General features: G+C 45.0%; 3 protein-coding genes across 5 annotated transcripts in view; 2 read left to right on the top strand and 1 right to left on the bottom strand.

Annotated features, from left to right (window-relative positions):
• The window catches only part of nmnat1 (nicotinamide nucleotide adenylyltransferase 1), a 68,275-nt gene extending 48,087 nt beyond the window's left edge, over positions 1-20,188 (top strand). The window contains exons 7-11 of the mRNA XM_072477724.1: positions 8,422-8,510; positions 10,897-10,977; positions 12,838-13,016; positions 16,792-16,893; positions 19,803-20,188. Of these exons, the coding sequence (XP_072333825.1) occupies positions 8,422-8,510; positions 10,897-10,977; positions 12,838-13,016; positions 16,792-16,893; positions 19,803-19,862 (511 nt within the window). The 3' untranslated portion in view covers positions 19,863-20,188. The remainder of the gene's footprint in view (positions 1-8,421; positions 8,511-10,896; positions 10,978-12,837; positions 13,017-16,791; positions 16,894-19,802) is intronic.
• A 22,907-nt stretch (positions 20,189-43,095) lies between these two features.
• ube4b (ubiquitination factor E4B, UFD2 homolog (S. cerevisiae)) lies at positions 43,096-143,228 on the top strand. 3 transcript variants are annotated; one of them, XM_072477893.1, is made up of 30 exons: positions 43,096-43,387; positions 43,637-43,690; positions 60,081-60,261; positions 74,066-74,201; positions 74,713-74,800; positions 75,747-75,891; positions 78,678-78,903; positions 80,823-81,242; positions 84,840-84,971; positions 93,078-93,213; positions 95,041-95,141; positions 98,500-98,614; positions 101,292-101,375; positions 103,059-103,115; positions 103,783-103,899; positions 107,127-107,225; positions 108,358-108,471; positions 109,384-109,582; positions 109,744-109,879; positions 110,648-110,747; positions 114,602-114,729; positions 119,477-119,575; positions 121,023-121,258; positions 122,133-122,259; positions 122,496-122,640; positions 123,209-123,343; positions 127,585-127,776; positions 130,830-131,004; positions 137,124-137,270; positions 139,316-143,228. In XM_072477893.1, exons 1-30 carry the CDS (start codon positions 43,364-43,366, stop codon positions 139,384-139,386), a joined length of 4,119 nt encoding a protein of 1,372 aa, XP_072333994.1. In that variant the 5' UTR covers positions 43,096-43,363; the 3' UTR covers positions 139,387-143,228. The 3 variants fall into 3 exon arrangements, with proteins under 3 accessions (XP_072333994.1, XP_072333992.1, XP_072333993.1); XM_072477891.1 differs by lacking the exons at positions 80,823-81,242; positions 84,840-84,971 and having other exon boundaries at positions 43,098-43,387; XM_072477892.1 differs by lacking the exons at positions 43,637-43,690; positions 80,823-81,242; positions 84,840-84,971 and having other exon boundaries at positions 43,099-43,387.
• On the bottom strand, positions 85,297-85,610 carry LOC140392562 (small ribosomal subunit protein uS14-like). Its single transcript, XM_072477894.1, has one exon. It carries the CDS (start codon positions 85,608-85,610, stop codon positions 85,446-85,448), a length of 165 nt encoding a protein of 54 aa, XP_072333995.1. The 3' UTR covers positions 85,297-85,445.
• Positions 143,229-144,179: the final 951 nt, after the last annotated feature.

Below are 144,179 nucleotides of genomic sequence, written 5' to 3'. Positions count from 1 at the left end.
CTCCAAGAATTGCATGATGCCCCTCCTGGCCAGAGCAGGATGAAAGCTTTGGCCAGAAGCCATGCCTGGTGGCCTGGCATTGACAGGGAAATTCAACAAATAATTGGGTGTGTGAGAATTGTCATACCCAGCAAGCATTACCACCACCAATGAATACGCACCCTCGGGAATAGCAGAGTTGTCCATGGCTGCACATAGAGTTTGCAGGGCCTTTTTTGGGGCATATGTTCCTAATATGCCCCAATATGGTTGAGTTGGATGATCAGCCATGATCTTGATATGGCTGATCATATCAAGAGGAGCAGGCCCAAAGGGCCAAAAGGCCTCCTCCTGCTCCTATCGTCTATGTATCTATGTAAGCCTAGTTGACGCTCATTCTAAGTGCCTGGACATTCGTGAGATCCACCACAACTACATTGTCTTTTGAATGTCCCTTTAAGAAAGATTTTGTATGACAACATGGCTTGTAACACGGCTTCAGTGATGTCATTTGTGGGTGGAGCTGGGCTGTGGCCGTCAGGTGAGAGGGGGTTCAGTGTCGGGGTTTCAGTTTCGGTTTGTTGCTTTGGACTGCAGAAGAGAAGCAGTGTTTCCCGGTTTTCATTTTAAAGCTGTTCCAGTGAGCTGGGTGTGGCAAGCTGCCTTGGTAACTTTAAAGATAGAGTTGCTTTCCGGAAGGAGTTTTGAATCTGCTGGTTGGAAGCTGGATCTCAGGGAAAGGACCAGTCCCATTCGAGTGAGATTACAGAGTGCTGGGCCACGCCCTTGTAAGGGGTTTTGGGTTATTGGATTTTGTTATTGAATTGGAACAGCTAAGGGGGATTTATTAAGGGTTATATACATAGATTATTTGAAGCTGTTGTGTTTTCTTCATGTTTGTAATTGATAACACATTCTTGCTGTGTTTTATATATGTTAACTACATTCTTGTAATAATCTTTGTTTTGATAAAAGTGCCTAGGAAGTCTGATGAATCACTCCTGAAGTGAAGGCTGTTGTTGTTATGGGCCAGGGTTTAGAGAACCCCAAAGTGTATCATGGAGTTCACCTGACCCACAACTTTTAATAGATTGTGGTTTGGGGAGCACATGGCCCACTCGACAGGTGTGGTACAGCAGAAATAGAAAAGTATTTTTTTAAAGCAAAACAATGTTTATTCTATGAACTCAAGTTAGCCTTTTTAAAACATACAGTGAACATCTTAGTAACTATTAATTCCAATACCACCCCCCAAAGAATACAACACTAAGTAATCCTTTAAGCTTTCCTTTTAACATCCATATGACTTAAAACACCTTTTACCAGAAGCACATCAGGTTAAAGTCACTACTGTTATTAGATTTAAATCACCAGGATCGATTTACAGTCTTTAGATTACAGAGAGAGATTCATCCACCTTCTGGCTGTGACTGCAGCTATCCAGCTCTGAAAACAAAACTAAAACACACCCTGCAGCCTGCTCAAAAACGAAAGTAAAAAGCTGACAGACAGCCCAGCTCCACCCACTCTCTGACATCACTGCAGTAATAACTACCCATTTCTTAAAGGTACTCCCACTACAGATATTTATATACACACCCATTTATAAACACCCATTTCTTAATGGTACTCTCACATGACACCTCCCCCCCAAGAAAGAAAAACCCCATCAACTTCAAGATGGTTTCATTTTTCACCTTTTCACTATCCTTTAAGAAATGCACACAGTAAATATACTTTTTCGTTTCAAAAAAACAACACGCAAACAGGTATAATAATCTAGTCCATTTTTTTTGTTCTTCTTCCTCCAACTGAAATCCTTCTTGATTGACAGTCTGTTTGAGCAAGAAGGTCTCTGCACGATCCGTCCATTTCTCTACGCCTCGGCATTTCTCTTTAAAGTCAGATACTTTAGTTAAATCTGATCGCAGAGTCCCTTGTAATTCTCCAACACAGGAGCATTGGTGATCACAGCTTTCAGGCCGTCAAATGTCTGTTGAAAGTCCGCTGTCCACTGAAATTTTCAACATTTCTTCAGCAAGTCCATCAGTGGAGCCACCACGCTACAAAAATTTCGCACAAATGTTCGATCAAATCCACTCATGCAAAGAAATCGCATTATTTCCCTTCGTCTTGAGGGTATCGGAAACTCCTCAAGGAAAGTGACTTGGGTTTTTCCAAATACACTTTTGGCTAGGTTTACCACCAAACCCACCTCCTGAAGTCGATCGAATAACTCCATCAGATGTTTTAAATGTTCTTTCCATGTCTGGCTGATAATCACCAGATCGTCGATGTATACCGCAAAATTGGGTAATCCTGAAACAACTTTGTTAGTTAACCGTTGAAATGTGGCTGGGGCGTTTTTCATGCCAAATGGCATAACTTTGAATTGGAGGCAGCACGGTGGCGCAGTGGGTTCGCCCTGCAGCGTCACGGCGCCGAGGTCCCGGGTTCGAATCCTGGCTCTGGGTCACTGTCCGTGTGGAGTTTGCACATTCTCCTCGTGTTTGCGTGGGTTTCACCCCCACAACCCAAAGATGTGCAGGGTAGGTGGATTGGCCGCACTAAATTGCCCCTTAATTGGAAAAAATTAATTGGGTAATCTAAATTAAAAAACAAAACTTTAAATTGGTATATACCATCTGGAGTCACAAAAGCTGAAATCTCCTTCGCCCTTTCGGATAAAGGTACTTGCCAGTAACCTTTAAGTAAATCCAGTTTGGAAATAAAAGCTGATTGTCCCACTTTCTCAATGCAATCCTCCAAACGTGGGATAGGGTAAGAGTCCGTTCTTGTAACTGCATTAACCTTTCTATAGTCCACACACAACTGTTGGGTACCATCTAGTTTAAGTACCATTACTATGGGTGAGCTCCATTGGCTGCAACCCACTTCAATTATGCCATTTTTAAGCATACTCTCAATCTCTTTGTTAACCTGTGCCAATTTTAAACGATTAAGTCTATATGGATGTTGTTTGATTGGAACAGCATTTCCCACATCTACATCATGTATAGCCATTTTAGTACTTCCCATTTTATCTCCACAAACTTGCCTATGTGATATCAATAACTCTTTCAGGTCAGTTTGTTTTTCCTCTGGTAGGTAACTCAACAATTTATCTCAATTTTTAAGAACATCCTCATTTTCCAATTTAATTTGAGGTTATGTCAAATTCACAGTCATCTGGATTTAGTTCGTCACTTTGAGTTAGAATCATTAAAACCTCCTCCTTTTTCTCTCCTTCCCTTACAAAGTACCTTTTAAGCATATTCACATGACACACTTGATGAGTTTCCCTTCTATCTGGTGTTTTTACCAGATAATTCACCTCACTTAATTTCCTTTCAATCTGATAAGGTCCACAAAACCTAGCTTTTAAAGGCTCACCTACCACTGGTAACAATACTAAAACTTTATCTCCACTGGCAAAACTACGAACTTTGGAATTCTTGTCCGAGACCCGTTTCATCACATTTTGTGCAACATTTAAATGTTGTCCAGCCAATTCACCTGCTCTATTTAATCGTTCCCTAAAATTTGAAACGTAATCCAATAATGTAATTTCCGATTTCTCACTCACCAATTTTTCCTTAATTAATTTAAGTGCTCCACTTACCTCATGACCAAAAATTAGTTCAAAAGGACTAAATTTGGTTGACTCATTAGGTGCATCCCTAATTGCAAACAATACAAATGGAATTCCTTTATCCCAATCCTCTGGATAATCGTGACAATAAGCCCTCAACTTGTCATTAATGTCTGATGCCAATTATGGGAGCTTCGGGGAATTTGGCCGGTTTTCGGGATACAAGCTTAATATGGGGAAGAGCAAGTTGTTTGTGGTTCAGGCGAGAGGTCAGGAGAGGAGACTGGGGGAACTGTCGTTCAGAGTGATAGGGGACAGTTTTAGGTACTTGGGTGTTCAGGTGGCGAGGGAATGGGATAGGCGACACAAATTGAACCTGGCCCGGTTGGTGGACCAGATGAAACAGGATTTCCGGAGATGGGATGCGCTCCCGTTGTCTCTGGCGGGTAGGGTGCAGTCGGTAAAAATGACGGTCCTCCCGAGGTTCCTTTTCGTTTTCCCCCCATCTTCATCCCGCGGTCCTTTTTTAAGCGGATCAATAAGATTATCGTGGGCTTTGTGTGTGGGGGGGGGGGGGTAAGCCCCCGTGGGTGAAGCAGGCAATGCTCGAGCGGAGTCGGGGAGATGGTGGGCTAGCGCTGCCGAATTTCAGTAATTACTACTGGGCGGTTAACATAGCCATGGTTAGGAGGTGGCTGGTGGGGGGGGGGAGCTGGCGTGGGTGCGCATGGAGGTGGCTTCGTGTAAAGGCACAAGTTTAGGAGCACTGGTGACGGCGCCCCTGCCGTTCCCGCCGGCACAGTACTCCACCAGTCCAGTGGTGGTGGCGGCCCTGAGAGTCTGGGGGCAGTGGAGGAGACATGTGGGAGCAGTGGGGGCATCGGTGTGGTCCCCAATCTGCGACAACCATCGGTCTGCCCCAGGGGAGGATGGACGGGGGGTTCCGAATTTGGTGGAGAGCGGGGATTGAGAGGATGGGGGATTTGTTCTTGGAAGGTAGCTTCCCGAGTATGAGGGCGCTGGAGGAGAAGTTTGCATTGGCTGGGGGAAATGAATTCCGATATTTACAGGTACGGGACTTTTTGTGGAAGCAGGATGGATAGGGGAGGGGAGCGTCTCGGACATATATAAAGAGCTTATGGGATCGGAGGAGATGCAGACCGAGGAGCTGAAGCGAAAGTGGGAGGAGGAGCTGGGGGAGAGATAAAGGAAGGCCTCTGGGCGGACACGTTAGGAAGGGTCAATGCTACCGCAACATGTGCCAGGCTCAGCCTGATCCAATTTGAGGTTGTTCACCGGGCTGACATGACAGTGGCCCAGATGAGCAGGTTCTTTGGGGTGGAGGACAGGTGTGCGAAGTGTGTGGGGGCGGGGGGCGCCAGCGAACCATGTCCACATGTTCCGGGTGTGTCCAACGCTGAGGGGATTTTGGCAGGGGTTTGCTGACACCATGTCCATGGTATTAAATATGAGGGTGGCAATGAGTCCGGAGGTGGCGATGTTTGGGGTTTGGCAGGACCTGGAAATCCAGGAGGAGAGAGAGGAAGACGTTCTGGCCTTTGCTTCCCTGGTAGCCCAGAGGCATATATTCCTGGCATGGAGGGACTCAAAGCCCCCAAAATCGGAGACCTGGCGTTCAGACACGGCTGGCTTCCTCTGCCCGTAGAAAATTAAGTTCGCCATGAGAGGGTCTCTGCTGGGGTTCGCCCGGAGGTGGCAACCATTCATCGACTTCCTCGCAGAGAACTAATCGTCAGCAGAAGGGGAGGGGGTTAGGTTAGGGGGTAAGTAATGGCAAGACCTGCGGGAGAGGGTGGTGGAATTTGCACTATGTATATATTTTTCTTGTTATGTATATTGTTGATTTTGTTGCTGTTAAAATGCCAAAGAAATACCTCAATAAAACGTTTATTAAAAAAAGAATTAATGTCTGATGCCACCTTTCTAACGCTCCCTGCGATTCTGGATGGTACGCAGTTGATATAAATTGTTTTATTCCTAAGCTATGCATAACTTCCTTGAATAACCTTGAGGTAAAATTTGATCCTTGATCCGATTGTATTTCTGTGGGTAGTCCATATCTAGTAAAGGATTTAAGTAACTCCTCCACAATCTTTTTAGCTGTAATATTACGTACTGAAATGGCCTCTGGAAACCTAGTAGACACATCCATTATCGTCAAAAGATATTGATTCCCACTTTTTGTTTTAGGAAGCGGTCCTACGCAATCAATTAGGACCCTTGTACAAGGTTCCTCAAATGCTGGAATGGGTATTAAGAGCGCTGGTTTTATCACTGCTTGAGGTTTCCCTATCACTTGACATGTGTGACATGATTGACAAAATTTAACTACATCTTTATGTAGTGCAGGCCAATAAAAATGTTTTTGTATTTTAGCTTGAGATTTCCTTATTCCCAAATGACCTCCCACTGGTACCTCATGTGCAACTCGCAACACCTCCATTCTATACCCTACCGGCAATACTACTTGATGAACTTCTGCCCACTTTTCATCCGCCTGCATATGTACAGGTCTCCATTTTCTCATCAAGACATCACCTTTACGGTAATAACACTCTGATATACACTCAGATTCCTCTTCCGTATACGCTTTCTGATACATCCGTTTTATTTCTATATCTTTTTGTTGTAACTCCGTCAATTGTCCTGAACTAAAAATATCCGCCTCATCCTCCACCTGTTCTTGTTCTTTTTTAACCATCTGATCAAAAATCGTTTCTGATAATTGCACTTCAACTTCATCTTCACCATTTGATTTCTTCTCTTGTCTTAACCTGTGACTTTGCGACCTTGTTACCACACAACCCAGAAAAATCCCAGGATATTCATCCTCCAACACTTCAGTTGTCTGATTTTCCACTGGCTTATCCACCACAGCAGGCATCACTCCCACCTGCGATCCAGATACATCATTACCCAAGATAAATTGTATTCCTGGACAAGATAGTTTCTCTATTACTCCTACGACCACTTCACCACTCTTCACTGGACTTTCCAACCTTACCTTACATAATTGAACACTACACTTCTCACCCTGAATCCCACATATTACCATCTTTTCTGGCAACATTCTTCCCAAGCTACATAACTCCTCATCTCTTACCATTAAAGATTGACTAGCTCCCGTATCTCTTAAAATTGTGACTTCTTTACCTGCTCCTCCTGATACACATGAGTAAACTTTACCCATACAAGTAAATTCTTCAAAGAGATTTGGCACCTTATCAATCACCTCTTGATCAGGCTGTACAATCTTTTGCACCTCCTTCGCTTCACTTGGGCTTTCCTTTACCTTTTTAACAAACCCCACTGTCTTATCCTGTTTTACCACATCAGCCTTCCCAGTGCTGTTCTTCAATCACCAACACTGTGACTTTACATGGCCTAGTTTATTACAGTGAAAACATTTGAAATTTTTCATTTCTTTTCCACCCTCCTGGATTTCTTTTTTAATCTGAGGTACACTTTCCTTAGTATCTCCCATCAGATCACCTTTGCCTTTACTACTTGAGTATTTCTCATGTCCCCAGCTTCTGTCCCTCACAGGCAGAAACTGATGTCGGAAACCAAGCTTTGATTTATGAACTAATTCATAATCATCTGCCATTTCTGCTGCTAATCTCACAGTGTTACCCCTCTGCTCTTCCACATGCGTTCTCACTACATCAGGAATTGAATTTTTTAACTCCTCCAAAAGTATAATTTCTCTGAGAGCTTCATACATTTGGTCTATTTTCAAAGCCCTTATCCACCTATCAAAGTTACTCTGTTTGATCCTTTCAAACTCCATGTATGTTTGACCAAATTCTTTCCTTAAATTTCTAAACCTTTGTCTGTAAGTTTCAGGCACTAGTTCATATGCACCCAAGATGGATTTTTTCACCTCCTCATACGTCCCAGATACCTCCTCCGATAGTGATGCAAACACTTCACTAGCCCTACCTACCAGCTTTGTTTGAATCAGTAATACCCACATTTCCTGTGGCCATTTCATTTGTTTAGCTACCTTCTCTAATGAAATGAAAAAGGTTTCCACCTCCTTCTCGTCAAACCTTGGCAATGCTTGGACATTTTAAATAGTTCCCCACCAAGCCTTTGACTTTGACGCTCTTTCTCACTATCCTCATCACTAACTGGCTGGTTTAGCACAGTAGGCTAAATAGCTGGCTTGTAATCCAGAACAAGGCAGCAGCACGGGTTCAATTCCCGTACTGGCCTCCCCGAACAGGCGGTGGAATGTGGCGACTAGGGGTTTTTCACAGTAACTTCATTGAAACCTACTTGTGACAATAAGTGATTCTTATAACTATGCGGAGTCTGTACATTCCTGTGCGGAGTCTGCACATTCTCCGTGTGTGTGCGTGGGTTTCCTCCGGGTGCTCCGGTTTCCTCCCACAGTCCAAAGATGTGCGGGTTAGGTGGATTGGCCATGCTAAATTGCCCTTAGTGTCCAAAATTGCCCTTAGTGTTGGGTGGGGTTACTGGGTTATAGGGATAGAGTGGAGGTGTGGACCTTGGGTAGGGTGCTCTTTCCAAGAGCCGGTGCAGACTTGATGGGCCGAATGGCCTCCTTCTGCACTGTAAATTCTATGAACTCTATGAACTATCATCCAACTGTACGTTTCCCTTTACGTCTGCCAATTTTAACTGACTGTTATGTTTCATTGCCATTTTCTGAAGTTCAAACTCTCTTTTTCCTTTTCCTCTCTATCTCTTTCTTTGTTTCTTTCTTCTCTCTCCTTTTCTTTTTCCCTGATCTGTATCTCCCTTTCTCTTTCTTTTTCTCTCATTGCATATTCAAGCTGCTTTAATTCTTTTTCATGTTCAAGTTGCTCAATCTGCAACTGGACCTTTGCCATTGCTAATGAGTCAGACTGTATCTCAGGCAACTTTAAATCACCTTTTCGAATTTTGTCAGGTAATGTTAACTGCAATGTTTTTGTCAAATCTAACAGTCTGCTTTTTGTCTCTGTCCGCAAGGTACTGTGTGTATCCGTCTCCACCCCCAAAAACTTCAGAGCCTCTGAAAGAGCCATTGTCCACAACACACTCCCCACTTAAACTGAAATACCACACCTGAAAAGCAGCCACAATATGCTCACTCCTCACTGTCTTTAAGTTCACTAAGCCAATCCAAAAGATAGGCTTTTATCCCAGACGAGCCCCCAATTTGTTATGGGCCAGGGTTTAGAGAACCCCAAAGTGTATCATGGAGTTCACCTGACTCACAACTTTGAATAGATTGTGGTATGGGGAGCACACAGCCCACTCTATAGGTGTAGTACAGCAGAAATGGAAAAGTATTTTTTAAAGCAAAACAATGTTTATTCTATGAACTCAAGTTAACCTTTTTAAAACATACAGTGAACATCTTAGCAACCATTAATTCACATACAACCCCCAAAGAATACAACACTGAGTAATCCTTTAAGCTTTCCTTTTGACATCCATACGACTTAAAACACCTTTTACCAGAAGCACATCAGGTTAAAGTCACTACTGTTATTAGATTTAAATCACCAGGATCGATTTACAGTCTTTAGATTACAGAGAGAGATTCATCCACCTTCTGGCTGTGACTGCAGCTATCCAGCTCTGAAAACAAAACTAAAACACACCCTGCAGCCTGCTCAAAAACGAAAGTAAAAAGCTGACAGACAGCCCAGCTCCACCCACTCTCTGACATCACTGCAGTGATAAACACCCATTTCTTAAAGGTACTCTCACTACAGATATTTATATACACACCATTTATAAACACCCATTTCTTGAAGGTACTCTCACATGACATTGTGCTCTTCCTAGTCAAATTCAACACAAAAGTTATAGGTCAGGTGAACTTCATAATACACTTTGGAGTTTCTAAGCCCTGACCCATAATAACATCTACTATTGACAAACTGAGGCACACCTTTGTGATCCATGGTCTTCCTGAAGTGTCGGCATCAGACAGCAGCATGCCCGGGTGGCATTTTGCCTGTGCTGGGGTGCCCTGCCCCTATTAGGTGCAGTGTGGGGGGCTCAATGACTCCCCTTATTGGTGATTTGGGGTCTTGAGGAGTCCAGGGGTCAAGTTGGGGGAGTCTCGAGATCAGAGTGCCATTTAAAAATGGCTCCTCAGTGCAGGAAATGAGACTAAGTGCAGCCTCAACGGGACGTTACCTGCTGAGGTCCTGAAGTACAACAGAGTCCCGTTAGATAGCAGGGTCTTTCTCGACGCTGCAAGGGTCTGTCCTGATATCCACATCAGCATATCATGGTGCAATCACACACACGCTGATGGACAGGCAGTTGGACCAACCAACACACACATAACATCGCAGCCAATCAGCAGTGAGAGCACACGCACTATAAAACAGGGAACACCACAGTTCCCGCTCATTCCACCAGGAGATAGCTCAGAGCACAAAGCTCACAGCTGTGATAGGGCTGGGTCCACAGGTTAGCTGGTGAAGCACGAACCTAAGCCAGCAGTTAGTAGTTGTCATTGTTTAAGACAATAAAACAGAGTTGTACCATCCATAGCCGTGTTGGATCATTTGTGCATCGGAACACCCAACACGACAGGGTCGGGAAACACCCGACTAAACAAGCTCAACGCGGGACTCTGATTAATTTCGTTTAGATTGCGTCCCTTGGTTCTCAGATTCAGATTCAATCCAGGTGCCTTACCTTATTTAGAGGTTGAACTGTGAACAAATTAGAGGATTTCTTGTGTGTCTATTGTGTTACTATCATTAAATTAATACAACTAAAGCTAGCTTGCAAACACTCCAATAATCCTCTGCAGGAAGAGATTTTGCTGTAATGCAACATTGCGTGCTCTTTTACAGATCCAGCTGAATCTATTTGCTTGTTGTTTAACGTCTGTTCACCAAGCTTCTAATAAAGTAGCAACATTTCACTTCATGTCATTGCCTGAATTCTTCTATCAAGCTGCTATTGAGTCACCTTTTGAATAGCTTCAAAAAAATCCTTCTATATCATAAATATGGCATTAACTCTATTCCTTTTTTACCAGCCAGCCACCTCTTCACAAAAGGCTCAAACAGAACCTGCTTTTAATAATTCCTTGTTATCTGTCCTTGAACAGGAGTTCAGGAGAGTTAAGAGCTTAACAGCCCTGCCCACACTGACCTTTGCTTGTAGTCTAGTCGGCGGTTTCTGTGTCCAGAGGTCATCCTGCAATCAATTCCAATTTGTTCAGTGCACTGACTGACCACGTTTGGCAGTTTTTTATATGCACTGGGCTCCCACTGTTGCTTTCGGACTTGATTTCAACTTGTGTTAATTGGGACATTTGATTTTCACAATGTCTACCAATTTTAACGGTACCTGGAACATAATCAGCAATGACAACTTTGATCCTTACATGCAAGCACTGGGTGAGTAGGACAATGTTTCTGTAGCCATGTCCTGGATGTAGGACTCTGGTGCAACTTTCCAGGCTGTTTGGTGATGTTTTGTGTCAACGGGAGATAGGAATTTAATTCCTTCTGTCAGGAAATGGAACTTTGGAGATTTTTCATTTTGCTCATGAACTGAGGAAGGTGAACAGAACTTTGAAAGTGTTTCTATTTGCTCTGCCTCAGATATGTAGGTTACATAAATATCTCATTGGTAGATACAAAAGATTCTTGGTGGATGGTACATGGGATGAGGGACTTCAGTTTATATGATGACACCTGAGAATCATAGAATCTTTACAGTGCAGAAGGAGGTCATTCGGACCATCCAGTCTGCACTGACCCTTGGAAAGAGTACCCTACCTAGGCCCACGCACCGACACTACCCCTGTAACCCAGTAATCCCACCTAACCCTTTGGACATTAATGGCCAATCCACTTAATCTGCACATCTTTGGACTGTGGGAGGAAACCGGAGCACCCGGAGGAAACCCACGCACACACGGGGAGAACGTGCAGACTCCGCACAGACAGTCACCCGAGGCCGGAATTGAACCCGGGCCCCTGGCGCTGTGGGGTGGCAGTTGAAGTTATTCTTCTCAGAGCAGAGAGGGTCAAGATGACATTTGATAGAGGTGTTCAAAATCACAAATGGTGTTGATAAGAGTGCAGAAGTTCCCATCGGCGAGAGAGGTTGGTAACCAGAAGACACAGATTGAAGGTGATTGGTAAAGGACACCAGGGGTGGGTAGCTGGAGTGGCCCAAGTGGGCGCTGAGCTGGAAGTCCCTGCCACTGGTACATCAAACCAGTGTGTACTGGTGACGGTCCCCATCCTGGATAAATGGAGGGAGGGGTGAGCGGCAGGAAGACCATCTGGCTGTAACGCCACCTGCCAAATCCCCCAAAACTATAGCTGATGGTGAAGGTGATCAACCAAGTGTGTGGCAACCCCCACGTAACATAGGCAAAGCTGAAAGAGGAAGGGAGGGAAAAGAACCACAGGCGACAGGGAGAAAATGTTACACTGAAAGCTATTGTGATTGAGATTAGATCGTAAGATTCAAAATGGAAATGACTAAAATACTTGAAAGGAAAACAACTACAGGGCTATTGGGGGAATAGTTTGGGGAAATGGGATTAACTGGATAACTTGTGAACTATATCTATATTCTATGAATGCTTGATAATAAAAGTGCCTTGGAAAAAATGTTTTGCTGTGAAGTTTTTTAATTATATGATCATGTTGTTATCAACAACCTTTCTTCAAATGCCAAGAAGCTCGGAAAGTTCTTTATTTATCTGCCCTCCTCTTCTGACAATGTTTTTTTTCGAAAATTTGGAGTACCCAATTCATTTTTTCCAATTAAGGGGCAATTTAGCGTGGCAAATCCACCTACCCTGCACATCTTTGGATTGTGGGGGCGAAACCCACGCAAACACGGGGAGAATGTGCAAACTCCACACGGACGGTGACCCAGAGCCGGGATCGTACCTGGGACCTCGGCGCCGTGAGGCAGCAGTGCTAACCACTGTGCCACCGTGCTGCCCCACTCTTCTGACAATGTTGACTCGTTCTCAGTGTGACTTCAGGGGAATTTCCTGACGCAAATTGCATTTACTGATGTGAGCTGGGGGTGGCGCGGGTGGTCAGGGCGTTTGGGGGATAGAAGACGTCACAGTCTCATTCACATTGCAGCTTTCGCCTGCCCTTTACACGTGTACAACGTTTGGATTGTGGGTGGGGGGGGGGGGGGGCGGAATTCAATTTGCTTCCCTCGGTTTAAAACGGGGGCGCCAGGTCGATACGCAAGCCTAACAGTGTTTGTCATTTCGGCAGATATCGACTTTGCCACTCGTAAGATTGCCGCCATGCTGAGTCCCCAGAAGATTATTGAACAGAAAGGAGATTCATTCAACATCAAAACGAGAAGCACGTTCAGAAACTACGAAGTCCAGTTTACTGTGGGAGAAGAATTCGAGGAAAATACAAAAGGTTTAGATAATCGTGGATGCAAGGTAAAAGAAATTTACACCTGCCAGTAAGGTTGGTGTGGACCAATGAGAGTGGAAATGAAGAAACTTCAAATCTTGTTTTGATTTTGCATCTAAGTGACAACAGGCGGCGGAACCATCTTCTCTGCAAACGGAGAATCGTAGAATTCCTACAGTTCAGAAGGAGGCCATTCAGCCCATCGCGTGTGCGCCAACCCACTGAAAGAGCACTCCCCTCCCCCAAACCCACTCCTCCACCCTATCCCAATAACCGCTTAACTTGATCCACAGATTGTTGGAAACTAAGGGGCAGTTTTAGCTTGCCAATCCACCTAACCAGAGCACCCGGAGGAAACCCACGCAGACACTGGGAGAATATGCAAACTCCACACAGACAGTCCCCCAAGGCTGGAATTGAACCTGGGACCCGGGTGCTGTGAGGCCGCTATGCTAACCGCTGTGCCACCGTTAACTTGCCCGTTAATGTTTTTCCACTGTGTTCTGATCAATTTGCACTGACAGCTGAGCTGTCTCAGCCACTTCAAATTCATTCCAATAACTTCCATCAAAAGTTACATTCTGGGGCAGCACGGGGGCGCAGTGGTTTAGCACTGCTGCCTCATGATGCTGAGGTCACAGGTTCGATCCCGACTCTGGGTCACTGTCCGTGTGGAGTTTGCACATTCTTCCCGTGTTTGCGTGGGTTTCGCCCCCATAACCCAAAGAATTAATGAATGAAAATCGCTTATTGTCACAAGTAGGCTTCAAATGAAGTTACTGTGAAAAGCCCCTAGTCGCCACATTCCGGCATCTGTTCGGGGAGGCTGTTACGGGAATTGAACCGTGCTGTTGGCCTGCCTTGGTCTGCTTTCAAAGCCAGCGATTTAGCCCAGTGTGCTAAACCAGCCCCTGATGTGCAGGGCAGGTGGATTGGCCACGGCTAAATTGCCCCTTAATTGGAAAAAATGAATTGGGTACACAAAATTTAAAAAGAAAAGTTATATTCTGATGAGTCGGACTGACCTTCAGTTTGGGAACTGGGAGTCTGGCCATTTCTCCAGGTCGTCTTCCCGACTTCGGAAAGCTAGTCCGTACGTCCGCTATCTTGGTCTCGGAGAGTGTTGCTGTGGGCTGGGGTCGGGGTCACCGCGCCCCATTTGGTCCTCCCAGTGTGGGCTACTCAGCCCGTGGTGCGCCTGGATGGGTAGATTGAGGCTCTAATTAAGATTACCTATCTTCTGATTCATAAATCCCACACAATAATTCACAGGTAAGCCTCCCAATGTCCTCTCATACAAATTCAGCATGTGGCAGAGACTTTACAGCGCAATGAACACAGTTTGATCCATTGTACTGGTGCTAGCTTGGAACTGGAGTGATATCCTCATTCGCACTTGCTTACCCTTTACCACCCAGACTAAAAACCTTGCAGGAAATTCCCCTTAACCTCCTACCATTATACTTTCCAATTTCCAGGTTTGCAAAGGAAACTAAGCAGGTTGCAATTACGCTCTCAGGTGCTGCACCACCATCATTCATTGGAGGGTATAATGATTATGCAAAAGCTTATTTCGGGTATTAAAATGATTAGATTAAAATTGTAAAGGGAGGGGTAAATTTGCTGGTGCTCCCTTGTCCAATTTATCGTCAGCTCTCGATTTCGGCTGAAGATTGTACTTGGACTTGACTCCTCGAGTGCAGCGCCTTGAGAACTGTTTAATAATACACATTTGCTAAAGGTTCAATTCAAAATTTCTTATGCCCCCAGCTGCAATGGAAGCCGCCGCTGTAAATCAATTCAAATTAATTGTCAGCTGCTTTAATGACTCTCATTGAGATGCTGCAGCGCCACCAATAGCAGGAAGGTGTAACTGCAGCATGATTGTTTTCCTTGATGCCATTTCCAAAAGTGTGGACATGAAAATGAAAATCGCTTACTGTCACAAGTAGGCTTCAAATGACGTTACTGTGAAAAGCCGCTGTGAAAAACACATGGGCAAGAATGTCGGAGACGCGAAAAGAACATTCTTTAATTTTAAAATAGGGACTTGATTTCTGCCTGTATGCCCACTTTAATTTTCATCCATTCTTCAGCCCCATTTCCCCAAAGCTGCTTAAATGCCTGGGGAAGACTTTGGCTTCATGTGATTATCGTAGAATTTACAGTGCAGAAGGAGGCCATTCGGCCCATCGAGTCTGCACCGGCTTTTGGAAAGAGCACCCTACCCAAGGTCAACACCTCCACCCTATCCCCATAACCCAGTAACCCCACCCAACACTAAGGGCAATTTTGGACACTAAGGGCAATTTATCATGGCCAACCCACCTAACCTGCACATCTTTGGACTGTGGGAGGAAACCGGAGCACCCGGAGGAAACCCACGCACACACGGGGAGGACGTGCAGACTCCGCACAGACAGTGACCCAAGCCGGAATCGAACCCGGGAACCTGGAGCTGTGAAGCAATTGTGCTATCCACAATGCTCCCGTGCTGCCTGATACCGTGATGCAAAGGAGCTGCTAACGAGTCAGCTGTCTGTATTAAATATTTCACAATTTTATCCCCTTTGAAATCAGTTGAATCGGGCAGCACGGTGGCACAGTGGTTAGCACTGCTGCCTCACGGCGCTGAGGACCCAGGTCACTGTCCGTATGGAGTTTGCACATCATTCACCCTGTGTCTGCGTGGGTCTCACCCCCACAACCCAAAGATGTGCAGGTTATGTGGATTGGCCACGCGAATTTGCCCTTAATTGGGGAAAAAAACCAATTGGTTACCCTAAAAAAAATTTTTTTAAAGAAGTCAGTTGAATCAAAAACTGCAAGTGATGTAAAACATGGCGATTAGCACTGCTGCCTCACAGCTCCAGGGTCCCAGGTTCAATTCCGGCCTCGGGTCACTGTCTGTGCGGAGTCTGCACGTTCTACCCGTGTCTGCGTGGGTTTCCTCCGGGTGCTCCGGTTTCCTCCCGCAGTGATGTGCAGGTTAGGTGGATTGGCCATGCTATATTGTCCTTAGTGTCCAGGGATTGAACAGGTTAGGTGGGATTGCGGGGGGAGTGGGCCTGGGAGAGTGCTCTTTCAGAGGGTTGGTGCACAGTAGATGGGCTGAATGGCCTCCTTTTGCACTGTGGGGATTCTATGAAAACAGGGTCATGATTTGCTATCACCTCCTTTACAAAATGACACATAGTCAAAATAACCCCCTCCCCCTTCCCCACCCTGTGTGCAATGCTATAGATGATACTGTCCCAGCTTTTTAATATTGTGTTTCTTCAAATCTTTATTAAACGATGCAATACTGTAGCCTCTGCTTCAATGGTCACCTGTAATAAAACATTCCATTCCAATAGATCTGTACAAAATAAAACATTAACTTCCCCTTCTTCACCCTTTAGCCCTCCAGGTGTAAGCTGTGCCCCAGCAATGTTCTGGGTTCCAGACCCAGTTGGGCACAGAAATCTGACACTCCTGTTCTGAGGGAGCGCTGCCCCGTTAGGAGTGCCTTCTCTCAGGTGAGATGCTAAACTGAGGCCCAATGTGCTCACTCGGGGGATGCCAATGATCCCATGGCACTTTGTCAAGGAAGAGCTGGGAAGTCCTTTCCAGCCCCCTGATCATTATTTATCCGTCCATCAACGCCACACAACCGGACAATCTGGTCATTATCACATTGCTGTTGTTTTGGGTGCTTGCCCAGTGGAAATTGACTGCTCTGTTTTACAATACAACACTGACTACACTGCAAAAGGTTCCGTTTTTTGAAGATACCTTTTGTGCGGGTGTTTTATTTTTCAGTCTCTCGTTACGTGGGACAATAACAAACTAGTATGTGTGCAGAAAGGAGAAAAGGAGAATCGAGGATGGACCCACTGGATAGAGGGCGATAAATTGTACTTGGTATGTCCTTTAGAGGTACCACTTGATCATTTTATAAGCAGGTATTGTTGTTCCCCGTCGTGTGCTTAGTGGCGGGCTAGGTAGACTTTCATCTGTTCCCACAGCGAGGTTTTTATCTGGAACAGGTCACTTGTCGGGCGCCAGAGGCTTATAGCTTGAGGGGCGCCACTCCACACCAAAAGTCTAACCAGAAGTCTCTGACGCTCTTACTAGCTGCCATTGGCCTGTGTGGAAGGGTTTGCAGGCTGATACTCGACCTGTTTGTCCATGTTATGAACATACAGTCCTGGGTGGGCCTTGAACCCGGAGCTTCTGGCTGAGAGGCAGGGACGCTACCCACTGCCACCACAGGTCCTCCTATAAGCAGCTGTGCTCCTGAGGAATTGTGCAATAGTGAGCCATTTGGTTAACATTTGTTCTTCTCTCCATGTTGAGGATCATTAATGCTTAAACCCAGAATTCTGCCAAAGTAGCCCTAGATCTGGATAGCCGCAGCTCCATTGATGGCCGTGCCTTCAGCTGCCTAGGTCCTCAGAGGGGATTCCCTTCCTAAATCTCTCCGCCATTTCTACTCTTTCTTCCTTTAAGACACCCCTTAAGTTCTACCTCTTTGGCTGAGGTTTTGCCCATCTGCCCTCATATCGCCACATGTGGCTCAGTGCTTATGAGCTTTATAATGATCCAGTGAAGCAAGTTCAGCCATTTTATTATCAATGGCCATTTGGTAGTACAGAACTTGAGTATTTCTGAATAAAGACATTTTGTCGAAGCTTTTCATCTTGCACTCATCAGGGCAGTCACAAGAATATCAATGTTAGGGGAAACAACATCTTTATACTGTATGAGAAGAGTGTGCTGATTGGTTGGAAAATGGACTCTGGTTGGTAGAGGCATTGCCACAGAGAATGCACCAATTAATGGTGACTGACAGTTAACTGCCAAGCATTGTTTGAAAATTTAAACTAGCCAGCTTGGCTCTGATTGGTCAAGGCATTACCCTGAGGGATGAACCAGCAAATGGTTGTCATTTATTTTGCTTAACTAAAACAGGTGCAATGGATGTACATGTTCCTTCTGTCTGCAAAGAACAGGGTCCTGTGCATTAATATATGTAGCTTCCGGTACACGCAAATGTGCCACACTGCGCACTCGACTGCCAATCTTTTTTTTTCTTTTATAAATTTAAAGTGGCCAATTCTTTTTTTTCCAATTAAGGGGCAATTTAGTGTGGCCAATAGCACAGTGGTTAGCACAGTTGCTTCACAGTGCCAGGGCCCCAGGTTTGAATCCCGGCTTGGGTCACTGTCTGTGCGCAGTCTGCACGTTCTCCCTCACGTGTCTGCGTGGGTTTCCTCCGGGTGCTCCGATTTCCTCCCCCTACTCCCGAAAGATGTGCTGTTAGGTGAATTGGACATTCTGAATTCTCCCTCAGTGTACTCAAACAGGCGCCGGAGTGTGACGACTAGGTGAGTTTCTAAGTAACTTCATTGCAGTGTTAATGTAAGCCTACTTGTGACAATAATAAAGATTATTATTATCTTTGGGTTGTGGGGGGACTGGCAATCTTAAATTCGTTAAATTAGAAAGAACATGTACACACATATTGCTTCTGTTTCAGCTAAACAAAACAAGTGATAGCCATTTGCGGGTTCATTCCTCAGGACAATGCCTTGACCAATCCGAGTCGAGCTGCCTGGGTTAAATTTTCAAACAATCCGTGGCAGTTAACTGTAGGTCACCATTAACTGGTGTATTCTCCATGGCAACTAATCAGCACTCTCCTCTCATACAGTATAAATTTGTTGTTTCTCCTGACATTGGCATTCTTGCGATTGACCTGATAAGTGCAAGACGAAAAGCTTCAACAAAATGTATCTTTTCTGTAATACATATTCTATCATGCTAAAGGTGATGTATAAACATGTTGTATGAGTGGCATTTTTGTCCTTATCTGTCCCTTTATTTATTCCCTGTTCCTCTCCTGAACAATCCAAAATCTTGAACGCTAATGTGTTAATCCCAAAAAAATTCTATTGGTTTAAACTTTCACTTGTTCCAAAGTAGTGAAATACAGCAATTGTTGCTGCCAAAGCTTGTTCTATTGCTAAAAATTCAAATTGAACTATTGCAACCTTCAAGCTAAAAACGCTTTGTGTTGAATAAACCGGGCTCTAAGCAGTAAACTGAAGCATATTTTTAAGCCTGGATCGTTGTATCAAAGCACTCTCCAGAAAGTTGGATTCCTATCACTAGCTGTGATTGAAGAGTTTGAAAGCTGCTGTTACTGGAACATATTATAAAAGACCATATTATAAAATGTAAATGTCGCCACAGTCCCAGAGAACCATAGGCTGCTTTCCCCTTCGAGAGAAGGCTGACTGGTGGTGATTTAACCTGAGGGTCACTGCACCTCGGGCGATGGGCAAGGTTGTGAAGGTGGGGTCTTCGCAGATAACCTCAGCCGGTGCAGCAATTGAACCCGTGCTGCTGGTGTTACTCTGCATCATGACACCCAGACGTCCAGCCGACTGAACTAACCAACCCCTCAACCATACTATACACACTTGCTTACTTTTGTGCAGCTGTCGGTGTTTTTATTTTGTATAGCAATAGGTAATTTTTTTAAATTATATTTTAAAAAGGGGTTAATCAGACTGATTTGAAGTGTTCATTTAGCACTGCTATTGGCTTGCTCATATATGACTTCAATAGCCCTTAGTGGATGGAGAAATATGATTCTTAAATTGTCATATCTTAAAATAGCTACAATTATATTCAAGGGACAGGAAAGGACAGATGAACTTGTGATGATCATACCTGCTCTATTCATAGGATATATTTCAATCTGAAAAGTTAAGTATTGATAACACTGCCTGTGGCCATGAACTTATTTAATTATTTCTCTTTAGGAACTCAACTGTGAAAACCAAGTATGCAAGCAAGTTTATAAGAAGGTGTCCCCGGTGTAGAGGAGGGTGAAGAAACCAAATGTAATTCCCATTAATTTAAGGATGGTGATTTTGACTAAATTTTGAAACTGCTTTTTTTCAGTCACCAATCAATTTACCTGTCCCCCACTGGCTTCAAGTTAGGTTGTTCTTGTTAACGAATTGTGATAAAGAAAAGCATTTGACAGTTTATCCTTCTGCATTACCCAGATGTTCAGTTTGATCTGCTGCAGGATATGCAATTAACTTGACCTGTGACCTGGTGACAAGACCCTCTTGGAATGTGGCTGTCTGTTGGAGGCATTTGTCTGTGAGAATCTGATAACCATAAAGGATTAACAAAGCAATCTGTACGCTGTGTTATTTATGTTTCTTTTTGTTTTTAAACTTTTTTAAAATTAATTTAGAGTACTCAATTCTTTTTTTTCCAATTAATGGGCAATTTAGCGTGGCCAATCCACCTAGCCTGCACATCTTTGGGTTGTGGGGGTGAGACCCACACAGACACAGGGAGAATGACCCGGGGCCGGGATCGAACCTGGGACCTCAGCGCCGTGAGACAGCAATGCTAACCACTGCACCACCGTGCTGCCGTATTCTGTCTTACCCTATTCAACTCACAGAGAGGATGACTTGCCCCAAAGCGCGTTGCTTCCCCCATCCAGAGTCCTGGTACTCACACAGTAAACTCTGCTATAGACAGGGTGAAGAGATCCACACTACAACCCAGTGGTGGCCAAGTCTAACCATAAGAACAAAGATTTTTGCAGTAGATTGCTGTTACAGTCCTGACGTATTCACATCCTCAACATAATCCAACTTGACCTATTCAATGTCACAAGTAACAAGCATGTGGAAATCTTTCCATTTCCAACACTGTGTATAGAAAGCTTCCTATTAACACTGACATAAAAGCTCAGGCATTTTCAAGTACTTGTCAGAATGTTACTTTCAGCATTTAAACAGCAAGAAAAATTTGGACAGAAAAAAAATTAATTGAAAATCAGTGCATATTTGGAACGTGACCAAAAATCGAAGCAGGGATATGGCCAACAAGGAAATAACTTCAGTTATTAATAAACATAGTTATTGAGATTCCCAGTTGTATGAGGTATAATTAAGTGGGAAACAATGCAGTAACTGAGCGGTGAAAGGGTAGTGTTGACCCATAGCACCATTCTGAATATATCTTTTATATCAGAACACATCTAGTTATTAGAGTTAATTTCAATATAGTTGAGATCAAGGTTGGTACTTTAGCTCTGAGCTGCCCAAACTCTTTTTAGAAGACTTGCACTGTTTTTTTTTTGATTCTTACATCTTATATTGCAGGACAAACTTGTCTGGGCTTTTTCCTTCAAGAAATCGATCCACTTTTAGCCCTCCTCCCTATTTCATGCTGTGAAAACCCCTTTAGCTAAGAGAGCTGGGTAAAGGCTAGATTCTGTGGCCTTTGTAGTGATCTGTACATACATCTGCACATTCACCAGGGACTACAGACAGATATAACAGCCACTGCATCACTAGAGGGCAGCATCAGAGACGGGTATAAAGGGATCCAGCCCAAGGGAGGATCCGCCTCTTTCAGAAGCACAGGGCTAGTGAGCAGCAGCAGACAGAGACAGCTCAGCAAAGGCAGCTTACCTTAGCTTCACTGTCATACCTCTTGACTGTATTATATTTAGTTAAGCTCTGGAAACAGAACACACCCACTGAATAACGTATTTGTGTTAACTGGAAGTCTACAATCTTTATTCAGATTTAGAGAATAACATAGCCTTTTGATTAACTTCAGCCAGAGTAAATCTTGGAGTCTGCCAACACTTTAATCATTCAGTAGTTGTTATCAGTGGCACAGGGAAATGGTTGCCTCATGCTTAGTGCCTCCCAGGCAGTTTAGCACACTTAACCAGACAAATCACATGATGGTAACTGCTCCATACAACCCCTACCGAGCTGAAATACTTCTAGGGGGACATGCAGTCAGGTTATGTGAGCAGTGACTACCCCAGTGCTGAAAATGCTTGCAAAGTATGTATCCTGTTGTTAGATGCTGCTACAGATGTGACATTTGAGGTCAACGAATCATAAAACAACATGCAGGGGACTCCATGTCCTGCATTGAGGCCGGCACGGTGGCATAGTGGTTAGCATCGCTGCCTCACAGCGCCAGGGATCCAGGTTCGATTCCGGCCTCAGGTGACTGTGTGCGCGGAGTCTGCACTTTCTCCCGTGTCTGCGTGGGTTTCCTCTGGGTGCTCCGGTTTCCTCCCACAGTCCAAAGATGTGCAGGTTAGGTGGATTGGCCATGATAAATTGCCCCTTAGTGTCCAAAGGTTAGGTGTGGTGGCGGGGATTGGGTCTGTGGTCTTTTGAATGGTCGGTGCAGACTCAATAGGCTGAATGGCCTTCTTCTGTAGTGTAGGGATTCTTTGATTCTATGATTTCGAGGTGTTTGGGAGTGTTGTTCGTTTTAGCCTTAGTTTAATTACTCTTGTTTTGTCACCTTTGCTCTTGAGTCGCCAGGTATCTTTCTGATACCGCCACGTGGTTCAAGTCCGAGTAATGATCAATAATCCAACACACCGCTTAGTAAGAGTTAAATCAACGCACATTTATTATATACAGTAATCAATACTTATACTTTAATTCTACTTCTAGCTACTTCCTACAACTAACTAACTTAACTTTGGAAATGGCCCATCAGGTCAGGGAAACGAATGGCCTTTCGTATGGGTTCTGAGCCTGCGGGATTCAAAGCTGGTACAGGTCGATAGTCAGGAGTGTCTATCTCGTAGCGAGCGTTGGAGGAAGACTTACGATTTCTTTCGGCTGTTGTAGAAGGTCAGCAGAAGGGTCTCGAAGGGTGCGGAGAGGATGGAGAGAGGGAAGAGAGCGATTTGACCTTGGACTCTATTCTTATAGTCCCCAGGGGCTTCCCGCCTCTCGGGGCGGACCCTGTACCTGGTTCCAAGTGATTGGACTTGGTCCCAATCACTTGGTTCAATATTCTCCAGTGCTGGAGCGATTCCTTGATCGAGGGGTGGTCACCCACCTCTCTTTGTGTCAGTTCCTGCTGGCGCCGTAAAGTCTGGGTTGGCTTTGTGTGTCCAATTTGTATCAATTGTTCCCGGGGATTGCTGATTAATATGCAGATGGCTGGTGTGTTGTCATGTTGATGGCTGCAGGTATCGGTTCTTGTCTGGCCTCCCCAGAGGCGAATACACAGTTTTACCTGCAGCTGTCTGTTTGAGTCCTGTTGGCTGATTTTCCCATCAGCCTCTTCTGTTCGCCATTTTAAATCGGGGTTTGGCCATTCTAATCGGAAGTTAGCCATTTTAAGCGGCTACAGGAGAATAGGGGTTACTGAACTATTAATCTGAAGATATAAATTCAAATCCCACCAGTGCAGTTGGGAGATATATATTCAATTCATCAAATAAGCCTGGAATAAAAAGTTTGTAAGTGGAATTTTAAAATGGCAAAGTGTCAGTTTCTTTATTTTTCAAATGTATTTTATTACAAACATATATCAAAGCAGGTTACAGCAAATAAACACCCTGGGAAACATACTTCCTAACAATTAACTATACAGTCTGTACAGATTTTTCCCCACTCCAGCAGGCAATATCCCGGCAACCTAGGGAACCCCCTCCAGACCTTTTGCGCAAAGTCCCTAACCTGCAGATACCTGAACTCACTCCCCCTCGGCAGCTCTACCCTCCCCCTGAGCTCCTCCAGACTGGCGAACCCTTCCTCCAAATACAAATCCCTCACCTTGACCAGTCCCACTCCCTCCACCTCCTGTATACACTATCCATCCCCCCCCCCCAGCTCAAACCCATGATTCTCGCACAGCGGCATTAGCACCGACATCCCTTCCACCCTAAATACCTCCTCAGCTGATTCCATATCTTCACCATGGACTGCACCACTGGGCTCCCTGAATACCTACTCGGAGCCATTGGCAATGCTGCCGTCACCATAGCCCTCAAACTAGACCCCTTACAAGATTCCTCCTCCATCCTAACCCACTCTACCCCTTCTCCTTCCCACCACCGCTGCACCTTGTCCACATTCGCCACCCAATAATAATGAAGCAAGTTTGGCAACGCCAACCCCCCCTGCTGCCTCTGTAGCAGGGTCCTCCCCACCCTCGACACCTTCCCCACCCATACAAAGTCCACAATGATCATGTCCACTTTCCAAAAAAAGGCCTTTGGTTTAAAGTTCGGGACAGCCTGCAAGATAAACAAGAACCTTGGCAGAATATTCATTTTCACCACTTGGACCCTCCCTGTCAGCGTTAAGTGCAGTGTATCTCACCTCCTAAGATCCTCCCTGGCCTCCCCCACCAACTTCGTTTCATTCCACTTATGGAGGCCCGTCCATTCCCTCACTACCTGAATCCCCAAATACCTAATCCTATCCCTTGCTACCGTAAATGGCACCCCCCCCTAAATTAGCCCGCTGCCCCAGCTCATTCACTGGGAATACCTCGCTTTTCCCTACATTCAGCTTGTATCCTGAGAACCCTCCAAACCTCCCCAGCAGACCCATACTCTCCAACGGATCCGAAACATACAGGAAGAGGTCAACAGCATAGATCGACACCCGATGTTCCCTCTGTCCGCTCATAATCCCCCCCCCCCACTCCGCCGAAAGCATCAGGTTCTGGCTGAAAACTGGCATGTTTCTCTCCAGAAACACAGTTTTCTGACCAGACATTCTGACACTCTGAATAATTTTTAAAATTACAACTTATGGAATATCGCTTTTAACTTTTTCCTTCAATGCCATCTCTTTGATCAAGCTCATGATCAGTTCCTGGCTTTATATATGGCTCAGTGTAGATATTTGTTTGGTAACACTTGTATGAAGCACCTTGGACCATTTTACAAAGGCACTCTCACAGACCCTCAGAACTGTTACAGTGCAGAAGCAGGCCATTCGGCCCAGTGTGTCCTCACCAGCTCTCCAAACAAACAGCATCACTTAGTGCAATTTACCTGCCTTTTCCCCATGTCCCTGCCCATATTTTCCATTCAATCCCTCAATTGAACCTGCCTCAACCACGCCTCCAGGCCGTGCATTCCAGATCCAAGCCATCTATTGTGTGAGAAATGCCTTTCTCACATCACATTTGCCTCTTTTGAAAATGACTTTAAATCTGTGCCTCTCTCGTTCTCGATTCTTTTACAAGCGGGAACAGTGTCTCCCCGTCTATTCTGTCCAGCCCCCACATGATTTTGAACATCTCTATCAAATCTCCTCACAGCCTTCTTCTCTCCCAGGAGAACAGTCCCAACCTCTCCAATCTAACCTCATAACTGAACTTTCTCATTCCTGGAACATCCTTGCGAACCACTTCTGCTCTCTCTCCAATGCGTTCGCATCCTCCCTATAGTGCTGCGCCCAGGACTGTGCACAATATTCCAGCTGAGGTCTAACTAGTGTCTTGTATAAATTCAGCACAACCTCCTTGCTCGTGTACTCTCTGTCCCGATTAATAAAGATGTGGAGATGCCGGCGTTGGACTGGGGTGAGCACAGTAAGAAGTCTTACAACACCAGGTTAAAGTCCAACAGGTTTGTTTCGATATCACTAGCTGCTCCTTCCTCAGGACACTCTCTGCTTTATTAACTGCTCTCTCCACCTGTCCTGCCACCCTCAATGATCCAATCACATGTATACCCAGGCCTCTCTGCTCCTGCACCCCTTTTAGAATTTTACCCCCTATTTTATATTGTCTCTCCATGTTCTTCCTACCAAAGTGCATCACCTCACACTGCTCCACACTGAACTTCATCTGCCCACTCCACCAATGTGTATGTCCTTTAGAAGTTTGATACTGCTCTCTTCATGGTTTACATGATGATGGACCATTTTACGAAGGCATAAGATATATAATATATGCAAGTTGCTGTTATAGAGTTTGCAGAAATGTCAAGGCAATATTTGCAAGTGGGCAGAGCCCTGGCAGCTGAAATTCCATACCAGTAAGTATTTGCATATTAACATGGTGTTTTCCTGGGTTAGCATTGCTGCCTCAGGGTGCCGAGATCCCAGGTTCGATCTCGGCTCTGGGTCACTGTCCGTGTGGAGTTTGCACATTCTCCCCGTGTTTGCGTGGGTTTCGCCCCCACAACCCAAAGATGTGCAGGGTAGGTGGATTGAACACGCTAAATTGCCCCTTAATTGGAAAAAATGAATTGGGTACTCTAAATATATAAAAAATAAATTAATTAATTAATTAATTTAAACAAAACATGGTGTTTTCCTGTCACTTTGCCATTCAGAAATCCCAATTAACTTTGAAAGTTTGTGACAGTTTGGGACCTTGGCTAACAGCTGATTTCCCCACAAATCACTTGAATCCAGGACAATATTGCAAATTCAAAATGCCAGTCACAAATTAAGTTGATTTACTGAATTGGAAAGAAAATAAAACCTTTGTGCACCTTGTGAAATTATATTAACATAAACTATATCCCACACAGCTGAGAATAAACTGAAAAGATTTTACTTCTCGTTTGCAAAATATTTTTCCTTCCCTCTCAGGAGTCTCACTGTGGAAACTGTAATGATCTCTGTATGTGCATGTACACAAGGGGTTAATGTGTAATCAGTAGCACCACATGATCACTAGAGGGCCGGACCAACAGGAGTATAAAAGAAACCACATTGGGTCTCTCCCCCTCTCTTTTGGGTGTACTTTGACCAGGACAGGAGTATCAGATTAGCTCAGATGGTTAGTGGAGTTATGTGTCGTCACTGTAGTTAGATCTTGTTAACTAGCACTAGTATCAATGCTAAAGTAAAGAACTCATGCAATTATTGTTATAGTTACTCAATAAACCTTTTGTTACTACTGGACGAGTTCGAGTCTTCTTCATCGAGATTCAGAAGACCTCATCAGTAACTGAGGTTTGAGTAGCACATATTACACTCTGTAGTATATCAAGACACACAGAGAAGTGTAATAAAAGATAATACAGGAGTGTAATAAAAGAGAAACCAACTCAGCAAATGGGCTTACAAAAAGGCACAAAGACTGTTATGGGTCTGGGTTTACAGAACCCCAAAGTGTTTCATGGAGTTCAACTGACCCACAACTTTTAATAGATTGTGGTGTGGGAAGCACACGGCGTACTCTCCAGGTGTGATACAGCAGAAATGGACAAGTGGTTTTTAAAACAAAACAATGTTTATTCTATGAACTCAAGTTAACTCTTTAAAACAAACATTGAATATCTTAACACCCATTACTTTAAAGATAACCCCAAAAGACTACAACACTAAATAATCCTTCAAACTGTTCCTTTAAACATCCAAAAGACTTCAAACCTTCAAAAATAGGAGCACATTAAGTTACATTCAATACACTTATAGTCTTTGGATTGCAGAAATCAACAGACCAGCTCTGTGTTTCTTCATGCAGCTCACAGCAAAACACACAGACACTCCCAGCTGCCTTCTCAAACTGAAACTCAAAAAGCAGACGTGAGCTCAGCTCCCCCCACCCTCTGACATCACTTCAGTAATATGATCAGCTCCATTTCTTAAAGGTACATTGCTTAAACATCCATTTCTTAAAGGTACTCTCACATGAAAAGACACCAAGTGCAAATCCTAACGATTTAGGGCTGCTTTTGTTCAATGAAGATATCAAAAGGTGCACAGTTTAGAGTCACTGGAGTTATTCAGTAACAACACTTCACTGAGAGGAGAGCTTAGCTTTCTGTATTCTTAACATAGCAGAATGCTCGGTATGGATCTAATCCAGGGAGGCATAAAACAAACTTGACATTCCTGTTATTGTGGTTTTGCACCTATTGGTTAGGTGGCTACAATCATATTCCACTCTGTAGATCTGTTACAAAGATATCTGTAAGATCATTGTACAAAGGGACATAATTGAGCTATGCATGTAAACATTTGACAACCAGAAAAGTACTAAGTGTTCTTTGGTTGGTTCTGGTGTCACTAAAATGTAATCTTTTTCCCAGGAAAAAGATGGGAATATGGTCAAGCCGAGAGAATCCCTCCCCCCTTGACAACAGAGACAATTTCTGGCAGCTCCTGTTTGTTCTCTAACTAAGTGAAGTGCAATTTAACTTGTAAAGTGAGAGACTAGGCAAGGTTTGAGTTAGTGCCAAAACTGTGAGGTGATCTGCTTCTCCTAATACATCACGGGCTCATTGTGCAATTCAGTGTTTGCAGAGAAAGAGAGTCAGGCATTGCACAGGGAAAGAACAATTTACTCTAAAGATAATCATTTCGGCAGCCTGTATCTCACTTTTCAAGCATGGTAAATCCAGCTGCAAAGTTGTAATACTGTAACCTGTCAGTACTTGAGCGTAACCCTGAGGACAATGGTTAATAAGCTTACCCATTATTGTTACAGCCCTAAGCGATGTCGTGTTCTCAAGTCATGCAACAAAGTGTTCTTGCTCCTGGTACAAGTAGAGTGTGTTTTATTCTAGGGCGGCATGAAATGAGAATGAAATGAAAATGGCTTACTGTCACAAGTAGGCTTCAAATGAAGTTACTGTGAAAAGCCCCTAGTCGCCACATTCCGGTGCCTGTTCGTGGAGGCTGGTACGGGAATTGAACCGTGCTGGCCTGCCTTGGTCTGCTTTAAAAGCCAGCGATTTAGCCCTGTGCTAAACCAAACCCTGATGTGGCGCAGTGGATAGCACTGGGACTGCGGCGTTGAGGACCCGGGTTCGAATCCCGGCCCTGGGTCACTGTCCGTGTGGAGTTTGCACATTCTCCCCATGTCTGCGTGGCTTTCACCCCCACAACCCAAAGATGTGCAAGTTAGGTGGATTGGCCACGCTAAATTGCCCATTAATTGGAAAAAAAAAATAATTGGGTACTCTAAATTTTTTTTTTAAAAATGTTTTATTCTGTTTTTAGCATTGAGTAGGTTGAGGCTTTTCTTGTCCGTTACGTGCTGAGGTATGCCATTATCAACCTGATTTATCATAGTGGCAGGCATTGATGTGTCACCATATAATTCCACTTATTAAGAGGTATTGAACAAGGAAATAATTGGCTTATTTGTATAACAGTATGGAGCTGCATCAGTCAAAGTCAATTCCTTTTTGTAAATGAGGGCAAATTTCAGATGTGACAAAGTCAAGTCATCTGGTCACAAATGAGGAAAATCCTCACAGCGCTGAGGACCCGGGTTCGATCCCGGCCCTGGGTCACTGTCCGTGTGGAGTTTGCACATTCTCTCCGTGTTTGTGTGGGTCTCATCCCCACAACCCAAAGATGTGCAGGTTAGGTGGATTGGCCACGCTAAATTGCCCCTTAATCAGAAAAAAAAAGAATTGGGTACTCTAAATTAAAAAAAAAACAAATGTGGAAAATGTTTTTTCAGTTGAGGATGTTAGGAATTCAGGAAAAATATGCAAACAGGGATTGTGCAAATATGTTTAATCTAAGTGAGTTTAAGTCAATTACTTAATTTAACTGTGTTAAAATTTGGCCTGACTTTCAAATGAACATGGATTAACTCTTCAATTTGTTTTGGGGGCCATAGTAAAGTAAACGCCAGCTCACAAGTCTCTTTCTAGTCAAACAAACCGTCAAAGTATCTTCCATATCTACCAGGTACATTGGATTAACTGAAGGAACATATCTATTTGGAATCACTAGCTTTCGGAGTGCAGCTCCTTAACAGGTGAGTGAAGAGGTGGGTTTCACAAACACATATACAGACAAAGTCAATGATGCAAGATGATACTTTGAACGTGAAGTAATTACCTGCAAAGATTCACATCTCCTCCCTTAGCTCACACAGCAGCCTAGGATAAATCTCATCTGGGCCTGGGGATTTATCCACTGTTAAGCCTGCTAACATCTCCTCCCTCTCAATGCTAATTGGTTCAATTATATCACAGTTCCCTTTCCTGCTTTCTATACCTACATCCAGAGGGCAGCACGGTGGCACAGTGGTTAGCACTGCTGCCTCATGACACTGAGGACCCAGCTTCGATCCCGGCCCCAGGTCACTGTCCATGTGGAGTTTGCACATTCCCCCAGTATCTGCATGGGTCTCACTCCCACAACCCAAAGATATGCAGGGTAGGTGGATTGGCCATGCTAAATTGCCCCTTAATTGGAAAAATTAAAAAGTAAATTTTTAAAAATTGAAATACCTACATTGTCCTTCTTCATAATGAACACAGATGCAAGGAAGGTACATTGTGGGCCCTCCAGGGATCAGTATGAGGACCACAGCCTTTTCGATCTATACCTGCGATGTACCTACACCACATGGACTGCACCCGCGAAAGAAAGTGGCTCACCAGCACGTTCTCAAGGGCAATTAGGGATAGGCAATAATCACTGGCCTGTTGTGAAATAAGATTTTTAATAAATGATCTAGTCTTGGGTGCCCAGGGCTCAAGTTCAAAACTTGCAGGTGACACAAAACAGGAGACATAGTGATCTGCAAGGAGGCAATTCATAGACTTCAAGAAGAGGATATAAACAGGGCTGGTGGACTGGGCAGACATGTGGCAGATTAATGCAGAGAAATGTGAAGAGATACGTTTCGGTAGAACATGGAGCAGCAACGTAAACTAAAGGGGACAATTCAAACGCGGGTGCAGGAGCAGCACAGGCCTGGGGGCAAATCTGCACAAATTACTGAAGGTGGCAGGATTGTGACACGTTTATAAAGGCAGACAGGATACTGGCGTCACAGATTACAAAAGCAAATAAATCACGATAAACCTGTATAAAACACTAATGTGGCCTCCACTGGTGTATCGTGTCCAATTCTGGGCATTGTACTTTATTGATGACGTGAAGATTTTGGAGAGGATGCAGAAAAAATTTAGGAGAATTAGGACTGGACTTTATGCTCCCAGTCTGTGGGTTTGAAGGTGGATGAATGTAAAATTCAGCAGCTGGCTTCCCCCTTGCTTATCCTACTTCCAATCTGTCTGAAATTCTTTGAGGGCAGGGGAGATATTAGGTGGCCCACACGCCCTTCAGCCAATTGAGGTCCTTGAGTGGCCACTTTTAAAAATCAAACGAATTTAAGAATCTCATCCTGCCATTTCTGGTATTTTACCCGTTGTGGGAGAGCCCCATGCCACGTGGCAAGCCCAACAGCATTAGTTGCACAGGCCAGTGTTGGAGAAGTCTGGGGGAGGACTTCCTTTGTGGATCTCCTGGGCTCATTGGAGGCATCTGCACAAAGATTATCCGGCTTTAACCCCCCGCCTCCCCTAGCTTCTTGAAGCCAACCCCTACCCCCTTCAACCCCCTCGCAACGCCTCCAGATGTACCTGGGCTCCTCAGCATGGTGGGATTGCCTGTAGTCCCAGCAGTGGCCACCGCTCCCTGATAGCGCTGCAGGGACTACAGAGCTGCCAGCCATCTGGGACGGAAGCCATGACTTAAAGGAATTAATACTACTCTGAGTGATAAATACCGTGGGACAGCCATCGGGATCGTCTCAGGAAGGCCTCCCATCAGCTTTTCGGCAAGGGACAGGGAGGCAGGGACCATGGCCACCCAGAAAATCCATCCCATGGTTCCAGAAGTGAAGGGCTTTAGTTATATGGCTGGGTTGAAAGTTGGGTTCTTCTCCTTTGAGAAGGGAAAGTGAAGAGGAAATCTGACAGAAATGTTCAGAATCATGAAGGACTGGGACAGAATAGGTCAGAGACAAACTGTTCCCACCTGTAGAAGGTTCAAGAACCAGAGGACACAGATTTCAGCTCATTGACAGAGGGATCAACGGCAACATGGAAAAACAATTTTTTACGCAGCGAATGGCTAGGATCTGGAATGCACAGCCTGAAGGTGTGATGAACCATAGCTTTCTAAAGGGTAGTGAGGAAAGAATTGCAGGGCTGCAGGGAAAGGGCAGGAGAGTTAGCTGAGTTTCTCTTGCAGAGATCTGGCAGGGACCTTGATGGGCTATGCAACCATTCTATGATTCTTTGGTTCTATGAAACCCAAACATTCAAATAAAGTAGAAAAATATTGCGGATGCTATATTCCGAGACAAAAACAGAGAAAGCTGGAAAATCCCTGCATCTGTAGGGAGAGGAAACAGAGTTAAATGTTTTGGGTCCGCATGGCCCTTCTTCAGAACTAAAGAGAGGGTAAAACGTGATTATAAACAAGGCTGCATGGTAGCAGAAGTTGATAGCACTGTGGCTTCACAGCGCGAGGGTCCCAGGTTCAATTCCCCGCTGGGTCACTGTCTGTGCGGAGTCTGCACGTTCTCCCCGTGGCTGCGTGGGTTTCCTCCGGTTTCCTCCCACAGTCCAAAGACATGCAGGTTAGGTGGATTGGCCACGATAAATTGCCCTTAGTGGCCAAAATGGTTAGGAAGGGTTATTGGGTTATGGGGATAGGGTGGAAGTGAGGGCTAGGGTGGGTTGGTGCAGACTCGATGGGCCGAGTGGCCTCCTTCTGCACTGTATGTTCTAAGAACAGGCTGATACGATGGCCTACCAAGCCAGCCTTGTTTGTAGAGGTAGAAGCGGGCAGTGCGGGTTTGGGGGTTGAGGTTGGACGCTGCGCTTGGATGATCTCCAGAGGAGATGAGCTTAGTGACAGTCCTGGAAACAATGGCTTGATGTTCGGTAATGGGGTCATGGTCCAGAGGAAGTGGCTGAGATTTGGCACTCAACCTCTGCGAGGTAGAGGTCAGTACTCAAGGTAACAACGGCACCACCCTCGTCAGCAGGTTTGTTCACAGGTTCAGGGTTGGACCTCAGAGAACGCAATGCAGCAAGTTCAGAGGGAGATAGGTTGGATTGGGCGAGAGGAGTAGAGAAATTGAAACGGCCAATGTCGCTCCGACAGTTCTCACTTAAAAGATCAAAAGCAGGTAGGAGGCCAAAGGGTGGGGCCCAGGTAGCGAGAGGAGACTGGAATACTAAACATTCAATATTGACCTTCATGTGGTTGTAAAGAAAATACCGGATTAACTGTTTCCTTAGTTTGAGCTGTCAGAATGCAAATCGTTTCAATCGCAGTTTCTTGTTTCATGAGATCTTTTGACATCACCTTAAACCACCAGGACTGGTTGATGGGTTAACACTTGATCTCAGAGGCCAGGCACCCTCGGCAGTGCAGCATTCTTTCAGTACTGCAGGGCAGTGTCAGCCTAGTTTATATGCTCAACTCCTGGAATGGGCTTTCACCCAACGGGTTTCCAATTCAGAAACAAGAGTGTTACCAAGGAAGTTCAATTGAATAGTTACATTGCACTGACATTAAACCTTCTGACATATTCCATTACTTGAGCTAAATTGGAGTTTATTTATCTGCTTCATTTCGGAAAGGTTTTCTTCCAATAATGTCTTGTGGATTTTGGTCAATAGCGAACTGATTCAATAACATTCCAGGCAGGGCAGGCATTGACATGTTGGCTTCTGCTATCTGCTATCAGTTTACTGAAATTCTTTCCAAGACTTTTGCTGCAATGTCAAATAGGTTGAAAACTCACGGTATGATATTAGGTTCAAATGCATTACATGTTTGAAGTTCTTTTATCTGACGTTTTAACAAAGGCATTAATCGATTTAAATTAACACATTACTGGTGTCAGGAAGCAGAGATAGTTTTAAGTGATCTATGTTTGTATTGTTGGATTTTAGAAATAAGGTGTAGGTATTAAGTGAGTTTAATTTACCGTTTTGTGCAGAAAAGGGAAAAACTTTGGTTAGATTCATGTTAAACAAAGGTGTTTGCATGTATGGGGGATATTGGTTTCAGTTCAAACTGTGATTGCATTGTACTACGAGAGTTTACGATGTGTAAATAAGAGCCTGGAGAAAGAATAAGATCTTGCTTAGCACTAGGGGCCACTTTTCGGGGAAGGGACCTTGTTGTAATTTTAGTTTTAGCTGAGCTCTTAATAGATGGAGCTAGGAAGCTAGAGAGAGAACAACTCTCTCTCTCAACTCCACCAGAAGCAGAAGGAGCTTTGCAGTGAGAGGGAACATCTCTCACAGCTTTGCCAGAAGAAAAAGCATGCAATGGAGTAAGGGGCAAAGAAGCAAGGACCAGAAATCTAAAGAGCATTAAGAAAACTAGAGAATGAAGAGAAGTTTCCAAGAAGTCTGAAGTTAAAGGAAGAAAGGTACTGGAACAGGGTATTGTTCATTGAAGTTAAAGACAGTCTGAAAAGTAAAGAAATTGGAGGTTGGATAGTGAGAAGCCAGGGATATCCAAAGTGATCCTAAGGTTTGTGATATTTACTACAGCCTGTGAAGTGATAGTTGAAGCAAGTATGAAGCAGTTAGTGGCTGTATTTCAAGGTTTGTGGAAAAGCTCAAAAGCATTAAAGACAAAGGACTACTAAAAAGAGTTGTAAAATCTGAAAGGTCCTTGTTGGGAACAGCTGAGGGAAAGCATTGTTTGAAAGAAGGTTCTAAAGCAAGCTTTCTTGAGAATGTAGTTTGGAATCACTCATGTGGAAGCCAGAGTCTAGTGAGGAAGGCTGGCTCACAGTGTAAAAATCATCTGGGGGGATTTGAGGAGAAATCCACAGAAATTCACTTAGTTTCAGAGTGGTCTGACCACATAAGACCATAAGACATAGGAGCAGAATTAGGCCACTCGGCCCATCGCGTCTGCTCCGCCACTCAATCATGGCTGATATTTTCTCATCCCCATTCTCCTGCCTTCTCCCCATAACACCTGATCCCCTTATTAATCAAGAACCTATCTATTCTCTCTTAAAGACACTCAGTGATTTGGCCTCCACAGCCTTCTGCGGCAAAGATTTCCACAGATTCAACACCCTCTGACTGAAGAAATTCCTCCTCCTCTCTGTTTTAAAGGATCGTCCCTTTAGTCTGAGACCGTGTCCTCTGGTTCTAGTTTTTCCTACAAGTGGAAACATCCTCTCCACGTCCACTCTATCCAGGCCTCACAGTATCCTGTAAGTTTCAATAAGATCCTCCCTCATCCTTCTAAACTCAAACGAGTACAGACCCAGAGTCCTCAATAGTTCCTCATATGACAAGTTCTTCATTGCAGGGATCATTCTTGTGAACCTCCTCTGGACCCTCTCCAAGGCCAGCACATCCTTCCGTAGATACGGGGCCTAAAACTGCTCACAATACTCCAAATCGGGTCTGACCAGAGCCTTTAGGGCAGCACGGTAGCATGGTGGTTAGCACAATTGCTTCACAGCTCCAGGGTCCCAGGTTCGATTCCCCGCTGGGTCACTGTCTGTGCGGAGTCTGCACGTTCTCCCCGTGTCTGCATGGGTTTCCTCTGGGTGCTCCGGTTTCCTCCCACAGTCCAAAGATGTGCAGGTTAGGTAGATTGGCCAAGCTAAATTGCCCTTAGTGTCCAAAATTGCCCTTAGTGCTGGGTGGGGTTACTGGGTTATGGGGATAGGGTGGAGGTGAGGACTTGGGTAGGGTGCTCTTTCCAAGAGCCGGTGCAGACTCAATGGGCCGAATGGCCTCCTTCTGCACTGTAAAGTCTATGTAATTATAGGATTAAGTCTACTTATATAGCCTCAGAGGTACATCCCTGGTCTTGTATTCTAGCCCTCTTGACATGAATGCTAACATTGCATTTGCGAGGGCAGCATGGTGACGCAGTAGTTAGCATTGCTGCCTCACGGCACCGAGGTCCCAGGTTCGATCCCGCCTCTGGGTCACTGTCCAAGTGGAGTTTGCACTTTCTTCCCGTATTTGCGTGAGTTTCGCCCCCACAACCCAAAGATGTGCAGTATAGGTGGATTGGCCACGCTAAATTGCCCCTTAATTGGAAAAAATGAATTTGGTACTCTCAATTTAGAAAGAAAAAAACAATTGCATTTGCCTTCTTAACTGCCGACTGAACCCGCACGTTAACCTGAAGTGAACTGACCACAGTCAGCCTGTGAGCTTAAAAGGACAGCGTGTTTACTGAGACCATTATAGCATAAGATATATTTTGTAACAAGGTGTTATTCTTAAAATCTGTGAACATTTGGGAGGTGGGAGTGAAGGAGTATCCTACTGTCGTCAAACCTTTAATGATTAATGAGTGTCTTGTTTGTTGTTAAAGGTTCATTGACAGTCCTGTGACTCTTCATCCACGTTTTCTAAACAAAGTTAAAGTTTTGAGCCAGGGTTCTATTCTGAGATCTTCCCGCCAAGTTATAACATCAACTGGGATCGTAACACTGGTAATGTACAGCGTGGTTCCAGTCTCTAAACATTTAGGAAGGAACACATGAAGGGTAAATGCAGCTGTCATATGTAGAAACTGAACACATCTGGACAACATTTGTCCCTCTTCCAATAAAATATTACAGTAACTGATCGTACGTTACATATACTGCTCATGGGATCTTCTTTTCATATTTCCCACTGCATTCGCCCACATGATAAGTGATTAAACTTTAAATGTGATCCATTGAAAATGCTTTGGAATGTCCTAAGGCTATGAGAAGATACAAAATAAATGAAAGTTCTTTCTAATCCAGTGTTTTTCACTATGTTAGTTTAGTTCCTCGTCATATGTGGCTAATTTGGAATCTAGATGTAGCTAATTACACTCTGATTAGTAAATAAAAACTGGAGGGACTTCGGGTGGCATAAGATAGGGGGAAGATGTGCACAATAATAATAATAATCTTAATTAGTGTCACAAGTAGGCTTACATTAACACTGCAATGAAGTTAATGTGAAAAGTCCCTAGTCGCCACACTCTGGCGCCTGTTCGGGTACACAGAGGGAGAATTCAATATTCAATTCACCTAACAAGCCCGTCTTTCGGGACTTGTGGGAGGAAACCGGACTCCCTATAGGAAACTCACGCAGACACAGGGAGAACGTGCAGACTAGGGTTCTAAGATGGATGAAGGAGCATCAAGACTTCAAATGGGAAGGTGACGCCATCAGGTTTTACCAAGACTTGGGAGCGGAGCTGGTGAAGGAGAGGGCTGCACTCAACAAAGCCAAGTACAAAAGTGGATTTCGGTTCGGTGTGGTTTATCTAGCTCGGCTTAGAGTGACTTTCGATGGAAAGGACTATTTATTTGATGCGCTGGGAGAGGCAGACGCCTTTGTTAAGAAACATGGGTTGAGCGTAGTGTGATTGAGTTTTTTGGGTGTTGGGTATGGGCATGTTGAATTGTGGCACTGTTGGGGTTCCATGTTTTTTTGGCGTTTTCCTGTTCTTGTTGGGGTTGAATTTTCCCACTTCGGGCTTAGGTTTGGGGTTTAGTTTTATGTGAGGTTCTGTTCGGTTTGTTATGAAAATATATAGCTCATTGTCAAAGTGCAATGGTTTGTGGGTTTTTAGTATTTTGTTGTTTGCAACCATTTGTTGGGAGTCTCCCTGCTAACCTAAAAGTTAATTAGCAGGAGCGGTTTTGCAGTTCATTTTTTTTTAGATAATAAGCTTAGCGTTCTGGATTTGGATTTTGTTTATTGTCACGTGTACCAAAGTACAATGAAAAGTATTTTTCTGAAGCAGCTCAACAGATCATTGGAACATAGAACTGTACAGCACAGTACAGGCCCTTCGGCCCACGATGTTGTGCCGAACTAGTCTGAAACTAAGATCAAATCAACCTACTCCCAATTATTCTAGTGCACTCCATATGCCTATCCAATAACCGCTTGAAAGTTCCTAAAGTGTCTGACTCCACTACCATAGCTGGGAGTGCATTGCACGCCCCAACCACTCTCTGAGTAAAGAACCTACCTCTGACATCCCTCCTATATCTTCCACCATGAACCTTATACTTATGCCCCCTTGTAACAGCTACATCCGCCCGAGGAAAAAGTCACTGAACGTCCACTCTATCGATCCCTCTCATCATCCTATACACCTCAATTAAGTCACCTCTCATCCTCCTTCGCTCCAATGAGAAAAGCCCTAGCTCCCTCAACCTTTCCTCATAAGACATACCCTCCAATCCAGGCAGCATCCTGGTAAATCTCCTTTGCACCCTTTCCAATGCTTCCACATCCTTCCTATAATGAGGTGACCAGAACTGCACACAATTCTCCAAGTGTGGTCTAACCAAGATCTTGTACAGTTGCAGCATAATCTCACGGCTCTTAAACTCAATCCCCCTGTTAATAAATGCTAACACACTATAGGCTTTCTTCACGGCTCTATCCACTTGGGTGTCAACTTTCAGAGGTCTATTGACATGAACTCCGAGATCTCTCTGCTCCTCCACATTCTTCAGAACCCTGCCGTTAACCCTGTGATCCGCATTCAAATTTCTTACCAAAATGAATCACCTCACACTTATCAGGGTTAAACTCCGTCTTCCACTTTTCAGCCCAGCCCTGCATCCTATCAATGTCTCTTTGCAGCTTACAACAGCCCTCCACATTATCCACTACTCCACCAATCTTGGTGTCATCAACAAATTTACTAACCCAACCTTCAACTCCACCATCCAAGTCATTGATAAAAATCACAAATAGCAGAGGACCCAGCACTGATCCCTGTGGTACACCGCTGGTGACTGGACTCCAGGATGGAAATTTACCATCTACCACCACCCTCTGTCTTCTGTGTGATAGCCAGTTACTGATCCAATTGGCCAAATTTCCCTCTGTGCCATGCCTCCTTACTTTCTGCATGAGCCGACCATGGGCATCTTATCAAACACCTTACTAAAATCCATGTATACGACATCAACTGCTCTACCTTCATCTATGTACTTAGTTACCCCCTCAAAGAATATAATCAAACTTGTGAGGCAAGACCTATCCCGCACAAATCCGTGCTGACTATCCTGGATTAAGCTGTATCTTTCCAAATGATCATAAATTCTATCCCTCAGGACCCTTTCCAATAATTTACCGATGACCGAAGTGAGACTAACCGGCCTATAATTCCCAGGGTTATACCTATTCCCTTTCTTGAACAAGGGGACAACATTCGCCTCTCTCCAGTCTTCTGGCACTATTCATGTAGACAGTGAGGACATAAAGATCAAAGCCAAAGGGTCTGCAATCTCATCCCTCGCCTCCCAAGGAATCCTAGGATATACCCCATCAGGCCCATGGGACTTATCTATCCACAGGCTTCTCAAAATTTCTAACTCATCTTCCTCCTGAATATCTACCTCCTCCAGCCTACCAGCCTGTATCGCACTATCCTCCTCAACAACATGGCCCCTCTCCGTTGTGAACACTGAAGAAAAGTATTCATTTACGGCCTCTCCTATATCTTCAGACTCCATACACACGTTCCCACTACTGTCCTTGACCGGCCCTAACTTCACCTTGGTCATTCTTTTATTCCTCACATAAGTGTAAAATGCCTTGCGGTTTTCCTTGATCCCACCTGCCAAGGACTTTTCATGCCCCCTCGTAGCTCTCCTAAGCCCTTTCTTGAGCTCCTTCCTAGCTATCTTGTATCCCTCAAGTGCCCTAACTGAACCTTGTTTTCTCATCCTAACATAAGCCCCCTTCTTCCTCTTGACAAGACATTCAACCACTTTTGTAAACCATGGTTCCCTCACTTGACCATTTCCTCCCTGCCTGACAGGGACATACATATCAAGGACACGCAGTATTTGCTCCTTTAACAAGCTCCACATCTCAAATGTGCCTATCCCTGACAGTTCCTGTTTCCATCTTATGCTCCCCAATTCTTGCCTAATCGCATCGTAATTACCCTTCCCCCAGTTATAAACCTTGCCTTGCCGTATGTTCCTATCCCTCTCCATTGCTATAGTGAAAGTCACCGAATTGTGGTCACTATCTCCAAAGCGCTCTCCCACAACCAAATCTAACACTTGGCTTGGTTCATTACCCAGTACCAAATCCAATGTGGCCCCGCCTCTTGTCGGTCTATCCACATATTGTGTGAGGAAACCCTCCTACACACACTGGATAAAATCAGCCCCATCCAAACTATTCGAATTATAGTGGTTCCAATCAATATTTGGAAAGTTAAAGTCACCCATGACAAGTACCCTGTGACTACCGCACCTATCCAAAATCTGCATTGCAATCTTTTCCTCCACATCTCTGTTACTGTTTGGAGGCCTATACAAAACTCCTAACAAAGTGACCGCTCCTTTCCTATTTCTAACTTCAGTCCACACTACCTCAGTAGACAGATCCTCCTCAAACTACCTTTCTGCAGCCATTATACTATCCTTGATTAACAATGTACTTTCATTAAGTACATGAAAAGAAAAGGAAATAAAAGAAAATACATAATAAAAGAAAATACATAATAGGGCAGCACAACACAACGTACACAATGTAACTACATGAAAATGAAATAAAATGAAAATTGCTTATTGTCAGAAGTAGACTTCAATGAAGTTACTGTGAAAAGCCCCTAGTCACCACATTCCGGCACCTGTTCGGGGAGGCTGGTACGGGAATTGAACCGTGCTGCTGGCCTGCTTTAAAAGCCAGCGATTTAGCCCTGTGCTAAACCAGCCCCATAGCACCAGCATCGGGTGAAGCATACAGGGGTGTAGTGTTAATGAGGTCAGTCCATAAGAGGGTCATTAAGGAGTCCGGTAACAGTGGGGAAGAAGCTGTTTTTGAGTCTGTTCGTGCGTGTTCTCCTGCCCGATGGAAGAAGTTGGAAGAGTGAGTGAGCCGGGTGGTAGGGGCCTTTGATTATGCTGCCCGCTTTCCCCAGGCAGCAGGAGGTGGGAGGCAGGTTTGTGTGATGGACTGGGCTGTATTCATGACTCTCTGAAGTTTCTTGCGGTCTTGGGCCGAGCAGGTGCCATACCAGGCTGTGATGCAGCCAGATAGGATGCTGTCTATGGTGCATCTGTAAAGTTGGTAAGGGTTAATGTGGACATGCCGAATTTCCTTAGTTTCCTGAGGAAGTATAGGCACTGTTGTGCTCCCTTGGTGGTAGCGTCGACGTGGGTGGACCAGGACAGATTTTTGGAGATGTGCACGCCTAGGGATTTGAAGGGGTATTCTTGGGCTAGATTTTTAGGCTGGATTCTCCACTGCTGGGATTCTCCGTTGCACTGGCAGCCCGGAATTTCCCGACGGCGTGGGGCTGCCCACAACGAGAAACCCCATTGGTTGGCGAGACGGAGAATCCCGCCCCTTGTTTTGTTTAATTTGTGAGAAGCAGATTTGAGTTATTTGTGTTTGTCTTGCCTCTGTTTGTATGCATATTTGGGGGTGGTAGTATTCGCAGGTGAGGGGTAGTTTGCTGACAATGCCTGCAAGCTTTCTCTTTGTTTAGTCTTGTGCTTTGGTTTGGCAGCCACTGTGGGTGGGCCTGGTTGATGTATCTTTTAGGTAATCTTTCTTGGTGTAAATAGTTGACTCCGGATTGTGGGGGGGGGGGCTTTGAGAGACCATTGAGAGGATATGGCCATATATGCCCAAAATAGTCCCGGTGGCACAGTGGTTAGCACCGCTGGCTCACAGCTCCATGTATCTGGGTTCAATTCCAGTTGACTGTCTGTGTGGAGTTGCACTTTTCCCTCCCCGTGTCTGCGTAGGTTTCCTCCTGATGCTCCGGTTTCCTCCCGCAGTCCAAAGATCTGCAGGTGAGGTGGATTGGCTATGCTAAATTGCCCTAGTGTCCAAAGATGCGTGGGTTAGGTGGGGCTACAGGGATAGGGAGTGGGCCTAGGTAGGGTGTTCTTTCAGAGGGTCAGAGCGGGCATGATGGGCCGAATGGCCTCCTTTTGGACTGTAGCAATCCTATGATCAGACCCAGCCAAAGGCAAAAACTTCTTCAACAGGGAAGAGAATGGTGCCAAGGGAAAGGCAAGGAAAGCCTTGCACGCAAAATCATGAATCTGAAAGTACCTGAAAAGACTGGAACCAAGCAGTTAAAATTTCATTGCCTACTCCTGAAAACTGGCAAACCTCCCCTCCACAAAAGCAAAAACTGACACCGAGAGAAGGAAATATCAGTATTCTGGCTAGTTGATCAGAGCTGAAAAGCTCTGCCCTCCCCTAGAGGGGTATGAGGTGAGCAACAGGGGGTTAACCTAGGTACAGTTGTATGACAGATATCAGAGTGGTTGCAGATGAGCTAGTGGGTGTGTGGAGATGGTGCAAGACAGGACAGCGTGACATACCAGGAGAGCCGATCTCCTGGCAAGAGCAGCTGCAAGCAGCAGCATGACCACAGTGTGTCTCAAAGCATTTTGCAACCAATTAAAATCGCTCTGAAGCACGGTCACTGTCAGAAACACAGCAGCCAACTTGCACATACCAAGCTCCCACACAGGAATGTGAAAATGGCCCAGATACTTCATAACCAGTGGTGGTAATTGAGGGATAAAGATAGTCTGGGAAACCAGGTATACATCATCATCCATACTTCCTCAAAATGGTGTCATGGGATCTTTTGTGTCTACCAGAGGGCAGTTTAACCTCTCATAGAATTTAGTGCAGAAGGAAGCCATTCAGTCCATCAAATCTGCATTGGCCCAGAGAAGGGTACCGCACTTAAGCCCACACCTCCACCCTTTCACGTAACCCTGCCTAACCTTTTGGACACAAAGGGGCAATTGATGATGGTCAATCCACCTATGCTGCACATCTTTGGACTGTGGGAGAAATCCGGAGCCCCCGGAGGAAACCCACGCCGACACGGGGAGAAGGTGCAGACGCCACACAGGGAGTCACCAGAGGCTGGGATTGAACCCGGGACCCTGGAGCTGGGAGGCGGCAGTGCTAACCGCTATGCAAAAGGCAGCACCGCCAACATCACTGTGCTTCCCCCAGTACTGCAGTATGGAGAGTCACCGGGCCATGGAGGCTGCACACTTGAAGGGCACGGCTTAGCAATGTGGGCAATTCTGGCAGGTGGGCTGCCACCTGAAGAGGGTGGGGGGGGCATGGATCACGCCATTGAGGGTCCCCTATGCCTGCTGCCAGTTCTGATTCCCCAGGGAGGGCAGAAACAGGCTTCAGTGGGGTTTTTAACAAGAAGAAAAAAAAAGAGAGAGCCAATTCCAGAATCCGCCTTCTGGGCCTTGGCAATTGAAGTTTGGCCACTGGGGCGGGGCGGGATGGGGGCGGAATTTGAGAAAGGAAGGAGGGCGCAGCGGCGCAGCACCCCACCCTCCCACCGCGGCGTCCCTCTCCGGGGACTGTGGCCGCCCGCCTGCCCTCGGTCCCCGTCTTAGCACACTTCTCGGCCAATGGAGGGCGCCGCTCTGGGCGGCCGCCTCTGATTGGCGGGGCGGGGTCGGGGGGCTAGTCCCCGCCCCACTCCCCGCGCACGCGCGCAGCCGCGCCAGCGCATTGGCGGGAGGGCGGGGCCGGGCCGGAGTCTGCGCGCCGCGTCACCTGATCGATTCAAAATGGCGCCGGTGTTGTTTTGATGAATAAGAGACTTTGTGTGAGAGGCAGGCTGTGGTTTTAAACAGAGGGAGAAGCAGCAGGCTGGAGAGAGAGAGAGAAGGAGGGCATTTACCCCCCTCTCCCTGACCAGCAGCAACGTTTACCGATGCTCACCCAAAGAGTTTGAGACAAACTATGCACTTTGGCTGAAAAAGTCAGGTTTTTGTTTTTAAAAAAGAGGAGAGAAAACAGGCTGAGAGGATGGAAGAACTTAGTGCTGATGAGGTGAGGAAGATACCTTGTGTTTCTCGTCCGTTTGGGGCCTTGCTCATTTGTAAAAGTAGCCTGCTGCATGTCTTTGATTTAAGTGTTGAGAGAACAACTCCTTGCAGATATGCCCCTTTTGTTGTGGGAATCCAGTGGCTACCAGTGGAGGGGTCGACATCTATGTAGGCCTTCCCTGGCTATTTGATAATTCACAGGTTGGTAGGGAGCTTATTTTTTTTAAATGTACCATTTTGCTTCATCTTTTAGGGGGTTCAGCAATTTGTGCTGCAACTTGCTGGCAAAAGCAGGCAAACTGCAAAAGTAAGTGCAGCTCAAGTGTGGGTGAGGTAGGGTTCTTGAATGTAAGTAGCTGATTTCTGTACCTCTGTACATGTGTTGTTGGGGGGGGGGGGGAATATCCCATTCTTCCTGGAAGCAACGTTTTGTACACTTTCCCAGCTAATTATTTTTTGTTTCGGTCGTGTTTTTCTTTTGTGGAAAGCTAATTGCACTTTTTTGAGGGGCTTTTAGCCTAAAGCTGTAGGCCTCTACGTTTCTTTTGGGGAGTGTGAGTGTGGGCAGGAGGAGGAGGAGAAACGAGAACAAAAGGGACCTTTATCAATTACGAATTGATTATATGCGAAAGTATAAATCAGTTATCCGATTTTGATAAGTGAGCCCCAATGTTCTCTGTGAAAATAATTGTATATCGTATGTGAACACAACATTATTTGCTAGTTCCTTACTCTAATTTCAAAATATAGTTGCCTTCAGCATCAAATCATTATTCGCAAATATGAAATCAATTTTATTTTGCAAATGGATTGACACATTGAAAGTTTGGATTTTTAAAAATGTTATTAAGAAAGTGAAGGTATTAACGTGTGACAATCACCACATGTTACAATTTTCATACTTGACCACAAGTAGGGCTAATGGATGTCCATATTTGATAATGTGCAGTTTTAACTGTTTTTGTAGTTTTTTGTTTTGGTAACTTTTTTTTGTTCAAAGGACCTAACATTCTTTTTTGAAGTACACAACTTCCATCCATCATAATATTTGTTTCTGACCTGTGGTAAATCTTCATAAGTTTTGAAATTTCAAAGTTTACAACTGAACTGGCTGAAAAAGATATTGGTTCAAGCAGTAGACATTGCAGTGGGAATATATAATGTTATTGTTGGTCGCAAAAATTTTGAATGATCTTGAGAATAACTCATATTTTGAAATTATTAATAACATTCCATCCTATATGTGTACAGGATGCTGTGGTCTATTTTGTCTTGAACTTTCTTTCTGATTATCTTCTCTGTTCATGCCATGGGCTGTGAATGCGACTCTTTATCATCGTCTTCTGTTAAAGCAACTGTTACTGATTTTAAATATATGATCTTGATAAGGAAAATGAGTTAAACTTAAGCATTTTACTTCTCCCATTTACAACACTTGCTAACAATTCTATTGTTTCATTCAGCCATGTCAGAATCCTTTTCCTAAAACCACCTGTAAAAAATACTTGAATAGAGAACTCATTGACCCTGCTTTGCATGTTTTGAGTTTATTGCAGTCTTGTTCAGTTTTACTCAACAATATCATAACTTTGACTCTAGGCAAAATTATTGCATACCTTCTTGATACTTAAAAGATTTAATTTTTTTTTTTTTTTTAGAGTAACCAATTACCCCCGCAGTCACGGGGAGAATTTGCAAATTCCACACAGGCAGTGATCTAGGGCCGGGATCGAACCCGGGTCCTCGGCGGTGTGAGGCAGCAGTGCTAACCACTGCACCATCGTATTGTCCCCGTTGACACTTAAAGGGTCTCTCAGATTAAAAGACGATTCTATTTACATGCCATCTTAAACTTGAGATATGAATAATGATATATTTCCCAACCACACACTCAACCTCTTTTGTCCAATTATTTACTTGCATTACACTTTTTGGCGAATTTGCTAATTTATTTACAGATTAAAGTTTTCCCCCCCCCCTTTTTTTTTTTTGAATTGTTCACCCCACCCCATCCTATCTTTGCTGCCCACAAAGGATTTATAGTTTATGCTGTTATTACTCAAAGAAACTCTTCCCCACTGCTCCATCTCCATTGAGCCAATGATTCTTTACAAGGCCTGGTTGGCTGATTTGGTTGTGACTCTCTTATTTCAAGTAGCGCAATTACTTCAGTAATGTTGCTAACTTAACCTGTGTAAAAGAGGAAAAAAAATGTAGTTTTTTTAATTGTGACTTCTCATACTTCAGATATTTGTAAATTTTCTGCTGGGGTCAGTGTACTGCAGGTGATTATAGTTCCATAGAAAAAGTAGAACTCCCATCTTGTCTGTCCCAGTCATTGGGAAAGTTCAGATTTATACTGCATGCTCGTGCTGTATTGTTCGTTTCTGACTGAATTGCCTTTGGTTCTCATTTCACCCAACTACTCAATTGACTGAACAGGCAATTGAGTAAACAGTTGCCAATGACGTTGCATTAGATGTGAAATGTGTAATTATATAGACTAGGGGCATTTTAGTCAGCAACGTGTACTGAGTAAATTGTATTCTATCCTTTTTGCGAAGGAGTGGTTTAAGCTACCAACTTAAACCTACCCTCTAATTAGTACAATTTCCGGTATCCATACAGCTTCTCCATCTGCAGGTACCATGCCCTAAGAGGATGTTGGCGACTATGGATTTCCATTGGATTGGTCCATGTTTGTGGTTGACAAGAGTACTGCAGTCATTTGCTTTCTGCAGTATGACTGAGCAGGAAGCTCTTTCGCTCTTCCCATCAAGCATACAGGAAGGATTTACAGGCTGATCGTCAACCTGTTTGTCCATGCTAAGAACGCATCTTCCATGGCTATCAAGTCCTGAGCTGGGACTTTAACCATAACTAGAGTTTCTGGCCCTGAAGTAGGGACGCTACCCACTGCACCACAAGACCTCCATGCACTGAGCCAGAGGAATTTAACTTGTACTTTCTGTAACCATGTCTTTTTCCCAATTTATAAAATGTTTCACTTCTGACTAGACTGCTCCATGCCAACATGCGCAAGAGAATTGAGTGAAAAATAGAACAAAGTAATAAGGTAAAGTACTGAAATGTAGAAAAGGAAAAATTATGCAATAACAAATGCATTTATATAATGCCTTAAACATAGGAAAACATCCCAAGGCACTTAAGTTTCACCGGACTAATTTCCAGGATGGCAGGACTGACATATGAAGAAAGACTGGATCGACTGGGCTTGTACTCACTGGAGTTTAGAAGAATGAAAGTAGGATCTCATAGAAACATATAAAATCCTGATGGGACTGGCTAGGCTAGATGCGGGAAGAATGTTTCTGATGTTGAGAATGCCCCGGACTAGGGGTCACAGCCTAAGAATAAGGGGTAAACCATTCAGGACTAAGATGAGGAAGGAGAAAATGCTGGAAAATCCTCAGCAAGTCTGGCAGCATCTGTAGGGAGGGAAAAGAGCTAACATTTCGAGTCCGATGACTCTTTGTCAAAGCTGAGATGAGGAAGAACTTCTTCTCTCAGAGAGAAGATGTGCAGAGTAGGTGGATTGGCCACACTAAATTTGCCCTCAATTGGAAAAAAATGTATTTTTAAAAAAGTCTCTCCTTAGCCTTTGCACCAAGAACGATCCCAGCTTCTCTTATCTCTCCTCATAACTGAATTCCTTGATCCCTGGTGCTATTCTGGTGAATCTCTGCGCCGCACCAACGACTTGACATCAAGTGTAGTGCAGAGAATTGGGCTCGTATTCTAGCTGAGGCGAACCTAGTGATTTGTAAAGATCACTTCCTTGCTTTTGTGCTCCTGTCTCTATTTATAGAGTGAAGATTCTCGTATGCTTTTTCTGACAGCTTTGCCATTTGTCCTGCCCCGTTCAAAGCTATCTTTTGGTCCTACATCCCAGTTTAAATTGTACCATTTTGTCTGCTGCTGTCCTCATTGTTTTATATCGCTAAGAACATAGAACATTACAGCGCAGTACAAGCCCTTCGGCCCTCGATGTTGCGCCGACCTGTGAAACCACTCTAAAGCCCATCTACACTATTCCCTTATTGTCCATATGTCTATCCAATGACCATTTGAATGCCCTTCGTGTTGGTGAGTCCACTATGTTGCAGGCAGGGCATTCCACGCCCTTGCTACTCTCTGAGTAAAGAACCTACCTCTGACATCTGTCCTATATCTACCTCCCCTCAATTTAAAGTTATGTCCCCTCATGCTAGACATCACCATCTGAGGAAAAAGGCTCTCACTGTCCACCCTATCCAATCCTCTGATCATCTTGTATGCCTCAGTTAAGTCACCCCTTAACATTCTCTCTAACGAAAACAGCCTCACGTCCCTCAGCCTCCCCTGATAAGATCTTCCCTCTATACCAGGCAGCATTCTGGTAAAGCTCCTCTGCACCCTTTCCAATGCTTCCACATCCTTCTTATAATGCGGCGACCAGAATTGCACGCAATACTCCAAATGCGGCCGCACCAGAGTTTTGTACAGCTGCAACATGACCTCATGGCTCCGAAACTCAATCCCTCTACCAATAAAAGCTAACACACCGTATGCCTTCTTAATAACCCTCTCAACCTGGGTGGCAACTTTCAGGGCTCCATGTACATGGACACCGAGATCTCTCTGCTCATCCACACTGCCAAGAATCTTACCATTAGCCCAGTACTCTGTCTTCCTGTTATTCCTTCCAAAATGAATCACCTCACACTTTTCTGCATTAAACTCCATTTGCCACCTCTCAGCCCAGCGCTGCAGCTTATCTATGTCCCTCTGTAACTTGTAACATCCTTCTGCACTGTCCACAACTCCACCGCATTTAGTGTCATCTGCAAATTTACTCACCCATCCTTCTACGCCCTCCAGGCCATTTATAAAAATGACAAACAGCAGTGGCCCGAAAACCGATCCTTGTGGTACACCACTAGTAACTGGACTCCAGTCTGAACATTTCCCATCAACCACCACCCTTTGTCTTCTTCCAGCTAGCCAATTTCTGATCCAAACTGCTAAATCACCCTGAATCCCATGCCTCTGTATTTTCTGCAGTAGCCTACCGTGGGGAACCTTATCAAACGCTTTACTGAAATCCATATACACCACATCAACTGCTTTACCCTCATCCACCTGTTTGGTCACCTTCTCAAAGAATTCGATAAGGTTTGTGAGGCACGACCTACCCTTCACAAAACCGTGTTGACTATCTCTAGTCAAATTATTCCTTTCCAGATGATTATACATCCTATCTCTTATAAACCTTTCCAAGATTTTGCCCACAACAGAAGTAAGGCTCGCTGGTCTATAGTTACCGGGGTTGTCTCTACTCCCCTTCTTGAACAAGGGGAATAACATTTGCTATCCTCCAGTCTTCTGGCACTCTTCCTGTAGACAAAGATGACGTAAAGATCAAAGCCAAACGCTCAGCAATCTCCTCCCTAGCTTCCCAGAGAATCCTAGGATAAATCCCATCCGGCCCAGGGGACTTATCTATTTTCACACTTTCCAGAATTGCTAACACCACCACCTTATGAACCTCAAGCCCTTCTAGTCTAGTAGCCTGAATCTCAGTATTCTCCTCGACAACATTGTCTTTTTCCTGTGTGAATACTGACGAAAAATATTCATTTAGCACCTCTCCTATCTCCTCGGACTCCACGCACAACTTCCCACTACTGGCCTTGACTGGCTCTTCTCTTACCCTAGTCATTCTTTTATTCCTGACATATCTATAGAAAGCTTTAGGGTTATCCTTGATCCTACCTGCCAAAGACTTTGCATGTCCCCTCCTGGCTCTTCTTAGCTCTCTCTTTAGGTCCTTCCTAGCTAACTTGTAACTCTCGAGTGCCCTAACTGAACCTTCATGTCTCATCTTTACATAAGCCTCCTCCTTCCTCTTGACAAGTGTTTCGACTGCTTTAGTAAACCACGGTTCCCTCGCTCGACCACTTCCTCCCTGCCTGACAGGTACATACTTATCAAGGACACGCAGTAGCTGTTCCTTGAACAAGCTCCACATCTCCATTGTGCCCATCTCCTGCAGTTTTCCTCTCCATCCGATGCATCCGAAGTCTTGCATCATCGCATCATAATTGCCTTTCCCCCAGATATAACTTGCCCTGCGGTATATACCTATCCCTTTCCATCACCTAAAGTAAACGTAATCGAATTGTGGTCACTATCACCAAAGTGCTCACCTACCTCCAAATCTAACACCTGTCCTGGTTCATTACCCAGTACCAAATCCAATATGGCCTCGCCTCTCGTTGGCTAAGCTTTGTATCAACCGTAAACTTTGAAACTCTGCCCTCTTCTTTCATTCATTGGATTGGAAAAGGCTGAAATGCAGTGCGTGTGAGATGGAACAAGAAATGCTGGGGGAAGAAGCCAACAAATTGGCTTTGGTGTATGTTCGAGTAGCAGTTATACTGTTTTCTGCTTACCCCTGACAAATGAGAAAATAACAATGATCTTCATCCATGTGGAATAGGCTAGACGTTTTTGTGGCCTCAGGTTTTTTATAGCTTCTCGATTTGGAACTGCGTGGAGACTCTTTATTCTTTTGCATAATTCAGTGCTTTAGCTTACTGGTTTAATTGGCAGAGCTGGACAACTTTACATTTATATTGTGCTTTTAACTTCGAAAAAGTCTCAAATACCCTTCTCAAAGATGTTTGTAGATATAGTGTTTCACTTGCTGCTAACGTTTCGTTGCTGCACCCAGATGTCCATCCTTTATGCGTATGTCTGGATTGTTTTGGTAGGGAATTTGCTTCCAAAGGTCATCATGAGTGAACCAAGTCCTGCTGTCACTTGATGCTTACACATGCATACTTTCTCTCGGATTGGAGGCCAGAGACTGGGAAGCAATCGAGAGCAGAAACCCTGGCTAACTGTTTTTGCTCTCACTGAGACTAACTGCAGTGACCCTGCTGCCATTTATGAGGTGCAGGAGCTCAGTGTAGTCCGACTTTGTAGCTCAGTGCCACCTTGGATATTATGTGCACCAAGTGAGTTACTGGAGTTTTATAAAACTTTTGTTTTATAAAAATGTGAAGTGTACAACTGTTTAGAAGTTGCTTCAAAAGAACTGGGTTATGGAAATTTTGCATTTAAATATGGTAAAAATAGAGCTCACAAGTATGTTGTAACAGGATTCTCAAATAGTTTTTAATAGATAAAGTAACCACCAAGCCATATAAATTCAGAAGGCCCCAAATTTAATCTGTGGTCGATGTCTTTGTAAGCTTGACCTTATATGGTGTAGCAATGGGGCATTGCAGTTAGACCTGTGCTACTGGACTAGGGAGGGATGGTTGGGCATAGTTCCCGTTGCTGATCATTAAAGGCATCAACTGGGAAGTGTTTGTGTGGATAATAGGCAATGATGGGACTGAACGTTCGTGCGATGCCTGTCTTAGATACACAACCTGCAGTAATTTTTTTGTCTGGTCTTCCATCTACTAAGGAGACTTTGACAACTTGCTGAAGGACTTCAACTGACACATTTGGGGCAGCACCTCCAAGACAAAGGGTTATGGGGAGATGTTGTGTGAATGAACCGGTGCAGCCTCTTGCAACATTGCACTTACAATTGGATCTTGGGTTATTGCACCCAGTTTCCACCCCATCCCACCCACAACAGCCTCTGATTCATTCTGAACTGAATGTTGAGATTGTGGCTTTTCCCAAAGACTTTATTATTGGATGGAATAATAGATGCAGTTTGAGACCGATGTTGCGTCATTGCTGTGTGTGTCGAGACCTCTTCTAGTCAAAGGTATCCTCTAGTGACTCTGAGCAAGTGATTTTAAATTTACATTTAAACTTGTGTATAAGGGACATAAGATCTTCTCCCAAAGGCTCTTGAGTTCATCCAGTGAGTAGACCAGCAGGACGACAGGTTTGATTACTAGTTTATGTTGAGTTAGCTGATCTTGGCTGATTGGTGGTTAGGCGTACAATTGATCTAGCTGGGAAGACAAAGTCACCCTGGCTTTCAGCAGCCAATAGCTATCTACTGAGCCCTGATGGAATTGTGTGTATGTGGTCTTTGGGTAAGACTAGAATCATGCTTGGTTTAAGAGTCATGGATTTGAGTCATACGCCAATACTTAGTGAAGAAAGGCCCCTGCTGTTGAGTCATACACCGATACTTGGTCAAGATTCACAAGGTGAGATGTGAAAAGCACCTATGGAATTGTTCCTCATAGCAGGAGAAACGTTATAGGTGCGTGAGGTGGAAGTGGGTGTAGTTTAGCACTATTACATTCCTGGTCTTCTCAACGTTGACTGGTACACTGTGTAGAGGACTCCATGCCGTCAATGCCATTCTATCTTCATCTGTTGCAGTAACCAGTTTGCTGTCTACTTTTTTAGATGGGCTGTTACTTTTTTTTAGGTGTGGTTTTTCAGCCACGTTTGGAGGAGGGAGAAGTACACAGAAAGGATCTGTTAACCACACAAGCTTGTCCATTAGCAGAACAACTAAAGTTAATGGTGGTTGTGGGTTCTTTGTTCTTCTAACTGTGAAGGGTAGTGTGGATTGGGGAAAAAGAGAATGGGAGAAAATTGCAAAACAAATCATCAACAAATCGCCCTATTTTATTTCTGTACTTGTGAAAAATCAAAAACATGGTGTTTGAAATTATGCAGTTTCTTTTATAAGGGCAGGGAAAATAACCCCTCCTGTAGATGGAAAATTTAAGTACAGGTTAACTTTATTCTGTCCTAAGTGAATATTTGTATTAGAAAATGTTTGTATACTTGAAAAAATACTCCGACTCCTCCCCTCAAACATAGAGCAAAGGGCAAAGCTCTTAATTTCTCTTCCAGAACATGTGATCTGCATCCACAGAAGGAACGGCGGCAATTAAACAAGCAATTTCATTTTAAACAAAATTCTACAAATGCATTTTTTTCTTTAGTGAATCTTTCACAGGTAAGTAATTTTAAATATGTAATGTTATGAAACTTCAGTCAACTCTGTTAAATTCCTCACGTTGGAATTGTAGAGTGGCATCCTTCTGTCCTGGAACCATTTGACCCATTGAGTCTAAGTTGTCTTCCAAAGAGCAATTTAGTGCTGTCCCTTCTCCGTGGCCCTGCAAAATTTTCCCTTCAAGTGCTTAGTCAATCCCCTTTTGAAAGCATGATTGAATCTGCCTTCATCTTTTCAGGCGATCTACTCACCGTCCAAAAACGTTCCTCATGTCACCTTTGGTTCTTTTGCCAGTCACCATGAATCCATGTCCTCTGTTCTTGATACTTTCTTCTGCCAACGTGATTAGTTTCTATCTATTCGGTCCAGAACATAGGTGATTTTTGAATGCTTCTTCCAAATCTCCTCTGAACCTTCAAGCAGAACAACCTTGCCGTCTCCAATCTAACCATGTCCCTCATGCCTGGAACCATTCTCGTAAATCCTTTCTAATGCCTTCCATCCATCCTACAATGTGATGCTCAGAATCCTGCTGGTATCTATAAATGTTAATCCCTCAAAGTCTTTTTTTTTAAAAAGGAAGAGATTTTAATGCAAGGATTTGTTTAGAGGTGAATGCTAAAGGAAAATATTACAGTGCAGCTGAAGAAGATTGGAACCTGGCTAGACTGAATATTTCATTGTTCAGATCCTCTGAACTTTAGCTACGCATTGAGTACTAGTTGATCTCCTATGGTGAAGTTTATATGTACGTTTTAAAATAACACCATACTGCATCAATACCATTTTTCTTTCCGTTGCAGTAGGATTAAGAAGAGAATAGAAATTTCAGATGAATCTTCTGAATAAATGTAATGGGGTTTTGCAAGACTGTGGCAACTGTCAATTGCATTAGCGTTGCTTCCAGCAGTGATTTTAGGTTTGCACTGTACCGGTTTTAGTTCGGGTTGGCTTCTTTGTTGTGTACAGTTATGTTGTTTATTGCAACGTATTGTACTAGGTATCTGCCAGTGTAACTTGTTTGCATGTTTTAGAATATGGCATTGAATTTCAGCTTTGATGTAATGATTACAGATTACTGAGTGTTGGGAACTAATTGGGCGGCATGGTAGCACAGTAGTTGGCACTGTTTCTTCACAGCGCCCAGGGTCCCAAGTTCGATTCCTGGTTTGGGTCACTGTCTGTGTGGAGTCTGCATGTTCTCCCTCTGTCTGCGTGGGTTTCCTCGGGGTGCTCCGGTTTCCTCCCATAAGTCCCGAAAGACGTGCTGTTAGGTGAATCGGACATTCTGAATTCTCCCTCCGTGTACCTGAACAGGTGCCGTAATGTGGCGACTAGGGGCTTTTCACAGTAACCTCATTGCAGTGTTAATGGAAGCCTACTTGTGCCAGTAAAGATTATTAATTAATTGTTAGACCCAGCAACGGCTTTGGTAATCTTCCACTTTTGAGTGGAAGCTAAATATAACTAAAATGAACTCAATCTTGAATACTGATGTCTGAAATAGATAATTCCTTAAATAATTTGCTAGCTTTTGCCTGGCCCCTCTGCTCTGAATTGTGAACCAATTGGTGTTCTTTCCCAAACATTTTGAATTTGAATATCGTACTGTAATTGTGACCTGTGCATGTTTAATATGCAGCTATTGCACTCACATATTAGATGCAGAGCAAATGAGTTAAGAACTAAGCGGTGCAAGAAAATCCTCTACGATGAGAGTAACATGAATTTTTTAATACTCCTTGTAGATCAAAATATTTTGGCCTCTATTTTAATTCTTCACCCCATCCCTCTCCCATAGACAGGAGGGCAGCACGGTAGCATAGTGGTTAGCACAGTTGCTTCACAGCTCCAGGGTCCCAGGCTCGATTCCCGATTGGGTCACTGTCTGTGTGGAGTCTGCACGTTCTCCCAGTGTCTTCGTGGGTTTCCTCTGGGTGCTCCGGTTTCCTCCCACAATCCAAAGATGTGCGGGTTAGGTGGATTGGCCATGCTAAATTGCCCTTAGTGTCCGGAAAATGTAAAGTGGGGGTTACGGGGATAGGGTAGATACATGGGCTTCAGTAGGGTGCTCTTTGTAAGGGCTGGTGCAGACACGATGGGCCGAATGGCCTCCTTCTGCACTGTAAATTCTCTGATTCTATGAGAGAAAAGGTCACAAGAGGTATGAAAATCTTGAAAACCAAAATCCTGCCTCCAGCCCCTTGACCCACTTAAAGAAGGATGGGGCCTACTTAAGATGCAAAAGTTATGGCCTGATGTTGCCCAACGTGACCTGTTAGTGGCAAGCTGGGGGGGAAACATGCACTGTCTGTTTCCTTCCAGCAGCAGTAAAGGAGAGGAGCCAAGATAAAGGTCAAAAATACTCATTTCTTTTGACGCTTTGTGGTATATGTGCAGGCATGCTCACCCCCACCCGCACCCTCCAGGAGCTCCTGGCAAGTAGGATTTCTCGTGGGAAATAAGTTCTAGAAGCTGTGCTTCAAATTTGCTAATTCATGAAAACATTCTACTCCTTTTGACTGTTGGGAATTTCAATCACCTTTCCTTTTCATAACTTGTACTTCTGAAGCGGCTGCACCAGGGTTACCCACCACCATATCACAAACAAAATGCAGTACCTTACTCTGAGGAATCCAGCACTAACACTTGAGATGAGACTGCATTTGAAATTGGTTGCCTCTCCTCAATGGGAGCGCAGCATTCCTGAGCTAAAGGTTCCCTGAACGAAGAACAAAGAACAAAACCGCACAGGAACAGGCCCTTCGGCCTTCCAAGGCTGTACCGGTCATGATACCAACCTTCGCCAAAACTCTTAGCATTTATTTGTGCCACATCCCTCTATACCCATCCTATCCATGTGTTTGTCAAGATGCCTTTTGAATGCCATTAATGTATCTGCTTCCACAACCTTCCCTGGCAACACGATCCAGGCACTCGCCACCTTCTGTGTGTAAAAACCTGCCTAGCACATCTCTAAACTTTGCCCCACGGACCTTAAACCTATGCCACCTGGTAACTGACCCCTCCACCCTGGGAAAGGAGTGCCTGCCCATCCACTCTATCCATGCCCCTCATAATCTTGCAGACCTCTATCAGGTCACCCCCTCAACCTCTGTTGTTCTAATGAAAACAATCCGAGTCTATTCCGCCTCCCCGCATTACTAACACTCTCCAGACCAGGCAACATCCTGCTAAACCTCCTCTGAATCCACTCCAAAGGCTCCACATCCTTCTGGTAGTGTGGCAACCAGAATATTCCAAGTGTGGCCTTACCAAGGTTCTATATAACTGTAGCATGACTTGCCAGTTTATACTCGGTGCCCTGTCCAAGAAGGCAAGCATCCCATGTGTTTTCTTGTCTACCTTGTCCTCTTGTGTTGCCACAGATCTGTGGACCTGCATGCCCAGATGTCTCTGACTTTCTATATTCCTAAGAGCTTTGCATTTACATTATTTTCCCTTCTATGTTAGAGGCTATGATGAACTAATATGAACGAACTAAACGGAAACCGGTCTAAAATATTAATGTTTGAAATTGTGAGCACATGACTTTGGTGACTGATATAGCTGGATGTTAAAACTGTCAGGAAGTGGAGAGAATGCTGCTGTTGACGTCTGTATACCTTGCTACCACTCATGTTCAGTTGGGAGCAATGAATATTTAGGACAGCATTGAAGTGTTTGCTGAAATTTCGCTGGTAACTGTTCTGTTTCTCGGACTTTATACTGAAAGATGTTGAGGTAAAGGTATTCTGAAACCTGTTTTATGTGATGTGCATTTTATTTTCTTGCATGATTGAAATTACAGAAGATTTTTCAGCCTATTGTCCCTGTGCTCATGCTACCTTATTAACTGGAGCATCTACTCTAATCCCAATTTCTTTTTCAAGTCCCTGTCCAATGCAATTTTAAATCGTTATAATCTGTCTCAATGTCCACTTGTGATTAAAATATTCCACGTGTTCTACTACCTGTCAAAACAAATCTAACTTCTTGACTTTCCGTACAATGTTAATTCTTACTGATTTCCCGACAAAGATCTTTGGTTGTTTTTAATGGTCTGATTTTCAAAGCCTCCTGAATCTCAATTTTACATCTTTGCATTGCTCTTTCCATGGTTGTAATATCCTTTACATAATGATGGGTGCAAACTACATGGACTATTCCGTCTGCGGAGTAAAGATATGTATCAATGACACTTCTCTGGTTATATCCTCCTATTGCTTGCTCCATTTGCGATGCTTGTAATTTGTTATCGGGAGCAAGCTTTGATATTCTTGGTCCCTGAGGGAGGGGGGCTTGTCTTGTGATGAGAGGCTGAGTAAATTAGGCCTATGTTCTCGGCGTTTAGAAGAACGAATGGGGATCTCATTGAAACAAAGAGGTTTCTGAAGAGACTTGACGGGGGGGATACTGAGAGATTGGTACATTGGTCGGTGAAGCGGAAACACGGGGTCGCAGTCTCCGAATAAGACGCTGATCGTTTAGGACCGAGATCAGGAAAAATTACTTGACTCAAAGTTGTGACTCTCTGGTGTTGTGGATGCTCCGTCATTCAATATATTTACACCTGGGATGCACAGATTTCTGGTATCTCTGGGAAATGGGGCACAAGCTAGAAAGTAGAATTTAAACCCAAGAGCAACCTGAGTGATTTCTTATTGGTTTCCAATCCACTATTTTCAAAGTGCTTGCTTGCCTTTGGGTCATTTACTTGTCCTTCATTACGCAGAAGCAAATTCAGTACTGCCTCCTCCATGCTGACCATGCTGCATATGACTAAGAAAACAGTCCTGGGTGCTTTCGAGGAACCTCTTTTCAATTCATCACTGGAACATCTTTTCAATAACTTTTTTGTTATAAGACAATCTGCCTTAGATAGTTACGGTCCTCGTTGTTGCTACTGCAAGCGCAATTTGCATACAGATCTTATTCTTGATTTCTTTGCCACTATTTTGCGGTCTCCCTATATTACAAAAAAATTATTACTTTTAATTACAACATTACCAAAACAGAAAATCTGGTCGCTGTCACATTGTGAGACCTTGCTATATACAAAATGGCACTCCCAATTCCTACATTACAGTGATTGCATTTCAGGAATATTTCATTCTATGCTTTCAGTGTTTCTTTGTGGGAGGGATGGGGAGGGAAATTGTCCCTTTATTTTAGAGCCTGTAGCTCCGAATGTTCTATTTTTAAATCTTTGCCCGTTTTAACCATTGCAATTCTGATCAATTAATATTATTCTTCAAGGCGGCACAGAGGCGCAGTGGTTAGCACTGCTGATTACGGCGCTGAGGACCAGGGTTCGATCCCGGCCCTGGGTGACTGTCCATGTGGAGTTTGCACACTCTCCCTGTGTCTGCGTGTGTTTCACCCCACAACCCAAAGATGTGCAGGATAGGTGGATTGGCCACTCTAAATTGCCTCTTAATTGGGGGGGGGGAAAAATTAATCCGGTACCCGGCCGAGACATTGAGTATAAAAATTGGCAAATCCTGTTGCAGCTGTATAGAACCTTAGTTAGGCCACACTTGGAGTATAGTGTTCAATTCTGGTTGCCACACTACCAGAAGGATGTGGAGGTTTTAGAGAGGGTGCAGAAGAGATTTACCAGGATGTTGCCTGGTATGGAGGGCATTAGCTATGAGGAGAGTTTGAATAAACTCGATTTGTTCTCACTGGAACGTCAGAAGTTGAGGGGCGACCTGATGGAGGTCTATAAAATTATGAGGGGCATAGACAGGGTGGGTAGTCAGAGATTTTTTCCCAGGGTAGAGAGATCAATTACTAGGGGGCATAGGTTTAAGGTGCGAGGGGCAAGGTTTGAGGAGATGTGCAAGGCACTTTTTTTTTTACACAGGGTAGTGGGTGCCTGGGACTCGCTGCCGGAGGTGGTGGTGGAAGCAGGGACGATAGTGATGTTTGCAGGGCATCTTGACAAATACATAATAGGATGGGAATAGAGGGATACGGACCCTGGAAGTGTAGAAAATTTTAGTTTAGACGGGTAGCATGGTCGGCATAGGCCTGGAGGGCCGAAGGGCCTGTTCCTGAGCTGTAATTTGTTCATGGTTCAAAATTTGTTTTAAAAAAGGGCAGCACGCTGGCACAGTGGTTATTGCTGCTGCCTCCTGGCGCCGAGGTCCCAGGTTCGATCCCGGCTCTGGGTCACTGTCCGTGTGGAGTTTGCACATTCTCCCTGTGTTTGCGTGGGTTTCGCCCCCCACAAGCCAAAAGATGTGCAGGTTAGGTGAATTGGCCACGTTAAATTGCCCCTTAATTGGAAAAAACGAATTGGGTACACTAAATTTATTTTTAAAAAATTAGATTCTTCAATTTGTTTTCCTCTTTCTTTCTTTGTTATTCTTTCCTTTGGTATACTCGTCCAAACCATTGGTATGAGATTCCAGTGTAGAAACATCCCACAACTTGAAAGGCTGAATTTTTAATTCTTATTTTTTAGAAAATGTTGCTTGTGCAGAGACACCTTAGTGAGTGCTGTTTTCTGTTGTAGACGACAGGAAATGGTATCGCGATGAGTTTGCAACAATCATGTCGTGAGTAGATGTGTCATGGTAGAATAGGTTTATTTGGCCAATGTGGAATAAGGAATGGAATACTGCGTCCTTGAAATTGAACAAGTGGAAGTAATTTTACAGCAATAGCGGCAAGCTTGAGTAGTGTATAACATCATCTGTATGTTGGGATTACATTAAAGCCTTGAAATTGCTCTTTATTACTTTGTGAATTTTGTATTCTGCACTTTGAGCTGACCATAACTGTTAAATATTGAGATTGACGCCATTATCCTCGGTCTGTGCCACAAAATCCCTTTCCTAGCCATCGACTCCTTCCCTCTTCCTGATTGTTGTCCGAGGCTGAACCAAAACACTTGTAAAACTGGTGTTCCAACCCTGTATGTCCTTCGTCACCAAGACTATCAACTTCCACTTTTGTAACATTGGCTGCTTCGGCTCAGCTGATGAAATTCTCATGCCTTTACAATCAACCGACCCACCCATCCCACCTTGCCGCTCTCACTTTCTACTCTCTAATCTTGAGCTTGTTCAAAACTTTGTTCATCCATCACCTCTGATCCCTGACCTGCATTGGCTTCTGGTCTGGCTACATTTCCATTTTGCAATTGTCACCCTAATTTTCAAATCCCTCTTCAGATTCTCACCCTGTCTCTGTAACCTCCTCCAGTCTGACCAGCCTCTGACATCTCCTCACTCATCCAATTCTGGCCTCTTGAACTGTTCCAATTTTCATTGATCCAACGTTGCTGGCCCTGCCTCCAAATGCTGAGGCCCTGAACTCTGGAGTACCTTCCCTGAAACCCATCTGCCTCCCTCCCTCTCAGCCTTTTAAAGTGCCCCTTAAAACCTAATTCTTTAACCAATCCTTTGTTCAGCTGCCCTAATCTCTCCTTTTTTGTCAAATTTTATTAATAACACTTCTTTGTAGCCATTAAAGGCAGGATATACCAAGAGTTCTGGTTGTATGCATATTAATTGTTTGCTCCGTGCTCTCGATGCATTGGTGGAATTCATGGAAGTGGGTTTATTATCCACAATGTCATGCAGTTTTAACAAAATCTGCAGTTGAATTCTTGGAAGCTTTCTAACATCTGTGCTGTATTGGGGGGGGGGGCAAACTCTGTAGTATTTCAAAGCTGGTGGGGGCTGGGCCGGTCTCGCTTTGAGCAGTAACGTTTTCTCCTCTTTGAATACAGATTCGTAGACGACGCCTTGCACGGCTTGCTGGTGGACTGACTTCACAACCCACCACCCCGCTTACCTCCCCGCAGCGAGAAAACCCACCAGGAGTATCTGCAGCGACGCCTGGCATATCTCAAAATATGGCCCTAAGTGTACAGAGCGTAACTCCTGCTACATCTCCTATTGGAGCAACAGGTATGGGAGAGGGTGGGATAGCAGCAATTGATTGAGCTGAACTGCTAGCTGTCTTGCATTTGGCTTGAAGCGTTTTATCTTGATTATTTGAAAGCAACACTTTTTTTTTTTTTTTTCATTTCATGGTTGTGAGCAGAAGGTTTACTGTGATGAAATGCAAGTTTGTGGGCAAATTGTAAGCTTTCCTATCTAATCCACATTGATCCAGGGTGTATGTCCAAAAACAGTGTCATATTTAGTCATTTTTCTGCATCATAGTGCGTTTATAGGAGGAGCTGGAGAGTTTCAAAAATAGATTATAGAAAAACCTGCAGTGAACTGATTTAAAAGTAATTGAAATTGTACATAACCTCTCCTTTGCATCAGATGCGGCTTCTGAAATAGTCTATTTCCTGACACGATAAATAAATATGAATAAATAAAAAATGTGGAGATGCCGGCGCTGGACTGGGGGGGGGCGGGGGCTCAGTAAGAGGTCTTTCAACACCAGGTGAAAGCTTCATATTTCAAATAAACCTGTTGGACTTTAACCTGGTGTTGTGAGACTTCTTACTGTTTTCTGACAGTATTCTACGTTACGTTACCCCTTTCATTCCTTGTTGTTTATTAATAAAAGAGTTCTCCTGTATACATAGTGAAACCTATGTAAATGGGCACTTCCAAAGGCACAAGCACTTATTTACAGTCCCAAATAGGTTGCTTTGCAAATTATGCAAGTGGCACTCTGGAGGCCACAGACACTCGCACATTCCAAACAGTGTAAAACAGCCCATGCTACAAACTCTTTTTGTGAAACAAATGTGCGACCACTGGATATCCTAAAGCACTTTACGGCCAAATTTTACTTTACAACTTAAAATGCAGGCCATGGCCCAACAGCGCAATTTGATTTTAAGATGGGCTGTATCTAAATCTGACAATCATACTGATCTCCGGAGGCTACTGGATTCCTTTTTCCAGGGTTTGTCTTTCCCCCCCCCCCCCCCCCCCCCCCCACCCTTCCCTCTCATGAGCCCTCCTTGGATGTCTATAATTTGCAGCTTTCGTTGTATTTTAATTCACTTCTTTTCGTAAATCCTTTCTTTAGATTTATAAGTCCAAACATGAGATGAGTTTCCATTGCCAAGATAGTTATGACTATTGTATTAGTTTTAGCATGCAAAAGTGGATGAGGAATGTTTTCTTCGTGCTGAGAGCTTGAAACAAATTGGTATGTGAATCTACAATCTGGGATTGTTGGTGATAAGGCCATGATTTAAGTTGGGTTTTGTATTGTGCAGGATCTAGTATCTGGTATGTAGGACTTGCATGGCTGACTGCAACCTGGTGTTAAAGTTATTGTGAATTATCAATGGATTGGGCGATTGATTTAATGGCTGGGGAAAGGTTTTAAAATAGCATTGGGTGTTGCGGCAGCACAGTGATTAGCATAGTTGCTTCACAGCTCCAGGTTTGATTGCCGCCTTGGGTCACTGTCTGAGCGGAGTCTGCAAGTTCTCCCCGTGTCTGCGTGGGTTTCCTCCGGTTTCCTCCCACAGTCCAAAGATGTGCGGGTTAGGTGGATTGGCCATGCGAAATTGCCCTTAGTGTCCAAAAAGGTTAGGTGGGTTAGGGGAATAGGTTGGAAGTGTAGGCTTAAATGGGGTGTTCTTTCCAAGGGCTGGTGCAGAATCGATGGGCCGAATGGCCTCCTTCTGCACTGTAAATTCTATGATTTATAAAAAAAAAAAATGCATAATTCATAAAGAAATAAATTCTAAATGTCTTTGTTGTGAAACGTTGCCATTCAAGTCAAGAGTGCGGCAGCCAAATCAGCACTGGCTATTTTGACGTGTTGGAGCTGAGACGTAAATTGTTCTGTTAGTTCAGATTGGTCTGCTGCCCAACCAATACAGTTCTGTTCTTCTTTTGGCTGGTGCATCGTTCTGAATCGCAGCTGTGGTTGCCTCTGTGGCAAAAATTATTTCCATGAATTTGGATGAATAAAATATTTTTTGATCAAGGAACCAGTAGGATGGGGTGGCTCAGTTCAGTGGTGCAGTAGTTAGCACTGCTGCCTCACGGAACCGAGTTCGATCCCGTCCCTGGGTCTTTGTCCGTGTGGAGTTTGCACATTCTCCCTGCATCTGCGTGGGCCCTACCCCCCACAACCCAAAGATGGCCACGCTAAATTGTCCCTTAATTAGAATAAAAAAGGAACCAGTAGGATGTCAGTAAAATGAGGAATCCAGGGTTTAATCTGCTTGCGGTCGTTTTTGTTCATTATTATCACTATTCCTACATTAAACCATGGGGTACTTACTACTTTTGCTTCTGCTGCTTGAATGGCAGGTACTGTGTGGGCGTTTGAATATTTGCCCCTATAGAGACAAATCTGGGAAAGAAAAACAAACTTGGTTGCATTTCCGATCCAGCTAATTTAGCTTTGGCAAAATGCCCCAGCTTGATTTTGGGTAGTCTTGGTTTTTGGAAATATGCTATTGTTTTGACTAATTACTTGTCTCTAGATTTAAAAAAAATGTATTTTAACAAACCAGTATCAAAACAGGTTGCAGCAAATAAACATCCCGGGAAACCTACTTCCCAGCAATCGACTATACAGTCTGTACAAGCTCCTCAAACACGGTCACAAACCCTAACCCACCTTTTCTCAAACCCCCCATACTTTATCTTCTCCGACCGCAGGCAGTCGTAACTTGTCTCTAGGTGCCCTGGTTTAGAGAAACCAGTCCATACTGGCAGCCGATAAATTTTCTGATTGAGGTTTCTTCTGTCTGTGCTGTGAATCATGGGCAAATACCTCATCTATATTTTAAACCGTTTAATCGAATTTCTAATACCTGACATGGAATTTGTGTTGAATCTCCTTTTTGGGATGGCAGTAGTCAGTGTTTTCTTTTAATGCGGTCTCCTTGACTTTGTCTGCTGTCTGATTGCTTAGATGATACCAAGTCCTGGAGGATCAAGGCCTTGTTCCAGCTAAAAGTTTGAATCCATCTCATCTCGTGCTTAAAAACCTCTTAACTTAAACCTTGATTCTATCCCACACTGTGGCTGCCTGTTCTGACTGAACTGAATGGTGTGGACCCGGATTAAAACTTCACTTTCTATATTCTAATCACTACCAGAATTATCCATCTTCTCTTCAGTGTTTACACCTCTGCTGAAACCCTCCTTGTCACCGTCACCTCCCAATGGAGGGGCTGCTATAGTGCAAAATTATAATTTTTATTATTAGTGTCACAAGTAGGCTTGCATTAACACTGCTATGAAGTTACTGTGAAAATCCCCTAGTTGCCACATTCCGGCACCTGTTTGGGTAGACAGAGGGAGAATTCAGAATGTCCAATTCACCTCACGAGTACATCTTTTGGAACTTGTGGGAGGAAACTAGAGTACCCGGAGGAAACCCACACTGACACGGGGAGAACGTGCAGACTCCGCACAGACAGTGACCCAAGCCGGGAATCGAACCTGGGTCCCTGGCTCTGTTCCACCCTATTATTTCCTGAAGGTGGTCTTGGAGCATCTCTTGGTTACAGTGCATTCACTAAGGTGATTCCTGCATTAAATTACACATGTCCAATTGAATTTGTAATAATATAGTCATAAGACCTTTGGCAGTTCAGCCCCTCGAGCCTGCTGCGCCATTCAATGCAATTATGGCTGATCTCATTTCGACCTCGACTCCACTTTCCTGCCTGTTCTCCATAACCCTTCAACCCATTACTTTTACTCAATGGCCTGCATCCACCGCATGGCACTGCATAGGGTAACGAATTTCACATTCACATGAGGATTCTCAATTCTCTCTTTCCAATTAAGGGGCAATTTTAGCGTGGCCAATTCACCTACTTTGCACATCTTTTGGTTCTGGGGGTGAGACCCACGCAGTCACTTGTAGAATGTATTACCGTTCTTCTAAATATAGCAGAGAGAACAAGAGAAAAAAGTTGGCTCATTGCAGAATAACTTTGTTCAAGACACGGGTGGAAAGCCTCAAATTTTACCATTCCTTAAAAAAGTAAATAAGCAGTTTCTACTCCCTCCTATTGTGTTTTAAAATCCAGTATATAATCCAATAGAAGCATATTTTAACCAGATGGATACATGAAGACTTTATTATTCTTGCTGTTCCTTTTACAATTCACTAAAGGCACTGTACAGTGCAAATATTGCTGAGGTCTGGTATAAGAATTTGTTTCAAATGTTTGAAGCAACTTGTCAAAGCCACGTGCTTTAACCTGTATGCTTTTATCTTTGTTTCCCTCCAACAGCCCACTTTCCTGATCCATCTTGTCACACAAGTGGGCAGTGGGGTTTTGGCTTCCATTAAACTGCAGTCATGTGATGGAAACAGTCTTTCTGATCCCTAGCTGTGTTGCCACTTCAATATGCTTGTGTTACTTTTAACTTAGCACCTCCTCAATATTTTCCACCACTACTGTCATCTGTGACAGGACAGTAATGATTGTATTAGCCATTCATCTAAATATTATACCACACCGGTAACACAGGACAAATGTTTCAATAATGTACTACTTTCACAGTTCAAATGGCAAAGCATAAAAAGTTTATGCGCCCACTGTTTCACTTTGCTTGAAATCCCAGTAGCAACGTTAGTTTCTGGCAATATTTTGTACTTTCCTTCATAATGCGCTGGAGAGTCTCCATTGCAATTGTTAAGCAGTTGTCCATTTATATGTGGAATGCACACGTGCTGATATTGCTGGGAGTTTTGGAGTCGATGTTTTTGGTTGATTGGGAAACATTGCTGCCCAAGGTTAGTTGAGTTTGGAGTCTTTTGGGAATCTATAGAGCAGTCTCTCCCCTCGGGTTATTGGGGAGGATCAGACAGATTTTGTTAAAGGCTGGCAATTGTCCTCTATAATGTGTGGTGGTTGTTAAGTGTGGTGCTGTCCCTGTCGGAAGAGCCGGAATCAGAGGTAATTGTTGTATAGGATGTCGAGAAGGCGTTCAACAGGATGCAGTAGGGGTATTTGGTTGCGGTATTGGAAATGTTTGTGTCTTGGGTACGATTCTTATTGTACAAAGCCCTGAAAGCCAGTGTCTTCATAAGTGCCGTGAGCTTGGGGTAATTCCAGTTAAACGGGGGGATGAGACACGGGTGCCCCATGTCCCCATCTTGTTTACATTGACGATGGAGCCTTTGGCCATTGCCTTGAGGTCTTCAGATAAGTGGAGGAGGATAATGAGGGGAGGGGTGGAGCATAGGGTGTCCCTGTACGTCGATGTTCTCTTACTGTGGTGTAATGGTCCAGATTCCCACCATGGGCAGCACGGTAGCGCAGTGGTTAGCACAATTGCTTCACAGCTCCAGGGTCCCAGGTTCGATTCGTGGCTTGGGTCACTGACTGTGCGGAGTCTGCACGTTCTCCCCGTGTGTGCGTGGGTTTCCTCCGGGTGCTCTGGTTTCCTCCCACAGTCCAAAGGTGTGAAGGTTAGGTGGATTGGCCATGCTAAATTTCCCTTAGTGTCCAAAATTGCCCTTAGTGTTAGGTAGGGTTACTGGGTTATGGGGCTAGGGTGGCGATGTGGGCCTGGGTAGGGTGCTCTTTCCAAGAGTCGGTGCAGACTCAATGGGCCGAATGGCCTCCTTATGTACTGTAAATTCTATGATAATGAGGCTGCTGAGGTGCTTTGGCTTTTTCAGGGTATAAGTTAAACCTTCCCACTCAGTAAGCTGAACTGTACGAGCTTGGTGGGTAACGTTAGGACCAATTGCAGAGGGGGGCAATCTTCCTCTTTCCTTGGCGGGCAAGGTTCAGTCAGTCTAAATAAACATTTTGCTAAGGTTCTTGTTTCAGTGCTTTCCGTTTTTTCTTCCTAAATCCTTTTTTGTGGGAGTTGGGCTTGGTGATGCCGAGCCTGATGTACTGTTATTGGGCGGTGAATGTATATTGGCCAGTGAATGCAGAGAAGGTGTTTGGTTGGTGTAGCGATCCAGCAGCCATGTGGGTGCAGATGGAATCCAAGTAATGTAGAGGGTCCCCACATCATCATGTACGAGGCTTGGTTTAATACAACTTAAAAGTGGTTAGGGCTAAACTTAAGACTAGGTCCAGGATGAGTCTGATCTTTGCAGGTGTGCAGGACAAGTGCGAGCAGTGGGTCTGGCAATCATGTGCATATGTCCTGGTCGTGTCGCAAGCTTGTGGGTTTCTGGGTCTCCTCCTTTAGCACCATGTTGCTGATTCTGTAAATTGAGCTGGAGCCCTGTCCCTTGATGTCCATATTTGGGGTGTTGGACTCACCGGGGCTGCAGACTGGTGCGGGGGCCGATGTACTGGCCTTCACCTCGCTGATTGCTCGGAGGCAAGTGCTGAGGGATGGAGGTCAGCTTCTCCACCCAGCGCCTCAGTGTGGCTGGGGGATCGGATGGAGTTCCTGTACCTCCAGAAAGTCCAGTACATCGCGAGGGGAGCAATTGAAGGGTTTTACTGAAGATGGCAGCCGTTTATTTTGCATTTCAAAGAGCTGATCACTGCTAATTGCTAAAGGGGGCCAAGTGGAAGGGGGAGGAGGGTTTGTGTTCTTGGTGGGGTGAGGCTCGGATCTGGGGGAGGGTGTAGGGGGATTGGGTGTTTGTTATTCCGATTTGGGTTTGTTGTTTTGTCTTTGTATTACATATAAAATGATTGAATAAAAAAAATACATTGGCCACATGATCTCTGACCTAAACTCTTTTAAAATATAGAATTCCCTTAAATGTGAGCACCAAGGTGTGTCGGATTACTTCCGTTATGAAAGTTAAGTAATTACAGAATGAGTACAGTAATGCTTTTGAGATATTCTGTTGTTGGAATTTTATTTGATTTTATGAAGTTGGTGGAGGATTAGAGGTATAGTTCGACCTGAAGAATGGAGCCCAGGATGAAGGATTGTCCCCTGATGCTGTGGGTTCTTTTAACTTCTGTACCAACCAATCCTAGAAGTTTTTAAAACAAAAGTTTAAAAGAATATATTTTGTTTCAAGAACATGTTGACAACAAGAACAGTTTGAACCGACTTGAACAACAATGGGATTACCACCATTTTCTTCAAATAAGTATAATTCTTTATTAAAATGTGACACTACTTTATCATTACCCCGAATAAACCCTCTGATTTAAGAAAAAAACTTGTAGTGTAAATCGGGGATACATCATGTACTTTCTTTTTAGGTCATTTATATCCCTGTTTTGGTATTGATCATCTGGATGAGCCCATGGGTTCAATACAATTTACTTGTATGTTACTGAGCTAGTAATCCAAAGGCCTGAACTAATAGTACAGAAAATGAGAGTTCAACCAACACCCTCCCGCTATTTATACTAAAAACACTAGTACTATCAGTAACCGAGAATTTCAAGCAAGCAGTCAGATTGTTATAAAGAAGCAATTTGTTCACTCGTCCTTTTAGGCAAGAAACCCACTGTCCTTGCTTCAGCTGGACTGAGGCACTCTGGTCTTACACAATGATTAAAAATTAAAAAAAAATTTTTTTTTAGAGTACCCAATTATTTTTTCCAATTGAGGGGCAATTTAGCGTGGCCAATCCACCTAACCTGCACATCTTTGGGTTGTGGGGAGTGAGACCCACGCAGACACGGAGAGAATGTGCAAACTCCACACGGACCGTCACCCTGGGCTGGGATTCAAACCCGGGTCCTCAGTGCCGTGAGGCAGCAATGCTAACCACTGTGCCACCGTGCTGCCCGCCTTACACAATGATAGACTTATAACTGCCCTCTGAAGACCCACCACCACCACCCTCCAGGCAGCTATGGGCTAACCATCGATACAAGCCTTACCAGTGGCACCCATGGTCCAAGAATAAGTTAAAAAGAGACATATATTCCCCAGCAATACCATGAAATGGAGCAAAATGTCTACCTGGAGTGTGGCCAAAATATTGTTTGCATATATTACATGTTGGATATTATGAACAGTGCCATGGGAGATAAACTAGCATGGCGTGCAAGATCAAATGTTCAAAATGTTGCTTTGTTACCTTTGATGAACCAGAGAAACTTTGCCGAATTTCCCATCGGGTTCAGTATGTGGCAGGACAAACAGTCTGTGACCTGTAGAAGGAATATAGAAGTTTGTGTTTTTCCCCAATTCGTAACATGCGTGAGTGAGTGCCTGTCCTTACCAAAGATATTTGTTTTTAATTAGATTTGCAGCAGTGTCCACTTTCTGCCTTCTGCGACCTGCTGCTCTTTTGACTGACTGCATTTACTTACTCCTAATTGGTTTGTAGTTGTGAGGGCAATAGTCCCAGGGTGAGAAATTGCCAACCATGTTACTGAGGGATCTACAGCTTCCCTCCTAGGAAGTGCCGTCAACCCAAACAGGAAGTGAGGCAGAGGGGGCACCTCATTACTTTCAGGGGTTATAAAACATTGCAGTTTACCATCATGGAGACTGAGGAAGGCTCCTGCTGCTTATCCAGCTAGCATTAATCAACTTTATTAGGCTTGCTACCTCATTTGAAAGTAAATATTTTGAGCATCCCAACTCCAGATCTCATTAATGGGCAAGGGTTGGCTGGTCAACCATCAATTGTGCCTGGTGTTACATTATTGAGCCTGCCGCAAAGGATTGACTCGAGTCTAACCTTCCTTCGCCAGGCATGTCATTCAAAGCCACTTTGACTGCTGCTAGCCATTCCTTCCAGGGATGATAGTCATTAGAAAAGTGACAAATATTGGTTTGGGCCATTGCTGGGGTACAGTAGATTCAAGGATCTGCATTCAGAATACACAACTCCTCAGCAAGGAGACATATCAGGAGCACAAGCCTTCAAAATAAACCTTCCCTCCCTGTAATCTAATCAGAGTCACCACTGAATGCTGTACATGTGGACGCAGTTTCATGTCTAGCCCTCAAGTAGGACATTAAAACAGCTGTTGTACCAAAGCACCGCCACCTCTGCTGAATAATGGATGTGTGCCTTCAGCATGAAAGGGCCATGCAGGAGTACTTGTGATGTGCCAGGCATCTTGATGTCTAGACATAAGTACATTGCTGCATATCAAGCTTACTCCAGATCTTTGGTAGAAGTGTGCCTGCCACAAGGCTGATTCACCTTTCAGGGTGCTAAGTAACAGGTCCCGGGAGCTGCTTTGTTGCAACCGTTTCCTCGCAACCAGTCCATCTCATAACTTGGTCTTTGGTTTTACAAATGGGTTAAAGGAAGTCCTATTGCATATTGAGGAATTCTAAACCATGGAACAGAATCATTTTGTCACATAAGACAGGGGAGAGGGAATCTTGAGTCCAAGCTATCATTTGAAGTTGCATGAATGGTTTAGAGGTGCAGTTACATTTTTAAACCCCTCATTGAAACAGCCACTGGGCCTAATTTTTAACCCATTCAAATCCGTCCACTCGCACAGTTGCAGCTCCAAGAACACGGGCTCAAACCATCCAAGACAAAGCAGCACACTTGACTGAAACCCCAACCACCACTTAAATATTTACTCCATCCATCACTGCATAGTGAGCAAGATGCACTGCAGTAACTCAACAAGGCTCCTGAGACGGCACCTTCCATTTTCTCTGCTACCTAGTGGAAGAGCAGCAGATGCATGGGACCCACATGCAAGTTCCCCTCCAAGTCTCTCATTCTGGCTTGGAACCTGCTCACCAACACTGGGTCAAAGTCCTGGAACTGCCTCCCTAACACATAGTGAGTGTGCCAACCAGTGGTTCAAGAAGGTGACTCACTACCACCACCATGGCAGCAATTGGGGATGGGTAATAAATGGTGGCTTTGCCAACAATTCTCACAGGCCATGAATAAAGTAATTGGGAAATTGATATTGTCATCACTCCCTCTTTTACCATACCCTGTGAATTATAGGTCTTGGAGGATCAGCCATTTTGTTGACTGGAAGGTTTTCTTGTAGTTCTTTTGGGAGACCTTGTACAGTAACGTCTTCCCTGGGACTAATTCCCTTATTGCCCTATGCAGGCAAATGTCTTGTTAATCGCAGCAAGTCAAAGATGGATAAACCTGGAGTCTGCAGTGGTTTCCTGTTTTCAAATGCCACGGAGCTTGAGCAGTTTTTCAAAGTCGGTTTGGCATGAAATGCAGTAGGTAAAACCATAAGACATAGGAGCAGAATTAGACCATTCGGCCCATCAAGTCTGCTCCGCCATTCAATCATGGCTCATCTGTTTCTCATCCCCATTTTCCTGCCTTCTCTCCATAACCCCTGATCTCCTTATTAATCAAGAACCTATCGACCTCTAAAGACACTCAATGATTTGGCCTCCACAGCCTTCTGCGGCAAAGAGTTCCACAGATTCACCACCCTCTGGCTGAAGAAATTCCTCCTCCATCTCTGTTTTGAAGGATTGTCCCTTCTGTCTGAGGCTGTGCCCTCGGGTTCTAGTTTTTTCTCAAATTGAAAAAATCCTCTCCGCTTCCATTCTATCCAGGCCTTGCAGTATCCTGTAAGTTTCAATAAGATTCCCCCCCCCCCTCCCCCTTCAACCTTCTAAACTCCAGGGTACAGACCCAGAGTCCTCAACCGCTCCGCATACGACATGCTCTTCATTCTGGGGATCGTTCTTGTGAACCTCCACTGGGCCCTTTCCAAGGCCAGAACATCCTTCCTTAGATACGGGGCCCAAAACCGCTCCAAAACTCCAAATATGGTTTGATCAGAGCCTTGTATAGCCTCAGAAGTACATTCCAGCTCTTATATCCTAACCCTCCTTCCTTTTTAAAAATAAAAAATTGAGTACCCAATTCATTTTGTCCAATTAAGGGACAATTTAGCGTGGCCAATCCACCTACCCTGCACATCTTTGGGTTGTGGGGGTGAAACCCACATGTCCCAGGGAGAATGTGCAAACTCCACACGGACAGTGACCCAGAATGAATCTGGGACCTCTGCCGAGAAAGCGTTTGACGGGGTAGAATTGGGGTACTTGATGGCAGTTCTGGAGCGGTTTGGGATTGGGCCAAGCTTTGTGGACTGGGTAAAGCTACTGTAGAAGGAGCTGAGGGCGAGTGTCCGCACAAATAACATCAGCTCGGAATACTTTTCTCTCCACTGTGGGACTAGGCAGGGATGTCCCATGTCCCACCTGTTGTTTGCACTCGCGATTGAGCCGTTGGCCATCGTGTTAAGAAGTTTGTGGGTATGGAAAGGGATAGTGCAGGAGGGGATAGAGCATAGGGTGTTCTTGCATGTTGGTGACTTGTTATACATGTCGGAACAGAGTGTGTCAATAGGGGGAATACTGGAGCTGCTTCGGGAGTTTGGGTCTTTCTCGGGGTGCAAATTAAATCTAGACATGAGTGAGTATTTTGTCTGGGGGTGGGGGCAGGGATAGAGGGGCTGCCATTCTGTAGGGCAGGGTCTCACTTGTGGGGGTGCAGCTTGCTCGGGATTGGGGGGGGTGTGGCTCCGTAGGTACAACATTTCTAGTTTGGTGGGGAGTGTGAAATCGGATCTGGCAAGGTGGGATGGTCTCTGTCACTCACGGGTTGGGTACAGGCAGTTAAAATGAATGTGCTGCCGCGATTTCTGTTTATTTCCCAATGCCTGCCGATTTTCCTGCCAAAGGTGCTTTTTAGAAAGATTGAAGGGATGATTACCTTGTTCATATGGGGAGAGAAGGTGGCCAGAATTAGAACGGTGCAACTACAGAGAGGAAGGCAGGCAGGGGGTTTTGGGTCTTCCGAACCTGATGTATTATTACGAGGCGGCAAATGTGGAGAAGGTGCGGAGCTGGGACAGAGGGATTGATTCCCAGTGGGTCAGAATGGAGGAGAGTTTGTGTAGGGCGTTGCGATTGCAGGCGCTAGCGACATCGACACTCCCAACGGCCCTGGGGAAATACTCAGGGAGTCCGGATTAATAGCTTTGTTGAGAATTTGGAGGCAGTTTTGCCAACACTTCGGGTTGGGGCAGGGTCAAGGGAAATGCCGATTCGGGGAGCCATAGATTTGAGCCACGGCAGTGGGATGGAAATTTTCGGAGATGGGAGGAGAAAGGAATTAGGACATTTAAAGAATTTATTTCTTGGGATTGGTTTGCTGGATTGAAGGAGCTGGGAGCGAAGTATGGGCTGGAGCAGGGGGAAATCTTTAGATACATGCAGGTTTGAGATTTTGCCAGAAAGGAGATACAGAGAGTCTAGGTAGAGCCGGTCTCCACGTTGCTGGAGCAGATGCTGACAACAGGGGACTGGAGAAGGGGGTAGTGTTGGCAGTTTACGGGGTTATTTTGGAAGAGGAGAAGGCACCACTGGAAGGGATCAAAGCAAAGCGAGAGGAAGAGTTGGGAGAGGATATGGAGGAGGGGTTCTGGTGTGAGGTGCTCCGAAGGGTGAACGCCTCCACCTCATGCGCGGACCCGGGCCCTCGGGAGGCCATATTCGGGGTGTTGGACCAGCTGGGGTTGGAAACGGGTGTGGAGGCAGATGTTGTAGCCTTTACCTCGTTGATCGCCCAAAGGCGGATCCTGTTGGGATGGAGATCAACCTCTCCACCCTGTGCCCTGGCGTGGCGGGGGGACCTGCTGGGATTCTTGCCTCTTGAGAAGGTCAAATTTGAACTGAGGGGCAGGATGGAGGGGTTCTACAATTCATGGGCGTTATTCATTATGCACTTTCGAGAATTGGGTTGCATCGAACATTAGTGGGGGGGGGGGGTGGGGACTGACTGACTGACTGACTATGTGTTAATGGTGACTATGGGTGATTCCTGATTCCCTTTTGTTATTTGTTGATGTTAACATGCAGGATGCTGTTTGGTAAGAGAATGGGATTGTTGTATGGGGATTGACAATGCATTCGTTACTGATTATTGCTTATTGTTGGCGGGTGTAAATTTGGGAGAAAATGTGAAAAAGGAGGGGAATAATAACATTTATTAAAAAAGAAGAATGTGGGACCTCAGTGCCGTGAGACAGCAGTGTTAACCTCCGCCACCGTGCTGCTCGCATTTGCCTTCCTAACTGCCAACTGAATCTATAACATCATAAGAACAGACTCGGCCCATCGAGTCTGCTCTGCCATTCAATCACGGCTGATATTTTTCTCATCCCCATAACCCCTGATCTCCTTATTAATCAATAACCTATCCATCTCTGTCTTAATGACACTCAGTGATTTGGCCTCCACAGCCTTCTGCGGCAAAGAGTTCCACAGATTCACCACCCTCTGGCTGAAGAAATTCCTCCTTGTCTCTGTTTTAAAGGAACATCCCTTTACTCTGGTTCTAGTTTTTTTTAACCTCATTTTAATCTGGAGAAAATCCTGAACTGGGACTTGTGCTTCAGATTTCTGAAGACCTTTCCCATTTTAGAAAATAGTCTATGCCTCCATTCTTCCGACCAAAGTGCATAACCTCACGCTTGTCCACATTGTATTCCATACGTCACTTGTTTGCCCACTCTCCTAGCCTGTCAAAGTCCTTCTGCAGACCCCCCTGCTTCCTCAATACTACCTGCCCCTCTACATATCTTTGTATCATTTGCAAACTTAGCAACAGTACGCAGTTCCTTCTTCCAGATGTACAGTTCAAATTAAATTGAAATTGCCAACTCTACTGCCAGATGTCTCTAGATGCACATCTTGCAATGAAAGGAAAGGTGGTCGAGTTAACTTTCAGTTCACCTCAGTACAAATAAGAGTTATGTCATATTGTCTCACTGTTGGTATTCTGATATCCCAATGGAAGATGAATAATTTTTTTCAGCTAAAACTTTAAATCCTTTACTCTTTCTCTTCTAATATTAAGTAGGTCTGTGTTACTGAATATCATCTATTCTCTCAGGTGTTACACATAGAAGCCAGAGCAGTGAAGGGGTGTGCTCACTCAGCAGTTCGCCATCAAATAGCCTTGAAAACCAGTCCCAAAGTCTGTCCAGATCTCAGAGTATGGATATCGATAGTGTGTCCTGTGAGAAAAGGTAATTAATCCGCAGCTGTGAATCAATAACCTTTTATATTTGTATACCGTCCTCCTGTGTAGTGAACAGAGTAAAGAAGCATTTTTTGAACAGGAGAATTAGACAAATTAAAGCCTGCATTCTTTAGAAACCAAAGTTTGGATTTTTATTTTGACAATAAACTTGTAATTCCAGTCAAATAACATGCCAATTATTGATGCCTGAATGTAGATGTTTGTGAAGGTGTTTATTGGTAGAATAGAGCATCTCCGGATGACTAATGAGCCAGAGTGTTCTATTTTTGATAGCTACATCAATCTATGATTTGATTTGCGCTAATGTAAGAATTTGAGTAATATGCAGCGATACTGGAACAAATTAACATTACCGACAATGGATCTACTAAATTACTGAAACAAAGGAGGGAAAACTGATCTGTAGTCAGTGCCTCCTATGGTCTTGCAGACAAACTTGTAGCAGATTAATGGTTAATTAATGTATAAATTAACTAAAATGTTCCATTTCTAAACAGCATGTCCCAAGTGGATGTAGACTCAGGAATTGAAAATATGGAAGTCGATGAGGGTGATCGTCGGGAAAAAAGGAGTCTGACGGATAAGGTACAACGATGATGCATGCGTAGATTTTGCTGAGTAATTTTGCACAGAAAGTCTCCATCAAGTGTTCATGTGTTTCAGGCAATGATATCCAATTCTAATTTCCTTTCTTGAGTCTCAGATTTGAATACAGTCTGAGAAAAAAGTGACTTTTTAAAAAACTGTTGCAGATTGCCAATGAATAATTGCTGTGTATTTTAGCTAAGGCGCCCTAGTTTAAATCCAAGGTCACACTTTCATGTTCCAGCTGTTTGTGACGAGTTTACTGAGATCTTAGCAGCCCTTGCTGAGTGAAGCACCATATGAAATGTGGTTGATGTCATTTCAATGTGGGAGAGTGAATGAGCTCTTGCTTTTATGCCTGTGGTTTGCAGTGTTTGGTGCTTTGATGCAGGGCACACCTTGAATAATGAAATGTCGATGGAAGAATCTCATTATTGATTTATTAGATTGATATGATTAAACTCTGAAATATAAGATGCGTTAACAGCTCACTGGATAGATTCGATTGAATTCAGTGTTTAACGTATCATTGAGTTCTATAAATGATGAACGTTCCTGCATTTGATTTCTGGTTAAATATTGCTGGGTGGCAGAAGGGAACTACAATCAGCATCATTGTTCTCAGTAAGGAGTACAAATGTTGCTGTAATTCTTACTCTTTTCTATCTAATGACCTCACCTACTCCACCTTTTTGAAAATGAAAATCGCTTATTGTCACAAGTAGCCTTCAAATGAAGTTACTGTGAAAAGCCCCTAGTCGCCACATTCCGGCGCCTGTTCGGGGAGGCTGTTACGGGAATCGAACCGTGCTGCTGGCCTGCCTTGGTCTGCTTTCAAAGCCAGCGATTTAGCCCTGAGCTAAACAGCCCCCCCTTTTCAATGTGCAACTCTACTGTTGTGGGTGTCTGCACCATTGAGCCCAGTGACAACTGCTTTTGTTTTTAGGAACCCTCATTGGGGTCAGATGTGTCGGAAGAACAAGCACTTTCGCTTACATGTAAAATCTTCCGGGTCTCCTGGAAGGAACGTGATCAGGATGTGATTTTCTTACCTGGCCTGGCTGCAGAGTTTAAACAGAATGTGAAAGAAGGTGAGAACTAACCACAATAATGGATAGTGTGGCATAGCCAATGACCATAGCCAATTTGGTACCATTATTCAAGAAGGGAGGAAGGGATAAACCAGGAAACTACAGGCCCGTCAGTCTAACCTCAGTGGCAGGGAAACAATTGGAAGCAATTCTGAGAGACCGGCTTAATCTGCATTTGGAGAGTCAGGGATGAACAGTCAACATGATTTGTTGAGAGAAGGTCATGTCTGACCAATTTGATAGCATTTGTTGAAGAGGTGACCAGCTGTGTATTTGAGGCAATGCATTTGACGTAGTCTACTTGGGCTTCAGCACGGCTTTTAATAAGGTCCCACATGGAAGACCGATAGCGAAGTCCATGGAATCCAAGTACATTTGGCAAATTGGATCCAGAATTGGCTGAGTGGCAGGAAGCAGAGGGTGATGGTTGAGGGGTGTTTTTCTGACTGGAAGCCTGTGTCCACTAGGATTCTGCAGGGATGAGTATGGGGGCCCTTGCTGTTTGTGGTTTAAATAAGTGATTTAATCTTGAACGTAGGAGGGTTGATCAGTAAGTTTGCGGATGATATGAAAATTCGTGGGGTGGTAAATAGTGAGGAGGGTTGCCTTGGACTACAGGAAGATATAGACGACTGGTCAGATAGGCTGATTTGTGGCAAATGAAATTGAATCTGGATAAATGTGAGGTGATGCATTTGGATAGGGCAAACCAGGCAAGGGAATAGATGATGAACGGCAGGACCCTGGGAAGCACCGAGGATCAGAGGGAACTTGGTGTGCATGTACACCAGTCCCTTCAGGTAGCAAGGCAGGTGGATAAAGTGGTTAACAAGGTATATGGTAAACTTGCCTTTATCAGCTGAGGCATAGAGTTTATGAGCAGGGAGATTATGTTGGAACTGTAATAAAAAAAATTTAAAAAAAAAAAAGTTGGTTAGGCCACAGCTGGAGTATTGTGTGCAGTTCTGGTATCCACATTTATAGGAGGGATGTTATACCATTGGATAGGGTGCAGAGGAGATTTACCAGGGTGTTGCCTGGGCTGAAGTGTTTTAGTATGATGAGAGATTGGATAGACTGCGGTTGCTTTCTTTGGAGCAGAGGAGAATAGTTAGGTTGTTTTTGACTGGCGCAGACACTGGGCTGAAGGGCCTTTACTGTGCTGTAGATCTCTATGATCTTTCAGCAAGTTTTTTCAGCGAGGGATCTATGTGCTGACACTGGATTGGTCTGCATCGACATAGAGTTCAAGGCACTTATTGATTTGTAAATAGATGTGTAGGAATGTCTTCAAAGTATTGAGTTGGTTTTTACGTGGGGGACCTCCCCTCTTAATTACGGCTCGGCTAACACAAAGACTCGCAGAGACAGCAACTCTGGTTCAGACGGCTTTACTTTCCAAGCTTGGGCAACGTACAAGGGAGAGTGATTTGGATAAATGCCAAAACTAACTCTGCTTTACATTGCTTTAGGTTCAACAGTTATACAGTTTCCAAACATCAGTAGCTCTGCCCCAGCTGGACTTGGTCCAACCGTTGTAGCTATAGATTATACCATGACCAATGAATTTTACTTTAGGCAACATGGTAACTGCGTGATCAGCTCATGGCATAGCCATGTCCTACCCACTGGCCACCTGTTGTTTTTCAAGACCCCTCTGCCTTTTGCTCTCCCTCACTCCCATTTCTTCTTATCAAAGTGTGGTCCCTAGCTGTACCATTGCCTGCCTGTTTTTGGGATGTCTGGCACTGCTGATAAGAGCTGCTTCCTCTGGATGTGTTTTTTGCTGACCACATTATTTCCTCTGTATGATTCTGTCTTTTACAGGAATGTGGTCAAGTTAGTTCGCTTAAATCCCACTATACATTGCGGCCACTAGTATTAGCAAGAATGTAAATGCTTGTTACTGTTATGTCCTAAAAATACATGTTTAATGGTTAGTAATGATTATTGGATATATTTTCCATGGTTAGTTTCAGTCCTCAAATGTAGAGCTTATTCTAGTGTTATCCTGGCTATCTAATTCTAAGGGATCTCATCTCGGGGACCCCCCCCCCCCCCTTTCAGGATCTCCAGCTGGCTAATAAAATTAATTTCAGTGTACATTTGTAGAGGGGAACCGGTCTTTTGTTTTTTAAACGGCAATTTAGCATGGCCAAGCCACCTAACCTGCACATCTTTGGACTGTGGGAGGAAACCGGAGCACCCGGAGGAAACCCATGCAGCCACAGGGAGAACGTGCAGACTCCGCACAGACAGTGACCCAAGCCAGGAATCAAACCTGGACCCTGGAGCTGTGAAGCAACTGTGGTAACGGGAAACGGTCTTCTCAGTTTGTCCAGTAGGATTGAGCAATAGTAATCCTATTCGGAGTGGCGCACAGTGGTTAGCACTGATGCCTCCCAGCACCAGGGGCTCTGGTTCAATTCCAGCCTTGGGTGAGTGTCTGTGTGGAATTTGCACCTTTTCCCCATGTCTGCGTAGGTTTTCTCCGGGAGCTCCGATTTCATCCCACAGTTCAAAGATGTGCAGGTTAGGTGAATTGGCCATGCTAAATTACCCCTTCGTGTCCGAAAGGTTAGGTGGGGTTACTGGGTTAGGGGCGTGGGCCTAGGTAGGGTGCTGTCTTGGGAGGGTGGGTGCATGGGCCTAGGTAGGGTACTGTCTTGGAGGGTGGGTGCAGACTCGATGGGCCAAATGGCCTGTACTGTAGGGATTCTATGAAGCAGATCCATTAGGTGTGAAAGTGCCTGCTATAAAATTGAAGTTTCTTTTTGCTTGACTAGTTTTCTCGGACTGGAAAGATTTGATTGGCCAGATTCTAATGGAGGTTCTGATGCTGTCCACTCAAATGCCAGAAGACAACCCATTTGCCAGTTTGACCGCCACCTCTCAACCTATTGCAGCAGCTGCAAGGTCACCTGACAGGAATTTGCCCCTAAACCCGTCAAGTCATGGAACAAGTCCTATGTTTTGCAGCCCGGGTTCTTTTGGCGCCAGTTCTTTATCGAGGTAAGTGTAATAAGAATCCAGATATTTTCTGATCTGTTCATTAAGGGCTTATAATGTGGACTATTTTAAAAATATAATTAGAATGACAATGTTGGTGACTAAACGGGGGACTGGGCGTAGCGAAATAATTAATCACCCGTTTCAATGTTGTACAGTACTTGCTCTGTACGAGTCATGAACATTTTCATAACTTGAAATGAGTATTTGGGTGTATGCTTTTGGAAAAATAAATCTTAAATCTTTTTTGGTTTATCTTTGATTAAATGGAGAGATTCTTCTGCCTTTGATTCTTTGCTCGTGTTTAACATTTTATCCTCATTTTTTGATCCTGCCGTGTAATTCTACTGTTTTTCCTGTAGCTGCAGATGTAGGTGTGGTTAATAATTATCCTTTGGAAAAACATCTATCGCCTCACTGCTGGATCTATTCTCTGATTGTCATTTCCCCTGTATCAACGCACTTCATTCACCAGAATGTTCAGCTCAGATCTTTTTCTTTTGGAGCGTGTAGGAATGCAGTCATGTTCATGTCCCTGATTTGCATGAGGAATAAAGATGCAACATTTGCATTAGTCGACTCCAATAATTGGCTAGAATTACTTTTGTGCATCATTTGGTTTTGATTCTAGACATTTTTTGCAAAGAGTTTGGCTCAGAATTCAGCATTGCTAATTGTCTGACAAGTGCAGATTTATGATGGGGATATGTATTATGTGTATTTTCGATAATGTTGGATATTGATGAGTAAACCACTGGAGAACAAGTGAATGAGGTGTATTGGCCATATCCATAGTGATTTAATTTTTCAGAATTTGCATTTTTTTTTTGAAAAAGTGCTTCAGTTCTGTTTGGGACTGAAAGGGAGGAACAAATCTTGGTTTTTAAATGTTTTATCTATAGCAGTTTCATCCGCTGGTTGGCTAGTTCTTGTGACAACTTCTGAATTTGTCGTTTTGTGCTGTGGTTCGTACTGAGGGAAGGAGCTTATGGCATAGAACTAAGATTTGTGGTAGAAGAGAGGTTTGGAATGAGACCGAGTAAAATCCAGTGCCAGCACAGACTACAAATCATTTTGGTTGTGATTTGTACAACCCATAAGTTTAAGAATAAATCACTGTGCGGTATGGATACTGTATCATTCTTTAATTCTCATTGAACTGCACTAAGTTATTTTCTCCATTTTTCCAGTTGGAGGCAAATGTAAAGTAGGATTTTTTTCAATTAGTGTTCCATCGGTGTTAATTATAAAAAATTTACTTTGAGCTTATTTCCCAGGAGTAACTTTAAACACCATTGAATACATTCTCATGCTAATCAATTCCTAGACCTACAAGTTCAGGAGAGGACATATTTTTGCCTTGGAAGAAATTATTTAAGGTAGCGATGAGATGCTTTCAACATTTTTTTTTTCTCATGATGTGGGCAAGAAAATCCATAGCTTTGAATGGGGCTGATTCATTTCTGTGTAAATCATTGTTTCTTCTCTTAATGTCACTACTACAATTTAATAAAATAAAGCAAATCTTGCTGCCAACCATTAAGTTACTTGCTGTAATAATTGAAGTAGTGAGGGGGCGAAAGTTATGTCATTGGCTATGATGGTAAAATCTATCTTTGTGTTCCAATAATGAAGTAGAACTGAATTGTTGTGCTATTTAATGCGACTAAGCTCTTCATGACTATTCAGAAATATGATGATTGTGTTGTGATTTCCTGGGTATTGTAAGAAGATTTAATTTATATAGTCGTCATTTGCAGAACTAGTTGGGATTAGATGCTTCCACTGTGTATGTGAATACTAATATGTGGAAGCATAAATGTAGATTTTTCCTAATGTTACAACCCTGTTAATCTTTTGCATGCTGTTTTCATTTTTCTTTCTTTCTTGCTTTCTAATGTATCTCTATCTCGATATTCTAGTCTGTATGGAAGCAGTCCAAGTTCTCGATCCTTCTCAGCCAGAAACCCTTCCAAGACTGCTGGCATTGCGAACCAGCAGCCTAAGTTGGCAAGCTCTGTTTCATTGACGCCCAGTTCTCCATGCCAAAGTGCTATGGCAACTAGTTCATCCTCAACACAGGTCGGTTCTTCAGGACAACCATCATTGACCACAAGCTGCCCACCCTTATTCTCTACTTCTCCCAGGCTAAGAAATGTTGGTACAAATCCATTGCCTATCACACCTGTCTCTTCTAGCCCACAAACCATGACCGGCAGCCCTTCATCAATCCCAATGAGTTCTCCAAGACCACGACCTTCTGTAATGGGCCCACCATTATTTCCAGTCATTTCTCCTGCAGCAGCCTCCCGTTCCTCTCCACTGAACCAGCTACCACCTAGGTATTGTACAATCTATCAAGTTGTGAAAAAATCCGTTTCTAACATGTATTCACATTTTTAAAACATTTTTGTGCATAAAACATAGATTTGAATTACCATAAGTCACAAGTATACCAATTCCTAGTTGAACTTTATTTTAAAAAAAAAATCTTTATCTGTTTTTTTTTTTTTGGATAATGGCCGTTTGCTTTGAGGGCCCGAGTTTTGACAACTTGCTGGTTGAATTCCTTGGTGCATGAGGTTTACCACCTTTTACGTAGACTACTGGACCTAGACTATCACGTGGGAAGTGAGTGCAGATCAGGGAAATTCCTTGGTATGTTCCACGGAACCAGCTTCTGCTAGTGGCAAGATTGTATAATTTTGTAGCCACTTAAAATGTTTTGGTTTTAGCACTCTCCTTTATGAAGATGTTCAACTATACACAAGTTGAATGGGGCACCTTTTAAAAATAGGTTGGAGAATCCAAAGCAACCATGTTCCATTATGAAAGAAGTGTAACCGAGGAAAAACTAATGGTGAAGCAAGCAAAATAATGTGGGGGAAAGGGAGAGGTTCTTCAGCATAAATCTGCAGATAAAATGTGGAGAGATAATAGAATAAGGTTAAGAAACAAGTAGAGAGCTTTATTAGGAAACCAAAATTCAAGATTATGGGGAATATTAAGTGCAGTATAAGAGACTTGGGTCAGGGCAATGGTAGGATTCCAAGCGTACCTCTAATAAATGGCTAAGCAATGGTAGATATCTGGAATACTTTTTGATATCTGTTCACTGAGGAAATTGTAGGGTACCTTCCCAGTCCAAGGTGGAATTTCCAGGGAGGATGAAGAAAGTAATAAATGTTAGAAATTATGAGCTAAGTATGCTGAAGGCTGAGAACATTCGAACAGGAGTCATCACCTGACCTGGATCAATTTGCTACAGTCCTAGGAAAGTGGCAAATTAAACTGGTCATTTCCTGGCAAGCATTTTTTAAAAGCAATTCATTCAAAATGGGTGCGATGCATGAAGATTGGAAAGATCAAAATGTAATCCCATTTCATAAAAAGGGTTATAAAATTAGTTTAGCCATGGAATAGGTAAAGTATAAAAACAACACATGAAAGTAGAAAACAATGAAACACTGCGGAAAAACTGGGGTGAATAAGAGGCAATTGTTGCTTTGAGTAGAAATCACCTGGAACTCTATCTGTAACTTTATGCTACAATGTGGGCAACCTGGCTTTAGAAAGGCTGAAAAGGGCAGCTAAGCTGATATTCAGGAGTTGAATTGAGAGAAGAAGCTGGAAATGTTTATACTGGAGAAATTAAGCTCAGGAGACCGTGTCAAAACTTTCAAAATTTTAAGCATTATGGTTAAAAGGAGCTGAATATTTATTTTTTGGTGGAAGAATTGATTTAAGGAATAGGGGATATGGGGTTATGGGAAAAGACAGGAGAATGGGGATGCGAAAAATATCAGCCATGATTGAATGGGGGAGCAGACTTGATGGGCCGAGTGGCCTAATTCTGCTCTTATGTCATACGGTCTTATGGTATGGTCTTGAATCTGAACCAGCTACAGGGGTTGCAGTGGTCTTTTCCAGTTTAGTCTGCTTGTTTGTTTGATCAGGACGTCCCTTTTGGAAATTGCAGTTGACGCTCGCGCTGTTGATTTCTGCTCTCTTTTGGGTTGTAGCTGATCATAGACCCATGTACCAAAGAATGCAAACAGTGCATACCTAAAATTGACTTTGTTGCAGAAAGTCAAATATACATCTGGCGGATTGGGCTAGGAATAAAGTGCTGAAACAGTTGTCTAAATCTTTCAGACAGTTTAGTACTGCAGGCGGTTGCATGCTCTTAATCTGCTCTTAAAGACATTTTAATACCTCCGTTAGTCTCAGTCGTTTCTAAAGATGCTCTTTCTGGAAAAATTCAGCTCATCACTACTTTTCCCACATTTAAAGGTACTCCGAATATCCTTGTGAAGCTTCAGAATTTGAAGCAATTCTTATTGAAAAGTGTTTAAGGCACCAGGAAGAGTATTTTCCTTGCAAGCAAAAAAAATACTGTAGGTTCTGAAAATCTGAAATAAAGAAACAAAATGCTGAAAGTACTCCGCTTGTGGTGAAGGGTCATCGACCTGAAATGTTCACTCTGTTTCTCTCCATGGCTGCTGTCTGACCTGAATATTTGCAGCATTTTCTCTCTCCGTTTCAGAACACTATCCACTCTGTTTTCCACTTGTTTGGTTCAATGTTGTCGTTACATTCTCCATATTACGATCGCGCTTAAGGGTGATTACAAAATATCAGATGGTGTGCACATTCGAAAGTACCTAAAGAGAACTTGAAATAAGCTTTTCCACAGTTTGCTTTTTCATTGGAATGTTTTTCGCCCTTTTTAAGTTGCGCTGGAATTGATATTAGCAGCAAAAAATTAAAGCAGTTTAACCTGTGGTATGTTAGTATTGGCATCAACGTTAGAGCAGAAAAACATTCTCATTCCCTTCTGAATGGAGGAAATTTTGGTGAAACATCTGTAATTTCAATTTAAAGTGAATTTGTTCTGCAAGATTTGGCTTGTAAAATTATTTGAGATCTGTGTACGTTTTTCTCGCATCAAGCGGATACCATTGCAGAGGATGGAAACACTTGGGTGTCCAGCACCTACGGCAATCTCTCCTAGCTAAGCTTCAATGTGGATAAGGCAGGGTGAAACTCTCATTTATTCTGTTCCAATAATCTGCCCTAACTCCAGTCTAAGACAAAATTCCTTGGCGCATCAGTGTTTTATTTCTGAATTCCTTGCATCAATGGCCATTGTAGCCTTTCTGAATAAGACTCCCCGTTTGTGATGTGGACTCACTCCATTAGTACTGGGTTGGAAAAGTAGATATTTTTGTAGCAGCTTTGTGTGAACACAATTGCATATCTTTTAATTGGTCCTGTTTAACATTTTATTTGCTGACAGTTTTACAGTTACCATTGTCTCCTTTACCATTTTCGAGGTTACTAGTGATGGGCCAATTTTAATAAAATCTTGCTGCACCTTAACAATGGCCCCAGTAGAATTTGATTTTCTTTTTATGTTTCGGATAAAGTCTTTATTTGGCAGCTTGAATGTTTGTCATCCTCTGTATTTTCCCAATGGTATTGGTAATGCACCTTTTAAAATGGAGTGTGTGCTGAATTTCTCCATGGTGATTTTTTGCTGGACGACTAAAACAAACAGTTGCAATTATAACCAAGCTACTTGCAGAAGTACAGAATTCTGCCAATTCCAATTTGTATTTTTCTTCCTTGGAATTACATTTCGCTGAATCAAATTTGTCATGTTGGATTTGGTTGTCGGTCGTAGAGCATCATTAAAGAGCATAGATCTGGACCTCTGCAGCACTCAGTTTCAGCATGTAGAGTTAATTCTAAATTAATTGCACAGTTTGTTCTTAAACGATTATACAACTAGATTGTTTATTACACTCTACATTTAAGCACAATACATAAAGAGAATCAATTCATTAGCATTCATGTTTTGATTCAATGTCTCTTTCCCCCCCCCCCTTTCCCTGGATTGGTTTTTATGTTAAATCTCTCCATCTTCCCACTGGTAGTATCTACAACAACCCTTTTTCCCTTCTCCTCTTCGCTCTTTCTGATTTACCGGAGGACAGCAGTGATGATGATGATGACAATGATGAGGAGGAAGATGATGTTGATTTGTCTAGTGTGCAGTTTGATTCCAGGTATTGGTTGTAAAAGACTGGCAACTTTTGTTATAACAGGCATGGGTTAAACATCTGAATGTGCAACTAACTGGTGTGAATTTCCCCCCCCTGCACTTAGCTACAGATTCTGATCACACCTCCTTTCTTTCACATTGCTCACCTCTGCAATGTTTTGTTTGGGTTTGGAGCTTTTGATTTGAGCTGTAAATGCTGTGTTGGGGAGTGAGCCGGCCCTGTTTGTATAGTGTAGCTGAAAATATATCAAAATATTTGTCTGTAAACGGTGATCTCTCGATCTCTCTCTCTCTCTCGATCTCTCTCGATCTCTCTCTCTCAATCTCTCTTTTTTTTTTAAAATGACAATTAAATTTTATTTACAAAAATGGAGCATCACAAAAGTTTGCTTCTTCCAGGTGGCGATTAGAATTGTTTGACAAATGCTAAATTTCCATTTCGTATTGCATTAGAATGCACTCTTGCTCCTTTTGTAATTTAGTCCAGCTTGACGAAGCCGATGTCTTTAGCGTATTGTCTGAAGCACTGGCGGCACATGTTGAGGCCGTATTTCCGGATCAGGCCGTGTCGGTTCGCACAGACTCGGCATGAGCCCTGACCGAATTTCCTGGGGTGAGACCAGTAAAGCTGCTGATGACCCATCCTCAATCTCTCTTTTAAAAAAAAAAAAAAAAAATTTTTATTAAAGGTTTTCATAAAATATCATTAACAAAATGAAAAAGGAACCCAACAGGTTTAAGTACAAAACACAGTCCAGAAAAACAATCCTCCATATCCCCCCCCCCCCCTGTACATAAATAATAAATTAACATTAACACCCCGACTTAATACAACAAATGTATACACCGCCTCAGACCCTCCGGTGTAAATAACAAAAACAAAAAATAATAAAGTGACCCCCCCCCCCCTGAGTTGCTGCTGCCATTGACCAATGTCTATCGTTGTGCCAGAAAGTCTAAGAACGGTTGCCACCGCCTAAAGAACCCTTGTACCGACCCTCTCAAGGCAAATTTCATCCTCTCCAATTTAATGAACCCTGCCATATCGTTGATCCAGGATTCCACGCTTGGGGGCCTCGCATCCTTCCACTGAAGAAGAATCCTTCGCTGGGCTACCAGGGACGCAAAGGCCAGAATTCCGGCCTCTTTCCCCTCCTGCACTCCCGGCTCCTCTGCCACCCCAAATATTGCGAGCCCCCAGCCCGGCCTGACCCTGGATCCAACCACCCTCGACACCGTCCTCGCTACGCCCTTCCAAAATTCCTCCAGCGCTGGGCATGCCCAGAACATATGGGTGTGATATGCTGGGCTCTCTGAGCACCTAACACACCTGTCCTCACCCCAAAAAAACCGACTCATCCTTGTCCCGGTCATGTGTGCCCTGTGGAGCACGTTAAACTGTATGAGGCTGAGCCTCGCGCACGATGAGGAAGAGTTTACCCTCCCCAGGGCATCTGCCCACGTCCCTTCCTCAATTTCCTCTCCCAACTCCTCCTCCCACTTAACTTTTACCTCCACCACCGAGGCCTCCTCCTCCTCCTCCTGCAACACCTGGTAAGTTTTCGAGATCCCCCCCCGAGAGCACCCTGTCCTGTACTGTGTATGGCCGTAGCCGCGGGAATTCCGCCACCTGCCGTCTGGCAAACGCCCTTACCTGGAAGTACCTGAAGGTGTTCCCCGGGGGGGGGAGACCGTACTTCTCCTCCAGCTCACCCAGGCTCGCGAATGTCCCGTCCACAAACCGGTCCCCCAACCTTCGTATCCCTGCCCTGTGCCACCCCGCAAACCCTCCACCTGTTCTTCCTGGGGCGTACCGGTGATTCCCCTGTAATGGGGTCCCCGCAGAGGCCCCCACTACCCCCCCCGTGCCGCCTCCGTTGCCCCCAGATTTTGAGGGTAGCTGCCACCACCGGGCTCGTGGTATACCTCCTTGGAGGGAGCGGCAGCGGCGCCGTTGCCAGCGCCCCCAGACTCGTATCCACACAAGACGCTGTCTCAAGCCTCTTCCATGCAGCCCCCTCCCCCTCCATCACCCACTTGCGCACCATCGTCGCATTGGCGGCCCAGTAGTATCCACAGAGGTTGGGCAGCGCCAGCCCCCCCCCCCCCCCCTCTATCTCTACTCCGGTCCAGGAACACCCTTCTCACCCTCGGAGTCCCTCGTGCCCACACAAACCCCATTATACTCCTGTTAACCCGTCTGAAAAAAGCCTTTGGGATAAACACTGGGAGGCACTGGAACAGGAACAAAAACCTTGGGAGCACCGTCATTTTGATTGACTGCGCCCTACCCGCCAAGGACAGTGGCAACGCATCCCACCTCTGAACTCCTCCTCCATTTGCCCCACTGGCCTTGTAAAATTAAGCCTATGCAAGGGCCCCCCAGCTCCTGGCCACCTGGACTCCCAGATACCTGAAGCTCCTCTCCGCTTTTTTTAGTGGGAGCTCGCCAATCCCCCTCTCCTGGTCCCCTGGATGAACTATGAACAGCTCGCTCTTCCCCATGTTGAGCTTGTACCCCGAAAAGTCCCCGAATTCCCTAAGAATCCTCATTACCTCCGGCATTCCTCCTACCGGGTCTGCCACATACAGCAGCAGTTCGTCCGCATAAAGTGACACCCTGTGCTCCTTCCCACCCCGCACCAACCCCCTCCAGTTCCTTGACTCCCTCAGTGCCATAGCCAGGGGTTCAATCGCCAGTGCGAAGAGCAGGGGGGACAGGGGACACCCCTGTCTCGTCCTGTTTGTGGCCACACTCCCCATCGGGACCTCGTACAACAGCCCAACCCACCTGACAAACCCCTCCCCAAACCCGAACCTCTTCACCTCCCACAGGTACCCCCACTCTACCCTATCAAAGGCTTTCTCAGCGTTCATCGCCACTACAATCTCCGCCTCCCCCTCCCTCGCCAGCATCAAGATACCGTTCAAAAGCCTCCGCACATTCGCGTTCAACTGCCTCCCTTTCACAAACCCCGTCTGGTCTTCATGGATGACCTGCGGCACACAATCCTCAATCCTCGTGGCTAAGACCTTCGCCAGCACCTTGGCATCTACGTTTAGCAACAAAATCGGCCTGTAAGACCCACACTGCAGGGGATCCTTGTCCCGCTTCAGGATCAAGGAGATCAGTGCCCGTGACATCGTCGGGGGCAAAGCCCCCCACTCCCTTGCCTCATTGAAGGTCCTAACTAACAGCAGGCCCAACAGGTCCATATATTTTTTATTGAATTCGACCGGGAAACCGTCCGGCCCCAGTGCCTTCCCCGCCTGCATGCTCCCTATCCCTTTGATCAGCTCCTCCAGCCCAACCGGGGCCCCCACGTCACCAGTCCCTCTTCCACCTTTGGAAACCTCAATTGGTCCAGGAAGCGGCCCATCCCTCCCTCCCTCCCCGTGGGGGCTCGGATCGGTACAATTCCTCGTAGGAGTCCCTGAAGACCCCACTGATGCCAGTTCCACTCCGCACCACACTCCCTCCCCTGTCCTTAATCTCCCGATCTCCCTAGCTGCGTACCGCTTCCGAAGCTGATGCGCCAGCCGGCGCGACTGTGGGTTACCAACAAGGACCGGCACCATTATTTTTAGTCTCTCTGAGGCAGCGCTGGATACCCTCCTGCTGCTCTTCCGCCCACTGCATCCACGCTGCCTGGTCTCCGCCCGCCGCCATTTTGTCCTTCTTCCCTCGCACCTTCTTCGGGTTCACCACCACCTTTTTTGTCACCCTGCTCCGAGTTGAAGCCATATACTGACGGGGAGCTGTTGTAGACTCCTTCCCACACCGTGGAACGTCAAAAAAGTGCCGTTGGGGGCCCTGAAAAGAGCCCAAAAGTCTCTTTTTGCGGGAGCCACCGAATGTGCGACTTAGCTCCACTTAGCTGCAACCGGAAGTCCCTCACTCTCTCTCTCTCTCTGTCTCTCTCTCAATCTCTCTGTCTCTCTCTCAATCTCTCTGTCTCTCTCTGTCTCTCTCTGCCTCTCTCTGTCTCTCTCTGTCTCTCTGTCTCTCTGTCTCTCTCTCTCTCTCTCTGTCTCTCTGTCTCTCTCTCTCTCTCTCTCTCTCTCTCTCTCTCTCTCTCTCTCTCTCTCATTCAATCTCAATCTCTCTCTCCCCCTCAATTTTTCGCGCTCTCAATCTCTCTATCCCCCTCTCTCTCCCCCTCTCTCTCCCCCTCTCTCTCCCCCTCTCTCTCCCCTCTCTCTCCCCCTCTCTCTCCCCCTCTCTCTCTCCCCCTCTCTCTCCTCCTCTCTCTCCCCCTCTCTCTCCCCCTCTCTCTCCCCCTCTCTCTCTCCCCCTCTCTCTCCCCCTCTCTCTCCCCCTCTCTCTCTCCCCCTCTCTCTCTCCCCCTCTCTCTCTCCCCCTCTCTCTCTCCCCCTCTCTCTCTCCCCCTCTCTCTCTCCCCCTCTCTCTCTCCCCCTCTCTCTCTCCCCCTCTCTCTCTCCCCCTCTCTCTCCCCCTCTCTCTCCCCCTCTCTCTCCCCCTCTCTCTCCCCCTCTCTCTCCCCCTCTCTCTCCCCCTCTCTCTCCCCCTCTCTCTCCCCCTCTCTCTCCCCCTCTCTCTCCCCCTCTCTCTCCCCCTCTCTCTCCCCCTCTCTCTCCCCCTCTCTCTCCCCCTCTCTCTCCCCCTCTCTCTCCCCCTCTCTCTCCCCCTCTCTCTCCCCCTCTCTCTCCCCCCTCTCTCTCCCCCCTCTCTCTCCCCCCTCTCTCTCCCCCCTCTCTCTCCCCCCCTCTCTCTCCCCCCCTCTCTCTCCCCCCCTCTCTCTCCCCCCCTCTCTCTCCCCCCCTCTCTCTCCCCCTCTCTCTCTCCCCCTCTCTCTCTCCCCCTCTCTCTCTCCCCCTCTCTCTCTCCCCCTCTCTCTCTCCCCCTCTCTCTCTCCCCCTCTCTCTCTCCCCCTCTCTCTCTCCCCCTCTCTCTCTCCCCCTCTCTCTCTCCCCCTCTCTCTCTCCCCCTCTCTCTCTCCCCCTCTCTCTCTCCCCCTCTCTCTCTCCCCCTCTCTCTCTCCCCCTCTCTCTCTCCCCCTCTCTCTCTCTCCCCCTCTCTCTCTCCCCCTCTCTCTCTCCCCCTCTCTCTCTCCCCCTCTCTCTCTCCCCCTCTCTCTCTCCCCCTCTCTCTCTCCCCCTCTCTCTCTCCCCCTCTCTCTCTCCCCCTCTCTCTCTCCCCCTCTCTCTCTCCCCCTCTCTCTCTCCCCCTCTCTCTCTCCCCCTCTCTCTCTCCCCCTCTCTCTCTCTCAATCTCTCTCTCTCAATCTCTCTCTCTCAATCTCTCTCTCTCAATCTCTCTCTCTCAATCTCTTTCTCCCCCCCCCCCCCCCCCCCCCCCAATATTGATGTAAAATGTGCAACCACAGCTATGAATAACGCACTCTCCTTTGTCTTTTTAAAAATATTGAGTGCTCAATGGTGTGGATTGATTGCAACTCTATGATGCTTCATTCATGATGTTGTACATTGGTGCTGTAATGTACTGTGCTGGTATTTACCCTTGAAAACAAATGTGCTTGCCAAATGTAATGCTTACCACATAGAAGCAAATTGAAGAATTGCAGTAATAGAAACACTAAAGCTGCAACCACAAATATGAATGTCTCCTCCATTGATTTCACCAACTAAGTCGAATTGTACTTTCGGAATGGATCAACCAAACCTGGGTTAAGCTACAGATACAATTATTTACCAGGATTTGAAATTTTCTGCAAACTTAAAGCCCAGCGGTATTGAATTTGAATATACTTTGTTTGCAGTAATTGTATTGAAATGTGACGTGACTTAAAAAGTTGGTAAAACCAATTGCTAATACATGTGTTTAGACTACATGTTCAATACGTGAATCATTAAATTTCCTCGGTAACAAAAATTGAGACGTATTCTTGTGCGCAAGGCAAGCTGAATATGTTCTGATTTGACTCTTGTCATCTTGTTGGGCTTTGGGAAGGCATGGTAGGGTTTATATACCCTAAAGCAGTGTTCTTCAAACTTTTTTTCCGGGGATCCATTTTTGCCAACCTTCGGGACCCAACCCGGCCGTTCTTCGTGACCCACGCCGGCCGACCTTCGCGACCCACGATTTTCTCTTACCTTGTTTGCTGCTGACAGAAATGGAAGAAATGGTTTTGGGTCCCTTTGGCCCTCGTACACGCTCCTCCAGTGGAACCTGTTGGATGAAGGTGAAGCCTTCCGGTGTTGGAACGTATGGAGTCTCCATCCGTCCAAAGTTCTGCATTTTTTTTCCTGTAAAATTTTATCAAATAAATCCAAGCCGGGAATCAAACCTGGGTTCCTGGTGCTGTGAAGCAAAAGTGCTAACCACTGTGCTACCGTGCCGCCCTTGCATGGTTTTTTATGGTAGGAGTTTTGTTTGTTGTTGCTGCAGTCATGCTCTTGGTGCTGGGAACTGTAAATGAGACGGATTCCTTCACTGTCACTGGGTCAAATCCTGGAACTCCCTCACTGACAGCACAGTGGGTGTACCTACATGTACTGCATCGGTTCAGGAAGGCAGCTCACCACCACCTTCTCTCGGGCAATTGGGGCTAGCCAACAAATGCTGCCCAGCCAGCGATGCCAATGTCCTGTGAAATGATTTTTCATGCCAATGAAATTAACAGTCTTTTTGAGCCAAGGTGCATGTTATTCACTACTTGCTGATGTGTATTTGAATACTGCCCTTTCACCTCTGGACTATGATTAAATGGAAATCCTGCTCTTTCTCAGCTGTGAAGGTCTGCACAGAGCAAGTTTGAGCCATTCATAACAATGCGAAATTGCTCCGGAATTTGGTACTTATTGACTAACTTGGATAGTTCCTGACACCCTGAAGTAGGAGATGGTATTGTGATTTTCTGAGATTGAAGGCACATGCCGGTCTGATCTTGGATGAGAAACATCAGAATGTGAAATGAATTTCATAGTGAATTAAAATTTTATTTAATTTTCAAACTTGTTTCAGATTCAAATATGCTTGATCTTGTATTGATCAGTTCATATGTGACACTGCAATGTGATATGGTAATAAGTGGTGGCACTAAAATAAACAACTACCAGCCGTTATCTGTCCTGATTCTCTTGCGCGCAGCCTATTTATTATATAGTTGGTTAAACTTCGCCATTTGGATATTCTTGTACCTTTGGACAGCATGCATTGAAACGTTTGACCTTGTATACCTGGATTCCTGCATGTTCACTAACTTTATTCTTTCAAGCAAATTATACAATTTGATGTTCCACAAAACTTCATTACTATGTCCGTGTGACCCCTCTGAAAGACAATTTGGCTTGCTTATGAAGTGTTTTTCATATGATCAGGAGGTGTCTGTTAAGTTGCCAAAGAAACCAAGTCCATTTTAAAACTTGTTCTGTCTTCCTCCTTTCCCACGCTGCTCTTTCTTCCTTTTTTCTATATGCCAACTCTGTGCTTTGTTTTGTGAATTGCTAGATTTTCAAAAATAAATTTAGAGTACCTAATAATTTCTTTTCCAAATAAGGGGCAATTTAGCGTGGCCAATCCACCTAACCTGCACATCTTTGGGTTGTAGGGGTGAGACCCACACAGACACGGGGGAATGTGCAAACTCCACACAGACAGTGGGCCAGGATCGAACCCGGGTCCTCCGCGCGGTAACCACTGCACCGCCGTGCCGCCCCATGATTGCTAGATAGGAGTGTGAATTCATTTTGAGAATAGTGGGAACACGTCTGTGCTATCTCATCCCTGCACAAAATGAGACCCGTTCAAGTAAATAAGTGTGGTATCTTTGCTAACTGGGCTTCAAACTCTTCCACTAGTTGTCTTCCTCTTAATTGCTTGGCATCTGGATTAACATTTCATAAGTCAGTTGCATTATTGTAGTTTATTCAAGACTCTCATCCCAAACTCTAATTAATGAACACCATTTTGAGGATGACATCTAATTTTAATTTGTAATTATTTGCACAAAGTACCCAGATTTAAACGACTACAGGAAGGTATATATTCAACATTGACTGCATAATGTTATCCATACTGTTATATAAAAGGCGTGAATGCTCCCAACACCATGAGCCTCATACGTGCTGCTTAGAAATGCTTGATGTTTATTTTATTTTTCCATTTCCCCCATTGCCCCCATCGCAGTTTGGGCACACTTGGTGCTTGCACAGAGTCTGGCAGTGATCGTTTTACAATCGAAGCATGTAAGGAGACGGAGATGTTGAACTACCTCATAGAGTGCTTTGACAGAGTTGGAATAGAAGAGAGAAAAGCTCCAAAGGTAAAATAATAAGAAGAGCTTTTTTTTGTCAGTCTAGACAAAAATTAATTTGCAATCTTGGGTGTCCAGCCAGCACCAATCCTTTTGACCATAAGAATGTAAAGCATGAGATGAAGCAAGGCGGTTCGCATATCATCCCTAATCCATTGATGGTCCATGTGGAATGGGGGGAGGGAGGGAAGGAGGTTTCTTCATTTTAAATGTGTTCTCTAGTAAAGCTTTTATGTTGCGTGACACCCACGTCAGCATCACCAGGTCCCAGCAGATGAGTCTCTCGCTACTGGCTGAAACCCAAAAATAAACCTGATGGGTGCGTTAAGATTTATCACCAGGACAGGTCTGACAAAAGCAGATGATCCCCTCAACCCCATCAAAACTCCATTGCAGTTGTTTCTGCAGCTAAATTGGTGAAGTAAGTGCACCTGGAACTGGTAATACTGATACAGGTCTCCGTAAAATTGGTCTAATTAATGTATTACTTTGATTAACGGAACCACGCACGTGCATTTGCTAGGACAGGGAGTAAAAGTAAATGTTCAAACAGCTGTGGAAATATTGACTGAAATTGAGCTATTGTTGTTTAAATTGACGAGTGTTTTTCCAATAATTTAGTTTAGATTTCTAAAATGTACAAATTGTGAAGCTGTTCAATTTCAAACTGGCTTGTTCATTTTTTTCACAACTGGCAGGTGTTGATTGACATCCATTCATTTGTTCAAAACAGTAGATCTAATTAACAAAGGTACTCCAATCGTAGAATCCCTACAGTGCAGAAGGAGTCACTTTGACCCATCGAGTCTGCACTGACCCTTTGAAAGAGCACTCCCCCACCCTATCCCTGCAACCTCACCTAACCTATTGGTCAATTTTATCATGGCCAATCCACCTAACCTGCAGATCTTTGGACTGTAGGAGGAAGCTGGTGGAAACCCACGCAGGCACGGGAGAAAGTGCGAACTCCACAAAGTCACCCGAGGCTGGAATTGAACCCGGGTCCCTGGCGCTTTGCGGTAGCAGTGCTACCCACTGTGCCAACATGCTGTCACATCGGTCTCTTATTTGCCATCTACAGAGGAGGGAATTGATTCTCTAGCCCAAGTTTAGGGCTATCGCAGTAATCTCGAGTTGCAGATCAAACTGCTTGGCAACTGAGTTACAGGTGCTTAACAGATATTTTGAGAGAGGGCAGGAGACGCATTGTATTTTGTCAACTGTGGGTGTTTTTATGCCATATAGTTTTTATGCTATATTGAGTTCCAAAGCCAGTGCTTCCAGTTTGGTCCATGGGCCTCACATCACAGGCAGCAAACACCAATACTTGCAAACCTCAACTTACATTTGTGTACCGCTGATGTGAGTTGATACTAGCGCTGGAACACTGCAAGTGACTTCAAAGGGCAACTGGTGGTTAAAAATATTTCAAATCAGTAAACATGTTGACAACGTCCAGGATGTCACCACTTCAACTTGGCTAGAAATGCAGTGTAGTTGCACAATGCCACATGATATTTTGAGGTGGAGGGCAGTGTTAGTTCCTTACTCCTCCATCTCTTAAGAAATTACAAACCTGTTCCATCACTATATTGAGTAGCACTGACTTGCGAAATTAGTTGCTCAGTAAATCTGCCAGCAGAATAACTCTCCATACTAGTCACATGTTTTTGGTGGGGCTGGGGCTAAGGGGATTGAATATTACTCTTTAAAAATTGAATCCTTGTATCTCGGTCAACTTGGGAGAGTATTTTATGCTATCTTTGAAATGTTACCGTGAATGCTGAACGAGCGCAGAATGTTAAGTGTAACCAAAACTGTCTCTAATGTTTTCAGATGTGCAGTCAACCATCTGTTAGTCAGCTGCTGAGCAACATCCGATCCCAGTGTATCTCCCATACAGCTCTTGTATTGCAGGGGGCCCTCACACAGCCAAGGTTAGTTTATTTGATAAAATGTACTTCAGTTTACTTGTGATTAAATCAAAAATTTTGGGGGAAGAACATTAACATCAAGTCAAAACTCTCCCTGCTGATTTAGCCTGATTTCCAGCAGCCATTGCTGATTTAAAAAAAAAAAAAACATTTTGCTTGGCATTCCCTGCTTTACTTTTTAAGCTTTCACGATAAAACACCATTAAAATCTCTGTAGAACAACACTAAAACCGCTTGCTTTTCTACTATTGTATTCGCTGGTTCAAATCTCAACATTACTTAATTCACTTTGGTTTGAGTTACGGACAAAACACACTGGATCACTAACATTGCCATTGGAGAAGGGACAAACGTAACGGCAGTATTTGACGAGTCCAATTTGCCGTTGGTTACGCTCCTGCCTTTCCAGACTAGGGAATGATATATCTGTTTCAAAAAAAAATTTGGCTTCCGACCAGCATCCTATTTCTTCTACAGGAGTCGTGTATATTGATTTTCTTACACTCCTCATGGTGAGTGCAGGTATTTGACAGTGATTTGAAACCAATTATGGTTTCATGTAACTTTGTTTGTGGAATCTCATATATAACAGCTGAGGCAAAGTTTAGTTTAATAGCATCATATTAATGGAGAAGATGAATCAATTGGAATATGAACAATAAATGTTCTCTGTTCTGCAGAATTTACACCTGGGGGAGAAATGGGACTAAGATATATTTCACCGTGTTGTCTGTTGATTCTAAAAGATTTTCAAACATGTTAATAGTTTATTTTCCCTTAAACACTAGCCAGTGATTGACTGTCTGTTATCCGTATCGAAGGAAAAAGATAAATGTTTGATCTGTGTAGAATGTTCTGACTGACAAAAATTCTCATGATATCGCCAGATAAGGAATCTCGCAGTGATCCTTTACTTGGATTCCCTGGAATCTCCGATTCGAAAACGAAACGCTGACGCCAGCCTAGGAATAGTGGCTTTTTACGCCAGAAAAAACTGCGCAAAAGCTGTACCGATCGTCCGTCTGGGGGGGGGGGGGCACGCAGCGGAAAGTCCCTGGCCATACCTGCGGATACGGCCGGGGAATTACCGCGCAACATGGCACCGGCCGCGTGCGGACCCGGCCTGTCACATACTGTTCCCCTGCCCGTGGAACGCCCCCCCCGACTGCTGTGGTGGTGCTGGACTCTGTCCGCAGCCGCCACGCCAGATTCTCGAAAAGAAAGAAAAATAGCATAAGTGATCCACGCCGTCGGGAACTCAGCCCATCGGGGGACGGCCTCGAGTGACATCCTGAGGCCATCCGTACGGCGTGTTTTCGAGGGGGCGAGCATCCCAAAAGCAGTGCCACCCCCAATTTCGGCGCAAATGGGGATTCTTCGGCCGAACACTATTTTGGCGTTGGTGACTGGAGAATCCCGCCTCCTTTCTCTTTTGCCTTTATATCTTTCACAGTTATTTCAGCCTGCGCATAAATTCTGTCAATTTTGAAGAAATATCTGTGCTATGAAAGTTTACTTGTCCCTTTACCCTGCAGAGTGTTTGCAGCATATTCTGTTTTAGACTTCCAGCATTTGCAGATTTTTGTGCACTTAAATTCAACTGCATGGTTCCCTTGGCTGCCTGCACTCACTCAACTCCTACATATCAACTTTCTCGCCCACATCCAAGGCTGTCCTTTTAACCTTGTCATATGGCGGCCACAGATTCACACTTGTGGTGGGCAACTTGCTTTGTTGTCTGATGCCAAATCTGTCTTGGCCATCTTAACAATGTTTCACCACCCCTCCATGACCAAATATTGAAGCGAGGCGGTTTGCATATCAACCCTAATCCATTGATAGACCATGTGGAATCTATTTGTAATGAATTCTATCCTAACTATTTAATCTGTCGTGGAATTTTATACCCATACTCAAAAGGTAATTGAGCCAAATCCAAATGTTCACCCATACTTGCATCTCCAGGATGCAAGGAGCATGCTGATGGATAATGGGCAATGAACGACTCTTCTCACTCGCTGCGTATTTATTCCAATCACCTTCTCTACCCTTTTATCAAATGCATGGATCGAATATATTCTTGTTGATATTGGCTCAGTAAATCTGGATCCTTCATTTTCCAACACTTGCCTATTCAACGGTAATATTACACATAAGGAGTTGACTAGGATTTTAATTTGTCAGTCACAAGGCAGAAATATCCAAGGCTAAATTGACATTGTAGAGGATAAATTGATTTGTTTACATTTTAGAAGATCAATTGAAGGAGGTATCAGTAAAATTTTGCACAACACAACAATTGTACATAAAGATCTAGAAGCAGCCCATAAAGGGTTGTAGTGTCCGTTTTGAAATATTTTCTACAGGGTGAACCAACAGCCCAAGGAAAATACCCAACCAGTGTTTTGGGTTCTTTCCCTGTCTGTGTGAATACATATAGTATGTCACAGCACCAGTCAGGAGTGTGATGGAATCCTCTCCACTGGTCTGGATGAGTGCAGCCCCAAAAACACTCCACTCGGCACCATCCAGGACAAAACGCAGGTGACTGGCATCCTATCGATCACCTTCAAACAGTCAATCCCTTCACTGATGCACAGTGGCAGCACTGTGTACCATCTACAGGGTGTGGTGCAGCAACTTGCCAAGGACTTCAACAGCATCTTTCAAACCCTCAATCTCTACCATCAGACGGCAAAGACAGATGTACGGGAACACCACCACCTGCAATCTCCCCTGCAAGCCACACACTGACGTAGAACTATATTGCTCTTCCTTTTCTGTTGCTGGGTCAAAAATCCTGCAACTCTCTCCCTAGCAGCACTGTTGAGTGTACCTACATCACATGGATTGCAGCATTTGATTCACTGCCACCTTCCCGAGGGCAATTAGAGGTGGGAATCAAATGCTGGCCCAGCCACTAACACCCACATCCTCTGAAAGAATAAAAGCAATATTCTTGATGCATTGCACTTTTTGCATGCTCAGATTTGGAAAGTCCCTGATATGCTGGCACCACAGTGCTGTTTTGGGTTCCTTATGAAGATGAAATAATAATGCAAACATTCACCTATCCCTGATATTAAACTACATCATTACAGGGACTAAGCAATTACAGTTGACTGCTCAACATGTCAAGTGGCCTGTTGATAGTTTTAAGGCTGTCAATGGCAGTTTAGACAAACTGTCATTACCAGAGAGAATCTCTGGGCCAGATGTCGATCAGAAAATGCCATGGCCTCTTCATTCTCATTATAGCTAGGCAGACACATCAGTTTTCAGTGAAGCAAGTACACTTTGTTTTGGAATTGGGATACTCCAATGAAGCTAATGAGACCAAAAATATATTTATATTGCACAGGTCCTTATTGCAGCAATCATTGCTAGTACCGTATATGTTGTGTCGAAATCTTCCTTATGGCTTCATTCAAGAGCTAGTTAGAATGACTCACCAGGACACCGAGGTATTCAAACAGGTGAGAGGTTTTGGAGATATTTCTTGATTTATTCATTCATTCATTCATGTCTTACTAAAAATGTTCGCTTTGGTTCACTGGTGTTTGAATTTGAGTCAGAAGACTGTAGATTCAAGACCCACCCCGGAGACCAGAATGGCACAGTTTAGGCTGACGCCTAGAACTTGGACTTGGGATAAGCCATCTAGCCCTTTGCCCCTGTTCTGCTGCTGTTCAATGAGAACGCAGCTGATCTGTAACCTGACTCCATGTAATCACCCTTGTCCCATATCCATTAATGCCTTTAGCTAATAAAACATGTGTGCATCTCGGATTTAATATTAACAATTAATGGAGTGTCAATCTCCATTTGCGGAAGAGATCCAAACTTCTACCACTCCTGAAAGATCTGACCCTAACCTCTTAGTTCCATATTACCCCAACCAGCAGAAACCGCTTCTCCCTATCTATCCTATCAGTTTGTCCTAATATCTTGAAAATATCAAATCAGCCCATAACCGTCTAAATTCCAGGAAAAAACACCCTAGTTTATGTAATTTCTCCTTGTAATTCAATCGTTTGACTTAATCTAGTTTACGCTCCCTTCAAGGCCAGTGTATCTTTCCTAAGGTTAATACTGAGTGCTGTCTTTTGGACGAGACTACAAACCGAGGCTTGCCTGTCTCAAGTGGATGCAAAGATTCTGGGACAGTATTCAAAAGGAATGGTGTTTCTTGTCTCTTTTAAAAAATTTAGAGTACTTAATTATTTTTTTTCCAATTAAGGAGCAATTTAGCGTGGCCAATCCACCTTGCGTGCACATCTTTGGGTTGTGGGGGCGAAACCCACGCAAACACGGGGAGAATGTGCAAACTCCACACGGACAGTGACCCAGAGTCGGGATCGAACCTGGGACCTCAGTGCCATGAGGCAGCAATGCTAACCACTGTGCCACCATGCTGCCCGTTTTATTTCTTGTCTCTTGACCAGCGTTCCTTGATCAACCAACATAACAAAAAACCATTTCAAAACTGCATCATTGGCATGAGATGTTTTGGCCTGTCTTTTGGTTATGAATGAAATTAGATAAATACAAGTTTATTTGTTCCCCTTGGAATCTTGAGTTTTCCAAACTCTTTAACCAGATGGCACAGTGGTTAGCTCTGATGTCTCATGGCGCCCTCTATTCCTATCTTGGGTGGCTGTCTGTGTGGAGTTTGCACTTTCTCCCCGTGTCTGCGTGGGTTTCCTTCGGGTGCTCCGGTTTCCTCCACAGTCCAAAGATGTACAGCTTGGGTGGATTAGCTATACTAAATTGCCCCGAAGGCTAGGTGGGGTTACGGAGATATGGCGGCAGAGTGGACCTAGGTCGGGTGCCCTTTCAGAGGGTCGGTGCAGACTCGATGGGTTGAATGGCCTCTCTGCATTGTAGGGGCTCTCTGATTCCAATATCAAGCAAGGCCCTATTGGTAACCAAGCAGCATTTCTGAAAAAAATTGGGGTTTGCACAAAAAAAATTGAATTTAGTTAGATAACATAGCTATGAAATTTGAAAACTGCAAGCATTTATGCCCCCTCCCTTAAATTGGAATGGTTGTTTAATTGATGTTTCTATTCTACATCATGTTTGCTGATTTTAAATTCTTATGCAGTGGTGTTTCACTATACTGTAGAAATGTTTTGTGTTTTTTAGTACAAGATTTTAATTTTACTTAACCCTGTACAAAAATGTGTGGCATGGTGGCACAGGTTAGCACTGCTGCCTCACAATGCCAGGGACACTGGTTTCATTCTGACCTCTGGTGACTGTCTGTGGAGTTTGCACGTTCTCCTGGTGTCTGCGTGGGTTTCCTCCCATCGTCCAAAGAGGTGCAGGTTTGGTGGATTGGCCATGGTTAGGGTGGGGAATTGGGCCTTAGGGTGGGGAATTGGGCCTGAGGGTGGGGAGGTCTGTCGAAGGGCCAGTTCAGACTCAATGGGCCGAATGGCTTCCTGCACTGTAGAGATTCTCTGAAAGGTTGCCAGTTTCAAGATGCAAACACACACATTCTGGAAAGTGAGGAGACTCCGGAATGATTATGAAATGACATTGGGAGGTGACAGCACTCGTTCTTTGAAAGGGAGAATGGAAGGGGCAGCATGGTGGTGCAGTGGTTAGCACTGCTGTCTCACGGCACCGAGGACCCAGGTTCGATCCTGGCCCCGGGTCACTGTCCGTGCAGAGTTTGCGCATTCTCCCCGTGTTTGCAGGGGTCACGCCCCCACAACCCAAAAAGATGTGCAGGGTAGGTGGATTGGCCACATTAAGGGTACTCTAAATTTATTTTTAAAAATGAAAGTGAGAATGTAAATGATGGGTTTAGCAATGCATTGAGTGTACCATGATTAATTCTTGGAATTGCAATTTCAGATTAACTAAATTAATTGTAAATTGGGAACTCCACATAGATTTTAATATATTTCACATTTTCAGGTAAACAAAAGTACCATTAGCCAGTTTGCTAAGCTACAGTCTGAACAATTGGAAATAATATACACGTTCTTTCCCATATCGTGTACTTTCATATACGTTTCCACTCCATAGATTTCTTGGACAGCCCAGAAATGAACTTTTGCCAAAGAAATTTGACTTTTTTGTGTACTTGGAAAAATTAAACGTGATGTTTTGAGTTTGAAATTGTCATCTTCTATCCAACAGATCTTTATTCCAATTGTGCAAGGCCTAGCACTGGCTGTGAAAGAATGCTCTTTGGATGGTGATAACTTCAAGTATCCACTTGTGGTAAGCAGGGGGGAAACATAATGTTTCCTATGTTCTAGACCAAATGTTCATGGTACTAATTTATTTTGCGGAGTCCATTGTTCGTTGTATGAATTATTTCAAGATGTTGCTGAATGTGGTTCATGTGCTGCGAATTAAACCTTTCTTTTGTTGTACAAAAGCTCTATGCTTGGTCTGTTGTGACTACTGTTATTCTGACTGACTTATTATGCAAAAATACTAGATACAAATGAACATATTTCCTTTAGAATTCTTTATATTTAACAAGTTTTCTTGAGAAATGGCATGCCCAAACAAGAAAACTTGTTAAATATAAAGAATATAAAAAATTGTTTTGGATATTTATGTTAAGAAAGGTTAACACCTTCATGTTTTTTAAAATAAATTTAGTGTACCCAATTAATTGTTTCCAATTAAAGGGCAATTCACGTGGCCAACCAACCTAGCCTGCACATCTTTGGGTTGTGGGGGCGAAACCCACGTAAACACTGGGAGAATGTGCAAACTCCACCCAGAGTGACCCAGAGCCGGGAGCGAACCTGGGACCTCAGCGCCTTGAGGCAACAGGGCTAACCCACTGCGCCACACTGCTGCCCTAACACCTTGATGTTTGGTTTAAACTCCTCCGTGCAAATCTTGAAAATGAATGCAAATAAACTCAATTCTCTCGGTTTTTTTTTTTAGTATTATGCAGGTTGCCCAGAGGCAACCACAAGACGTAGATTCAGAGAACTGGTACTCTATCTGCATACAGAACATCAGCCATTGCAAATGATGACCTCCAAAAGTGGCATCCGTTGGATATTTCGAAAAGAGACATTTTGCTCTCTTGCTGATACAGGGCCAAAGCCGTCCCTGTCACTTTAGCAAAACTGCTTTGCTTTTGAGTAGCTACGAGTTAGCTGAACTCCACTGGGAGAACCTCGATTGAATACTGACGGGCCTGCTTCATGCCCTGAATTGTGGGCGTGCCAAGGAGTGTGGTTGAGGCGAGACTTAATTAAAGAAAAATGTGCATTGGAAGTCAGTAGGATTAGAATGGCCTTTTCCATTATAAGTACTTCATGGAAGGAATTCCGAATATGCCCTCACGCTGGAGGGGGGAAAAAAATAAAACTAAAACCTGTTGAACACAAACCAAATATGTTAAGATATGGCAGATGTGAGCTGGAAAGTGTACAAAGATGGTACTGATTGTCTTCAAAAAGTAAAGCACAACCAATTATTTGACTTTCAGAAAAAATAGCATAATGTTTCTATTACTACGTAACTCTAAATTGATCACCAGGATTATGTAACTTCAGAAGAATCCTTCTGCACAATATAGTTTGGCAAAAATTTAAATTACCAAACCCAAATTAGGAGCAGCAGGATGGTTAGCGCTGCTGCCTGTGGCGCTGAGGACCCGGGTTCGAATCCTGGCCCTGGGTCACTGTCTGTGTGGAGTTTGCTCATTCTCCCCATGTCTGCGTGGGTTTCACCCCCACAACCCAAAGATGCGCAGGATAGGTGGATTGGCCATGCTAAATTGCCCCTTAATTGGAAAAAATAATTGGGTATTCTAAATTGGAAAAAAAAATCAAACCCAAATTAAATTTAGACTGGTCCAGAGCTTGTTCACTTTCTTGTAGTTATATAACCTATTAGTCAATTAAACTGAATAAAGCACTTCTTTCATTTCAGGCATTGCAAGAATTGTGTGAAATTAAGTTTGGGAAGACTCATCCTGTGTGTACTTTGGTAAGGCTCACTTCCTTTTCTATTGATACTGCTCTACAACTCACTACCATCAACTATTTAATCAAATATAACTTTATAAAGAAAGCACTGAATAATATTGTTTCCTCTAATAGTTTGTGATGACCAGTCACACAGCAAATTGAGGGGGGGGCGGAGAAAGAGTAATAAAATTGTATAAAGCTAAATTGTTTTACATATATGAAATGTGCATAAAATGTTTCTTCCTTCTAAGCATTAAACTTTGCTGGCCATCATGCTGGCTTGGGGAGTTTATACAGTGAGTAGCTGCGTTCACCGACTCGTAAACTCTTGCAGTGCAACCCCTGATCAGGGAATTAGTTGGTTTTAGCTAGGGCAGTATTTTAGCTGTTACTTGTCACTCCCGAGGTAGAATGGGACTATTCAGCCAAGGTTCTCAATCCGATGGTTCTCCAGCAAACCCGCCCACCAGAAGCTGGTGAGTGAATTTCAGATGTGGTCGAATCAGACTTGGCTGCGATATCCCGTGCAAGGTACCGGGGGCAGCTGTATAGTAGCAAGAAATCGAATGATAACAAATCATTGGGAGGGGAGTGGAGGCATGGTGGGGTTGGAACCTCATTCACTGATGATGATTGTTGAAAGAATGAATCCATTGTTTAACTGTGTATTTCTTTTCCGCTCCCAGGTGATCTCGCTTCCCTTGTTTTTGCCTGATCCTTTAAGTCAAGGCACAGGCAGAGAGTTGCAAAGACTTTCAGTCTTGGGCTCTTTCTTCAGTCTTTCAGTGTTTGCAGAGGATGATGTAAGTATCATTCCATATTTAATTACCCATCGGTGTATCTAAAATAATTCCGAAGGACCAAGTTGACTGTAGTAATAGATGCAGTGGGAGGAAGCTGCCGTCTGGTGGAATTGAAGAGTAGCAGATATAATTACTTCTGTCTTGTATTTGTCTGGAAAACTGCACATGGAACTGATTTTTATTTTTTAAAAAATAAATGCTATTTGCGTTCCATTTGTATCACGAAAAGGATTTACCCTCCTTGAGTAGCTATGGACAGACTGGATGCAGGGATGTTGTGACTAGGAGGATCCAGAACAAGGGGTCACAGTCGCAGGATATGGGGTAGGCCATTTAGGACATAGATGAGGAGAAATAAATATGTCCAATTTACAAGTTGTCCTTTTTTGGTATCTCTCTCCCCTTTTGCTGTTTCAGGGACCTTTCCCGGCTCTTTTACTCCACCTTTACACGGGTAGTTGTTTGGTGTTTATGTCTAAGTAGTGCCTTTTCTCTCACCTCTTCCCCTCCTGTTGTCAGCCTGCTTTTGAGGGTTTTCTTTCGTATGGCCTTACATTGGGCCCTCTGGTCCCCATCGCCACTTTCTGGCCTCCGCCTTGTTGTTTCCTCTGGCCTGTTAGCTTCGAATAGGTCTTGGAACAAGTTGGTGAATGGCCCCCACACTTTGTGGAAGCCATCCTCTGACCCTCGGATGGTGTATATAATCTTCTCAAGGTGGAGAAATTCTGATAGGTCTGTCAGTCAGTCTGCAGCTGTGAGTGGTGCTGCTGATCGCCAGCCGAGCAGGATTCTCTGGCGGGCGATTAGGGAAGCAAAGCCAGGGCATCAGCCCTCTTTCCCCCATATGTAGTTCTAGTTGGTCGAACACCCCAAAGACTGCCAATCTTGGGCAATGCTCCACCCTCATCACCACAACCGTGGACATTGCCTCGAAGAAGGCTGTCTAAAACTCGACAAGTCTGGGCAGGCCCAGAACATGGTTGGCTGAGCCTCCCTGGCACCGTTCATATTTATCCTCCACTGCCGGGAAGAACCTGCTTGTCCGGGTTCTGGTCAGGTGCGCTCTGTGCACCACTTTAAGCTGCATGAGGCTGAGCCTTGTGCAAGAGGAGGTGGAGTTGGCCCTGCTCGGTGCTTCACTCCAGAGGACCCACCTTATTTCCGTTCCTCGTTCTTCCGCCCACTTTTCCCTTGTTTCGTCCAGTGGGGAGCTTGTCCTTTCTAAAAGCCATCCGTATATTTCCCCGCAGTTCCCCTTAATCCCATCTCTCTCGCTCTCACGCCATACATGAGCAGTCTGTGCGTACCCATGTCGGGGTCACCACTGACCATGGCGTACCGTTACCGTCTCTGCCGCGGTGAACACAGTCCTCTTCCTTATCAAAATTGCTATTCCCCCGCTCTCGTTCAGTAGCAGAAATTGTAGGACTGTCCCACCCAGCCCTTCCTTACCGCAGTCGGCCCTTCTCTCTCGGGTGTGTCTCCTGGAGGAAGACTGTGTCTGCTCTACTTTTCAGGTGGGTGAAGACTCTGGAACTTTTCATTGGGCCATGAAGCCCCCCCCCCCCTGCCCTGCCCTGCAGGATCCACCATACTTACGGGCCGGAAAGTGGAGCTGAGTCCACAAAAAATCAGCCATGATCTCATTGAATGGTGGAGCAGGCTCGAGGGGCCAGATGGCCTACTCCTGCTCCTAGTTCTTATGTTCTTATGTGCCCCTGCACTCCAGGGTTTCCCTTTGTTTAAAGACCCTCTAAAGTGTCTGCTTACAGTACCATCTTTCCAAACTTGAGCTATTGAAGCCATTCTAGAGCCCTTGTGGCTTGTGTTCCCCCCCTTCCTTTCTGCCTCCCCGCTGGACGCTCTTGTCTCTTTCTCCCCCGGCGAGATGCACCGTGCCCCCCCCCCCTCTCTCTCTTGGCTTCCTGGTGCTAGCTTTCCCCACAAGTGTGGTGGCCCCTCCCTCCCGGGGTTGATCCAACCCCCTCCAACACCTATTCTGTTGCTGTCCTCTCTGTCCCCTCCTCAACCTGCCCCGTGCTCTGCTGCCCTCGCCCCCTCCTTCCAATGAGCTAGTTCCCTTACTCATAAGCAGTGCAAAATTGTCTTTTTCCATCACTATCTCTCTCTGTGCCTTCCTCACCGCTGCCTCGTTTGCCTTTCGTCTAGTCCGTTAGTATGGACAAACTCGTCCACTTCTGTTGGGCTAGTAAAATAGTGCTCCTTGTTCTGTCACGTCACCCAGGGCCTGGCTGTGAATAACATCCCGAATTTAACATTATTTTTGGACAGGGCTGATTTTGCGTGGTTGAATTTGGCCCTGTGCTTCGCCAGGTCTGCCCCAATGTCCCAGTATACCCTTCTGTCCCTACCAACTGCTTGCCTTCACCTGCCGAGCCCAGTGCAGGATCCTCTCTCGCTCCTGGTATCTGTGCAGCTTGGCTATTATCGCTCTCGGCTGCTCCCCGGCTTTGGCTGGAGTGACCTGTGGAGCCTGTCAATTTCCGACGGTTGTGGGAAACCAGGTTGCCCAGCATCTTGGCCACGTAATCTGTTGGGTCTCTGCCCTCAATTCCCTCTGGCAGGCCCACTATCCGGATATTTGGTTGCCTCGATCGGTTCTTTTGGTCATCGACCTTCCCTTTCAGGCTCCCCTGGGTCGCCACTAGGTGACAATTCGATCGTTCTGGTACGTCAGTGCCCTTTCGACTTCCTGTCTCATTTTCCCTTGGGCTTCCAGCCTCCTTCCCAGGCTGTCGAGCGCCGCCTGCATGGCGGACAGTGCCACTGCCGTTTGGATCTCCACCGTTAACTTTTCCTTCATCGCAATCAGTTCCTTTGTTAGGAACGTCTTCCAACCATCTCCTTGGGGGGGGGGGGGGGGGGATTGCTGTCCAGGTTGCCGGTCTCCTCCTCTCGGGGATGGCCTCTGCTCCTTTCCTTTGAGCCCGATTTTCCAGGCTAAATGCTAAATTCGGGCAAGTGTGTAGGAGGAGAGCCACTGATGTGCGTCTACTCAACACATCCCCATCACCAGAAGTCACCTCAGTCAGTAAAGGTGGATGTGCAGTTCCAACTGAAGGAAGTTTGAAAATGTAAAAGATTAGTTCCTGAAGCACAGGACGTAATCTGGATAAATATTTGTTCAGCTTTGTTTCCTTTTAATAGTGAACCTCTCGGTGTAAATTGGCAGTTTTGTTTGACGTTACACACGTGTTTTGCTTTAGACAAGAGTTGTTGAGAAATATTTCTCTGGACCTACGCTTACACTTGAAAATACGAGAGTTGTCAGTCAATCCTTGCAACACCATCTGGAATCAGCCAGGGTAAGTAGTAATGGACTGAAAGTGCAGTTTAAAAATTTTGCCCAGGTGTTTTATCTTCCCCTGTTGTTTTCTTTTGCTGCCACAAGATGTCACCATGTCTTTTTAAATTGCAGTGGTAATTAATACCACAACAAGTTTTATGGTCACAAAAGCATGAATTTGAGCATCACCATTTGGCCACAAAACGGCAAGGAAGTCCTAGCGAGATGGATATTTGCTCCTCTCATAGCTTCAATGTGAAATTGTTAAAGTCTGCAAAATAATCAAAAAGACTTGTGTTTGCATAACATCTTTCACAGCCACTGGATGCCTCTCGAGTACTTCATAGCCGATGAAGAATTTCTGTAAGTTCAGTGCAGGAAATGCAGCAGCGAGTTTGCACACAGAAAACTCCCATAAACAGCATGTGATAATGGCCAATTTGTCTACTTTTGTGATATTGATTGAAGAATAAATCTTGGTCCGGACACTGGGGATAGCTCCCCTGCTGCTCTCTGAAATAGTGCCAAGGGATCTTTTGCACTTGTCTTAGAGAACAGAAGTGGCCTCACTCTAACCTGTCCACAGATGTTGCCTGACCTCTTGAGTGTTGTGTATTGCACACCTGAGGAAGACCAACTGCAGGCAGCCATCATTGAACTAAATGTATTTAAACCTCCCCAACAGAGGGCAGCAAAGAGGGCAAGGTGACCAAATGCTCAAATCTTGCAATATGCTACACTTGAATGGGTTCAGAATCTCCTGTTTTAATTTCTAAACTTTTGGATGCCCAGTTTAGTAGCATTGATTTAATAGATTTAGCTTATTCTAAACTCTGCACTGGGAGATAAAGGGGTGGGTGTGATTGAAGAAGGAGAAGGCAGGGTGCACTAGAGGGTTGGTGCAAACTCACTGGGCCAAATGGCTGCCTCCTGCACTGTAGGGATTCGATGATTCACGTGTATCTCCTAAACTAGCATTTGGTGTATACTGTCGTCCTGCAGCTTTGAATCCAGGTTTTCAGCTGATGTAATTTTAAACTAATTGCAAGTGGGCCCTTTGCACATGCGCTGTTTTTTGATGAAACACTTGTGTGGATTGGGTGACAACCTTCCAACTTGTGACCCCCCCCACCCCTGTTTTCTTTTTGCAGACTGACCTCTTCAAAGTTTTGCACAATATTTTACTGAACGGCGAGACCAGAGAGTCTGCTTTAAATTACATGGCAGCAGTGGTAAACCGTAACATGAAGAAAGCACAAATGCAGGTAAGTGTAAGGTAACTGGGCATGGCACTTATCAGGTTATCTCATTGCTGCCTCCTTGACGTGGTGATGTGAAAACACTCCGCAGCGGTGGATGTAAACACGTTATTGCTGAGATGTCGTCGATCTTTAGATGCCCGAGATTCCGGCAGCACAGTGGTTAGCACTGTTGCTTCACAGTTCCAGGGTCCAAGGTTCGATTCCCTGCTTCGATCACCGTCTGTGCGGAGTCTGCGCGGTCCCCCCCCCCCGTGTCTGTGTGGGTTTCCTCCGGGTGCTCCGGTTTCCTCCCACAAGTCCCGAAAGAAGTTAGGTGAATTGGACGTTCTGAATTCTCGCTCCGTGTACCCGAACAGGGGCCGGAGTGTGGCGACTGGGCGATGTTAGGTGAATTGGACATTCTGAATTCTCCCTCTGTACCCAAACAGGCGGCGGAATGTGGCGACTAGGGGATTTTCACAGTAACTTCATTGCAGTGTTAATGTAAGCCTACTTGTGACAATAACGATTATTATTATTGACTGACTATTGTAGTTCCCCTGGGATTTCCACAGACCTTCTGGTGAAGTTTCAGAAGGAGAGTCTACAACTCCAATTTTTTGGCTTTCAGTTAGTTGGGGCACAATGTTTTTTATTTAGGGTTGTGGATTGCATCTCATAACGTCAAGAGTTTTAGGAAATCTAACTAGTATTTGAAACAGTTTTAAAAATTGTTTTCTCAATGGTAATTGGGGGATGGACAATTAATGCTGACCTTGCCAAAGATGCTCACGTCACGCGAACAATTTTTCTAAGTAAGTTAGAAATGGAGTGTTTTGCCGAAGAACAGTGTCTCATTTCGTAACTACAACTGGAACTCAAAACTCAACAGTGTGTCGAGCATTTTTAAAATGTAAAAATTCATTTTTTTTATAGACAGATGACCGACTGGTTTCAACAGATGGGTTCATGTTGAATTTTCTGTGGGTGCTGCAGCAACTGAGCACCAAGATCAAGCTAGAAACGGTCGACCCAAGGTACATTTTCCACCCCAAATGTCGCATCAACATACCTGCTGATGAGACCCGTGTGAAAGCCTCTATGGAGGACATTAAAAGCTGGCTGTCTGAGCTCAGTAAGTACATACGAGATATAGAAACATTTCTCTGAACTGTGTGCATCTTTTTTCCTGCAACTAGCCGCCTTCTATCCGTGAGGTGAGCATTTTAACCCGACTTCTTAACTTAACGAAACAATTTTATTTAATTCGTATATCTTTGCTATTCGTCTGAATAGATGATCAGTCCAGGTTCGCTGAGCCAAAGTTCCCCACAGAATGCTTTTTCCTGACGTTACATGCACATCACCTTGCTATCTTGCCAAGTTGCCGCCGGTACATAAGAAGACTTCGAGCTATTCGAGATCTAAACAGGTAGGAGGGGATTGTAAATTTAGACATACATTTCTGCAGAGCCTTTCATGGACCTCCCTAAAAAAGATTCATAGAGAAGTATATAGTTTGGAAGTCTGTTAGTCTGCTTTTGGTAATTTAAATACCCTGTATGTGATTTAGGAGAGGGCAGCATCATATAGCGCAGTCCCCACACTATGGCCATAAGACATAGCAGCAGAATTAGGCCACTTGGCCCATCGAGTCTGCTCCGCCATTCAATCATGGCTGATATTTTCTCATCCCCATTCTCCTGCCTTCTCCCCATGACCCCTGATTCCCTTATTACAAGAATCTATCTGTCTCTGTCATAAAGACAATCGGTGATTTGGCCTCCACAGCCTTCTGCGGCAAAGAGTTCCACAGATTCACCACCCTCTGGCTGAAGAATTTCCTCCTCATCTCTGTTTTAAAGGATCGTCCCTTTAATCTGAGATGGTGTCCTCTGGTTCTAGTTTTTCCTACAAGTGGAAACATCCTCTCCACGTCCACTCTATCCAGGCCCCGCAGTATCTTGTACGTTTCAATAAGATCCCCCCTCATCCTTCTAAACTCCAACGAGTACAGACCCAGAGCCCTCAAACGTTCCTCATATGACAAACTCGGGCAATCTGAAACCGTAAATGTGATAAAACAGTCTGCTAATGTGGTTGTAAATGTGCTTCTTTCTATTCTGACCCAGAATGTTTTAATGAGCTTCCTTTCACTTCAGTCTGTTGTTATATTGGCCCATTACTTTTCCTTTCATAGGACTGTTGAGGAGCTGAAAAATAGTGAAAGTCAGTGGAAGGATTCCCCATTGGCAAGCAGACATCGGGAGATGTTAAAACGATGCAAAACCCAATTGAAGGTGTGTTTCTTTTTATTAAAAAAAAAATAGTAATTTCAGGTAATGATTCAATTTCAGCCTCTTCAGATTCCACAGAATGGGATGACAGAGGTACTCCATCTACAGTTTGCTCCTGCATCATCACAGCTGTAATGGGCTGATTTGCTTAGTTGGCTTCAAACAAAGAACAAAGAAATGTACAGCACAGGAACAGGCCCTTCGGCCCTCCAAGCCCGTGCCGACCATACTGCCCGACTAAACTACAATCTTCTACACTTCCTGGGTCCGTATCCTTCTATTCCCATCCTATTCATATATTTGTCAAGATGCCCCTTAAATGTCCCTATCGTCCCTGCCTCCACTACCTCCTCCGGTAGTGAGTTCCAGGCACCCACTACCCTCTGCGTAAAAAACTTGCCTCGTACATCTACTCTAAACTTTGCCCCTCTCACCTTAAACCTATGCCCCCTAGTAATTGACCCCTCTACCCTGGGGAAAAGCCTCTGACTATCCACTCTGTCTATGCCCCTCATAATTTTGTATACCTCTATCAGGTCGCCCCTCAACCTCCTTCGTTCCAGTGAGAACAAACCGAGTTTATTCAATCGCTCCTCATAGCTTATGCCCTCCATACCAGGCAACATTCTGGTAAATCTCTTCTGCACCCTCTCTAAAGCCTCCACATCCTTCTGGTAGTGTGGCGACCAGAATTGAACACTAACGACCAGAATTGAACACTAAATTCTTCGTGGCTACAGTGTGGTTCTGAACAACTGCAATGCCGCGTGTTTGATTCCCAATCCAGATGCAGTAGCCCTGGGATCCGCCTCATCACCCTGCCCCTGTGAGTAGAAGGCAATGTCAGACCGCTGCTGACAAACTGCTCAGCATAAAGCATCAGCAGGCAAAAAAATCCAAGGATCTGCTTTTTGGGAAGAGCACACATGACCTAACTTAAAGACATAACTTTCTTTAAAAAAAATTAAACAAAATGTTTTTTACTCATTTCCAATGATACATTCCTGGTGTATTTTGGTGACTAATTAACAAAAACTGGTCGCCTCTCGACTTTGAAACCACAACCCCCGCTCCAGCCCTGAATGTCCTTCGGTTCTTTTCCATAAATCAGTTTCTGAGATATGTGTGCATTGCACTCTTATCAACCGGCACTCTGAAGGGTATTGACACTGACTGCAGCTATGAAAAAACAATGGATACACTGCACACCATTTACTATTGATAGTAAATTGAATTTAACATTTTCAGGTACCTGCTTTTCCATAGATTCAGTTTATACCCTGAGAACATCCCAAATCTCTGGAGCAGCTGCATTATACACCCCACCGACGGGCTCAGTTCCGAAATATATAACAGCACATCATTGGCGTGTAGGGACACCCTATGCTCCACCCCCCCTCTCACTATCCCCTTCCACAACCCCGGGCCCCTTGGCGCAATGGCCAAGGGCTCTATAGTCAATGCAAACAAAAGGGGGGGGTGACATAGGGCACCCCTGCCTGGTGCAGTGCGAATTACCCTGAGTTAGTGCCCCCACACTCCCATCGGTTCCTTGTACAGTAGCCGCGCACACGCCACAAACTTCGGCCCAATTCCAAATCTCTCCAGTACCGCCACAACCCCACTCTACCCGATTAAACACCTTCTCTTCGTCCAGTGCCAGCACCACCTCTGTCTCCCTTCCCTCTGCCGGAGAAAGGACCACATTCAGAAACCCTCTCTGATTCAAGAACAGGTGCCTTCCCTTCACAAACCCCATCTGGTCCTCTCCAATCATCTTTGGGAGATACCTTTCCAACCTTAAAGCCAACACCTTTGGCATCTACATTCAGCAGAGGTATGGGCCTATACGACCCCACTCCACTGGTTCCTTGTTCTTCTTTAGTAGCACCGAGATGGAAGCCTGCCCCAACGCTTGCGGCAAGACATCCCTACCTATCGCATCCCCATTTCCACCATCAACTGCGCCAGCTTGTCTTTAAATTTCTCTTATAATTCAACCGGGAACCCCTCGGGGCCCTGTTGCCTTCCCTGACTGCATCCTCCCAATCATCTCCTTCACCTGCTCCCCCACTGGCTCTTCCAACCTTCCCGATCCTCCTCTCCAACCTCGGATACTTCAGCCTGTCCAGAACATAGAACATACAGTGCAGAAGGAGGCCATTCGGCCCATCGAGTCTACACCGACCTACTTAAGCCCTCACTTCCACCCTATCCCTGTAACCCACTAACCCCTCCTCACCTTTTTGGTCACTCAGGGCAATTTATCATGGCCAATCCACCGAATCTGCACATCTTTGGACTGTGGGAGGAAACCGGAGCACTCGGACGAAACCCACGCAGACACTGGGAGAACGTGCAGACTCTGCACAGACAGTGGCCCAGCGGGGAATCGAACCTGGGACCCTGGCGCTGTGAAGCCACAGTGCTATCCACTTGTGCTACCGTGCTCCAGGAGCTCCCTCATTCCCCGCTGCTCCTCCGGTGGCTCTGACCTATCCAGGTTCCTATAGAATTAATCTGCTCCGGATCCACCACCAACTTCCCCATCCTATCCCGTACCCAAACTATCTCCCTCGCTGCTGCCCCCCTCCGGAGCTCCGGAGCCTTCTCCCCATACTCGTATACAGTCCCCTTCACCCTTCTCAATTGACGCACCACTTTCCCCGTGGACAATTGATCGAACCTCGCCTGCAACCCCTTCCTCCTGGCCAGGAAACCAGATCCGGGTCCTCCGCATACCTCCCATCCACCTCCCAAATTCTCCTCAGTCTTTGGCGTTCCTCCCTATCCACCTTTGCCTTCAATGAGATCACACACCAGCCCCACCCTCCTATCCGCCATCATCTCAACCCCAGGCCCTGCCTCTCCGGCCTGACCCACACCATCCTTGAGTTACCGTCGAGTCCGCCTCCTCTTCTCCCCCAACCCGCACTGCTGTACATTAAAAGACAGTACGTATTTGTGCTGTTTTCTTAAGCTCTAACTTTTTAATTCTGATTTTCTCCCTCGCTAGGATGTTCGAAATGATCTTGGGGTTGGGGCATTAAAATTGGTGTGAAAATTCCTTGATCTCTGTAAATAATGTAAGCATCTATGTACGTAGCGCAGTAAGTTTGAGGGCAACCTGGTGTTACTCGACTCATTATTTTACCGTTCAATGTTTTAATAGTAAATTCCCATTTTATTTCATTTTGTTTGTTTAAGCATTGGATAAGTTGATACTTTTTTGTGCAAAAAGCAAATTTTGAACTATCATTGGTCTGTATTCATAAGCTTGAAATCTTCTTTTACTATAACTGGTTTAAATATCAAAATAAATCTGATTATCAAATGTTTGTCAACGCACAAGGAGAATTTCCCCCTGCTCTCTTTCTAATGGCGTTCTGGGATCTTTTATAAGCAGCTGAGAGAAAACTTGGGACTTCACTTTAAGGTCTTGTTCTAAAGCTAACACGTCCGGTAATGCAACACTGCCTTGGTACTGTGCTGAAATGTGAACCGTGTTCAGTTACAGAATGTTAAATGCACGCAGCTACGGTGCCAAATTGAGAAAACACATTCTTTTGACTCTTGTTGCACGAGTTCTCCCATTGGTTTCTGGGTTTTCTTGGGGGGTCATCGGGGTTATGTGGCTGTTCCACCTAGTGAAGTCTTTAAATACTGCGCCATATTAATTAGTTTTACTGCCAATTTGGTAGCAATGGTTTATATAGCTGTAAATATAGTGTATAAGATAATATGTGCTGACTCCAATGTTAAAACGTTCTGTTGTTTTTTTTTTTAAAAGACATCTTAGTTGAGGATTTTGTATTTGTAAAATACGTATGGACGTGTTCTTTCTATTTTACATATAGAAATTGGTGCGGAGCAAGGCCTGTGCCGATGCTGGTTTATTAGATGAAAATCTGTTAAGGAGGTGCCTCCAGTTTTATGGCACATTAATTCAATTGATCTTTCGTCTGGTTGATCCACGCTACCCAGAGTAAGTGTTCTGCTCTGTCCTCGCACATCGTGATATTTTTTCTATCCATTAGATGTAGAATGGTTTTGCGTGATTAGATTCCCTAGACTTTGATTCATAGAACATAGAACAGTACAGCACAGTGCAGGCCCTTCGGCCCAGGATGTTGTGCTGACCATTTATCCTAATCTAAGATCAACCTAACCTACACCTCTTCAATTTACTGCTGTCCATGTGCCTGTCCAAGAGTCGCTTAAAAGTCCCGAATGACTCTGACTCCACCACCTCCGCTGGCAGTGCATTCCACGCACCCACCACTCCGTGTGAAGAACCTGCCTCTGACATCTCCCCTATACCTAGGGCAGCACGGTAGCATTGTGGATAGCACAATTGCTTCACAGCTCCAGGGTCCCAGGTTCAATTCCGGCTTGGGTCACTGTCTGTGCGGACCGGTCTGCACGTCCTCCCCGTGTGTGCGTGGGTTTCCTCCAGGTGCTCCGGTTTCCTCCCGCAGTCCAAAGATGTGCAGGTTGGGTGGATTGGCCAAGATAAATTGCCCTTAGTGTCCAAAATTGCCCTTAGTGTTGGGTGGGGTTGCTGGGTTATGGGGATAGGGTGGAGGTGTTGACCTTGGGGTGGGGTGCTCTTTCCAAGAGCCGGTGCAGACTCGATGGGCCGAATGCTGCACTGTAAATTCTATGACCTTCCTCCAATCACCTTAAAATTATATCCCCCCCCCCCTTTGAAAGCCTGCTACCTCACTTGCAGGTCCCACCTTCATTAACCCCCTACTCTAAACTAATCTAACACCCCCCTCCCCCTTCTGCTGACGATTAATTTGCTGCAAAGAAGTCGATGAACAGTTGCCACCTCTGGGCGAACCCTAACAGTGACCCTTTCAAGGCGAACTTGATTTTCTCCAGACAGAGAAAGCTAGGAATGTCAGTAAGCCAGGTCTCTTGACTCTCCTCCTTCCCCCCCCCCCCCCCCCCCCCCGCCCGCACACCTGTCTTCGACACCAAAGAACATGCTCATCCGGGCTACTGTCATGTGAGCCCGGTGAATGACCCTGAACTGTATCAGGCTAAACCTGGCACAGGTTGTGGACGCGTTGATTATACTCTACGCATCTGCCCAGAGACCATCCTCTATTGCTCCTCCTAACTCCCCTTCCCATTTGCGCTTCAGCTCCTCAGCCTGCGTGTCATCTGACTCCATGAGCTCCTTCTAGATGTCGGAACCTTCCCTTCTCCCACCCTCACTCTGGAAACTACCCAATCCTGAATCCCCTTTGGTGGTAGGAGCGGGAAGGTTGAGACCTGTCTATGCAGGAAGTCCCGCACCTGCAATACCTAAATTTGTTTCCCCTTGTCAATCCGAATTTCTCCTCCAGCTCCCTCAAGCTAGGAAAGCTCCCTTCTATAAACATATCCCCCATCCTCTCAATTCCTGCCCTCTGCGAAACCCCCCGTCCATCCTTCCCGGGACAAACCGGTGATTATTACAAATTGGGGACGATACCGATGCTCCCTCTGCTCCCACATGCTTCCTCCATTGCCCCCAGACTCTCAAGGCTGCCACTACCACAGGGCTGGTAGAGTACCGTGCCGGCGGGAACGGCAGAGGCGCCGTATTCTGCGCCCCCAAACTGGTGCCCTTACATGAAGCCGCCTCCATGCGCCCCCATGCCGACCCTGACCCCCCCCCCCCCCCCCCCCCCCCCCCCCCCCCCCCCACCCACTTCCTGATCATGGCTATATTCGCCGCCCAATAATAGTTACTGAAGTTTGGCAGCGCCAGCCCGCCCTCTCCCCGGCTCCACTCAAGCATCCCCTTTTATACTCGCGGGGTCTTGCCCGCCCACACAAAGCCAGTGATAACTTTGTTCACCCGTTAATGAAGGATAATGAAGGAGCGCGGAATAAAGATGGGGAGACACTGGAACACAAACAGGAATCTTGGAAGGACCGTCATCTTCACCGTCTGGACCCTCCCAGCTAGTGACAGCGGGAGCGCGTCCCACCTCTGAAAATCGTCCTTCATTTGGTCCAGCAGACGGGCCAGATTAAGTTTGTGTAACCGTTCCCATTCCCGCGACACTTGGATGCCTAGATACCTAAAACTTCCCCCTACCACACTAAACGTCAGTTCCCCCAATCGCACCTCCTGTCCCCTTGCCTGGAAAGCGAACATCTCACTTTTCCCCATATTTAGTTTGTATTCCGAAAACTGGCCAAATTGCCCCAGAATCCTCATGATTTCTTCCATCCTCCCCCACTAGGTCCAACACATACAGGAGCAGGTCGTCTGCATAAAGTGAGACCCCCCCCCCCCCCGGACCAACCCCGTCCAGCCCCTTGAGGCTCTCAGCGCAATTGGCAGCGGCTCTATAGCTAGCGCGAACAACGGGGGGGGGGGGCACCCCCTGCCTCATCCCTGCCTCATCCCCCGGTGTAGCCTAAAATAGTCCGATGTCGTCCTATTCGCCCATACGCTCGCCACAGGAGCCTGTTACAGCAACCTGACCCAGTCAATAAAGCCCGGTCCAAATCCGAACCGTCCCACAAATACTCCCATTCTACTCGATCAAAAGCCTTCTTTGCATCCATTGCAACCATTACCTCCACCTCCCTACCTTCTGGGGGCATCATGATCACATTTAGCAACATTCTTACATTGGATACCAACGGCCTTCCCTTAGCGAACCCTGTCTGGGCCTCCTCAGTCTCGTCCGGAACACAATCTTCAATCCTAGTGGAACAGTATTTTGGCCAGCAGTTTGCCATCCACATTCAATAGGGATATCGGCCTGTAGGACCCATCCAGCTCCGGATCCTTATCAAGCTTCAGAATCAGTGAGATCGTGGCCTGTGACATCGTCGGGGGAAGCACCCCTCTCTCCCTTGCCTCATTGAACATCCTCATGAACACCAGCCCCAATATCCAGAGAACATTTTGTAACACTCAGCTGGGTACCCATCCGGCCCGGGGCTTTACCCGACTGCATGGCCTTCAGATCCTCCACTATCTCGTCGATCCCGATCGGGGCCCCCAGACCTTCTACCAGCTCCCCGTCTACCTTCGGGAAATTCAGCCCCCCCGAGGAAAGTGCCTCATCCTCTCTGGCCCCGGTGGGGGTTCTGACCTGTACAGCCTACTGTAAAACTCCTTAAACACCTTATTCACACCTGCTGAGTCTCCCACCAGGTTCCCGTCTCCATCCTTTACTTTCCCAATCTCCCTGGCTGCCTCCCTCTTTCTAAGCTGCTGTGCAAGCATTCTGCTGTCTTCTCTCTGTGCTCGTAGATCGCCCACCTCTCCTTTCTCAGCTGCTCCACTGCCCTCACTGTGGTTAACAAGCCGAACTCCGCCTGTAGCCTCCGCCGTTCCCTTAGAAGCCCTGTTTCTGGGGTCTCTGCATACCACCTGTTGACGTGCAGTATCTCCTTTACCAGTCGGTCCGTCTCTGTCCTGTCTACCTTCTCGCTATGGGCCCATGTCGAGATCAGCTCCCCTCTAACCACCGCCTTCAATGCCTCCCAGACCACCGCTGCTGAAATTTCCCCCGTGTCGTTGATCTCCAGGTAATTCTGAATACATTTCCTCAACCGCCCGCACACCACCTCGTCCGCTAAAGGTCCACGTCTAACCTCCAGCGTGGGCGCTGATTATTGCCTTTACTAACCTGTAGGTCAATCCGGTGCGGGGCATGGTCTGAGATTGTAATCGCCGAGTACCCCGTGTCCACCACCCCCGTCAGTAAAGCCCTGCTCAGAATGAAGAAATTGATCCGTGAATACATTTTATGCATGTGTGAGTAGAAGGAGAACTCCTTTACTCTTGGCTGCCCAAATCTCCATGGGTCCACCCCCTCCATCTGCTCCATGAACACTTTTAGCTCCTCAGCCATTGCTGGCACCCTGCCCGTTTTTGAGCTTGACCGTCGAAACCAGGGTCAATAACTGTACAGAAGTCCCCTCCCATGACCAGCTTATGCGAATCCAGGTCCGGTATCTTCTCCAGCATCCTCTTTATAAACTCCACATCATCCCAGTTTGGCGCGTACACATTTACTAATACCACCTGCACCTCCTCCAATTTCCCACTGACCATAATGTACCGGCCTCCCCCATCTGAAACTATTCTACCCGCCTCAAACACCACTCGCTTGTTCATCAGGATCGCGACCCTCTCTCCAGTCCCAAGTGGAAAACCTGTCCGACTCAACCTTTCCTTAACCTAATCTGATCAGCTACTCTAATGTGCGTCCCCTGCAGCATTACCACATCCGCCTTCAGTCCCCTCTACACTAAATCTTGTTAGTTCCAAATAGGTTGAGGTGTGAACATGTTGACTTTTTCCGACACCAGCGACCCAGCCATCCTTGCTGCCTTCCTGTCAATTGCAGTTGATCTATTATCCGATTTGTATTGAATTCTAGTTAATTAATGGCTAGTAAGATTTGATTGAGATGACCAGCTTTATTTCCGATTAGAATTGTCAGTGGCTTTCATTCTTTGGATTTGAATGCAGTTTCCACTTCTAGGTGGACCGTGTTATAACTCACTACGTCACTTCTCTGATCTAGATACACTAAAATTGCACCATTATAAGCTGTGTTCAACAAATGAACTGACTTGTTATTTCAGTCTTTTTAAAAGCCATGGAAACTCCAGGGTCTATTTTGTGTGATGATAACAGTGAATTCTTTTGATGTGTACTTTTCCCTAACTGCAGGATTGCTGAATGTTTTTTGTTCTCCTTGCAGCATGACATTGCCCCTTAACCCAGAGATCCCCAAGGTGTTTGCAGCATTGCCTGAATTCTATTTAGAAGATATTGCTGAATTTTTGCTGTTTATTGTACAGTAAGTAAATTTCAACAACGGTAATAATATGGGGTTAATTATTAGGGGAGACCTGGGCACCAGTGCATTCGCCCAAACAAGCTCTTTCCAATAAGGTTCGTTAACTTAAATACAACGGACCACTACTGCTTGTAGGAGAATTTGGCCTCCGTGCACTAGGTTCACCTGATTCTCTTGAATCTTGTACATGTCATTGTCACAAGGTGCGAGGAAAGCTGCTTTTTCAGATCTTGATGGTTTGGGCTGCTCCCTCACTAGGAGGAATTGTTTGTTAATTGACCTCTGGATCTATCTATTTATATGACTTGCCAACAGAAAGCACGAGAGAGCGATGACCTTAAAGGGACAAGGCAGCTCGCACACAATTCCAGCAGCTAAGCAATTCAGTTATGCTTCCCATCCTACCCACATGCACTCCTGCTTGAGTTCAGCCAAGGCTAGTAGTTGCACCATAATCCGATGAGAGATGAGTCAGCAACGAGGAAAGAACATTCATCCCCTAGTACTGCTTCATATAACCTTGTTACATTAATAGATGATTGCATTGTAAATGGTGCAGAAAAATGTTTGCAAATGCATATTTGTGGCGTAGTAACCAGAATTGACACGAGTGTGATTGATTCATTGTAAAGCCTTAATGTTACTTATTTTGCTGTTTGTGTGTTGTAGCATTAAATAATAATCAAGATTTGGAACGCCCACCAGCCGATATTCTTTCATGTTACTCTTTAGTCCAGCCATAGATCCCAGGGCAGCACGGTGGCAGAGTGGTTAGCACCGCTGCTTCACAGGAACCTGGGTTCAATTCCGGCCTTGGGTGACTGTGGAGTTTGCACCTTCTCCACGTGTCTACATGGGTTTCTTCCTGCGGCTTCCTCCCACAGTCCAAAGATGTGCAGGTTGGATGGATTGGCAGTGCTAAATTTCCCCCTATTGTCCAGGGATGTACAGGCTTAAGGGGATGGATTGGGATGGGCGGCGGAGTGGACTTGGGTAGAGCTCTCTTTCGGAGGGTCAGTGTAGACCCGATGGGCCAAATAGCCACCTCCTGCACTGTAGGGATGCTATGGAATTTGTCATGCTTGCTGCCACCGTGGCAAATTCAGCACAATGCATGGTTCTTTCTGAAACTACTTTGACATGTGTGGTTAACTACCACACCAGTGTCATGCCACCATATTCCCATTGGGCTTCAACTGTTTTATTGGTGAGATTACAAGTGGCTATGAACAACAGTAGCATAAATGACCCATTCTCTGCACTTTCTGGATGCTTGCTTTGTGCTGCAGGGTGAAAAGGTTTAAAAAGAAATTAACTCTTGGCAAGTACTGGGTGCAAGTTTAAAGTTTAATCTCTGTAGAATACTATTAAATTGCAGTATATTGGCCATTCTGTCTCGCGCGTGTTTTGTCAATTGATTGATTAATTACCATTTATTCTTCTGCAGATATTCCCCTCAGGTTTTATATGAGCCTTGTACTCAGGAAGTTGTCACCTTCCTAGTTGTATTTATCTGTAGTCAGAACTATATCCGAAATCCTTACTTGATTGCCAAGCTTGTAGAAGTCATGTTTGTGACAAATCCAGCAGTTCAGCCTCGAACGCAGAAATTCTATGAAATAATGGAGAACCACCCATTGGCCACTAAACAACTGGTGCCTGCATTAATGAAATTTTACACAGGTATGCTGTTTTCCCCATTTAACTCGACTATCAAGATCATTTGGTTGATGTGCAATGGGGTTACTTTGGTTAGATGAGCTAAGAAAGGTTCTTGCAAGTTACATGGGAGACTCCTCGAAGATACTTACAGGAAACATTTACTCTCATGGTTCTGTGAAGTCTCATTGCTTTGTTTATTGGGGAAGTAGGACCACTAGCCTTGGAACAGCATATAAACATGCGAGTCAGCATTTCACTCCAAGCAGCAGATGTTTTTTTTCCCTCTTCATTACTAAAATAGACTGCAGGACGTAAGGCTTTATGAAGAGAAATTGGATGTCGAAGCTAAAGATTAAATAACTGTTCTGGAAAATTAATGGAGAACTTCAATTTTATAGCAAAAGCTGATCCCATTGCAAAGGAATTGGAAGCTCATTTTGACTTTTTAAATCTCCCTCAATTCCTTTGCTGAAGACATGGACTTGTACTGTGAACTCGTTCCTCAGGTGCTGACTAACCACTAGTACCTCAATCAAGTGACCATCCTTTATGAATCCGGGTGCTGTGTTGTGGGTCTGTTTGGCTGAAAGGGGTCTCTGTCCTCGCACAGTAGCCACACGTCAGCATTTTCTATGGATAGTGAAGGCAATAGATGCCACTTACATCATCACAGTGTTGCCCTCAGGAAGTAGCACAGCATTTTAGCCACTTTATTATATTATTGGTTAACCTGACTAAATTGGAGTGATTGGCGATCCTTGGGGATCTCTTAATGACATTGCTGTTGTAGTGTAAATGCGACCGGCAATATTTTTGTTTAAGACATTAAGCCTGATGCTGAGTTTCAGTATTTTGGAAGCAGCGATTAAAAATGCGCTGATAATTTGTTTCTCAGATGTCGAACATACTGGAGCGACAAGTGAATTCTATGACAAATTCACTATCCGTTACCACATCAGCACAATCTTTAAGAGCCTTTGGCAGAACGTGGCACATCAAGGCACCTTCATGGAAGAGTTTAAGTAAGTTGATGCAATTTAATTAAGAAATCAATCTGGTTTTGTGTGTTGGTAGGTAGGAGAGTGAGGGTGGAAAGAGATTAGAACCGTGAATTCATAGTGACCACCAGCTGCCTAAACATGTGGCCAATTATTTGTGGTTACATTCACAAAACCTGTTTGTTAGATTTTACTTTGCCAACTTGCATCTCTTGGCCTGCTTTATCCTACAGTTACACTGCGTATGTTTTATTTTTTAGCTCGGGAAAGCAATTTGTCCGCTACATCAATATGTTAATAAATGACACAACGTATCTGTTGGATGAAAGTCTGGATTCTCTCAAACGCATCCATGAGGTACAAGAAGAAATGAAGAACAAAGAACGCTGGGACTCATTGCCCAGGGTAAGCGTGTACCTTGTTTTATTTTTGTGAATATGTTATGGCATTAGATTGAGAATAATGGTTAAAGAAGGCGGAGACAAAAGCCATATTTAATTCTGGATGCTTGAAGGCAGTATTTTGAAATTTGGGAATGTTGCATTGCATTTTAGATTTGAACATCTGGTTGCCCATAATAATTTGTGAAACCATTTCTTAAAAAAAGAAACCATTCATTTTTTGTTTCTGTTTTTTTTTTGGATACTTGAACCAGATACTTGGGTGATTAACATGTCCCAGCATGTGTGTATAAGACAGATGGTCTATTTCCTAATTAAACACTCCTGATCCATTGTTCTAAATATTTATAAAGTCTGAAATGCTTTTGAGAACTAAACTAAATCTTTACTCCTCTAAGATTGCTGTGCCATGACACAAGGAATCTATATAGAGCTAATGGGGCTAGGTTTTTGGGCAGTAAAATTGATGGATTCTCCGGTGTGTCTCCACCATTTTCATGTGTTGTTTTTGCCCAGGCGCTGCTCAAGGCATAAACCAGGTGTCTCAAAATGATTGTCTTTTATTTTAACAGGATCAACAACAGAGTCGACAATCACAGCTGACCCAGGACGAGCGTGTCTCCCGATCGTACCTTGCCCTTGGTGCTGAAACAGTGGACATGTTCCATTACCTCACCAAACAAGTGCAAAAACCTTTCCTTAGACCTGTGAGTAAATCTGACCAATTCTTTCCCATAAACAAACTTATTGTACTTCACTTTGTATGTTTTGTTTTGTTTTGTTTTGCTTGAGGCAAACAATTGAACAGTGTTCGAAGCTCCATTTTAAGTGTGTGTGCGCGCACATGTGTGTGTGTGTGAACTTCAGATAGCTCAAAGTTACTAGATGCTAAATCAGATCACCGGGAGCGGATGTAGAGCGAAATAGAATGAATGCCTTGAACTTACTCTTAGTCACAATCCCAAGAGCAGCAGGTTTAATGGCAGTAAGGGGCGACACGATGGTGCACTGGTTAGCACTGCTGCCTCATGTCGCCGACAACCAGGGTTCGATCCCGGCTCTGATTCACTGTCCGTGTGGAGTTTTGCACATTCTCCCCAGGTCTGCATGGGGCCCCCCCCCCCACCCCCCCCACACACAACCCAAAGATGTGCAGGGTTGGTGGATTGGTCACGCTAAAATTGCCCCTTAATTGGGAAAAATGGACACTCTACATTTATATTTAAAAAAAGGTTTCATGGCAGCATTGGGAGGGAGGGGAGGGAGGAGAAGAAGAGACAATGCAACGAGAGCTGAAAAATCGCTTTCCTGCCGGTGAGATGCACTCCGGCCATCATAAGCCGCCATTCCTGCCAGAGGCTGGCATGATGCAGATGCCTCTGGAATGCCACCTGTTGCAATAGGGTGGGGTGGAGCATCTACCATGTGTATCTTCTCACCACAGGAACTTGCACGAAGTGGAGCTTCTTGATGCAGGTGGATGACTGCTTGAGGGATTGTTGGGCAGTGGTGGTCTGTGCGGGGGTAGGGGGGGCGGAGGAAAGAGGAGAGTGGATTTGACGGAAAGGCGAGGAATAAAGAGGTGGATCTTTGTGGAGCCCCCCCCCCCCCCCCCCCCCCCCCCCAGGTTTGAAGGCAGCCTCTTGACCAGTTTGCTCTGTTAGCTTGGGTGGCCTTGGTTGCTCTCTGTAGACCCGAGGGCACTGGCTTCTGCTGTTCTTCTGTGGGGCAGCTGCTCCCTCTGCCGTCAGTGGATGAAGCTGATGGGGTCACAGGAAAGTGGGATTCCAAAGGGTGAGACCACCCTCACAGACGCCCGAGTGGAGGTCACAGGTGTCCAACAGCCGCTCCTCCTCCCTATGGCTGCTTGAGGTTTTCCCACTGATGTTTTGAGGAGGAGGGTAACCTGAAGGGGAGGTAAAGATGTCCTGTCCCTCTTCCACATAGCCACTGTAAGCCCATGGCTACAACGATGGAGTGCAGGTCTGCGTGCATCTCTGGTAGAAACTGGGCTAGGTTCCTCATTGCATTCGCCACCCTCCCCCACGTGGACCTTGATGCACGCACATGTCGGTACCATTTCAGCCAGTAGGGGGCACCATTTCAGCCAGCAGAGGGCAAAGTCTTCTGCCACATGTGCCACTCTAGTTCCTCCAACACCTCTGTCTGTTCCCCCTCCTCTTGCAGCTTTCCCAGCATCTAATAGATGGTGCATCCCTTAGTCTTGTCATTTGATTTTGCTGTTGCAGATGCCTCTTCCCCATTGTCCCCCCAAGTGCTGGTGGGCTTGACTGACCCTGCCTTCTGTTGTGAAAATGTCTGTACAGTGACCACCAGAATGTATGACCAATAGGTCTAGTACCCAGCAAAGTGTGTAGGTGTGTACCACTGCGCTGGTGAAGGGTGCAGGTGACTGCTGTGACGCCTCTTCCCCTTCCCCAATGCCCTCGGTTCTCTGTGCTGGAGGAATTGCTGGACAGGGCTTCGTCCTCTTCCTTTGTCATCTTTCTGCTGCCACCTGTAATGAGAGAGTGAGTGGCTGCACGAGCTGCCTCCACCATGGAGGAACACTTGACCCGTGGATTTCTATGTAACTATATTATGGATCCTTACTGGATAGAAACATTGAAAATGGTAGCAGCAGTAGGCCCTTGGAACCTGCACCGCTATTCCATTTGGTCACGGCTGATTCTTCATTTCAACGCCATGTTCCTGCGCTCTCCCCATATCCCTTGACACATTTAGTATCTTGAAATCTATCTGTTTCCGCCTTTACATTGTTGTCTGCTGACCTCTCCATCTCGACAGACTCCATCTGGTTCCTCCCCTGCCAGCTGGGCTGCCCGCTCTTCGGAGTCCGTGAGATTGTTGAGGCTAGGTTGGCCACCTCTCCTCTCGTCTCTCTCCTGCAATGCCTCAACTTTTCCTCTGCAAAGAGGACAGATGGGGTTGAGAACAGTTGAGTTTTGGGTATCTTTCTCATCCAGTCTTACAAATAACCCCCTGTGCCATGTTACCGATGCACTGCAGATGGTGCACAAGGGTTCTGGAGCAGCAGCTCCAGCGTGGTGATCCCATACCCATAGAAAGATGAGGCCCACAGAGGCTTGTGATTAGTGGTGCTTGCTGGTAGGGACTCACAGCGGCCTTTCCATATGAGGCATCACATCATGTTGAGGAGCTCTCTTATGCATGGGCCGCACAAGTGGTGCACTTGCCACTGACTCCCCTCTGCCATTCAGTGAGGTGAGTGGGAGCAGTTGAGGGTTTCATTTACCCTGGTGCTGTGGATGTGAGAATTCACCCATTTGTGGCATTTCAGGGCAGTCCTTCGATGGAGGCCCTGGGCACTGACCGCCTTGGTGACTCTTTCCTGGGCACTGACCGCCTTGGTGACTCTTTCCTGGGCACTGACCGCCTTGGCGACTCCTTCCTGGGCACTGACCGCCTTGGCGACTCCTTCCTGGGCACTGACCGCCTTGGCGACTCCTTCCTGGGCACTGACCGCCTTGGCGACTCCTTCCTGGGCACTGACCGCCTTGGCGACTCCTTCCTGGGCACTGACCGCCTTGGCGACTCCTTCCTGGGCACTGACCGCCCTGGCGACTCCTTCCTGGGCACTGACCGCCCTGGCGACTCCTTCCTGGGCACTGACCGCCTTGGCGACTCCTTCCTGGGCACTGACCGCCTTGGCGACTCCTTCCTGGGCACTGACCGCCTTGGCGACTCCTTCCTGGGCACTGACCGCCTTGGTGACTCCTTCCTGGGCACTGACCGCCTTGGCGACTCCTTCCTGGGCACTGACTGCCTTGGCGACTCCTTCCTGGGCACTGACCGCCTTGGCGACTCCTTCCTGGGCACTGACCGCCTTGGCGACTCCTTCCTGGGCACACCGCCTTGGCGACCCCTTCCCGGGCATTGACTGCCTTGGCGACTCCTCCCTGGGCACTGGACCGCCTTGGCGACTCCTCCCTGGGCACTGACCGCCTTGGCAACTCCTTCCCGGGCACTGACCGCCTTGGCGACTCCTTCCCGGGCATTGACTGCCTTGGCGACCCCTTCCCGCGCATTGACTGCCTTGGCGACCCCTTCCCGCGCATTGACTGCCTTGGCGACCCCTTCCCGCGCATTGACTGCCTTGGCGACCCCTTCCCGCGCATTGACTGCCTTGGCGACTGCCTTGGCGACTCCTTCCCGTGCAGAGCTGGTCAGATGGGTCAACCTCCACTGCATTGAGTGGCACTTTGAGGGAAATGTCACTTTATTCGGGGGCTGAGCTCTCTTTGGTTGGCGGACTGACTCTTCCTCCAGCGGTGGGGATGGAAGAAATTGGGATCAGGTGTTTTTTAAATATGACGGGTAGATACAATGGCAGGGTGTGTGACACCCAGCCTGCCTTGCTACATGATATGTTCGAAATCGCCCCCCTCCCGACTGCATAATTGATTAGGCCAGCATTGTGCCACTCTGCACCAATTCCACTGTCTTCTGCAGCAGGAAACACTCCCATGTTCTTGCCTCTGCCACAGGACTTGGATCTGGAATGGAAAGTTCCGTCCACAGTAACTGCTTTCCTGGTAGACTGATCATTTAAAGCAATTTACTCCCATGTGTTTTCGGAAGGATAACATTATGGAGGTTAGCTGACCATGGTAGCAAAGAGACTTGGTATTTGGGAGTGAAAGGGGGCAGCTGTCTCCACCAGAATTTGATTTACTGTGCAAGGTGATCCCTAAGTATAATGTACTTACTGTAGAGTGTTGCTTTTCTCTTCAAGAGTTCTCTCCTGTTCGCTGTTTTTTGTGCTCTGGCTGAAAGTGGAAAATGTTCAGAAACTATCGGAAAGGTTGGGGGGAAAAAAAACTTAATTGGAGTCTATTGGTTGGTAAAGCTTTAAAAGGCAATGTTTCAGTCGCATGCTGCTGAATTTCTCCCGTGCTTGTTTCAGGAACTCGGCCCCCGCTTGGCTGCCATGTTAAACTTCAACTTGCAGCAACTGTGTGGGCCGAAGTGCCGGGACCTGAAGGTAGAAAACCCAGAAAAATACGGCTTCGAACCAAAGAAACTTTTGGATCAGCTGACTGACATTTACCTGCATTTAGACTGTCCCCGGTTTGCAAAGGCCATTGCGGATGACCAGGTTTGTGGTCCATCACTCCTGAACGCTCAATTTTCTGTCTCTCATTTTTGAGCAGCTTCTAACGTGCGTTGTCTGCATGCCTCCCAAATGAATTTGTGTAACTGGATTTCTGTCGTGTTTCACAGTATAACTGTACCTTGGCATCACGTGTGTCACATGGAAGTGCAGTTTTAAAAGGATTATTGAATGCACATGGTTTCACATCCTAGCCGCAGCTTCCCATGGGTAGATTTATCAATTCCGTAGCTATTTCTCACGTCCGAAACTCACGTTGCTGACATTCTGGGTACAGTATTCATCTCAAGTTGCCTGGGAGGATCTCTAAATGCATAACGCCACAGTGAAAGTATTTCAAAGTATTACTGTAAGCGGGGAGTCTCGGCCCAGGCTGGGCGGGAATCGGCAGCTGTAGCGCCAACTTCAGGTAATCTGGGCAGGTCAGTGACCGATTTTAAAAAGCCCCTCGGAGAGAGAGTGTGAACCTGCCGGCTTCCAGCACATGTCTTCTGGCCGCTGCACTATGCAATATCAGCCACACTTAGACTTGGAATGCACTACCTGAAAGGGGGATAGAATCAGATTCCATGGAAACTTTCCGAAGACAATTGATGTATGTGACCAGGACCGATTTGCAGATTGTGAGGTTATTCGCCTGAGTCATAAGAATAGAAAAGAAAATTATATTTTTTGAAAGGCTCATGAAACATGTTGATGTTCGGAGAGCCTTGGGGGGGGGGGGGGGGGGGGTGCTTAGACAAGGAATTCATGGTTAGTATGGGCAGCACGGTAGCACAGTGATTAACACAGTTGATTCACAGCGCCTGGGTGACTGTCTGTGCAAAGTCTGCACGTTCTCCCCGTGTCTGTGGGTTTCTTCCGGGTACTCCAATTTCCTCCCATGTGCAGGTTAGGTGGCTTGACCACGCTAATTTGCCCCATAGTGTCCAAAAGGTTAGGTAAGGTTACTGGGTTATAGGGATAAGGGGGATCGAGGGAGGGTGCTCTTTCCAAGGGCCGATGCAGACTCGATGGGCCGATGGCTTCTGCACTGTAGGACTCTATGACTTGTTACATTTGGACAGGGTTTTGATGAGGTCACAGGTGGAATGCTGTGTGCAGTTTTCTTCATATTTAAAGAATGATGTACTTGCATTGGAAGCGGTGCAGGAGAGGTTCACTAAATTGTACCCTGGGAATGAGGGGGTTGTCCTACGATGACAGGCGTGTAAATTGGGTTCATATTCTCTGAAATTTAGCAGCATGAGAGGTGATCTCACTGAAAAATAGAGGATTCTGAAGGGGCTTGGCAGGGAATATACTGCGAGGTTTCCCCTAGCTGAGGAATCTGAAACGTAGGGAGCACAGACACTGGGTAAGGGGCCAATCATTTTGGAAAAAGCCTCTTCATTTGATGGGCTGTGAATTTGGAATTATCCACCCCAGGAGGGTTGCGGACGTTCCATTTCTAAATATATTTAACGCTGGGCCAGGAAGATTTTTTTTGTGTCTCAGGAAATCGAGGGATATGTTGAGTGGGCAGGAAAGGGCTCGATGGGCCCTGTGGTCGACTCCTATTTCTGTGCTTGGGGGAGAACTTGGGGGTGTGGGACTAAATTGAACAGTTGTTTCAAAGATATTGGGTCAAATGGTTTCTTCTGTGACTATCATTGGCTTGTTTCCGATGAAACAATGGCCTTTAACTGCCCGCACCCTAAACACGCTGAGCACCCTAAACACGCTGAGCACCCTAAACACGCTGAGCACCCTAAACACGCTGAGCACCCTAAACACGCTGAGCACCCTAAACACGCTGAGCTCCCTAAACACGCTGAGCTCCCTAAACACGCTGAGCTCCCTAAACACGCTGAGCTCCCTAAACACGCTGAGCTCCCTAAACACGCTGAGCTCCCTAAACACGCTGAGCTCCCTAAACACGCTGAGCTCCCTAAACACGCTGAGCTCCCTAAACACGCTGAGCTCCCTAAACACGCTGAGCTCCCTAAACACGCTGAGCTCCCTAAACACGCTGAGCTCCCTAAACACGCTGAGCACCCTAAACACGCTGAGCTCCCTAAACACGCTGAGCACCCTAAACACGCTGAGCTCCCTAAACACGCTGAGCTCCCTAAACACGCTGAGCTCCCTAAACACGCTGAGCTCCCTAAACACGCTGAGCTCCCTAAACACGCTGAGCTCCCTAAACACGCTGAGCTCCCTAAACACGCTGAGCTCCCAAGGCACTAAAACCGACAACTTTCAAATTCAGGTTCATGCAAATTGGTTTTCACTTTGGTTGATATAAGCGGCTTCCTGTTTTAAACATTAAGGCTTTAAGTTGTGCTGGGAACTGGTGGATGTACAGGAGGCAAGTATAGTATATTTTGAGCATAGACGGAATGAGTTCTTTCAAACCCTCTCGTCCCTCTCACACACCTTCAGCCCTAATCCACCCCATTGCTGTTTGTTTCACGATCTGCTTGCGAGAGAATGGCTGGGACCCCAACCATTGTGTGCCCCGCCAGTGCTGAGGTACACGAGAAAGTATGCAAAAACATTAGGGAGTACTATGGGGTTTTTTTTTTAGCTTGGCCTAAGCTCATCCTGAAAATGCAGTGTTTAGGACAGCACGGTGGCGCAGTAGGTTAGCCCTGTTGCCTCACGGCGCTGAGGACCTGAGTTCGATCCCGGTTCCGGGTCGCTGTCCATGTGGAGTTTGCACATTCTCCCAGTGTTTGCGTGGGTTTCACCCCCACAACCCAAAGATGTGCAGGGTAGGTGGATTGGCCACGCTAAATTGCCCCTTAATTGGAAAAAATTAATTGGGTACTCCAAATTTAAAAAAAAATGCCGTGTTCGAATTAATGAGTGTAAACTTGCATTCTAACAATCTATTGGCCATCACTTTGCCCTGTAATATCTTGTGTTTGGAAATGATCATATATAAATCCATATTTCCGTACACTGCTAGTGTGTGTAGGTGTTTTGTGTAAAAAGGCACCATAACTATGCCTTTATTCATCTTCAATATCCTAATAATTTTTCTTTTGGAACAGCGATCATACAGTAAAGAATTATTTGATGAAGTCATTTCAAAGATGCGAAAAGCGGGAATTAAATCGACGATAGCTATTGAAAAATTTAGACTTCTGGCAGAAAAGGTGGAAGAAATTGTCACAAAGAACGCCCGTGCAGAAATTGACTACGGGGATGCACCAGATGAATTCCGAGGTCAGTGAGTTTGGAAAAGCTCTGATGCTGAATTAGAATGGAAGATTTACAGAATAAATAACTCCGGAATCTTTGTGCCAAATCTGGCATCACATAAACTGGGACAGGTTTGGGGCAATTATTCAGGGCGAGGCTATATATTTATTTGAAACACCTCTTCCTTTATTAATCTACCAAATACTTTAAAAAATTTACTCTATAATATATCACAAGCAGGACAGATTTCTTTGAGAGATATGTAAGAATTTAATACCTTAGTTGGTAACCGATAAAGGATGGAGAGAAACTGAAGACCACTGATCACAAAACATGGTCATGAGCAGCATTGTCACAAATTAATTCATATAGATAAGAGTTTCTGATCCAACATTTACAAATTAATTAAAGTGCATTAATTCTTTTTTTTTTTAAAGTATATTAATTAAGGTTTGCATTTTAACATAATGTCATAAAATACAGCCCAGCAGGCAAAAAAGACGCCACAGACGTGAATAGAGAGGGGGACAGGAGAACAGCAGTATAACGGGCTCGATACATTCATTCGATGTAACCTGATGCTTTTATAATCCCAAACGGAGAACCAGGGATAAACAGGATAAAACTATGAAAAGTAGGCAAAATGGTGCACACCTTCTTACACCGCAATTGCTTGCAATTACCACGAATGGTAGCACCCTCAAGAGTATTGACAGTCAGAGAGATATAGGTGTACAGGTCCACAGGTCACTGAAAGGGGTAACACAGGTGGAGAAGGTAGTCAAGAAGGCATACGGCATGCTTGCCTTCATTGGCCAGGGCATTGAGTATAAAACTTGGCAAGTCATGTTGCAGCTGTATAAAACCTTAGTTAGGCCACACTTGGAGTATAGGATTCAGTTCTGGTCACCACACTACCAGAAGGATGTGGAGGCTTTAGAGAGGGTGCAGAAGAGATTTACCAGGATGTTGCCTGGTATGGAGGGCATTAGCTATGAGGAGCGGTTGAATAAACTTGGTTTGTTCTCACTGGAACGACGGAGGTTGAGGGGCGACCTGATAGAGGTCTGCAAAATTGAGGGGCATAGACAGAGTGGATGGTCAGAGACATTTTTCCCAGGGTAGAGGGGTCAATTACTGGGGGCATAGGTTGAAGGTGCGAGGGGCAAGGTTTAGAGGAGAGGTACGAAGCAAGTTTTTTTACACAGAGGTTAGTGGGTGCCTGGAACTCGCTGCCGGAGGAGGTGGTGGAAGAAGGGACGATAGTGACGTTTAAGGGGCATCTTGACAAATACATGAATAGGATGGGAATAGAGAGATACGGACCCCGGAAGTTAAGAAGATTTTAGTTTAGACGGGCAGCATGGTTGGCGCAGGCTTGGAGGGCCGAAGGGTCTGTTCCTGTGCTGTACTTTTCTTTGTTCTTTGAGTTCAGGATTCATTTTTTGCGCCACGTTCGGGCGCACCAATATATATCTCCCTCCACTCCAGCAGCGCCAGAGGCACCAATGGCATGTTGCTACCTCCCCTTCCTGTTGATTGCCTTAGTTCCTATTTCTTTTATTTTGTCTTTAACGATCCATGGACCAAAAATAGTAATGGAGACATATCTTGAGGAGATAAGGAATTGAGTGTCAAAATAGCACACTGTTATAAAGTTTGTATTTTGGGCCGAAGAACCCATACCTTGTGGCACCCAAGAGCTTGGAGGAGTACGATTTGTGGCCGATGGATTGGCCAGGGTCAATATTCTGCCTGGCAACCGACAGCCATTGATTCCTGTCAGGTCATGTTTTTCGGAGAGAAGCCACTGGACCTTCTGGGTGGAAGCAGCTCTTTCTGCTCTGCTGCCTACTGTCTAAAGGCAGAAACGTCTAGACCCTGGAACCCATTTCTCATAGTTTGTTAATGCTGCCTACTTGGCTTAATTTTGGTCTCGAGTTGCAACGGGAATGAGAGGAAGAACATTTTTACTCAGCAGGTAATGCCCTGAAATGGATGTAGAAGCGATCAAAAGAAAATTGGAGAGCACCAGGGAAATAAACTATCATGGCTATGGGATGGAGTGGGCGTGTGGAACTGACTGGATTGCTCTACAGAGAGCTAGCATGAACCCAATGCGCTGAATGGCCTCCTGAGCTATAAATGGCACTTTTTATTTAAGAAAACAAAGTTCTCCAGCATTACTGAGTGGGAGTGGATGGTATTGACATAAACAATTGATGTTGAGTCATTTCTGGATTGATGACTTAAGTATTAAAAGTAATTCACCCCTGAACTGTAATCTTTATTAATTTGAGTCTTCCTTGTGGCATGTAATTTGACCATTGAAGCCTCAAAATCTTTCCAAAAACAAGGATTGACTTGTGCACCAAGTATGAAATGTGAAGTGCTGGTGTAGATAATAATCACTTATTGTCACAAGTAGGCTTCAGTGATGTTACTGTGAAAAGCCCCTAGTCGCCACATTCCAGTGCCTGTTCGGGGAGGCTGGTACGGGAATTGAACCCGCGCTGCTGGCATTGTTCTGCATTACAAGCCAGCTGTTTAGCCCAGTGTGCTAAACCAGCCCCAGGTGACCGCTATTTTAAAATAAGAGAAAAATATCTCACTAGTAATTCAAATTAAATCAATGTGGCATGTTATATTAGATGAATTAATTCTACAAGATACCTTCACCACAATCAAAACACTTATAAAAGCAGTCAAATTCATTGTCATAATCTGACGCAAAGTAATTTTGGCATTTGATGTCTTTTGGTAGTCTGAGAAAGCTTGGTCTTCTTCAGTAGTCTTGGTCACAAGACATTTTTATGCCCTGAAACAGCCACACCAACTAGTTGCTCTGACATCTTTTCTGCGCCCTGTTTGATTAACTGTATACACATTGCATTTCTGGCAAGGATTGTAACCATTCTGAAAATTTTAGAGGCCCCATTCCGATACATACTTCTCAAGGTCAGACCAGTGGCTAGTCCCTGTTCTCATGGCTGACCTTGGGCATCTTCTCCAGGGCAGATTCCTCCTCTTTCTCATACCAATTTTTCACGAACACTGCAGCACGGTGTTTTGAGAGTTAGCACGTTACGACTTTTAGCTCGAATCCAGCTTTGTACATCTATTTTTGCTAGAGAACCTATTTTTGCTGGAGAACCTATCGCCGTTCTTGTATCACCAAGAGCTGTGTGGCCGTGTCTTGAACGTTTGAACTTGTGCACATCTTCTTGCCAACACTGCCCATATCACTTGTTTGAACCCATACACTGGCTTATAAGGTGAGTAAAACGTACATTTCTGAAATTGAAAATTGAGGCTGACTCCTATTGTGGGTCTCGCATTTCTTTGCAGAGAAAGTGGATTGACTTCTATGCCAAGTGTAGGTTTAGAGATGATTTTTGGCACTGAAGAAATTGTCATCTTATCTGCTGGGGCAACATATACGCTGCAATCTCTGGTAGGGGGTTGAATTCCTATTAGTCATTCCTTCATGTTGTCATCAGTACTTGGTTAAATGGATGCAACTAAAATATATGGAAGTGTTAGGGAGTTTTCTTCAGCTATTCCGCTATAGTGTGCCTCATTCTCGAGCGACCAGTGTTAGTTTAAGATCTTTATTCAGCTAAAGCAAGGGATCCTGTTTGCCAACAGGTGGCCCATAGGCTCTGTGCACAAAGGAATACAGCTTGGCTTGCCTTACAAGTAATTTGCATGCACCAGTCAATCAAAATTGTACATTTATTTGAAGATAATCAATATCCAATCACAACTTAGTCATTGCTTTCCCACAGTAGTATCTGACCAATTACAGAAAATCTATGCTTGCCTAATTTGATTTGATTTATTGTCACATGTACCGAAGTACAGTGAAAAGTATTTTTCTGTGGCCGAGGGAACGTACACAGTACGTACATAGTAGACAAAAGAATAATCAACGGAGTACATTGACAAATGGTACATCGACAAACAGTGATTGGTTACAGTGCGGAACAAGGGGCCAAACAAAGCAAATACATGAGCAAGAGCAGCATAGGGTGCCGTGAATAGGGTTCTTACAGGGAACAGATCAGTCCGAGGGGGAGTCGTTGAGGAGTCTTGTAGCTTTGGGGAAGAAGCTGTTCCTATGTCTGGATGTGCGGGTCTTCAGACTTCTGTACCTTTTGCCTGATGGAAGGGTCTGGAAGAAGGCAATGTCTGGGTGGCAGAGGTCTCTAATAATGCTGAGGCAGCGGGAGGTATATACAGGATCAATGTGGGGATGGCAAGTTTGGGTGATGCGTTGGGTTGAGTTCATCACAGTCTGCAGTTTCTTGCGATCTTGGACCGAGCAGTTGCCATACCAGGCTGTGATGCAGCCAGATAGGATGCTCTCTATCGCACATGCCGGTAGAGGTTTGTGAGAGTCGATGCAGATATGCCAAATTTCTTTAGCTTCTGTAGGAAGTAGAGACTTTCTTGACTGTTGCATCAACCTGAGTGGACCAGGACAGATGGTTGGTGATGGTGACCCCAGGAACTTAAAGCTATCGACCATCCACTTTGAGCCATTGATGCAGACGGGAATGTGTGTCGTGCTGCGCTTCCTGAAGTCGATGATCAGTTCCTTGGTCTTTCCAGCATTTAGAGAGAGGTTGTTTTCGGTACACCATGCAACCAAGTGATTTATCTCCCTCCTGTAGTCTGAGTCGTCGTTGTTTGAGATACGGCCCACCACAGTCGTATCATCCACAAACTTATAGATTGAGTTGGAGTTAAATCTTGCCACACAGTCGTGTGTGTGTGTATAGGGAGTACAGTAGAGGACACATCCTTGCGGGGCTCTGGTGTTGAAGACTATTGTGGAGGAGGTGCTGCTGCCTATCCTGACAGATTACGGTCTGTTGGTGAGGAAGTCGAGGATCCAGCTGCACAGGGATGGGTCAAGTCCAAGGATGCGGAGTTTGGTTATTAGTCTTGTTGAAATAATGGTGTTGAAGGTGGAGCTGTAGTCTATGAACAGCAGTCTTACATAGATGTCCTTGTTGTCGAGGTGTTTGAGTGTTGATTGCAGAGCCAGTGAGATAGCATCTGCTATGGGCAGGTTGCGGTGATAGGCAAACTGCAGTGGATCAAGACTGTCTGGGATGCTGGCAGTGATCCGTCTCATGACTAGCCGCTCCAAACATTTCATGATAACAGACGTTAGGGCCACCTAACAGTAGTTGTTGAGGCAGGCTACCTTGTTCTTCTTGGATTACAATATCCAATGGTTATCAAGCCACGTACACACAGACATATGTTTATTGACAGTGTAGCTATGGTCCTCGAGTGTCTGGCCCCTGAGGAGTGAAGTATTGCTCCTATCCAGACACATTTGCAGTACTGGGCTGTTACCTGGACAGTGGTGATATGTGTTCACGGCCTTTCCCGTGTGCTACCAAAGAGGACCCTTGTCCAGTATCATTGCAGCGGTGGACTGCGGGTCCAGCAACCTCACAGCAATTTCATTGCAGTCAATGATGTTTAACCCCTTCAGGAATTAGTCAAGAGGATTGAAACATTTAGATCTTTGAAAATGATTCTGAAACGAGCATAAAGTAGATGTGATGTATAAGACTGCTCCTTCAGAAGCCAGTGGAAAAAGTCTCAAAGCTAGTGAGAAACATTGCAGCTATTTATGAAACTGCAGTGCTGCTGCCAGGATAAGGAAATTAGATATAGTACTGTAAATCCTGGGAACTGATTTGCAGATAACCAGTCTCCCAAGCCAATTGTGCTAGTATAAAAATGGCTCAATTTAAGCCTACTTTTGTTTATCTACTGGTGCTAAGATCAGCCTGGTTTCTGAACAAAAGTGACAATGGTCCTGCCAAGTGAACAAGAACTAGTGATTTTCTCGCGTCTTCTACAAGAGGTAATGCTACTAGCAACCGATGTCACAAGCATGCCGTCCATGGGTCAGTTGTGTGTTGCCTTATGGACCTTCCTCATCGTTGCTGTCCTACTACCGCCAGTACTGTGGATTCCATAGCACACCCTGAGCTGCTCCAAATAAAAATGCAACCAGTGGAGTTCCCAAGTATATAATTAGATAAATTAATTTTGATTGCAACATTGTAATAGCAAAGCTATTGGAGTTACTGAATCATAAGGCCTCGTTGTTGCAGATCCACTGATGGACACACTGATGAATGATCCTGTGAAGCTGCCCTCTGGGACCATAATGGACCGCTCTATTATTTTGAGACATTTATTGAATTCACCAACGGATCCATTTAACCGCCAGCATCTGACAGAGAATATGCTGGAGCCAGGTAAGGGATGTTACTTTAAACCTGCTATACCAATGAATAGCTTCTTGCAGTGACAAACTGGATAAATGCTGAGCTGTACAGCCCAGGAAAGTTTGAGGTTTATTCTATGGTCGGATATCTGCAGGGATGTCAATGGGACAAGTAGAATCGACTGCATACTACAAAGAGGTAAAGTCAACCAGAGTTCCCCCTTTAAACAGCAACCAATAACCCTTATTGGAAAATGTAAATATTTGGACATCAGGGGAGAGAATCTCCGACCGACCCCCCCCCCCCCCCCCCCCCCCCGGCCGGGTCGGAGAATTGCCGGGGGCTGGCGTGAATCCCGCCCCCGCCGGTTGCCGAAGTCTCCGGCACCGGATATTCGGCAGGGGCGGGAATCGCGCCGCGCCGGTTGGCGGGCCCCCCCTCGCTCGATTCTCCGGCCCGGATGGGCCGAAGTCCTGCCGCTAAAATGCCTGTCCCGCCGGCGTAAATTAAACCACCTACCTTACCGGCGGGACAAGGCGCGGGCGGGCTCCGGGGTCCTGGGGGGGGGGCGCGGGGCGATCTGGCCCCGGGGGGTGCCCCCACGGTGGCCTGGCCCGCGATCGGGGCCCACCGATCCGCAGGCGGGCCTGTGCCGTGGGGGCACTCTTTCCCTTCCGCCTCCGCCACGGTCTCCACCATGGCGGAGGGGGAAGAGGCTCCCTCCACTGCGCATGCGCGGGAATGCCGTCAGCGGCCGCTGACGCTCCCGTGCATGCGCCGCCCGGAGATGTCATTTCCGCGCCAGCTGGCGGGGCACCAAAGGCCTTTTCCGCCAGCTGGCGGGGTGGAAATTCGTCCGGCGCCGACCTAGCCCCTCAAGGTTGGGGCTCGGCCCCCAAAGATGCGGAGCATTCCGCACCTTTGGGGCGGCGCGCTGCCCGTCTGATTTGCGCCATTTTGGGCGCCAGTCGGCGGACATCGCGCCGTTTCCGGAGAATTTTGCCCATGATTAGGACAAGAATGATGGACTCGAGCTTAGCAATGCATTCGTTATGAAGGTCAGCAGAGGGCTGCTGGCACTGACATTGTACTCATCATAAGTCTCTGCCTTCAAGGTTCATTTTGAGAAAATAGAGTCAAGTGCAGCACTTTTCTGACTTTGGAAGTGGCAGACCAGTCTTGAACTGTACCAATTGCCAGATCTTAGCAATTAATTATGCGGCAGAAATCCGGGATGAAAGAAAAATCTGTATCTCCACAAAGTTTCTCCACTGTGTGTACAGAGCACAGGTCAGGAGGGTGATGGAATATTCTCAACTGCAACAACACTTGAAGTTTGACAGTGTCTAGGGCAAATCAGTCTGCTTGATCAGTACCCTATCCACTTGTTTAAAGCACCCTATCCCTCCGCCACTGGTGTACCATCGCTGTAGTACATCCAATCTACAAGATACACCCACTGCACAAGTTGCCACGGCTTTAGCACCTCCACCTTCTCCGGGGCAACTAAAGATGGTCCGTAAATGGTGACCATACCAGCAATACCCATGTAGCTAAGACGGACAGAATTACTAGTTGGCTCTGGTTAACTTTGGAGTATTTGTTTTATCTTTTTTCCTTACAAGGTTGAGAGGGGCAGCATGGTGGCACAGTGGTTAGCACTGCTGCCTCACGGAGCCGAGGTTCCAGGTTCGATCCCGGTTCTGGGTCACTGTCCGTGTGGAATTTGCGCATTCTCCCCGTGTTTGCGTGGGTTTTGCCCTCCCAACCCAAAGATGTGCAGGTTGGTGGATTGGCCACGCTAAATTGCCCCTTAATTGGGAAAAAAAAATGAATTGGATACTCTAAGTTACTTTTTAAAATAGAACCAAGGGGTGATAACAATCTAAAGCTGATAATGCACTAAAATTTGACACTTCACATTGTGCAAATACACTGCTACACTGGATAAGATAACTGAGAATTGTGTAATATTGTGCTGGATATTTATGGCTGTCTTATAGGACATAACTGAAGGCTTACTAAATTATTTCCACATTCTAGTCTCAGACTGTACTACCTTATCTATATTACAGTGCCCGAACTGAAGGAAAAAATCCATGCCTGGATGAAAGAGAAGCAACATGCAAATCGTTCTTCACAGTGAAGTGTGACTCGAGCGGGATACAATGAGAAAAGTTTGTAGTTCTGAACATAGACCACCAGATTGTTAAGACCCAAAAAGCAAATCTGCTTGACAGTGAGAGGCTTTGTAGGCTACGTTTGCTGCACTGATATTAAAAAGGGTGAACTGAACAGATTAGAAAAATGTTAATGTCTCTGTAAATAGATCTAATTTAAAGAACAAAAACAGCTAAAAGGAGAAAGGTTCAGAGGTGTTGGGTACAATTTAGAATGCCTTTTCAGTACAGCTACACGTGACCAATGCAAGTTTAAGGCGCTGCACTCAAGGCATTGCAGCAGTTTCGAAACGTAAAGGGTCTGAACAAACAAATGTTTTTTAAATGACTGTATTAACAGAAGATGGTCTGTATTTTAGGTTGACGTTATTACTGTACCTTGCGACCAGTCGCTGCTAAAGGGACTGTTTTTGTTTGCTGCACTAAATGTTCCTCAAAACCAAAGTAATGCACAGGCCCTTTCCCCAAAAGCTGATGTTTTAATTATGAGGCATACGCGGTTGGCTCACAGGATTAAAGGTGAGACTATTGAATTCTCTTTGTTTACCGTTAATTTATGTTTTGTTTCTAGCCTATCCTTCTCCCGCCCCTGAATACTGACACCCGACGCAGAGGCATTCGGGCAAACTCCATAGCTAGCAAGAGAGGTTATGAATTTCCTCCATTTCCTTTTGCCGAACCATGTTCTCGGGCCACTGTTTCTTTTCCACAGTATGATCTGCATTATTGGAATATTTTGATTGCAATAAGGATTTTTTTTAAAAAGCGACATTTCCTCCCAAGGAATGACTTCAGTCCAGCAGCTGTTGGATTGCCTTCCTCTCCCAGAGGACCTTTTATTGTTACTGCACACTAGAGGCTACTCTTGTTTGCCAGGAGTTCCTTCAGCCTTATACCGATGTTTTAAATAGTATATAGTTGGTGCCACTTCAGTGAGTACTTGACAAGTGAATAAAAATCCAAAGCGGTTTTCTATCTGCGCAGTTGTATTCACTCCTGTTACATTAATTTGAGCTTTTAATTCATGTACGTTGACTACTTTTCTGAGTACATTTTTAGCACATTTACATTGTGTAATTTGCTGCGGAGCTTGTTATTTCGACAGTCCTGAATTGCAGCAAGTTGAGGCAAGTGAAGTTATTTTGCATAATGGAAAACCTTATTTGCAAGTTAAATAAAGTATTCAAGAAAAATCCCAAATTAGTGATTTCCAGAGAAATGAATCTCACTCGATTCCACAACAATGCATCGATTTAAGAAGAATTGACTCTGCCGCCATTCTGCTTCTCGTAGGTTAGAAATCATCCGGTGTCACTGGAATATCTGGATGTTTTTGTAAACTGCAGTACTGTGACTTGTGCAATTCTGCTGCGTGAATCCAGTTAGCAATGAAATGGGACTAGTCACCATTTCCTTTTCAGTGTAGCGATTGTAAAAGGGAAAGGCAAATCCACTTGCCAGGTTTGAGTATTTGGACATGTTGCTCAGTTATGCTGTGACCAGTGTTGTGCTGGTATTAAACAAATTGCAAACTGTTGCTATAATTGTTATGATTATGAGAATGGTAACCGCTACATAATGCCTCAATCTTTAGATTGTAATTGTTTGGCAGTAAGATCCATAATTGTGCAAAATCATTACAGAAACAGCAATAAGTGGAATACACGGTATGAAATAGTGTCAAAGGCAATTGGAATTTTATTCCAGCTTTCCACGGAATTGTCAAGATCTTGCTCTTATCCCTACAATTCTAATATGCAATTAACCCCTGTATTCCAGTAAATTTTCCCTTCAAACTCTCCGTTTCAATTCAGTTGCATGCAGCTCATTGCTTTAAATTCGGGTATCCAGCATCTCAACGTAAATTGTTGAGTAAAAATTTACAATGCTCCTAGTTTTCAAATTGATTTTTACGTATGTTTTTCAAATTGTACTGATCCTTAATTCTTCTCTCGCTGTATGTTCTTTTTATACCATGTATTCCAGTAACATAGAATAAGGGAGCAAAAGAGATAACTGAGGAAGTGTTCAAAACCCCTAGATGTAAAATCAGGTAGTTTTCATTGTAAGACTCCCAACAGGCATTTTCTTAACATTCAACAGTCTACTTAATCCTGTGCAACCTATTTTAGGATCCAGATGCCATTTCTGTATTAATATCTACAGGACTTCTGCCCTAATTCTAGATTAAATAACTATATTGTTGCGTTAAGTGCTGGATATTGACAACTCGCTATCATACAATTAATATCTGCTATAAAATCGAAGGGGAAAAATATACTAAAGAGCCTGTACATTCAAAGTTCACCAAATACCCAGACTGAATTTTTTTAAAACTGGAAATCTGTAATAAAAACAAGGTGGTGGGAAATGCCCAAGGATCGTTGTAGGGAAAAGACAGGCCAGTGTTTGAGGTGTTGCTGAAGCCCAGGGCCTTTACCTGTTTTGTCTTTACAGATACTGACTGACCTGTGTATTTCCAACCTTTAATGCCTGATACCTAGGTTTAGTTTGACTGTATCCGTGCAGTATACAAGTCTTCATAAAGAACAGGGTTAGTCAACAGTCAAAAACTTAGAATGTAAAAGGTAAGCTTTATTAGCTACTGGACTTGCCCCTATCCCCACAACTAGAATATTTAAAAACAAAATGCCAGTGCTCGAGTGTGTAAATTTTCTACAACAGTGTTATATACATAAGGACTAGATTATTAAATAAAAGCATTCAGACTAAATATTTTAATAAGCGAATCTTGAGCATTTTTTCATTTTTCTTTTGTTTCTATCCTCTTCAGAATCCCTTATGTTTAATCTTTTGAGCCAACATTCAATGCCATGTCAGATATTGTTGGATTGTTTTCTCTTTACGACACAGGAAAGGTGCTACGCAGAAAAAGAACATCTAAGGCGCCTCCTGTGTGCAAGCTGTACAGCTGCGTCTTGAATAAAGCTGCCGCTGATTATAATGCGATTGTGAGCATTATGTGAGGCATAGTCTACCCCTTTCCAGTTCAGACTTGTAACAAGCACGTCAATCTGTTGATAATTTGACCTAAACTTTGAAGTTCATTTTTTGTTACTTTTAAAAAATATATATATATATATGATGAGACCTATTGAGGAAATGGATGCTGACTCTTTCTAATCCAGAATCTTTCTCAAGACAAGTTTACAGCAATTCAAATTGACAACCACCCATAGTGTCTAACTTTACAATATTAGCGTTTTGACCAAATGTCGAGGATCTCAGACTTCTGACTGACACTGTTCGGTCCAAACCCTCTCCCCTTTTCAGACCCCGAATTATTTTGCCACCCATAATGCTGTACTTTCTTGCATAAAAGACAATTGAGACCTTTCTGGACTAGAAAGGATTAAAACTTGTTAAATTTGAGATTGTCAAATCTAAAATCTGTTGCGTAAAGTAATTTGAAAGTCTTTAGCCAATTATTACGACACCACGATAGTGTGATCATACAGATGTATCCTTCTTACCCCAGTATTGTTGAACTGGAAATTCTAGCACTGCAGCAAGAAAAAGAGGAAAATGAACAGCCACATTGTCCAAGTAAAATTTGCATTTTTGGTAATGTTATACTACCTCTTGCTGCACGTACTTGAATTTCTGTTTTTTTTTTTTGAAAAGCTGGAAGTTATTTTTGTGTTTTCTTTGTTTTTCTAATAAATGCTGTCATAATCAGAGAACTGTTTTTAATGATAAACCTGCGCAGAATGGTGATTCCTACAGACTGTTCTGATTGCTCCCAATTGAATTCCAATAAATGGTGGTACACATCCCAAATACAAAATGGTATTATTGTCTTCTGCTATTTAAGTGAGTTGGAGGCTTTCCGTTTTTAAAGCCAAATGTTACACACAATTTAGTGTCTCTCACTCTGGATTCAGCTGGGTGATCCAATGTTGTACAGCCTTTTGCTGGTCTGTGTTTTCATCTGTTCTGTAGGCTGGCGAAGCACCAACTGCACATGGCACAATCTTCGCACTCCGGCTACGAGCACCTGCTAAGTCTCGCGTCTCTCATTTTCAGGTTCTGATCCAGTTTATTGAGGGATCCGTTGGGTTTTTAATCTTCCTTTCTAAAATTGCCTCCATTTCACAGACTTTGAGCTCGAGCCAGCAAAGAATGTCTGCAGTTATGCAGGAAAGATGTCCACAACTGATTCTTGCGCACTAAAGCTTTTTGAATGGTTACTTAATGATGTGCTTTTTCTGAAGTAAGCGATGTGGCACTTGCTGCCCAAATCTCTTTGCAATAGTCCCTGGCAGTGCCGATAATTCACGATAATCATATAAAGGGTGCTCCATCATGCAACATGTCCGGATGTTACACAACTGTTGACATATGAATATTTGCTGCATAACTTTTGGATTAAAAAATGGTGAGTAGTGCCAGATATTACTTTGAAAAGTACCTGTTAAGCAGCCATGAAAACCAAAACTACTTCTATTCTTTAAGCCAGTTGAATCACAGGGGATTCCATATCCAATCTCTGGCAAAATTTAGTTTGACATCCAAATCACTTCCAAAAAACCAAGGGGAAAATATAAAGAACAGGATTGAGGGAGACACAATTACCCTATCTCATCCTAATTTTTGAACCTTGATTTGTTTCATCGGTATGTTTAGAAACTATTCCTGATCAATCCCTACTTGTCTGCATGAATGATCTTTTATACGTTGTTAAACTGATATTCTATCTGTTCAAAGTAGTAGGATGTTTTGTCCAAGACATTGCAAG

The sequence above is a fragment of the Scyliorhinus torazame genome, chromosome 16 (assembly GCF_047496885.1).
Source record: "Scyliorhinus torazame isolate Kashiwa2021f chromosome 16, sScyTor2.1, whole genome shotgun sequence".
NCBI classification, from domain to species: Eukaryota; Metazoa; Chordata; class Chondrichthyes; order Carcharhiniformes; family Scyliorhinidae; genus Scyliorhinus; species Scyliorhinus torazame.
This window is presented reverse-complemented; position numbering and strand designations above follow the sequence as displayed.

What these genes read in the sequence shown, in the direction of transcription:
- ube4b (XM_072477893.1), top strand. Translation starts at nt 43,364, where the DNA reads ATGGAAGAACTTAGTGCTGATGAG. An exon ending in CTGAACCAGCTACCACCTAG is followed by an intron (nt 81,243 to 84,839) that starts GTATTGTACAAT and finishes TCCCACTGGTAG; the next exon opens with TATCTACAACAACCCTTTTT. An exon ending in GATGCAAAACCCAATTGAAG is followed by an intron (nt 110,748 to 114,601) that starts GTGTGTTTCTTT and finishes TTTTACATATAG; the next exon opens with AAATTGGTGCGGAGCAAGGC.
- LOC140392562 (XM_072477894.1), bottom strand. Translation starts at nt 85,610, where the DNA reads ATGGGTCATCAGCAGCTTTACTGGTCTCACCCCAGGAAATTCGGTCAG.